The 115532-nt window shown below is 36.0% G+C and overlaps 2 protein-coding genes across 2 annotated transcripts; both read right to left on the reverse strand.

Moving 5' to 3' along the window:
* Positions 1 to 17666: 17666 nt before the first annotated feature.
* On the reverse strand, positions 17667 to 75301 carry ADAM7 (ADAM metallopeptidase domain 7; the record flags this gene model as incomplete). The annotated part of the gene is made up of 23 exons (XM_081077379.1): positions 17667 to 17789; positions 21899 to 21955; positions 23127 to 23216; positions 26106 to 26205; positions 26551 to 26656; positions 27221 to 27299; positions 28384 to 28464; positions 35436 to 35625; positions 36893 to 36995; positions 37374 to 37569; positions 38559 to 38648; positions 40108 to 40282; positions 41734 to 41864; positions 43255 to 43339; positions 46795 to 46964; positions 50753 to 50824; positions 55174 to 55227; positions 56527 to 56719; positions 57730 to 57806; positions 59164 to 59242; positions 61813 to 61889; positions 66381 to 66484; positions 75250 to 75301. 23 exons carry the CDS (start codon positions 75299 to 75301, stop codon positions 17667 to 17669), a joined length of 2484 nt encoding a protein of 827 aa, XP_080933505.1.
* Positions 75302 to 86098: 10797 nt separating this feature from the next.
* Positions 86099 to 99504, reverse strand: ADAMDEC1 (ADAM like decysin 1; the record flags this gene model as incomplete). Its single annotated transcript, XM_081076457.1, has 13 exons — positions 86099 to 86188; positions 88687 to 88864; positions 89613 to 89743; positions 90450 to 90531; positions 90893 to 91062; positions 91354 to 91425; positions 92170 to 92232; positions 92453 to 92639; positions 94195 to 94271; positions 95706 to 95784; positions 96521 to 96597; positions 97498 to 97616; positions 99417 to 99504. The coding sequence occupies 13 exons, from the start codon at positions 99502 to 99504 to the stop codon at positions 86099 to 86101; spliced, it is 1413 nt and encodes a 470-aa protein (XP_080932583.1).
* Positions 99505 to 115532: the final 16028 nt, after the last annotated feature.

Genomic DNA, 115532 nt, shown 5'->3' on the forward strand with positions numbered 1-115532 from the left:
AGTGACCATTGTTCCTTCTTTCTGCTAGCTGCCTTATACTTGTTCCATCAGTCACGGGGGTGTTAGAGGTCACCACTGGCCGAGGTTTGAATCTTCACTTCCCCTCTTACGTGTGTGATATTTGGCAAGTTCCTTATCTTTGCCTGAGTTTTCTCATCAGTAAAAAGGGGAGAATCATAGTACCTACGTGATAGGGCATTGCTTCCAAAAGTTTCAGCTACTTTTAGTATTTCTATTAAATAATTAGAATTCTCATTTCTTTCTACCAAGCAGAGGATGGGATAAACAGCTTGATTAGTGTGATTTACTGAAACTGGACAAAGAGAATCACTAGTAGTTAAGTAGAGTAGTGGATGTGAAGTTGTGTCTTAAGTTAAGGTCTCAGCGTCTCCATATAATGCTTTTAGCCTAATCATCTTACTTCTCTGAGTCTCAATTCCTCATCTGTATACATTGGAGCTAATGCTGACCTTCACAGAGTGATGTCCCCCTCACAGAACCATTGTGAACATAAAATATTTTATATTCTGAAAAGTGCTATTTAAAAGTAAACGATTATAAATTGTAATTCTAACTTGTATTTTACAAATGACTTACTAATTTACTCTTAAAAATGGGTATGGTAACTTCCAAGTATTTTTAAGTATAAAAATATTCATAGTTCTTGTATCACCTACAACTTAATAGGTGAATTATCATTGGCAACGTTGGATTAAGATCTTAAGAAAAAGCCACAGTGATCAGATTTTGGTGAAGTGAACTGTGTGCAGAGTTTGCTTATGAGACGAAAGGGTCGTCAGGAGAGCCATTGAATACAATCTGCTCATCATTACCCAGCCTTTGAAGAACAACAGACTGTACCCTCTTAAATATGTGGTGCACGTTCCAAAATTGGAACATATTATATATTAAGAAATACAGAAACGAAAACATTACCAGGATTAGAGTTAGCTCTGCTTGCAAGAGACTTTCATGGTGCATTGCAGAGAAATGTGTGTAGCAACGCTGAATCTAGTTATGGAAATCAGCTTCAATTCCCACTTGCTACATTGGTGGAAGCAGCCAAGGAAACCAAGAAACTAGAGCTCAGCAGTGGGCCAGAAGGGATCCTGGGGCAATTTTCCAGGGAAAGGTGATACATTAGAATAGAGAGAGGCCTCTATACTGCTTTAAATTGCTATAAAAATTGGATTAAATGCAAAAGTCCCCAAGTGAAAATCCTGTTAAAGCAAACAATCAAAAAACGTAATTTTGTGTAAAATCTATACTTTAAAAGGACATGCTGAGATTAATACTGACTATTCTTGAAAGAGAGGTGAATGTTTCAATGAGCATTCCCAGGGCATGTGTGGACTCTGCATACTTGATGCTGTGATGCAATTATCCTGCTCATTATTCCCATCATGCAGGACCATCCCATTTTCCAGTTGGAGAAATAGATTAGGTTAACTGTCCTAAGCTCACAAACTGGCCGTTTCCAGCTTGTTCGTTCTTGCTAGTAAATGCCGCCATCATTCAAGTATATCAAACAGAGAAATTTTATAACTTAAAACTTAAGTGGTTGAAAGAGCTTATGGTTGCCTAGCAACAGAGCTTCCAGAGGTAAGAGACACGCTGAAGAGATCTCTGGAAAAGAGAAAACCTTGCTGCTAGTTGTAGCTTTCTCACTATGTTGCATAGAAAAGCATTTCAGCAGTAAGGGACCTAAAAAATAAAATGACATGCTTGAACTAGATGATCACCAAGGTCCCTTTCACTATTTTACCTATTATTGGATGAACCATCAACTTATTATAGCCTTAGCCTCTGAGACATGACACTTGGGCTTACATCCTGATTTTATCATTGATTATAGCATCTTTGGCCTTTCCTAATCAAATCCCTTACTTACCTAATTCTCTATCAACATCCTGTCAATATATGGTTCTTTTGTACTTAAAGAATAAATATTTCTTGAGCAATCATAGTACGTATGGCACTGTACTTGGGCTAAGGGAATAAATATGAGTAAATTACAAACTCCATCTTCTATGAGCTTGTAGCCATGCAGAGGGCAGGAAAATGTACATAAATATCTTTAAAACATGGAATGGTTCATGAAACTTGGAGTGGACTTAGAATTCACCTAGCAAAGAGTCTTTTATTTGGCTCCCAAGATTCCCTGGAGATCTGGACAGCTTTTATTTTATGAGGTTTATATTGTGGTGAGTCCTGGAAAGTCTTATACATCTGTCATCTCTTGACAAAAGAGGAAATTGAGGCTCAAGTTAAATGTCTTACCCAAATCATATTGCTAGAAAGTGGCAAAGGGATGATTCAATCTCATGCTTTCTGATTACACACTTAGTATTTTTATGCAAATTCAGCCTTTGATATAAGGTGAAAATTGATAGATGCATGCAAGACATATAAAAATAGTGATGGTCTGTGAAAGGAGAGAGAAATTGCATCAGGAAAAATTAGGAAAAAATTCATGGAATAGATGGCATTTGAATGGACATTTGAGGACACATTGACTTAGGTTTCTGGAGATCATAAAAAAGAAATTCTTGGCAGAGGGAAAATTATGAAGAAAGGAAACAAAACATAGATAGTAAGACCACACAGTCCAGGGTCCTTGATTTCGTTCAGTAGGAAACTGAGAGATATTAATAATTTTGAGAAAAATAAATGGCATCATCCTATTTATGGTCTTGAAGGAATTATATTTATAATAGGTATAAAATACCTTTGTGAAGCTCAATTAGGTGGCTGCGGCAATTGTCCAGGAGAAAGCATGAATGTGTCAAGCAGAATGCATATTGTCAAGTATGGGGAAGAGAATCTACTCAAATGATTTTAGAAGCAGAAAGAATGGGATTGTGAGGTGAGGAAATGCTCGAGTGATCACATGGTATCAAGTCTGGTGACAGGAGGGCAGTGATGTCAGGGCTACAACTAAAGATTTTGACATCCTCTGACCACTGGAAAATATTACTAGATTGACGATAGATAAATGGGGAAGGGAAAGATCAGGTATTATTTATAAATCTGTGTCCCCCAAATAAAATAGCAGGGACCTCAGTTGCAGGGACTATACTTTAATGCTTTACCAACATTTAATTATAATATAACACACATTCAGAAAAGTGCACAGATATTAAGTGTGAAAATGTCTTTTCACAGAGCAATTGCAATAGAGCAGTATCTGCATCTGAAGACCCCCTTATCTGCCCTCTCTCAGAGTCTTTCCTTTTCTTCCCACAGGTAACCACTGTTCCCACTTAGTTCTGCCCTTTATATAAACACAATCATCTAGTATGTATTTTGTTTTACTCAAAACCATATCTACTTTTACTCAAAACCATATCTACAAACTCATCTGTAATGCTGCATGTAGCAGTAAATCATACTTTTTCATTCCTGTGTAGTATTCTATTGTATGACTACATCAACATTTATTTATATTATACACTCTGTTGTTCAATGACTTGATACTAACAATAAGACTTCTATGACATCCTTGTGTGTGTCTTTAGATGGATATATACATGTATTTCTACTGGGTATAAACTTGGAAGTATTATGTCTGGGACTTACAGTGTACACACACACACACACACACACACACACACACACACATCTTTAGCATACTGCCAAAGAGATTTTCAAAGTGATTATACAAATTTACACTCTCACTAGTGGTCTATATACGAGTTCTGGCTGCTCTACCTCTTGACCAACATTTTATTTTATCAGCTTTTCAGCATTAGTCATTCTGGAGAAGGTTAAATGGTATGTCATTGTGGTTTCAATTTGTTTTTTCTCTGGAGCTAATGAAACTAAGTGCCTTTGCATGTCTGTTGTCATTTGGTCATTTCGTTATCCTTGTTTGTGAATGCCTGTGTAATATTCCTGCCTGACATTCTGAGTTATCTATTGTATACTTATTGGTAAGTAGGAATCCTTTATATATTTATGATGTAAACACTCTGAAATTTGATGTTTTGCAAGTATCTTTTCCCATTCTGTGACTTGTGTTTTGACATGTTTAATGATATATTTTAATGACAAGAATTTGCTAACTTTATTCCATTCACCCATCTTTTCCTTTACCATTAATGGTTTTATGTATCCTGACAAAGACGTCTTTCTCTACCTCCACATTGTAAAGAGATTCTCTTACATTATCCTCTATTATTTCAAGATTAGGTCTACAATCCACCTGTAATTGATTTGTGTAGATGCAGTAAGATACGGGTCCATAGTCACCTTTTCCTACAAGGATATCAAAGGGCCCAGTAACGTTTAGTCAAATACTACTATTTCCTCACTGCTCTGACATGTGGCAATATATGCGTGGGTCTGCTGCTCAACCCTCCATTTCTTTTGGAGGGTATTACTCTTTTATTTTCCTATCCCTCTATATTTACAGACTGTACTAATTATTGTAGCTTCAGAAAATAATATTGATGCCTTCTAACACTGTCTTGATTACTGTGAAATTTAAAAAATTCTTTAAACTACTGGAAATTTAAGTTCTCAAATTTTGTTTTTCTTCAAGTTTATCTGAGCCATTTGCAGTGCTTTGCATTTCTATATGCAAAATAATATTTCAAATCTGCTTGCTGTTTTCCATACACACCTACACCTACACACACACACACACAGACACACACACACTTGAGGATTTTTGGACACATCTTTAAAATATTGAGTCTTGAAAACTATGAACAGGTTATGTCTCTCCATTTATTAGACCTTTTATAATTTCTCTCAAAAATGTTTTACTGTTTTCTGTCCACAGACTTTTGTACCAATTTTGCTAGATTTATTCCTCAGTAAACAATTTTGATGGTATTGTAAATGGTATGTTTTTTGAAAATTTATTTTTCTGATTGTTTTGTTTTGCAAGTATCTTTTGATAGAACAATGAACAATGAAATGTAATTTGATAGAACAATGAAATGTAATTTGATAGAACAATGAAATGTAGAACAATGAAATGTAATGTAATAGATAGAACAATGAAATGTAATTTGTATTTGCATATGGATCTTGTATTTCATAACTTAAATTCACTTAGTAATTGAAATACTCTGTAGATTTTCTTGTTGATTTGATGATTAAAAATCACACTGTCAATGAATAACATGGCTTCCTCTCCATCTTCATTTTTTTTTCTTATACTCGCCTTCATGTACTAGCCAAGACATCCAACACAGCGTTGAATAAAAGTAGTGATAGGATGAGCCCTTGTCTCATTTCTGATTTCAGAGTTAAAGCTTCCTATTTTTCACCATTAAGCATAGATATTGCTGTCGGTTTTTGTAGATGCTTTATATCAGACGAAGGGAACATCTTTCTATCACTACTTCACTAAAAATTTTTACCTAAATGGATGTTACATTTTATCAGATTATGTTCTATATAATATCAAGATGGTCGTGTAATTTTTCTTCTTTAGTCTGCTGATATGATGACTTATATGAATGAAATTACAATTTTAAACCAACCTTTTATTCCTGGAATAAACCCAACTTGATTGTGATACGTTATCCTTTTTATATATGGATTAATCTTATTTGAATCTATTTTGCTTTTGACTCTTGAAACTGTATTCTTAACTGACCTATAACTTTCCTTTTTGTAATGTTCTTTCCAGGTGTTTGGCATCAGGGTTAGTTTCATCTCATAAAATAAACCAGAAAAGTTTCCATTTTGCTATTCACTGTAAGAAGTTTTCTATTCACTAGAAAAATTTGTATAGAATTGAAACAATCAATTACTTAAATATTTGATAGATATTATTACTATAGATGTGGACCCAGGGCTTGCTTTGTGGAAAGTTTTATGCTTTTTTTTAAACTATAGGTTTAATATTTTAAGATACATAAGCTTATTCAGATTTTCTATTTCTTTTTGTGTTGGAGCATGTCTCCTGAATCATTGAGTCTTCCCCTATTCTCCAGTTCCTGTCATATTGTTTAAATGCTATTTATTGAATGAGTAAATGACTTGGAAGTAGATTGGGCACGTGAATACATGGGAAAATATCTCCTAGGAACCCAAACTATGTATGTGTGTACATAAATATATACATATGTGTGTGTGAGATTCTAAATTTTAATGAAGCGTGGCTACGAGAGACTCTGCTGTGGGACATGATAAAACCCCTATATCTGCTCAGCAGATTAAGTAGACATAGGTCGGGCCAGAACTAACAGACCCAAATGTAGTTCTAATCTCTTCGTGCATAAATAAACCTGGGTGAGTTTATCCCCAAGCAATATTAATGATTTCTTGATATGGCTATCATTCATACACAAGGGAGTCCTATCGTAAGGATCTTTCAAAATGCAAAGAACTTCTAGATAGTGGAGATACACCTAGTCAAGTGAAATCAACGTCTTGATTGCAGGTGGTCCGTTTGGTTTAGAACAAAATGGAATCAACAAATGAAGTTAAGAAGACATGTCCAGTAAATGCCCATGAGGCCAAAGTTTTCTATCAGAATCCTATGTGGGCTTTAGCTCCAATTTCCAATGCCATCAGAAACTTTGAGTGCCCATGAGGAAACAGAGACAGAAGCTAAGGTCTGTGGTCTAGAAAGTGATGGTTGAGGTTCGCAGTTCAATTGACTCTTGAACAGATAGAACAGACTCTGGGCTTGGCGAAGTAATACCGATTCTTGACCTTATCTAAGTGGTGCAGCCAGTTTCCTTATAGACTTCTTTGGTTCATCTAAATTGGCTCATAGCTGAGTCTTCGCATGGTTGACAGGCCAAGAGCTATAGTGAAGCCTGAATGGCTGGGGCAGGAATGGGCTCAGAATCATAGTATCGTCAAGTGTTCCAACCCTATGTATTCAAGGAGACCTCATTCTAAAAAGATTACCTGTGTGTTTTTAAAGACAAAATTAGGAATTGTATTGCCTTATCCCTTTGGAAACAATTTCTTTTCTCACTGGAATGTGAAATTAAAACAAATAAACTTCTAAGTTATGTGTAAGACATAGACTCAGAAGTAGTGCTTCCCCAGTGGGGCTGAAATGAATATCCGCGAGGAGAAAGTGCCAGCAAATTAATTGCAATGGGTGTGCATGGGGCCAAATGAATGGCCTCAAAGACAAAGCTTATAATAAACATCATATGCTCAGTGTATTCTAGTCAGAAAAAGAATGTAAACTGTAATATGAATTCAAACGAGGGAATTAGATAGCAAACCTGCCCTCCAGTTCTCTTTTGCAGTTGTGACAAGATGCCTTTGATTTTTAAAGTCCTGAGTTAATGAGTAATGCGTTGTTTTACAAAAGAGCATAGTTAAAATTCTTTGATTTATTTGTTCTCCAGGACATGAGAGCAACCTGGGGATCTGGAATGTGTAAGACGTTGTTCTTTCTCTCTGGTTATTAATTGCTGCCTTCTCTTTCCCTTGCTCTTCACTGGGCATTTCAGCATTCATGAATATCTTTAGTAGACTACCATAGGAGAGAGTAAACTAGGGAATCATAGAGTTAATGAAGCTATTTTTAACATGGCTGACATGTACTAATGTTTTCTATATGCAGGCTCTGTTTTAATTACTTTCCATATATTAACTCATTTAATCATCATAACAACCTTAGAGGTAGGTATATTATGATATTTTACATTTGAGGAAAGTGAGGCACAGAGAGGTTACAGAGTTTGTTCAGGTTTACATGTGTTAAGTAGTGTAGTTAAGATTCAAACACAGGCTTTCTGAGCCCAATCTATGCACTTAACCACCAAACTATGCTGTCTCTTAATGATATGTGAACCCTATAGGCAATAAGGAGACCAAAGTATAATTTATTCGATAAACCTAACTTTGGTATCATCTATGATTTAGATGATTCTGTGCTGTACATGTGACAAATGTGAGGAAGGCATGTTGTTGGTAGGATAGAGTTACGTTTCCCAAACCACGGAAGTGGAAATAGGTACCCAAGTTCAGATTTTGTGTCTACGAGTGCTCAAAAACAATCAGGAATTTTACCAGCAGGTTCAGATTTTTCTAGCACCTGGTGTCTATTTTGCTTGCAGCCCAGTAGATTTTAGACACAGCGATGTTTTACAGAAGAATTTGTTCCTGCAACTTTTTCATACCTGCTGGTAAAATTCCTTTGCCACTATTCCATTTCTTATTTTTTTTTCTGCTCATGGTCTAAATAGACTTCCACAGCCTATCTATTTCTGTAGCTGGAGGTAGGTGAGAAGACGAACTCCCACATCTGAGTTCAACCTTGCAGCACCTCGATTTAGCTTAAATCTACCACTTTCAAGTCTTCAGTTCTGGAAACTATGCGGTAGGAGTTTCTGAAGAACTGGTGTGGCTCACGAGAGTCACTGCAGTACAAACCAGAGTAGCTTCTACGCTGTGTTTGTGCAAATGCACGCTGCATCATCAACGCAGCCAAAGGAAATGGAGGTGGAAGCAGTCACTGCATTGGCTACTGCACAGAAATGTTGTAACACGGGGACACCATCTCCTGCTCCCCCAGCCCAGTGGACTTTTATTACATTATGTAATGCTAGGTGGCTTAAGGGTGATGGCTCATTAGGTAGCATGGCGTCGTTGACATTTCAGTGATGGAAATGAGACATCCACAAGTCAACAAACATGAGTTTCCGTGAATTCAGGTGTATGTTTGTAATATCTTTCACTTTTGTTTTTAACAGGGAGACCTGGTATTTTAAAGACTAGTTCTTTAATGGCAACACTAGACCAATTCTGAAGTTGAGAATGATAGACTTATCAATGTAGGATACTGTTAATCTTGTGTAGTGTTAAATGAATGGAACCTTCCTGAAACTGCTCTATAATGGGCTTATCTATCTAGGATACTGACAAAACCCAGGGAACTTTAAAAGTTGTAATCCTTCCCTGCTTCTGAGGCTGTAGAATGCCAGAGCGATCCCTGCTCAGGGCCCCTACTCCTTGCTGTTTTTGTTTTGTTTTTTTTTTCAAACCACTATGACTTGCAAAATTTGCTTATAAAGATTTTTCTCATTGAGCTAGCAATACAAAAGGATGCAAAACATTTGAGAAATAAAAAAAATGCTATATATATTTAATCACGATACTGCTCGCTGTAAACCCAGAAATATACACATAGGATTACCTTCCATGAAAGCAAATATTGCTTTTCCTTAATTTAGGTGCAGAGTTGATGCATTTCATGAGTAAACTGGTGCATTGTTGAAGGCATGAATTTGGGTTCAGGGAGACCAGAGTCTATTTTCAGCTTTGTCACTTACTAGGTATGTGACTGGACAGATTACCTCTCAGAGCCTCCGTTTTCTAATCTACATAATAAATATAATCTCACACACACACACACACACACACACACACACACACACACACACTCAGGCCCCTCAGAGATTTGCAAGGGCTGAATGAGATAACATAGGCAAAGTGTGCAGCAGAATGTCAATCTGATAGTTTTCCTAAAGTCTTAAATGCTAAATCACTAGAGTCGGCAGTGTTCAACATACGTCACAGACTAGTAAATGGTGCATCCCAGTAAAGGTTCCACAAAGGAAGAGAAAACCTTGCTGGTGTTATTCTTTCTCATCCTAGCTGCTCTGCTTAAAATAAAAATCCACATGGAACTCTTCTTCAAACAGCTCTATAATGGGTCATTGTAATTTCATTAATAATAAAATAAAATAAAAATAACATCGGAGAAAGTATCAAAGAAACATCGGGTAGTAGAAGTAACATTAGATAAGTGCCAGCGGTTTAGAGAATCTAGCTCTACTCGGTTGCTGGCTACCAAGTCACCTAACCTCAGTGGGTGTCAGTTTCCTCACCTGAAAAAGGAGGAAAACGGCTCAATGACTTTTATCGCCTTGAACTGCTCTTTGCATGTGTGAAACGAAATTTCTTTACGAAAGAGAAATTTTTCTGCTGCTCAGCAAATAGGCCAGCTGCTAAAGAAGAACTGATGGCTTTTAGAGCAGGGGAGAAACCTATCTCTGTCATTTCCTGAATGGAAATTTAGCTTGATCAGTTTCTGGAGCAGTGGCTGCCGACAAAGCCATGGGGTGCATCATCGAGGAGCAAAGCACACATGACCTTATTCCAAATGGGAAAATGGCCTGTCGATGCAGCAGCATTTTTCTAGCAGCATCGTTAAAAGAGTTATTCCAGACCTTGAGGATTAGCAACAAAGTCATATATATTTAGTGGGCATTTCCTTTGGAATGTTTTTAGGTAATACCCATGCATTTTAATAAGCCCATTGGGTATCATTAAGATGCCACAGTACGTTTTGTTCTCTCCTAACACTATGAATCCAAACGTATTAACAAATGTCTTGACTGGCATTTCAAGTGCCCCACATCAGTGAAGTGCTTCTAGGGCATGAGCTGTGGGTTCCTTTTCTCATCATGCCTAGGATGTAGCGTGGGTGCTCAGTTGTTTATTCAGTCAATGTGGTAATAAAGCAGTGGTCACAAAGATCCTATGAAATACTGATTTATGACAATACTCATTTAAATAGGTGGACAGTCAGTTCAATGACTATGTACAGAGAAGTTGAAATTTAGAAGGAACCCCTATTCAGACCCATCAGACTCACTTCAGTAGTTTTCGCTTCTCTGGGCTTGAATGATCCTCCTTGACAAATGGGCGCGTGGAGGATAAAGGTGATTTAAAAAATATCTTGCAGTTCTACATTCTGTTTTCAGTCTACATATATACTGAAATTATTGATAATCTCACAATTGTACGTAGAATCTACACAGATTTAAGAGATACTAAAATGATTTTTCTGATCAAACATATAAAATGACTCACCAGTGCCTAGACAAATTTCATGTTCCGTAAACATGGCAAATTTTTCACGGCATACAGTTTATTACTTCAACATGACATGTTTTCCAGGGTTACTTTCAACATACAATATTCAATACATATACAATTTTAGAGAACGTATTTCTTGTCGCAGTTTCCTACTCCCTAAACTTTTAAAACAATATTTGAGCAAGGGACTATAGTTTTATTTTTCTTTTAGCTCTTATTAACGCCTTGCATATTGGAGGTGCTAAAATATGTGACATAAAATCTTACTTTCTTTCAAACACACTCAATGAAGGCACAATAAAAGAAAAAGAAACCCCAATGAAAGTCAATGAAAGTGTCCAGAAAGGAATAGAGAGTGTATCTATTTTTTTCCCCATTTCTTCTGCCACCCCCTACCCCCCACCCCAGTTGAAGCCATTATTTCTCAGTTTAGTTGTGTAGGACACAGCTCCCTGGCCCATGTTGGTATTATGAGCCTTGGGGAGGGAGGGGGAAGGAAGGGTAGGGGAAAGATGAGAAGAGGGAGAGGGGACCCATGAGGAAGTCAGCAGCTCATGATGGCTGCTGGCCACCAGCCATTCATGGCAGCACACAGTAGCCCAACAGCAGCACACAGCAGCTCAAGGCAGCTCATGCCAACATGGGACTCGAACTTGCAACCTCGGTGTTAGGAGCACGGCGCTCCGCACGGAGCTCCAACCATCTGAGCCACTGGGCTGGCCCTGAGAGTGTTATTTTTAAATAGAGGTTTGATTTAGAGCAGAGCGCTATAAGGACTGATTGCAAGCAGACAGGAATTTAGCTCTGAAGCACACCTGTTAAAAATTCTTTTAGAAAACTCAGGTCCATCGAATTAAGCCTATATAACATTCAAGCAAACTACTTCTGCTCAGTTATACCAGGTGAATAGCACATGAAAGGCATTGCTTGTTGGAGACAGGATGTCCTAATTTAAAACCTTTTGCTGTGTAATCTTGAACAAACTACTTAGCAACCCTGGTCTTAATAAAACTGATGTTAAATGAGGAAATTCCAAGAATATAGCACAGAGCTGGGTCCTTCTTCAATGTTCAAAAACATGTTCATTTTTTTTTCTCTCCGCTAATTTTGTATGTCTTACCCTTCTCTATGAGATAAATACTATGCAGAGTATTTAGATGATTAAAAAGTATAGACCATTTTATGGCCTGTAGTCTTATTGGAGTCCATGAGAAATGGACTTTGTTTGCACCCAATTTTGGTCATTTTAATCTTTTTGTCCTTTTTTACATTGTTAGTTTTTTTAGACTGCAAATGAATGTGTCATAATAGATCACCTTGGATGTCACCTTGAACCTCCAGTGACAAAAGGGTCTGATTAGGGTCTCAGAAGATTTAGAAAGGATGGTAAAACACCCCGAGACTATCAACAGCAGCTAGCCCTATCACCCTTAGTCTGAATGGGCCAAGGGAGAGAGAGAAAGGGAAAGAGAGAGAGAGAAAGAGAGCAAGCGAGAGAGAATGCTGCTGTTGGAGAGGGCTGCACATTGGTAGAGAAGCACTGCGACTTCCAGCCCACGGCCCAATGTGGAAGGATTGGGAGATAAGAACTCCAGCCACACTTCTCAATCTCTAAATTCCTACCTGTTGTCTCCTATTGGACAAACCCAAAAGGAAGCCAGAAGAAGAAACCTTTCACTGCTGTAGTCTATAATTGTCAGCATCCTCGGGCAGGTACTACAGTGCAAAAGAGTAGAAAGTTAATCTGAGAGGCACATGGAGGGTACCTGGCAGAGGCAGCATGGTTATGGAAAGTTTTGAATGATCTGCAGAAAGGGTGTGGGTGGTGCAAAGCAAAATGCAACCATCCTAAGAAACCACTTTGCACCTCGAGAAAAATTATATACTCAACATACACATCGTTGAAAAGTTGGGGTGTGAGAAAGGGAGATTTTAGCCACATGAATGCAAGTAGTAACCTCGTCAACTTAGTGGATTTTTAATTTTTTCTTGTGACCTAGCTATTCTTCTAAAACCATCTCAACTTTTCACATATGTGCCCATCCTCTGAATCCACTAATGGAAATTATCTGTAGTGATGAAAGGAAAATTGCACTGTCATTATCCAAGTATTGTAATGCAATGCAAGATATTCTAATCACTGCATCTAATTAAAATAGTAAACCACTTAAAAAATCCTCATGTTATTATTAAAGCCTTGATTATAATAGTCCTACATTAGCAGTTCTCCTTGAAGCAGAGGTAAGCTCATTACCCAGAAGATAGAAGCCCTCAGTGCTAGACTTCTTAGTCAAAAATAGGATACAGATATTTTGTCAAGCTAGTCGGATTTCAAGCGATGCTGTCATCCTTTGATGCCATTTCAGCATCGCAGCAAAGGAGACTTTTTTCTTGATTACTTGCAGACCGGTCATTTCTTCTATTTCATTATTTGGGTGCTTCACAGAGGCCATGCATTGAGTTTCAAAGTAAGAGAACAATGTACCCTTTGTTTGCCTGTATATGTGCAAGTGTATTTGTTCAGTTTTTGAGTCCTCCCTTTATGTAATCGTCTGACGTTCTTTTCTGTCCCATTGTGTTTAATGGAAGAACTGTCACAAGCCTAGTGGCAGACATGGGTTCTCACCTCTGGAATTACTCCAGTCCACCTCCTATTTCAGCCAATTCTCCACAAATTACCTCACTATGAATGAACTTGTTAAACTCTGGTAGGCATAGACTTGCTGATTCTCTCTGGAATGTTGATTCTCTCTGGAATTTTAATTCTCTGCTTGGCAAATCTTTGCACATTTGTTAAGAACTTGACAAAAAAATTTCTCTCTGAAACCTTCTGTATTCCCTCAAATTGTATCTGCCTCCTCTTCCTTCCCCTGGACAATCACATCTACTGCTTCCTCCTTTGTGCCATTCGTCACATTATTTTCTGATCATTTGTTTAGAAGCCCGTTGTGCTTTCGCATGAGGCTTGGGTTTCTTAGGGTGGAGCTGTATACATTTGTACCTAGAATAATACCTCGAATCTAGACCGTGTGCAATGAATACATCCTGAATAAAGAAGCAAATGAATAATTAAACAAGCAGGACCTAAATAGTATCAATCCATATTTATTTATTTTGTTACCTTTAACATTTATTTTTAACATTATTTTTAATATGTTCCCTCTGAAATCTATAAGTGTTACTGGTCTCTGTCTCCAGTTTCTGTTTGTTTGCTTTTAGAAGAATCACCTGGGGTTGGTGAGGGGTGGTCCTAGTGAAGATTATGGCGTTGGCTGTGCTGTGATCCCAGAAATGACATCGTGTGGGTCTTCCTTTTTATCTTGCTTCTTTCTGAGTCTGAGTGTTCTCTCACTGGAAGATTCCAGTGAACCTGGGAAGGAGTATGACATTCGATTGGGCTTGTGCCTAACAATTCATTTCTGAAGGTGGGATACTGAGTGATACAAGGTCCAGCTGGTGATACTTTCAGCCTAGAAACCTGGTAAACTACCAACTTTGCATTAACAAGATGGAATGAATTGGTTTATTTCTCTTCTGAATTGCTTGGCAGTGCCTCAATATTCAGACATCAAATTTGTGCAATGTGCTACTTAGATTACTTCTTCCTTCCCTCAGCCAGCCTGAAGACTGCAGTAGCTAGTGCTATTTTAAACTATGTCCTTCTTCAGGGAGAGCATAAGACACATTTCAGAGAAGATCAAATTAATCTCCAGCTACCTTCCTTGGTAGTCCTGAAGAGGCATACCCCAAGTCAGGACTTTAGGTTATTATAATTTTTTTAATGTCACCATCCCTGGGTCATTGACATAAACTTTTATATCAAGAGGCTGATGCTGATAATATGAGAACAAGGAATAGTTTAAATGTAGGATGAGAATGATTTTAAATGCTGCAGGATTTGTTTAAAACTGTTTGCTTTTTTTTTTTTTTTAATCCAGTGGTTTCTCTTTTGGATCCTGTTGGAATGAAAATAGACCTTTGAATATGTTCTTCCCTCTAATCATTACTTTGAAGAACTTCGACAAGATGTGAAAATAAAATGGATACCTTGTGGCTTTATGATAAAAAACCTAGGCCCATCCACTGCACCTTTCTGACCAGCCCCTTTCTAGATCAAAGTCACCTTTCCCAGGAATAAAGTCTAAAGTCATTCAGTAGCCACCTGTGATGTCATTGTCATGTTGGTGCCTGATAATTCAGCCTCAAAACTGGAGTGGGTAATAGTTCAGATGGTGGCTTTGGTCCGAAGCCTGTGTTTAGATTTCTGCTTTGCTATTTACGAAGCTGTATGTCTAGGGAACCTCTTCTTAGTTTCCTGGTCGGTAAGCTAATACTTGTCACTGAGCTTTGCAATGGGCAGCACAGGAGAAATGTGGACAAGTCTCGCAGGTGCGTAGAGTCTGAAAGGTGCCATGCAGACACTTTTGCCCTGTGTGTTAAAGGTGACCACTGATTGGGTACATTCCTCATTTTATTAAAGCCTTCATGGAAGGCTTTCACTCTGCCCCTTTATTGACCTCTGCCATCCCTGGGCCTATCGGCTGCTGCCAAGTGTCAATTATTCTGTTGTTTTCCTTTCTCTGCATACAGATGGTGGAGGCAACAACAGACAGCTTTCCCAGGCACGTTAAACTGAACTAAAACATCACCCAGGCAGAGCCCTGTTCTGTTGAGAAAGCATCTTTCAGAACCTGAAGAAGCTGTGAAACCCAGGAGAGATTCCAGGGTCACTAGCGCCCCCAAAGGATGGCCGAGAGGACGGTAAACGGTGTTAAACAGTCTCAGGTGAATCTCCAAATACAGCTCTGCGGTGGACAACAATATCTCAAAATAGTGTCTGGCTAAAGTAGGAGGTGACTTCTGCCTGTATTCCCTTTCCCTTTTTTGCTGTGTGAATGAATGTGTCGTTGTTATTGTGACTGCGAAGGCTGGGAAGTTTGGTGGTGGAAATTGAGAATAGGAGTGACATACATGAATTTTCTTTACACAAGTCTGAACTTGGGGAAGGCCTGTGCCTCTCCTTGATCAAAATTATATTTACACCAGCAGCATAGTAGTGATTAAAAGCATGCTCTTTGGAATTAGACTTCCTGGGTTGATATTCTAACTGTGCTACTTAAACAGCTATCTCTTTTGGCCAATTATTTGGCTTTAACCTCACTCAATTTTCTCACACCATAAAATGAGGATAATAACAGTAGCTAATTCACAGACTTGTTTTCAGTTAACTGAAATAATTCATATGAAGTGCTTTAACTACTGCCTGACAAATAGTGTATACTCAATGAATAGTGAGAGCTGTATTTGCTCTCTTTGTGGAAAATCACTGGTATCTTTGAGCAAGAAGGACCAACTTATAAATTCACTTATTTTTAAATTCACTTACCTAAGATTCTCTAAGGCAGCCGTGGTACAATTTCTTCTGAGCTAGCACTCATGTGATCCTGAAGGCCCCCTTTTCTATGTCTCTTGTCCCTGGAGACCCCCGAGGCTTAAAGTTATATGTATCTTCTTTTAACAATCAATATCCATTACATATAGCTCAGGATTACAGCTTTTCCTGGAGAAAGATGTTAATGGATTCTGTCAATGCCACAAGACAGCCACTTCCCTACATAACAGGCTCTTGAGTCTCCTAAAAGCCTGGCCTTCCGTCAGAAAGTGATCAGGAAGCTTCCAATAAACTCAGGAGTCTAATCAATGTTTCTCACTCCTCCGTGATGATTAGTAGGGAGACATCAATTGCTATCAATAGTCCACCACAAAGTCATATAAGTCACCCAGGCTTTGGCTTTTCCTGACATTCACCATCCATTATGTGTCCCTGGGGAAAGTGGGGGGGGGAAGGGGGGAGAGGTGGCGCACTTCAGGTTTCCATGGCAGCAGTGGCTAATTTGCTGGCCTTCGAAAGAGGGTAGACAAATAGATAATATAAAAATTGAAACATAAAACAAAAACTAGACACCCGCAGTAGGTTTCATGAGACTGGGTAATTTGGGGGCTATTGACACCTCAACGTCAAGAAGACTGGACTTAAGAATTGAGAGTAAATAGGATTTATCTTTCCAATTAAAAATTCCGTTCAAAGCTTTCAGGCTGCCAGCCCAGCTCCCCTTCTGTTTAGCAACATGGTCCGTGTTTTCGTACTGCAAGTCACGACCCTGATAGACAAGGAAGTCGTGTGTGGCAAAATTCCCCCAGAGGTACATCTTTAATAGCCAAGAACGGAGTTCAACAAATTCCTTAGTGAGTTTATTTAAAGTCGCGATTCTGAAGGCCTAGGGTTGTCTTGACAAAGCGGTGAAATCTCGGCGTGTTCCAGCTCAGCGGCGATTTCGTTTGCTATATGGCCACCTAGTGGTCATTCTAGGAACTTCCTCGATGGATTGTCAGGTGCAGACAAGCTTGTCACACATTTATTTGCACGTAAATAAGGAAGAAAACGGTTATCTTTCTTTAGAATATGACTACTGGATTTTAGAGCATCCAATGTGCTTTTTAAAATCCCACAATCAGCTAGCAGGACGGATGCTTTGAGAGAAAGGCAATGTGGTTATGTGGAGCGGGTTGATATTGGAGAGGAACAATGCTGTATTGGGAATGCTGGTTTGGTTTGGTTTTGGGTCACCATCACTGCATTCCTGGCAGAACTGTAGAAATATAATTGTGATTCCTTGGCATTGCAGCATTTAGTAGACAATATAGAGTAATAAATATGAATTCTGATTTATTTTTCAGTGTGTGCGTGTGCTTTTTAATGACTTGCCTGAATTTAAGCTGCAGAATCTTGTCGACCCTCCGCCCCCTGCAGTGTACAGCTGCTGAGGTCTCTGTTCAGGTTTTACTCCTTACTTTTACAGTTTATACTGTTTTTCTATGGGTGGCCCTGGATCTGCATCACTTGGTGGCCAGTGGTTTGAGCAGACGTTTTGTTCAAACTCCCAGAGCTGGTAAGGCTTCCGCCCTCCTCCTTCAATCTATGTGTAGGTTGGGGAACACAATCAAAACTCACTCCGTTTCCATCCCTCTCTGGGGTTTTACTCTCTGTGGTGCTCCTGGGGTGCTCACCCCGGGGCAGGTCTTTCCCCAGTCAGTAGTGTGTGTGTGGAGAGCTGGTGAAACCTGCTCCTCTTCTCATTCCCAGGTCTCTCCAGCCCCACCCCTCGTTCCATTTTGGGTTGGTCCTTTCCTTGGCCTTGCTGTGACTGCAACCTCAGCCTGACAAAGAGGTACTGGTGTCCTATTTGCTTCCTATAGGCACTTTTTCTGATCAATCCTTTGAGTTCCTCCTCCCCGACCCAATTCCAGTCCACTGAATGTCATTAAAAAATATAAACACAAAATTAGATGAAAGGTCTTGCAAGGAGCAGTACATGTTATGGGCCCTGAAGCACAACCTTCATTAGCTTCCAGATAACCTGTCTCTGTGCAGGGCAGAGAGTACATGACTCAGCTGCAGAGGACAGCCCAGTACTCCAAGACACAACATCCCAGGGCTGTCACAAGCTCATTCTTAGTTTACGTATCAGGAACGGTTCTCAATCCTTGTATGGGGCAGGGCTGCAGGGAGGTTATGGGGGGCTGAGGTGGAAGACAGAGGTACTTAGACTGCAGGTCTAGCAGATCTGTCCATTCGCAGAAGGAGTCCTGTCAGCAATTGTGGGTTCAAGGGAAAGGATTCAAACCCCTGGAAATGGCAGAGTCAGAAATATTAGGGCTATGAAATTATAACTGGCTTCTTAACAAGGGAGGAAATGGCCCTCCACGGGGTCCACTAGTAGGGAGAAGTTGAAGATGCTTCCTATCTGTAGACAGTATTGGAAGGAGAAGTTCCCTAAGAAATAGAGCAGGTAGTGGCAACATTTGAAAGGACTACAGGTGATATCTCTAAGGCTTAGGACACACAGTATGGGCAAACGTGGAGAACAGAACCTAAAATAAAAAAGGGCCTTCACTGTCAGAAGACCCTAGGGTTATCTGAAGAGCAGGGAAGCAGATTAGAAGTCTAGAGTGATTATCTAGGCAGGAAACAATGAGGCAGGAGGATTTAGGTGGTGCCGGACATATTCATAATTGGAGAGAGAAGAAATTTGAAAAAAGAATTATCACCAGAACTTAGTAGTTAGTTGAATGTAGAGCCCAAGGCAGAGAAAGTGGACGATGGGACCAATACAACAACAACAAAAACAAATAGAGAAGGCTATCCTTTTATAGGTGGAATAGCACCAAATTACATATTCTTCGTCAACACATGCACTGTGTAGGTGCATATGAATATGTGAGCATCCCTTCATTTAGGACATCAGAGGATTATTGTTTGCTTTAATGCTGTTATTATATATGAGATTTTTATATTTTATATGGAGTTTCTCTTTTTTTCATAAGTGTCATGCAAGGTATCATGTGGGGTCTCAGCTTCCTCTCCCCGCATAAGAACATAGGACATGGTGAGGCCAAAAAGGAACACCCATGGAGTCACACATAGGGGAGTCACACCACTATATTCTCGCTGGTGGCTGGGTTGGAGACACAGGAAGCAGGAGCCACAGGATCTGCAATCCGCTGTCCGCTTCTCTGCCAACCCACCTATGCACTTGCTAAATGCAGTCGGTCGTGCTAACTGCAATCTGCCCTTGCTAGCTTAGCCGCAGCAGTTATATCAGTGGCTAATGGCTCACTGGTAACAGCTGATGGCCATCTAGTAAGAGCGGATGGCCATCTACTACCTGAGCCAGCACCTTTCCATGTGAGGCTGAGAGCCTGGAAACTGCACTCTAGGATTCTGTCCCCACAATAAGTTTACATAAAATATTTAAATTAGCATCTTCTGCCTTAATACACATTTATTAATAGTCTTTCTTAAAGGGATGGTTTTTAATTAGAACAACAAACACGATTGAGTGCTACGTAGGTATAAAGTGCTGAGTCACTGCTGCCCGATCTCATTCTCTTCTCTCATTAACTAGTCAGCATAGCAACAAAAATTTCACCAAAGACAACCAGACTTCTTCCTTGATTTGCAGCCTTTGTTTAATTGGATCATGAAATTTGCATTTAGCACTTGAAAGTTTTACTTCAGTGAACAGAAAAAATAATTGCATATAGCTTTAACTGATAACAAAAAGAAAGTAGAGAGCGCAAGAGGACACAATGACAAGCATCAGTATAAGAAATAGCTGAAATTATTTCCAGGACAACCCCACATACCATAATCAACTGGCAGGAAAGGGTGGAGAATGGCACAGAAATCACACATTAAGTGCTTACATTCATAAATTATAAAGATCTCACAAGCCCTACAGAGGAATCTTGATTATTTCTTCTCTGCTGGAGTTAATTTTCTGAAATTCTTGTAACCCTCTGACTTCTGTGTCAGGTTCTTAAGGAATTCTAAAGATTTAGAAGTTTAGAATTAAACTATAGGGGTTTAGAATTACCGGAAACATTTCAAGTCCTCCTTCGCTGCCACCACAATTTTAAGAACTATTCTGTAGGTAAAGTGACTATTCTTCTGCCTCCTTCACTAATAGGCAACAAGTAGGACAGTCGTCTACCTTTTCATTAGCTAGTGGAATCAGATGCTTTCCTGTACTGACTTGGTATTTCTGTGGAAGAGAATTTCATTTACACCACAATTAGTGGTAATCATCTAATGTTCAAATTAAGGTAAGTACTTTTATGCTCACAAAGAAATAATCTTTTATAAGCAATGTTTTGCTTCTTAGATTCATGGTGGTAATTTACTATCTTCAAGGTTTTGACTCTTTTTTAAGTAACTAGACTAACATTTTGTAGGAAAATACTAGAGCAAAAAGAGTGTTTATTTTTGTATTAAGCTAAAGAAGATTTGAAAAACTATAATAAATTTTTATACCCTGTGTCTACACTACAGGTTATGAATTTTCAGAAAGAGGCCATTTCTCTTCAATATTTTCTGTCTGGATAAAGAATATTTGAAAATGTACCAGAAAGTTGTGTGGCAAATATCGAGGGAACGTTGTGAATATTTTGAATCCGGAAGCCTCAACCTAGACTTGCGCAGCCATTTTGGATATCCAAATTCAAGCTCTAAATAGAAACCAATGGTTAAAAATAAGTTGTTTTTGGTAAAATCTATTAGCATGTTCTATTTCAGTTACTCATATATCTACTATTCACAACAATAACCTTTGTGGATTCTGCTATACTAAATTTATTCACATTTTCTCAACTATCCTTAGCCATGGCTAATTAAGCACTTTTTACAAAATGAACAAGCCTATCACAAAAGAAAGGAAATCATTTAGTTTTTCATTACAGGAAGCGAATTAATTGCACTAGGAGCATCTTTCTTTACTTTCCAGTATGAGACAGGTTTGTCATTTGTGGAGTGGAAAGACTATTAGAAATGTCCCTCTTTCTCCATCCCAATAGGGAAGTGCATTGGACAAGATTTCTTGTAAGAATGCTTTGTGGGGGAAAGCTTCATATTAATGCAGTACATTGTAGGAACTCACCAAAAATCAATGAATGGATGAAGGAATGAATACAAAAACTCTGAAACACAGCCCAGCAACGCTCAGTTTATCTCCCTTTGACAAAAGCCACAATCTTTTAATAAGTTTTCTAACACAGATATAATAACTTATAGTGGAATCAACCTTCGGATATAGTCAGTAAAAACTTTGGTAAAACAATCATGAAAAAACTGCTCTGTTAGGAACCACACCTTTTTTGTGATTACTAGTACTATTATATCCTTTCAAATACTTTATGAGAACCCATGGATATGTATACTTTGGCCAAGACAAGTTTGAAAGAGTTTTGTTTTTGCTGTTATTTCTAAAATGTTTTGAGACTCTGACACTGTTGAATTCTAGTTTGCTCTTTTGGTCAGGTTGAAAACTCTTGACTAAATCATGCTCTGTTGAATTGTCTGTTAGAAAGGTTAGCATATCAGAGGAAACAATTCCAACCATCCTATTCTTTTGATAAGGGCAGAGGATGTCCCCAGTCAACAAATGAGTAGGTAAAGAGCACAAAAGGATGCTAGCATTTGAAACATGTTAAAAAGAGCGAGTGGGTACCATCTGTCGTGGGAACCTACCATTTTGGCACTTTGATTGGTATCTGCGAGTCCTCTTCGATCTCTACTCGCACATTTCTATAATAAATTAATGTTGTGTCAGGAATTGCACCAAATATCACACATAGCCACCCATGCACATGAGCACATACACATGCAGACCACCTCTTCTTGCTTCACGGAAAATATAAGACAGTTTGTACATTGCTATGAGATAGGGTGAGGGGATGGTTCTGGTAAAGTGAGGTTTTATCAGAAGCCATTTTTCCTTGTACATGTTGTGAATCTCTCCACCAGTAATTTTGGTAAGAGAGGTCCAGACATTTTTCTAGTGCTAGAGCTTTCATTCAAAAAGAATATCTACTGAAATCCCAGAAAAACCGATTTATTGAAGTAGACTGTGCTGGTTAAGTGGGTATGGGGAGACAGGCACATTCAGCTCCACCCTGATTGTGTAGCACTTCCTGGGACCCTCTTGTATGATAGGAAGATGCTGTGGAAGCACAGATTGAAAACAATCTCAATTACACCCTTTGGGCCATGAATAAAGACAAGATAATGAGCATTGCTAATTTAAAAAATATATCGTTGACAATCTTGGTGCTTACAGCACCCAGTTCTGAATTAGAAGTGTTCTCTGTGACCTTGAGGGTACAGATGTCGGTACAGAGATTCTAGCATTTCAGGTGATCCTAGAAATCCTGTAATGTGTCTTTTGACTCTGTCTGTAATGCATGTGTGTGCTAATTTGGCTAATTTGTTTCTCTCTCATCAATATTGATTCAGGGTATATACCGCCACAGTCCGTGGGAAGCCCTCAGGCTGATCAAGTCCTCACTGGAAGCCATCACTGGGTTTTGAACCCTGAGAACTGGGGCCAGGAGTGAGGTGAGGCATTCATTTTAGGAGCAGCATTTAAGGGGCACAAACTCAGTAATCATGATACATGACATGTTGATGCATTGTTTGAAAAATATCGAAAGTAATTCCCAAGAGTTCATGATGAGCACGATATCCATATTTTAAATAGACAGCACTGGCCATGCACTTGCTGACTCACCATGCTCTTTTCGCCCTAATCCCAGCCCCACTGAAAAGTAGGAAGTGTCTTATTTCTGCCTCAAATCAGAGAGTTATGTTATATTATTGGATCTTTTCAAGGAACCAATGAATGGTTAAGTCCATCAAAGTCATTAACGAAATGGACACAGACTGGCATAACCAACAGAAAGGACGCAAGGGGCCATACCAGTGTGATGTAATGTGGACCCGAAAAACTGGTTGGAAGTCTGTCCAAGGGCTCTGCAGTTCTTTGCTGGTGTAAAGAAATACTATTAACCTGCAATAAATTCACAAGCAAGTATAATTATTTCCCAAGCCCACGAAATACATTTTACAGACATCCTTGGAATATAGTTCTAGCAAATGTACAAATATAAAAATACATGGAAACAATCTTCTAGCCTAGGTTGTTGTCTTGTGATGGATGAAGCTAACACGTTTCTCCGAAAATAAGACCTAATGGGAAAACAAGCCGTAGCATGATTTTTCAGGATGACATCCCCTGAATATAAGCCCTAAAGTGTCTTTTGGAGCAAAAATTAATATAAGACCTGGTCTTATTTTTGGGGAAACACTGTAAGATTTATCTATAAAGCCAACTTACATTGAGAAGAGTGGGAGTTTTTTTATATATTATTTTATGTAGCACAAGGCAAGTCCATTAGCCTCCAAATCTTAATATCTCATTTGTCTGAATGTCTGAAATTCCACAACCAGCCACATCCCTTTGGACCTCGAAGGTCCTTGAGGACCTGCAGATCTTACTACTGTCATACAGACACGCCTGGCTGAGGTTACCCTCTCTGAATTGCTTTCTGTTAACCCCCAGCAGATGTTAATATAACTAGAAAGCATGTTCCAGTGGAAACAGGAGTTAGGAGAGGCACTGGGGGCCAGAGCAAAAAAAAAAAAATAACCAAGCATCATTAGTGTAACAAGGAAAGGATACCAAAAGACAGAATTTTCCCACACCATTTTTGCTGAGAACTGGTCTTTGATGGGTAACTAATGTGTCAAACGAGCGCCAGCTAAATCATTATTATGTATATAATACATAAAAATTATGTATATAATTTTATGACAAATGATAACAAGCCTAAACATGAGATGTGAAGGGCCCAAACTCTCCTATACAACCTCCATTTATATATATATATTATTTATACATTTATATATATATATGTATAAATGGTGTACAAGTATACACCACTAGTAATGAGTTAAGTTTATTCATATATTCAACCAATATTTATTAAGCTCCTCTTCAAAGTTCCTCATTGAACTAAAAAGCCAAAAGCCCTACTTAAAAAGCTTGCACTCTAGAAAGTAACAAATATGCCCTAGGCTCTATTTACATGTCTGGCTGTCTTCTGAGACTAATCAGTAATCACGTGCTCAGGCCACCTTCCCTGGACTCTCCTCTGTGGGAGTGCACCAGTTTTGCATATTAATTTAAGGAAAAGGTATTTAGGAAAGTAATTGCAAGAGTACATGAGGCATACTACTAGATAATTAACGCACATTAAGTACTAAATATAGACCAAACACTGTGCTAAGTACACTTATATATAGTTTCGTATTTAAACCTCAAGGCAAATATTTGAGCTTGATATTAACATCATGTGATTTCATCTCACAAAATCTCAGTGGAAGCTTAACAAATTGTCACAATCACACAATATTTTCCAACCATTCAAGTAGACAACTAAGACTTGTTTTCATCATCTTGGGGTCACCATGGGCAATTTGTTTTACAAAAAACCCTGCTGAGATTTTGATTAGGATTGTTTTGAATCAATAGATCAATTTGGGAAGAATTGACAACCCAGCAATAGTGAATCTTCCGATTTATGAACATGTATTTCACTCCATTTACATTGGTTTTCTTTGGTTTTTCTCATCAATGTTTTGTAGTTTTCTATGCCTAGGCTTTGTGCATTTATTTATTAAAAGTATTGGCAAGTATTTTCTCCGTTGTAATGACTTTATCTAGGTGAGTAGCAGAGAAAGTCTGTCTTCATAAAAAGAGTTGGGAAGTATCCATTTTCTCCCATTTCCTGGAGTAGTTTACATAGAATCGGTATTATTTCATCATTAAACATTTGGTAAAATTCACCAGTAAAGCTACATGGTCACAGGATTTTCTTTGTTGAAAGGTTTTGACTACAAACTTAATTTCTTTATTCAATACAGGGCTATTCGGGTCGTCTATTTCTTCGTGAGTAAGCTTTAGTCATTTGTAAACTTTCAGAAAGTTTACTATCTCATTATACTGTCAAATGTATTGAACTTTTTTCATAATATTCTCCAATTATCAATTGAATGAGTGTATAATCTCCTGTGATGTCATCTTTCTGATTCCTGATAGTCTTTGCTGACTCTTTTTTTTTTTCTGATCAGTCTGGCTGGAGTTTAATAAAATTTATTAGTTTTCTCTAAAAAGCATCTTTGAATTCCTTGATTTTCTCTGTTATCTATTTCATTGGTGATCAATCTGACATTTATTTTTCCCTGTCTTCTGTTTACATTGAGTTTCATTTGTCTTACTTTTTTTAGTTTCTTAAAGTGAAAGCCGAGGTCGTTGATCTGATACCTTTCTTCTTTTCTAACATAAGCATTTAATACTATAAATTTTCCTTTAATTATTAATTTAACTGTTTCCCACAATTTTTTATACATTGTGTTTCATTTTCTTTTATTTTAAAACACTTTCTGATTTTTCCTATGAATTTTTTCTTTGACCATGCATTCCTTAGAATTCGTTATCTAATTTTTAATTGGTAGTTTTCCCAATATCTTTCAGTGACTTGTTTTTAATATGATTTTATTTTGAGAACATATTTTGTATGACCCCAATTCTTTTAAATTTATTAAGACTTGTTTTATGTCCCAGAGTATGCCTTATGTTTATAAGTTTTTCCAGTAATGCATAAATCAATATTGTATTTAACCAATATAGTTTTCTCTGAAACACTGTCTTGGTTTGCTTGAATCTTACCATCCTCTTGCTACCCACATGTAGTTTGAATGCTTCATGTATGGAATCATGTTAAACTGTTGTTTTGTGTCTCCTACCTCACTTAGCTTAGGGCCAGTTCCACTTTAAACACTCATACAACTGCTTTAAGAGTTAATTAATTAACTATTGCAAATGAAATTTTCTTACGTGTAGGGAATGAATATTAGGTAAGATTGGTTCAGTCCTTGTGTGCTGCTCGTCACCAAAGTATCCTTTATTCTCCACTCCCAGTGTATCTCTAGGTGGGCTGTCAAGAAGGAAATTGAATATTGACACAAGATATGGGATGGTTAATATTAAACCATCTAGGAGATTTTAAAGACTGATACTCAGGTTACACCCTATAACAATTAAATCTGAGAGAGGGATCTAATTGGGTTTTTTGTTTGTTGGTTTTGTGTTTTTAACCTTGCTGTGATTCCAATGTGCAGCAAAGTTTGGGAATCAATATGTAAAAGCTTGGTTTACTGCTATTCTTACTTGGTCTTCAATAAGAGGTTATACATTCCCCCCATCAAGTATCCTCTATGGCCACAAAGCTTATATATTCTCAATAATGGTCCCCATCACCACATAGAAAATACATACATACCTCTGAATGCCTTTTAGTTTAATACACTTTTGGGAACGGATTAATAATGTGAGAGCCCCCAAACCAATAATAACCAGGACAAGTATAACAACCAGGATGGAGATACCTGGAATGATTAAAAAAAAAAAAAAAAAAAAGGAAAAGAAAAGAAAAACAAAGACAACAAAACATGAACTTCAACCACTATATCAAATTTAGGACAGTGGACTATTAACAAGTAACTAAGCTGTTACAATCCTGGTTCTCCCTTCCTTAAAGGACTTTAATTCCTCCTCCCCACAAATTTATATATATAAAGTAAAAGTCCAAAATATTACACAAATTATCACTGTATTAGCAATTGACACTCCACCCCAGGAGTCCATTATGTTTAATGGACCCACAATCAGCAAAAAAGTTTTATTAGTTATTAACTGACTATAGAAAAGGCCTTGTTGTATTATGGGCTCTTAGAAGATCTAATCCAAATTTAACTAGAAGATATATTAATTCTAAAAACCAATAGTAGCAAAGTCAAATTTGGCTATTTAAATATTCAAAATAATAAAAAAGACCATACAAATGCACACAGAAACATAACATATGTGTAATAGACTTGGAAAAGAAGAAAAAGCTTTTTCACTGGCAAGGCTTTTGATATAAGCAAGATATTATACTCTAGAATGCTCACCAGTAGCATTTAATGTTTCTTCCCAGTCCACAAGTACTTGTTCTTCCTCACACTGGCACTCGAGTTCACTGTCACCCACCTGAAAGAGCAGGCAATCATATAATTTTGATTGACCGACATAAGCTGTGTTTTGCACCTCACTTAGCTTAGTGCTATTTCTACATCAAACACGCGCGCGCTCGCGCACACACACACACACACACACACACAGACACACACACTTCTTATCGATTAATTTAATTAACTAAACTGAATTCCAAAATCAATGTTGGAAAGAAAGAAGCAAACAAAATATAAGAATTAACCACCGTTGAAGATGGCCTGTGAACAAGAGAATGAGTCTGACAAATTCAAAACCAGATAAACAAGACAGCTTGATTATCTTTTCAGGAGACATCGATATTATTAAATAAATATCCACTGCTATAACTAGACATATCACAGCCAAAGAACAGACTCTAATTAGACTTAGTTATGATGGGGTAATAATAACATGGGAAAAAAGTGATGGCACAATATTTAGTTCATTAAAGAGCATTGCGTAATGGTTAAGAACACACTCTGTATTTAAACCACAGCTTTTCCTTTCACAGTTCAGTGTTCTCCATCTATAAAAGTAGTCATAAGAGTAGTATTAACCTTTAGAGTTGTTATGAAACTTAAAATTTAATATGTATGTAAAGTACTTGAAAAAGTACCTGATACATAAACAATTCTATATAAGTGTTATGATTAATTGAGGTTAGAAAAAAATGTTACCCACAAACAGGACTGCTAGGTACTGCTAGTACCGTGTTGAGTAAAAAAATATGTCACTGTTTTGTTGTTTTTCTAAAAACTTTTAGGTAAATGTTTACATTGGTGTAATTTAACTGTAAGTGACATTATGATAGATCCAACTTTAAACTTCAGGTTTAAACTTTATATGTACATAAGTTACTGGGTTTCTAGATTATCAGTCCAATGATAAAATATATACTGGCAACATGTAATACCTGGTTTGGCTCTTTGGATCAATTTTATTGGTGATACATGAAAAAAATGGATCCAAAATGTACATTAGATTTTAAAACCACCTTACACACACACACACACACACACACACACACAGACACACAGACTCAGGAATATGTAAATCAATTTAAAAAGGAGCCAAATCTTACAACATTTTCATTGCACTGAGAAGAGCAATTGGTTGAAATGTAGACCTTTTCAATTTTCACACATTCACCATTGCTGCACACCTAGAAATGAAGTAACCAATATGAATTAGAATGACTTGCTTTTAGAATTTACATGATATTTTCTATTGTGAAAAATCACATGTAGAATCTTCTGTGGAAAAAAAATCCTCTATGAATGGTTGATGGATATTTGAAAATAATGTACTGTACATTCAAACATTGTTATATACAAACTCCTTAATTATTAAAATATCTATGTCCTTATGAATTCTTCAAATGTTAATCTAGCAAAGATTCTACAATTGTAATTGCAGTAATTTCTATTATTCTATGCTTTTCATATCACAGTTGCTAGTTGGGCATTTTGTTAATATCAGTTAATCCTCTTATTTATGCTTATCACCTTCATTTTAAAGTTTGCTTGTTTTTTGTGTATTTCTTTTTTTTTTTGTAAAATTTTTGACTGAATTGTTGTTGTTGTTTTGTATGTGTATTTATTTTTTTTAATTAAAATTTATTGGAGTGACAATGGTCAACAAAACTACATAGGTTTCAAGTGTAAATTATTGTTGTTTTGTTGCTTATAGTTCTTGCCTGGCTTATCTTAGCTTATTTATTTAATTTTTAACGTTAATTTTATTTTTACCTATTTCGTTAAAAAGAGCTTACATTGGGACATGTTTTTCCAACTCTACTGAGGTATAATTGATGCATAAAAATTGTATATTTTTAAAATGTATCACATGATGATTTGATATATATTGTAAAATGATTACCAAAAATATCTAATTAACCCTCCCATCACCTCAAGTAGTTACTTTTTGTATATGTGGTGAAAACACAAAAACGCTTAACAAGTACTCTCTTAGCAAATTTCAAGTATCTATTACAGTATTAACTATAGTCACCATGCTGTACATTAGATCTCTAGAACTTACTCATAGAAAGTTTGCACCCTTTGATCAATATCTTCCCATTTTCCCCACCCCTTAGCCCCTGGCAACCATCATCTCTTCTCTGCTTCTGTGACTTTGACTTTTTCAGATTCCACATAAAAGTGAGATCATACAGTATTTGTCTTTCTGTGTCTGTCTTGTTTTGCTTAGCATAAGTGAAATATTCTCCAAGTCATCCATGTTGTCACAAATGAAAGGATTTTCTTTCTTTAAAGGCTACATTATATGTACGTACATATGAATGCAAATTTATTATCCATTCACCCATTGAAGGACATTTAGATTGTTTCCATAGCTTGGCTATTGTAAATAATGCTGCAATAAACATGGGTGCAGCTATTTCTTCCAGATTCTGATTTCAATTCCTTTGGAGATATACTCAGAAATGGAATTGCTAGATCAGACATTAGTTCTATTTTTAATATTTTGAGGAACTTCATGTTATTTCTATAATGGTTGTAACAATTTACATTCCCACCAACAGTGGACAAGGTTCTCTTTTTTCCACTTCCTCACCAACACTTGTTATTTCTTGGTGTTTTAATAATAGCTATCCTAACAAGTATGAGGTGATAGCTCATAGAGGTTTTGATTTGCATTTCCCTGGTGATTAGTGATGTTGAGCACATTTTTATATATGTGTTGGTCATTTGTATGTCTTCTTTGGAAAACTATTCAGGTCCTTTGACCATTTTTAATTGTATTATTTGTTTTGCTATTGAGTTTTATGAGTTACTTATCACTTTCGTATATTATTAACTCTTTTTTAAAAATTTATTGGGGTGACAATTGTTAGTGAAATTACATAGATTTCAGGTGTACAATTCTACATTACATCATCTATAAATCCCATTGTGTATTCACTACCCAGAGTCAGTTCTCCTTCCATCACCATATATTTGATCCCCCTTACCCTCAGCTCCCTCCCCCCACCCCTCTTACCCTCTGGTAACCACTAAACTCATAGACACAGACAATAGTTTATTATTAACTCTTTATCAGATATATGGGTTGCAAATACTTTCTCCCATTCCATAGGTTGCCTTTTCATTTTGATTGTTTCTTTTACTATAAAGAAATGCTTTACTTTAATATAGTTCCGCTTATTTATTTTTGCTTTTTTGTCTGTGCTTTTGGTGTCACATCCAAAAAATCATTGCCAAGATCAAGGCCAATGAGCTTTTCTCCTATGTTTTCTTGTAGGTATTTTACTATTTCATACTTTATATTTAAGTCTTTGATCCATTTTGAGTTAATTTTTGTTCATGGTGTTAAATAAGGGTCCAGTTTTATTCTTTTGCATGTGGATATCCAGTATTCACAGCACCATTTATTGAATAGACTATACTTTCCCCATTGTGTATTCTTGGTGCCCATGTCAAAGATTAGTTTGTTGTATGTGTACAGGTTTATTTCTCAGCTTTCTATCCTGTTTCATTGGTCTATATGTCTGTTTTTATGTTAGTCCATACTATTTTAATTACTATAGCTTTGTAATATACTTTGGAATAAGGAAGTATAATGCTTCTAACTTTGTTCTGTGGTCAAGATTGCTTTGGCTATGTGGGGTCTTTTGCGGCTTCATACAAATTTTTTTTTTAAATTTCTATGAAGAATACCATTGGTGTTTTGCTAGGAATTGCATTGACTCTGTAGATCATTTTTGGATAGTATGGACATTATAACAATATTAATTCTTCCAACTCATTGACAAAGGATATCTTTCAATTTATTTGTGTCTTCTTCAATTTCTTTCATCAAAGTCATATTTTTTAGTGTACAGATCATTCATCTCCTTGGTTAAAATTATTTTCAACTATTTTATTGTTTTTGATGCTATTGAATAGTTTTCTTAATTTCTTTGTTTTCATTATTATTGATTTCATGGTGTGACGATAAGTATAAATGTTTATCTCTTTCTATGAATTTTTCCTGGTACTGAGTTTTTATTTTATACATTCCTCAGCTCAGGGAATTTATTATTATTATTTCTTTAATTACATATTTACCACTACTATGTTTCCTTTATCTAGAATTATCAGATTTCCTGCTTTTATTAATTTATTTATATATTTTTAATTCCTTCATCTTATTCTTCTGTGTTAAGAATGTTAGCTTGTAATTTACTATTTTTTTGTAGTATCTATTTGACGGTTTACTGCCCAAATTACATACAAAGCAACAATCTGATTTATTTTTTTACTTTGAAGGCAGTGCTTCTTGATTTCAAATTATAACATTTTTATAGATATAACATCCTTTTAAATTGTATTAAATATAAATTGAAATTTTTTCAAAAGGATTTTGCTCTTATTTAATGCATGTCTGCTTTATAAGGGACTATCACCTATGATTCCTCAGATTGGTCTCCATTGTTTACACTGTTGAATTCTTTTATGTCTGTTGTTGTTTGTCCTCTTTGTTTATCTTTATAGAATGGATTTTCTATATACAGTCACATGTCACTCAATGACGGGGATACATACTGAGAAATTCATCATTAGGTGATTTTGTCATTGTGCAAACGTCATAGAATGCACGTACAAAAACCTAGATGGTACAGCCTACTACACACCTAGGCTGGATGTTGTAGCTTATTGCTCGTAGGCTATGAGCCTACAGCACGTTACTGTGGTGAACGCCATCGGCAATGATAACACAATGGTAAGTATTTGTGTATCTAAACATATCTAAACATAGGAAAGGTACAGGAAAAATATTGTATAAAAGATACAAAATGGTGCAGTTGTAGAGGGCACTTACCATGAATGGAGCTTGCAGGACTGAAAGTTGCTCTGGGTGAGTCAGTGAGTGGTGAGCGAGTGTGAAGGCCTAGGACAGGACTGTATACGGCTATAGACTTTATAAATACCATCCCATGAGCCCTCCCTCTTGCTTCTTTCCAACAGAAGATCGAAGCTGTCAATGCTGCTCCATGAACAGAAATGTGGGCTGGATTGATTGGAACTATTGAGGAAAAGCTGGCGGGTAATGCATAGATCACCATAATAGTGATTGTCAGAAGGGAGTGAAAGGTGGCCTGAGGATCAGCGGGAATAAGAAATCGAGATGGAGAGATAAAGGAACAGGGGATTGTCATGACAATGTGGTTTTGGCTACTACATGTTGGAACAGTGGTCATATTAAGAAATTTTGTGCTATTCATAAAAAAGAGGGTGTAGAACTGAGGACTTTGAAATTTTGTTTTTGGGTCTATTGACCCACAAATGACTCTCTCTGGCATTGAATTGACAGAAGAAATAAAACTTACTTATGTTTTACATCATTACAACCTGAAAATAGTTCCAAGGACTGGGCCAGGCTGGCTCCACACCACCACAGGAAGCTCTCACTCAAGTGGCAGTGACACTCACTACTTGTTAAGGTAGCGCCTGTGGACCTGTGTCCTTGCAGGCCTTAGGTCCTCAGCAAAGAACTCACAGCCATGTACTCTGAAAACCAAGCTGGATCTGGGTGGGCTGGAGGGCCCCCTGAATATGCAATGCTGCGGGGAGAGGCTCCTCTGTGCTGGAATAGGTCAGAGGCTGACTGATGGGGACGTAGTCTGTGCACTCAAAGTTGAGGTGTTCTCAGTGAGAGGCAATCTATTACCACATCCCACAGATATTGCTCTCATCAGAGTAAAAAAAAATGCCTCTTAAATCACAGATCCCTCCATTTCTAACAGGAAATTCAGCTCCATTATAATCTTATGGCTCCACGGTTGTATAAGTGGTCCATCACTGACTGAATTGGTGTTACATGGTGCATGACTATACATAACTAAACAGTGGAAAACGTTGTTTAAAACCCATGTAGATCTCTATTGAAGCATTTTAGGCTCAACTAAAGAGAAGTATTGAGCTGTTTCCTATTTTGAATTTGCCATTTTTGTAAGTTTAATAAAGAGATAACTACTGAGACAATTTTTCAGCAAATCTGTGTCAGAGAATGGACTAACAATTTCCACCCTTCCTTCCCTCCTCACCTCTACTCTTTTGCCCTCTGTATTCTAGTATCCTTCTCTCTTCTTTCCTTTCCTTTTTTTTCTTATCTATGTTATAAGTTCTATAGTATAACTAAGGAAGAGGGCACCCACGGGCAATGAGATAAGTTTGCCCTCTTTTCTATGCCAAATTCAAATTTACCCAGAAAGAATAACTACCATGTCTCCCCAAAAATAAGACCTAGCCGGACCATCAGCTCTAATGAATCTTTTGGAGCAAAAATTAATATAAGACTAGGTCTTATTATACTATAAGACCGGGTCTTAATATAACATAACATAACATAACATAACATAACATAACATAACATAACATAACATAACATAACATAACATAATTAATATAATATAATATAATACCGGGTCTTATATTAATTTTTGCTCTAAAAGATGCATTAGAGCTGATGGTCCGGCTAGGTGTTATTTTGGGGGAAACATGGTACTAAGAGAAGCTAGAATGGTTCTTATGCATTTTAAGTTCCTCATATAGTATCACAATGTGAAAATAAAATAAAATAGTATCACGATGTGAAAATAAAATGAAAAATTCTGAAACTAGTGTCTTGGTGATATCTCTGCGGACTGGCCTTTGCTATGCATGAATTCCCTCGTTAGGAATTGGTTCAAGAACTGGCACCATTGTGACGGGTGCGCTTCTGCACTAAGCCTTCTCTTGAAGGAGTAGGCGTTCTACGTGGTAGTACCTGGTCACAATGTACTTATATGATCAAGACGTGTTTCTTACAAACTGCTCCCCTCTGAACCCCTTGGTTCAACTCCTGCCACTTTTAATAGGGTTCTATAAAGAGGATGTCATACTTCTGCTTTGTCCTTCTGGCTGATTTTCATTGCCTGAAGTGAATAAAGATTGTCTGACATCTTCCTCAACCTGATGCCCCACATTCTATCTTCTTGAATGTCCTTGAACTTTCTAGCTTGAGGTGGATAAACTTAACTCAATTTTCACAAACACAGATTCCTTACCAGTTTGATATTTATTTAGTCATTTTAATGAGAAACTGTATAGTTAAATATTTCCACTTGAAATATTAGTCTCCATTAAGTTGTTAAATTCTAATCTTTTTTCCACATTCTGAATTTTTGTTTTCTAATTGATTTCTCTATCACATTATATGAATGGCACTGTAAAGTTTGTGGGTGGTGGCATGTAGAGAAAGGGAAAGCTGTATCCACAGAGAGAAAATGTTCAATTCAAAATAGCTGATTTTTGGATAAAGATTGTTTTCCATATATTCTTGTGTTTATAAACCTCGGTGAGCCAGGTATTGTTTTTAGTATACATTCTAAAGTTTTCTCTTGAAATAATAAAACTCTTTACAATCTACCTGTTCAACTTCATTTTTCACCATTTCACCCTAAGCTCCAGTCACACTGAAATTGTCAGTTACCTGCTACTCCATACGCTTTGTACCTTTGCATATTGTGTACGTATGTCTTTCTAAAAAGTTTTTCCTCATTTTCCATGTGTGAAACAATGTTGCTCATCAGGTCAAAGCTGAAATGTCACTCATTTAATGGCATCATAAGATGCCATTTTATGTTCTATAAGCAAAGTTAGTCCTTTGGACTATAATGTACATTGACCTCACCACTATAAAAGCATTTGTGTTTGGATTGTAACAATATATTTCATTTAATCTATGAAATTCTCAAGTACATTCATCTTTGCATCATTTGTGTCCAGCACAATCACTGGCACCATAGTACGTGCCCCCCAGTAAATACAGCTGAATGAATAAAATAGATGAAGACTATAGGGCTACTTCATAGTCGAATTAATTCAAAATACTATGTCTATAATTTCATTAGATGTCTACTGTAAGATACTAATTAAGCACATTTATATCATATACATATCAATTTGTATAATAAAGTTTAGACAAAATGAATATTTGTGATAGTGTTATTACTACTCAGCTCAATAAAAAAAGTTACCAATTTTTTCTGCTTTGCCACATATAGGCCCTCTGGAACCAATTATAGGATCCAATTATGTTTTACAGTGGTTGAACCAAGACATTTTAATAAAACGAAGTGTTTCATCTTACCATTCCATCTCCACATTTTGTTCCAGGAGCAACCAGACCCAGATCTTTAGAATTGTGGTATAAAACAAAGGTTTTGCATTCGGTGGTGACATTCTCCTGGTGTGTCCTCTTAAAGTGATAGATCTTCTCTGCTCCAGGGACAGAAGAGTGCTGCCCTCCAGTGCAATATATCTTTCCACATTTGACATCTCTGAAAGAAAGGGAGTGTATTCTCAGACTTGGGACCAGAAAAAGAACTTTAGAGACCAGGCTTGCAATGATGTGGCCTGGCCACTTTTTTCTTGACCCAGGTTTTATCAGTAGGCTGCAGAGGGGCCAAGAGAGGCAGGGTAATCTGTTGGACAGTCAACATCTTCACCCTTGGAACTGAGATGAGTAGGGAAAGATGCAGAATGATTATATTGCTTTATGCTATTATTGTGATTCTCACAAATCAATATTAGCTTAAGTTTACAGAAGAACATTTTTATTAGTAATTTAAATTAGCATAACTTTAATCAGGATACTAAGATTTCTTTCTTCTTCTTTCTTGCATAGAGCACATCAGTTGATTCTCACAATAAACCTATGAGGTTGCTGTTAATATAACTCCCCTTCTAAAGATTAGGAAACAATTCGAAATAATCACAGTCAAATGACTGCCCATTTTCACCTAGTATATTTAGGAGAACATTGAACTTGACCATAGATTTTTGCTATTGCTCTTTTTAGACCAAATCCTGTTCTGTGACACCCAAAAAAAGCCTGGCTGGATGTCAGGAACAAACCTGGAAGTATGGTTCAGCTCATGCTTTTTTCTTTTTTAAAAAAATTAGTTTCAGTTGTACAAAACAATGTAATAGTTAGACATTTCACCCCTCACAAAGTGATAACTCCCCGCCCCAATCTATTGCCCCTCTGACATCGTACGTATCTATTACAATTCCATTGCCTCTATTCCCTATGTTGAACTCCATATCCTGTGAAGTCCATATATTAAACTATAGTTGACATACAGACTACTTCATGGACGGTGTAGATACATAACAAGTTCATCCTTTTTAAAGTCAGATCTAACCTCCAATTCTCCCATTCTCTCTTCCAGTTTCAACTTCAACTATTTTTTCTTCTTATGGCTTCGCTCTTTTCTCTTCCTCTTTTCCCCTTTTCTACTTATTTTCCCCCTCCTTCTGTGTACTCCTTTCTCTTTTGTGTAGCTTCTTCTCCTCCCTTTCTTTCCTAATAAGCTGAATGTTTCCCATCTCACCTCCTTCTATTCCATGACTTTCAGCTAATAAATCCAGTACATAAATGCCAGTTAACACTGTCCAGGAGGCAATGAGTGCTCTCTTCCTTCCTGCTTCCCTCTCTTCTTAGTCTCCTCAGTAAAAAGAAGTTAGCAGCTGTCAGAACAAGAGCTGCTCTGACTTTGCAAAACACTCTTAGAGGGCGCTTACTTTTCTTTATAAGTCACTTACTTCTCTTCACAGGGAATTAATTGGTTGTCCTTATTTTTGCAGTATCCAAATCTATTTCCTCTTTTATTCATTGTGTAGCAGATATCAGAACTGTCTTTTGCCTCTGGGGTGAAAAATGGTATAATAAAAGGAAAACAATGAAAGCGTGATGTTATTAATTACAAAATACTTTTATTTTTCTAATGTAATTGAAATTTCAGTATTATGTAGTGGTGAAGCAGAATGGGATAAATAAATAATTTTAAAACCATCATATTACCTAAGGAGTATATTTTAGGCAGGAGTACTTAGCCCACATACTGAGCTAATCAATTAATATTATGTAATATCAATTAATATTAATGGTAAGATGCAGGAAATGTCTTGGAAAAAATGCCACAAATAGCATTATCTCCAATCTTGTCCCCAATTTCCTACAGAACAATAAGAGAGAAATAATAGCTGTTAGCTTTATCAGTCATTTACTGTGATTGTCTCTCACCATCATTAAACAATTCAGAGCACTGTTTATCCCGGGTGGGACATTTCCCCATGAAGCAGTAGCCTTTTGCATTCTTGCATGGAAATCCATTTACTTGAAATTGGTCTTTGGGACACCCTGAAGATTGGCCAGTACACATTTCAGGAAAATCACATTCATCTTTTGCTGGTCTGCATACAGACCCTACTTTTTTCATCTGTTGAAGAAAAACAAAGAGACTAAATCTTGGACATATTCAGGTAGGTAAATAGGAGGAAGGTTGATCCACTTAATTTATGTAAAAAAGGTTTTAAAAATGGATCATAACTTTCCTTTTACCTTCTACTGAGAATCATTATCATTAATTAAGGCAATCACAAGATGGTGTTTGTCAGATTTTGGTATTAGAATAGCACTGGGCAGAGCTGGAATGGACATAAATGGGAGACATGAGTAAGTATTGTGTTTATCTTGTCTTCTTCATTCCTTGCTTCAGTACTCTCCCACCCCCAATTACCACCACACACACACACACACACACACACACACACACACACACAGACACCTGAGAGCTCCTGCCTGTAAGGAGGAAACTGCACTCCTAAGAAATCAGATTTCTCCATATGAACTAGAAAAATGCCCTGGATCTCATTGCTGGAGGGCACTTCATGGAAATATTCTCTCATTCAGCCATTCAATATGCATTTAATTGTGCTGAGTTCTGGAAAGATTTCAAGATGAATAAGATATACTTCCATTCTTTGGATTTCACAATCTTGGACAGAGACATTTGGATTTCTGGTCGTCTTTCCTTGGAATATATCTCCACGTACTAGTCACCATCACTTTCCAATCCTCTTCCCTTTCAGTTCACTCTTGTTGAGATGCCAGTTCCCCCCACCTCACCCTCCAGTTCAGGTGGCATAGGTTGGTAACAATTTACAAGAGAGCAAGAATAATGTCAGTCATATAACTCCACTTCTAAAAGACTAAGTGCTCATTACCTAATTCTCCACTCCCCAGACCGTAGCACTGTCCAGTCGATAGAAGTTAGGGCATCTCAGAAGAGGTGACTGTAAACAAGCTAGCCTCGCCCCAGTCCTTGATGAGTGGTATAGGGTCATGCAGTGGTCAGACAAGTCTGTGGTCCTGTGTACACTTAATAAACTGAAAACGGAGAAACCCGGTCCTAGCAAAGGTTCTCACCTGACAAGATTCACAACATTCTCCTTCTGCACAAGTAAATCCTGGCTTCAACACACATTTGTTTGCATCACAGCAAGGATTACTGCACTCCTGGCAATAACCAAAAATTCAAGATGAGAAAGTGGTATGCAGTTTCATTCTTGTTTCACTTCACTTACTTGTGCTTCTGTGTAATTTAACATCCCTTGTCTCTCAGAGCAAAATACAAAGGCGTGATCCTTGGCTAGATATAAAGACTACTGCTTGCTACTGGTGTTTGGGACTTTTACTTTGCTTTCTTCTCATCTGTCTGTTCAGTACTCCAGAGCTAAAGAATTTTCACTGTCAGCGTACAAAATACAAAGTCTGAGACCTCTCGTTCTACAGATGACTTCCTTTTTTGGGAAGGGTCCGCCTGCTTCTCTATACTAAAGGTTTGATGTGAGATAATACAACTTCTGAAGATCTGATTTTACATTTTCCTCAAGGTGCCCAATATTTCAGGCTGACCTTTGTATTTTTGTTGTTCGTTTGTTTGTTTTTGATGCATTATTAAATAATAACAGCAGGATGGACACTTAGGCCCTATCTGCTCAAACAAAATTATAACTACAGAAAAACCTGTCTGCATCTGGTCATGTAAGTTATTTCACATGTTAGAATAAAAAACTGTAGAACCATTCCAAAGAAGGTGCATGGTCAAAGGCATCAATTTCCAAAGTTAAAGCCTCTTCACATTTAACGAGAGGCATTTGAAGATTAGATGTTGTAACCTATGGACGTGCCCCTGTCCCCACTCTGATTATGGAGTCTCTTCCTGGCCATCAGACTTGTTTTGAATTGTGCCATGTTTCAAGTGTAGATGCTAAAAATGTGGTTCTTGGACTAGCAGCATCAGCATAACCTTGCAGGTTGGTAGGAATGAAAGATCTTAGCCCCCACCAGACCACATTTTAACAACATCCCCAGCTGATGTATACGCACTTGATAATTTGAGAAGAAATTTTCTAGGATTCCTATGATGAGCTCTTGAAAGAAATAGCATCTATGTTGGAGAAATGCAGATTAAGAATCCTTTTAAAATTTACCTCAAAGGTCTATTCTAAATGCTCCAGAGCCCAAGACTGCAATACGTATGTGGAAGGTTAAAAGGTTCCTGCTCAATTAAGACAGTTTCTTATAACATGAACTGTCCCCCTGGGTTACAGGCTAGCTTCATAAGTTCCTGAGTAAAACTCCGTTGACTGTGAAGGATTTTGTTGAACAGGTTCTTACTGTGCATGAGAATTAGACAATGACACCAATGGGCCCTCCGGACAAGAAGACACAAATAGTATACAAACCAGCCAAATGTGGTGCTGTGGACCTCCAGCAAGATCATGACACACATTTTATGACTTGCTAAGAAGCCTTCCATAAAGCTGCATCAATAGTTTGTTTCCAAATGAGAGAAAAAAAGCACAGTTTGTAAAGCTTTACAAAGAATGACACAGTTAATGAAAGGCTACATCCCTGCTTAGGTGCTAACTGAGCATAAACTTTGCAATTTAAACACGTCATCTGCAAATACCTGAACAGGGCCACAATCACATTCTTCTCCCTCATCCAACTTCTTGTTTCCACAATACGGGAAATGATTTAGCTTATCAGAAAATGGAACATTGGATATACACGTTGGCTTATAATCTTTTAGGAACTGCATGTACTGGATTCTGTTGCATTTGCTGAACTTCAGTGCAGGAATGCTAGAGGTAGGATGAGTTAAAAATAAAAGATTAATCATATCAGTGCACACTTGTAGGACAGCTCTGAAAATGTTATAAAGAGTTTAGAAAGAGTAGATGTAAATGACAAACTCTAAAAGTCCTTTTACTTTTCTTACTCTTGCCTTTTTCTTACTCTTGCCTTACTGGTATAGCAGAGTAGTAATTGGGCTCTTTATTATAGAAAATGCAAGATTACAAACTTCTCAATGCAGGGACTGCATCATGCTCCATTTTTTAAAAAAAATAAGCACTAGTTAACACAGTGCCTGGAACCGAGTGGTTCTCTATAAACATTTATAGAAACAAACTATTTATTTAATAGTATCTTACACATTCTAGGAATGTAATATACTGTACTTCTAAAACTAAGTTTAAAGCTTTTTTTTTAAAAACGAACTTCACCTCCATTCCACTTCCCTTTTGTTTTTGACTCCTTCGCCAATCTTATTGATAGAATGATTAAATACAGGTAGACTTTCAGAGTCCCAAAAATGTTAGATTAGGATGGTGGGGCCATGAAAAAATATTAGTAACTATATAGATAATGGTGTACAATGAAATATCAGTTACTGAGTTCTTATCTATGCCAGTCACTGTGCTTGGGCACTTTAGCGCTATACTTCGTTTAATCAATATATAGAAGCATTGATCATCATTAGCAAACATTTTCTTACTATATAAATGCATCATGTGTAACCCCTGTGAAGGAGATCATAGATGTGCAACGCTTAGGAACTGACTGCAGGTAATTCACGTGTTGGAAAGGAGCTGGACATTCATTCATTCTATATTTGTGATTTACCTCGTATGTGTCCGGGACTTTTGGAGACAGCAGTGGTATACTAGTGAACAAAGCAGAAAAAAATTGTCCAATCTCATGAAACCTATGTTCTAGTGGCGGAGTAAAATAATTAATGAACTAACTATGTAAAACATAGACTATAGTAGATGGTGGTTAGTACCAAAACGAGATGGGGGAAGCTAAGGGAGAGGGGGTGGACAAAGCCAGGGTACGTGTGTGAAGGGACAGGAGTGAAAACTTGGAGCAGGTGGCTGGCGAAGGCTTCGCTGAGGATATATTTAAGTAAAGATTTGAAGGAGGAGATTATAACTGATAGCAAAGATGTTAAGACAAGGCATGTCGAGTGTATTCCTTGGTCCAGTTATTAATTGATTGTCATGTACTTTTGTAATATGCTCAGGTGGAGTTTTAGAATTTTTCTCATCATATCGCTCGGAGAGACGCTACCAGCTGATGACAGTTAGCCCCAAAAGGAAAGGTCCGTACCATGCCTGGTTTTATAACAGACTTTCTGAAGTGCATTAGGAAAAATTCCACATAATCACAATACATTCCAACCACATGGAGTTTTCGTCAAAAGCCACTCCCAAAATACTTCAATGTATTCTCTATACTGTTTGAGTCTCACCTCCCATCACTGTCCATCACACATCTTCCCAAAGTACAGGTACACGGATAACTGTCATGCTGCAGTCCAAGGTTATGCCCCAGCTGATGAGCCATTCTGTTCGCAACCACAGTTAGGTCAGGTAGAAGATCCTGATACCAACAAAAACAAATGTGCATTGGAAATTTCCACAAGACAGCACACTGTAGTGCATAGTGCTTGGAATTCATGGACCTGGATCCTGGCTTCCGCTTAACTAATACTTACTTGAGAGGCTGTGGACTGAGTTACCGGCTTCTGCAGCCCCTCATTTCTTTATTGTTTAATAAGGGTGGACAAATGACCTTTTGAGGGTCTCAAACTTTAACATTTTGAAATTCTTTTTTGTGACACAACAATAGTCATTGTTGGGTTTATATAGACACATTTTTACAAATAGCAAAAAATTATTAAACAATGTCCTACCCAATACAATAAGAATTATTGGTTGTCTTATATATACTAGATATTTCAAAGAGGGAAAAAACAAAAATATGCATGGCTCGCGTTTTTAATGTGTAGTCTCACATTGCACAAAAATGCTATGCACTCGTGTGGAAGGACTTCATGTTATGAAGAAAACCAGAAGGTCAGATATGCAAAGTCCAAGGCAAAGTTGATTGTTACCTTCGTTTTTAGCTCTATTTAATGTTTTAATCTTTATATTAAGAAAAAATATTAATTTCCCAAGGGATAGCATATCAGGTTACTGTAAAAGTAAAATATCCCCAATTTGGTAATTACATTTTGCTCATTGGAAGTTTAAAATATGTCCTGGAGGGGTTATGATATCATAATTGGAGTGCTGGCAGCCTATATTAGATTAGATTGACTATGCAAAGTTTATGCTACTAAAATTCCATCGGCAAAGGCATAATCATACAAAGAACTATAGAATAAATAGGTCATGAAGTCATTTAAATAAGGAGTAGTCTTTAATTTCAAGGTCTTAACAAGACTGGGCCAAGACTACCAACAACTAGGCAGAGACACTAAAGGAAACAAATCCAAATCGTGATTTTTCAAAAATTTCTTAGGTAGGATGACTTAGACAGTATTTAAGCTTAGTGACTTGAGAAAGGATCAGATAAACAAGGGGCATCAGCAATTTGAAGGTTTTAATGCTTTTGGAAAAGGAATTGTAAGTCTGCCTTGATCTGATATTTTAAATGCATTTATGCATTCTCTTTCCAGCACAAGAACAATTATCCTCACTTATATTTAATATGCACAAGAGCTTTTCTAATCTCTGTATGTTAATGTGTATGTGATGTCCTATTAAACTCTGAACACTGGTTTACCTTCACTATTCATCTATAGCTTTTATAAAATATTTATTTTCTGATTTAATAAAGAAAACATGACAGTTTCACTGTGACATATTTTGGTGGGAATATATGACTGAATGCATACATGGTCCCTTTCAACAGGACATAGAAAATTATAGATATTTAATTCAAACGGTTTGATTAAGTAACATAACATAAATAAAACACAGCCTACCTTAATGACACTGGAGGAATAAAAGGGCAGGCACATACCCCCTGGATAAGAAGTTCCTTGTGCATGTGTGTACAGCCACTTCCCACTATAAACAAGAGGAAAATACACTCTTCAATCTGCGGTAGTAGTTTAATTAACACATAGATTGAATTGCAGTAAACCCCCACAAAGCAAGTGCCTATGCACATGAAAATGCCTTCTCTTTTTTCTGGAGTTCTGGTATTGAGGACGACCTCAGTTGATATTAAGCTTATTTTAAACCAATGGTATATTAGAGGCATTGAAAAAGCCAATGCAATCTTAAATTGAAATCGTACAGAAGTACTTACTAAAAAAAATAATGTTAGAGTCCCATTTTACTTGACTTTTATTTGCGCTACACTCAGCTTTGAGTAAAACCACATAAAAGACCACAGGAAAAAAAAATTAAGTAAAAAATGTTCAGAGGATCCCTTTTTGTTTTATTGATGGTTTCCTTTGCTGTGAAAAAAACTTTTTAGTTTGATGTAATCCCACATGTTTATTTTTTCTCTTACTTCCCTCGCGCGAGGGGATATATCAGTGAAAATCTTACTCCGGGTAATGTCCATGAAGTTTCTTCCTATATTTTCTTCTAGATATTCTATGGTTTCTGATCTTACATTTAAGTCTTTAAGCCATTTTGAATTTATTTTTGTATATGGTGTAAGGAGGTGGTCCAGCTTCATTTTCTTGCATGTGTCTGTCCAGGTTTCTCAACAGCACTTATTCAACAGACTGTCTTTACCCCATCGTACATTCTTGCTTCCATTGTTGTAGATTAGATGGGCATATAGGTATGGATTTACTTCTGGACTCTCTATTCTGTTCCATTGATCTATGTGTCTATTTTTATGCCAGTACCATGCTGTTTTGATTACTGTAGCCTTGTAGTATAGTTTGAAGTCAGGTATTGTTATACCTCCCACTTTGTTCTTATTTCTCAAGATTGCTGAGGCTATCTGGGGTCTTTTATGGTCCCATATAAATTTTAGGATTATATGTTCTATTTCTGTGAAAAAGTCATTGGTAGTTTGATAGGAATTGCGTTGAATATGTATACTGCCTTAGGCAGTATAGACATTTTAACTATATTAATTCTTCCTATCCATGAACATGGAATGTGTTTCCATCTATTTATGTCTTCTTTCATTTCTTTCTTCAGTGTCGTATAATTTTCTGAGTACAGATCTTTGTGGAGGTGCTGAGAGGGAGGTGCCCCAGACAGGGCGTAGTAGCTGTGTGTGCCATCTCACCTACTTTGCCCTATGCATTTCTTCCATATACCTGTTCTTAAGTTATACCTTTTTATTAAAAAAAAAAAAAGTTAAAAAAATGTTCAGAGGAGAAAATGCAACATAGTCAATGAACTCAACACTGTAATTAATTAGCTGTGGTTGAAAAATTCTTTAAATGTTTAATCAACCATAGAAACTCATAGAGAATTTGATAGCGATAATCAAACATTGAAGAGCTGTCATGTGGAAACAGGACTATTCCTAGATTACCTAAGAAGACAGATGTTGATGTGTATATTAAAGGGATACAAAATTGACATGTTTTCAGGAAGAACATTTAGAATTGGAAAACTTTAAAGAAAGCTATCATGGGCTGGTGGGCCACACTCGGAGTGTAATAGAGGGGATTCAAACACAAAAAAGCTTGTGAGGTTAGATGACCTCTTTCAGTCTTTAACTTTTTTTGATCAAAAACATATGCTCTGCTTCTTTCTTTTTTATTGAAATAGTCCTGGCCCTACATTCAAAGTCACTAGTTGACTATACATCTTGAAGGAACTCAGAATTCTTGTCTTCATAGACTCTGAACATCTTGGGAGCACATCACCCCTGGAGACAAAGTATTAGAGAAAGCACAGTCCTGATTCTGACTTTGTTCATTGTCACTTACAACCAAAAATCACTTCTAGACCTATATGAATATGGAAGGGACAGCATACAAGAAACTCAACACATAAGAAATCCCAAAGACCAGGGGTGCCCAAAAAAATGTATACACATGTTAAGATTACATCTCTTAACATGTGTATACATTTTTGGCACCCCATATAATGCCCAGTTGGACATTTAGTAGCACTCCCCTCCCCCTATACACACATACCATTTCCCTATTTGTAGATACACGATTGATGAGAGAAGTAACTGCTCAGAGTAAGACACATTCATGGAAGGTATTCCACTTACACCCATTTAAGTATTTTTAGATTATTTATTAAACGTATTATACTGTGTTTATACAGAGGGTGCTTAAAAATGTACACACGTTTTTAAGAAAAGAAAACTGTATTCAAATTGTAATACTCAATATATACTGATAACAAAATACAAATACAAGTCATGTTTGACTTCTGCAATTACAAGAGGTGCTCAGAGTGGTTACCATCAGTGTCCAGACACTTCTGATTACAGCGAACTACTGCTTGAGCAATGTTGACCAAAGTGTCCACTTGTATACATTTTTTGGCACCCCTGGTATATATATTTATTAAACTATTTGTATATATTATAAAACACGTGTCCAACAAATAGGTACAGGGGCTAATCTAGCTCACTATGAAGGTTATAGTGATGTTTTACTTTATATCCCATAATTTTGTATGATTATCCAAATCCAAGCTGGGTACATGTTTTCTCTGGAAAGATATGCTATAGGCCACCCCAGATATAAAATAAAAAATGATCTTTTGAGGTCTAGGTCATTCTCATCGATATGCCAAATGGCTGGACCTGACCTCCTCTGACTATTAGAGACTTTGGAAGCGTCACATTTCTGAGTTCAGACTGAAGGTTAACATTTAATTTAATATTCCTTGCAATACAAGGACTATGCAAAACCCAAGATTGAAGTTAGCTCAGCATTATTTATCATTTCCCTATAGGCTGTGTAGTGCGTTAGGTATTTTGAATACAGAAATAACAAAAAATGTCTTCCCACCTCCACTCCCCACCCACATACACTTTTAGGAATGACCTAGTATTCTCAATAAATCCAAATCGTTTCTTAGGAATATTAAAGCTGTGTCAGGCTTAATTGATCCGATTAGTTATCTGTCATTTGAGACCAGATGCTTTTGAAGCTCTGGTCACTGGATGGAGATACTTTGCTGCAGGAACATTTTCAGAAAATGAGGTGCTTTCCTAGAAAGGAATGCTTTGGTGGAGTTGCAATGGCATGATGTGGAAGGCTGAAGAGAGTTAACGTTGGAAGCTGATAAGTAAAATAAATGGATTCTAAAAGTGTTTTGCTTACCTAAAGACATTTTCAACTCTGCCCAGGAATATGAATATATCAGATTTTTTTCTTTCTAGTATTAATCACTATTAGAAAGAAAGGTTATTAAAAAGTTTCTATGGAAATTTTCTGTATAGCTAGACATAATATTTTGTCCCTATGTACTATCCAAAAGTCAATTGCTTTAAAAAGTATTTTGGTTGTTGTGCATTTGTTCTGTTTCTTTTTTAATAACCCACTTTATGTATGCAGGAAAATAGAGCAGTTACATACCTGAGTAACAAAACATGATCGAAATTCCTCCTGTTTTTAAGGATTGTTTCTTGCCAAGCTGAAAAATGCAATAAAGTAGTTTCTATATTTGAATCTACTTCTATTTTATCTCCATTTGTCCACATTTCAAGGCCAACCAATGTAACATGAATGTCCAAAGTTTTATAAATCTGTTCAAAAAAGAAATAATATTTCACAAAGTCAAGTTGCAGAACAATCCTTTGGCATTACTATATTCCTTTACATTAAAATAATAATAATAATAATAATAATAATAATAATAATGATAATAATAATAATAACAATAATAATTTTGACATATCAGGTACACAAACAAAAAGTGCAATCTTCAAACAAAACAATTGAATTGAAACTAATGTGGGCTGAGTCACCCAGAATACTGAGTGAATTGCCATGGCCAACAAGGAAACTAGACTGAAAAATCTGATTCCTCTTGAACTATCATATGCCTTATAGGCAGTGGGCTCAGGATGTGTTAGAATAAATAGTTTAGCAAAGCTTTGAGATTATAACTGACCTGAAAATGTGAATTTACTAATAGTTTCACCCAATAGAATGACTGTTCTATTCAGTCTATAAAGTAGGGAGACTATTCATCTCCCTACTTTAGGTCATGAGTTGGTTCTGTGGCAGATTAGAAAGTTGATATTGGTTTTCGAAAACCAATAGCTTAACTGCCATGTTTGTTCTCCATGTTTGATTTAGGGAATTCCTTTGATTTTGGGAATTCCTTTGTTGTCTAAGAAATCTTATTGGGGATTGCTCAAAGCAGGCAGACAAAGTTGTAGCCCATAAGTCTTATCACCCCATTAACCATCTGCTTTTGTAAACATCTAGTTGATAAACGTTTTTGACAGGACAAAAGAAGACAGAGTTTAAGCAAATATTATAAGGATTTTGATACAAAGTATATGTGTTTTATCCGTTTTAAAAAGAATGAATGATAAACTATAGACACTGAGCTAAGAATAGAAATGAAGATGTCAATCATACAATATTAATAGAGAATGTAACTGGTTATTAAGAAGTTTACTACATCATTGCTATAACAATAACCTTGTTCTAATTTTCCATGTTTCTTAACCTACATAATATGAGTATATTGAATTCCATGCGTCAGCATAACCCAACAAGGTCATTTCATAGCCATGAGAACTAGGTTTCTATTAAACTCTCATGAAGTTAGACCTTTAGTCAAATCATGATCTGAAATACATATTGGAGCTATGATACCCATTCCTTTTGGGCCTGACCTTATCCTGGAACAAACCTTATGAATCAGGCCTATAGAACGAGAAAGTTTTTTTTCACCTGGGCGTTTTGAACTCTCTACATTCATGGGTGTGCTTTAGGGTTATAAAAGTGGTTGCAAGTGCAAATGAAAACAATATTTGTCATCCTATGAATGTATTATCTTCTAATGAGAAAATATCCTATAAGATAAAGCTATGTTTCATTGTGAAGGACAGACTGTTCAATGAAGTAACTGCTATCAGCCCCAGTTAGACAGATTCAGGCCAGAACAGAGATTGCTTCCCATCAATCCCCTCAGACTGTCTGACTGCTCTACAGAGGGTCAAAGACTTGTGGACAATGTTACCTTAAATTATTTATGGTATGACCTGCTAATCTAAACTGAAAATCTTTAATAAAAGTTCAGCAATGTGCAACAATGTCGTATTTATGCTTACTTTGGAGATGAAAACCGAAGGGGAGAGATTGAGTGTTATATTTGGATCAATGTTAGGGTAGTGATATGAAGACAATTGCTAGATATAAGAAATAGGAGAACACAGAGATGACTATGAGATATAATCATTCCACTCCACATGTTCCTACCTTTTAGAAAAAGTCATGGGGAGGATTTTAATTTTCCCTATACATAGATTTAAGGTTGGAAGGAGTTCTGCTTCTAGCTAAGATGGACAAAGTTGGAAAGAACATTGCTTCTACCCCAACAAAAAGAAAAAGCCTGGGAATCTACAAAATCATATCTTTTATTGGAACCATAAAAGAGCTGAGGTAACAGGACAAACAAGTAGCCTGAAATCTAAGGAAAGACATTCTCCTTCTAAGAGAAATGGTACTGGAGCATCTCCCAGTGGCAGAGTATGAGAAAAAGATGCTAAGCACCAAACAAGCAGATAAGAAAAATCCACCAAACGTTTTTTAAGGAATTGCTGAAGGGTAAGTGTGGGATAGAATGATACTGAACTTCAGTCATACTGAAGTATGAACTTCAGTCAACTTTTTTTACACCCACAGAACTCGAGTGAAGACCTCTTGTGGCTAAATGAAGGGCAAAGAAAAAATCTTCTGTCCCTGGAGGAGAGGTAGGAAAGGAAACTCTCCTGAGGCCAGACCAGTTAAGGTCTCCTACTAAAGGAGGAAGAACATGATCATTGAGAAATATCTACCCCAAGACCTATGGGCAGGGCTTTCCTAAGACCAATGGATAATGGTAAACCCTCTGGTCTCATAACTAGGTCAGCGATCATTGAGTAACAAACAAGAACAGGTTACTAGTGAAGGGGAGATAAGAATGTGAAGGGAGACCTTCTTTGAGCACCTTGATAAAGGCCTGAGATTGAGGTTGAAACAGGAAGAATCTCTCCAACAATCCAGGACCTACGGCAAGTATAAGGTAACACTACAGGAATCTGAAGTTGGTGGTGCACCATAGGTAACAATATCAATAGCAAACCCCCAAACTAGCTTAATTTCTGACAAGATTGATTCAATTTCATATGTTAATGGCCTAGCAAGAGAAACGTACATTTCCACACATAAATACAACTTCTTCAGTCTCTACTATCCCACACGTAACATCTAGTATCCAATAAAACAGTAAAGAACACACAACAGAGCAAGGAAAAATGGCCCACTGTTTGAGAAATGAGTTGACAAAACTAGATTCAGAGTTTCATTTCAATCCAAATGTTGAAATTATCTGACATGGAATGTAAGATAATAATTATGAATATGTTAAAGTGCTAGTGGAAAATATAGATGTGGTAGGCAAAATTCTAACGTAAAGATATATAAAAAATTCCCAAGTATTGGAAGTTAAATGACACACATATATAACCACTGAATCAAACAGTAAGTCATAAAGGATATTAGAAATATTTTTGAATTGAGTGAAAATTAAAAATAAAACATAAAATTTGTGAGAACCAGCTACAGAGCATAGTTACAATTTAACTCAGCAGTCCCACTTCTTAGTCATTTATGCAAAAAAAAAATTCTTTTTGCACATCCACTTGTATGTACATGTTTAAAGAAATAGTATTTATTAGAGTAAAAAACTAGAAACAAATCAAATGTGCTTTAACTGGTGAATGAACCACTATTAAATAGATGGGGTACTCATTCCAGCATCTTCCTTTAGGCCGTCTTTATTCTAGTAATGGATCTGGGTGATTTAGAAGAAGTCAGAATAAGAAAAATATGTACAATTCAAAGTATTGTTTTTTTTTAAAGGTTATAGTTAATTCTATTTTAGCCAAATGAATCATTTAGTGTATTTTATATTTCCCTTAATGTCTGTGTCAAAACATGGAGTGTAAATTATAGCTTGAAAGCCTTTTTGCCATGCAAGGTCTTGGAACAGTAATTTAAAATAGTGGATTTGATTTATGCACAATAGGTATTCAATATTTGTATATTGCTTTATAATTTTTTTGAATAGTGACCAATATTTGAAACCTATTTAAATGTTTAAATATTAAGTATCATTTACTTAGGAAACCCAAAACTCAGACCTGTGGTGCATTCGTTGCTGTGAATTTTTCAATAAAATTTTGCAGTCTACTGGTGAATTTTTGTGTTTTGGGCTGCCTCAGTATCAGAACTACCATAAAAATTCAGCAGAAATATATCCTAAATCTTTCTTTCCATTTTTTTTTAGCTTCATTCAAAGTGTATAAAATCTTACCATGTTGACAAAATTGACCATTCCCCAAATTCGGTTCCTCAATTTACTGTGAGGATAATTATTCCTACGATACTAGAAATATAAACATCAGATCAACATTCATTAATAACAGGAGTTGTATACAAACTCAACAAAATACTTCACCAAGATATTTCAAAGAAAAAAATTCATTGGCATTCTTTCCAGTGAACTAAAACTCTGGGCAACTTATGTATAAATACATTTTTTATATAAAATAACTAGATACAGTACTTTCTAAAGACATGATTCAACTTAGCTCTATTTAAAATTTCTCTTTATAATATTGTCCCTTTTTCACATTAAATTATATTACATTGGTTTATTAAACTAATAAGTTTTCTTTAGAGTTCATGTTTATCATGCTGATGAAACAAAACTTATTAAAGTTCCATAGCAACCATTATATTGCAAGAAAACAGCCACTTTATTGCCCTCAGGTGTCCATGATGGTTACAAACTAAGGAACATATAATCAAGGGTCACCCTGGAACCAGAGACATGAGGAGAGGGGCACAAAGTGTGGCTGGACCTTCTCTGCAGAAAAAGGCTGAGATAAGAAGGCAACACCAATTTTCCTGCTCCTGCCTCTTTTGACTTTTGTTCTCTTCTAACGAATAATTTTCTATTGTGACATCAGGACCTTGTTCTCAGCATTATCAAGTTAGACCTCATAAAATATACGTAATAATAACATAAGGTATCTCGAAGGATACATACAAACCATCAAGCTTCTTACATAATAAAAATAAAAAGAAATATGCCTTTTTGGAATTCTGCAAATATTCTTTAATTACCATTTTGTTGCTCTTCTGTTCTCCCAAATATCTGCATACCTCAAAGACATAAGATTAGAATCTCTTCATTTCTCATCTTCCACCTGCTCCTCCACCCATTATTCATTGGTTTTACTACAGCTATTCCACTGAATCTATTCTTGATAGGTCTGTAAATGTCCTCTTAATTATCAAAACCTTTGAATAATTTTTCTTCATCTTCCTGATTGTCTGGTCCACATTTAACATTGACCATTTTCTCTTTCAAGAAATTTCTTTTCATCTTGGTTTCTATTATCCTACACACTGCCAGTGTTTCATTGTGCACAGGTTTCCCTTTTCTACCATCCTTTAAATTCTAGATGGCAAATATGTTTTCACACCAAGAACACTGTTGATGAATTGGGAGGGTTTGTCAAAAACACACAGTTGAGAGAGATTCCGAGGCTATCTTAGGGACCACAGGAATAGGGTACTTTATCAGTCATTGATTCCTATCCATGCAGGTAAGGGAGAAGGATGGGGATGGGGACTTTGCACTCTTATTTTCAAACCTTTATTAAATAGTTAGTGTTCCCCAGGAATCAGACATTTGTGTTCTCCTTTCTCTTTCAATTTGCTAGCTCTGGGTGGACACACCCACAGCCTCACTGTACTTAGCTGCTTAAAACACATCACATTGCCTTCAATGTGTATATATATATATATGTATATATATATATATATATATATATATACATATATATATACACACACACATAGATACATATATATGTTAAGTATATATTTAATACTCAGAACCTAGTATAGTAGATGGTCGTTAACTATTTACGAATTAAAATGGATAATTTACCATAGGAACTTCTCTAAACAAAGAAGCCCTGAAATATTTTAAGACAATATTGAGTCAGCATGGGTGAGAGCTATGCATGTAAAGACCAGTTAAATGCACTTAAAATCATACCAAGCAAACCTACACCTGGTATCTGGGGTAAAATATTAAATTTCATAAATTGTTCTTAGTCTTTATTGATAAATTATTATTAAGAACAAAGATTATCTTAGCATTCTTTTTAAAGTTAGTTAACATGTTCTCCCCAATATGCTCATGTAAGTCTATCATTTGGTTAATGCCTAGAACTTACTAATTTTTTTTAAATGGATAGGTTAATTGTAGTTTTTGCCGTTATTTTTTTTAATGTGCAACAGTGCTGTATCTTTCTTTACAATTAACATAAATCTTATTTATTTTCTCTTATTACATTGGCTAGGAATTTCAGTAACTATGTTGAACAAAATCTATTGACAATGAACAAATGTATCTCATTCCCTATTTTGGAGGACAAATCTCCAACATTTCATCGTTAAGTTTAATGTTTACACAGGATAAGATTTTGGTGAATGTTCTTTATTTTCTTTCATTTCTTATTTGCTTAGAGTTTTGATGTTTTGATGCCTGGCTATGATGTGAGAAGTACAGCCTAGCCTACTGGGGACTTGTGGCCTGTGAAACCCAATGCTACGTACCAAACAGTGACAAAGGCCATTTTACAGCCGCCAGCTCAGTGGACCCACCAGATTACTGCAGCTGCAAAAATGACCCACACTAAGTTTTAGGTAGTTTGTTACTCAGCAGTAGGTAACTAACATGAAGGTGGTAACAACTACAAAAGGTGTCAATAATTTTTCCTCTTATTCTTCAAAAGAGTTTGTAAAAGATAGGGTTATTGGTTATAAAAATTTTGGCAAAAATTTGTCTTTAAACTCATCTAAGCCATATCTTTATTTGTTGATAGATTGTGGATTACTTTATTTAATTTTAAAAATCTGTTATAATCTTTGTGGGGTTTCCTATTTCTTCTTGATGCAGGTTGGTAACATTATACTATATCCTCCTGCTCATAAATGTATTGGCTCAAGGTTGTACATTTACTTCTTAATGATGTGTAACCTCTACTATGTTTATAATTATGCTTTCCTTTTATTTCTAACTTTACCTGTACTTCTAAATTTTTTCAAAAGTATCATCAGAAGTTTCTCTGTTTCATTAGTCTTTTCATAGAATTAGCATTTAGTTTTATTGATCTACTCGATTATTTATTTTTGGTTGTGTCTTTTATTAATTTTATTCATAGTCAAAATTATTTTCTTCCTTCTGTGGTTTTTAGATTTATTATGTGTTTCATTTTTTTCAACTTTTTCAGTTAGACTCTTACTTCTTTAAATTTCTTTTTTTTAAAATAGAAATGTTTAAGGCTACAAATGTCCTCCTAAGTACTGTTATGCCACCTGCATCTAATAAATTTTATCTATACTAAAACTATATATTACTAATACTAATTATAGCTATACTTTTTTGTTGTCATAAATACTCCATAATTTCAGATGTGTTTTCTTTAGTGAATTTATATTTAGAAATGTATTTTGCTTTTAGTTTCTAAACCAATAATCTTCTAGTGGTTTAGTTTTAAAATTTTTGTTGTAACTTCCAATTTGGTTGTCGTTAAAAAAAAAGTAATATTCATAACATCTATTTTTTCCTTTTCCTTTTTACTTCCTTTGTGGCCAAATATCACTTTAATTTTTGAAAACGTTTTATTTGCACTTGAAAAGGATATATGTTGCTTTGTGGGTACAGGACATTTTATCAAATGATTAAATCAAACCTATATTTACATGGTTCAAATCTTTTTTTTTTTTGTTGAATTTTTTTCCTGCTTGACCTAAACTTTTCGGCTAGATGGGAGCTAAAAAACACTTACTTTTCCTGTAACCCTGTTATTCTTTATTGTATATCTTTTTATACTATTTTGTTAGGTGTGTAATCTGAAATATCACTGAATGAATTACAGTTCTTGCAGAGCTTATTTTCCTTTTCATCATGTTGGTTGATTCTCCCTCATGTGATTAGTTTGATCTTAGATAATGAAAGTGTCTTTATAAGCCATTTTCGATTTGAGCCCTAGAAGTTTACCAAGTTACTAATTAGCTTTTATGTTGAAACCTTTTCTTGAATTTTTGCATCTGAAGAAAAATATACTATCATGCCCCACATACGTGCATGACAAATGCTTAGGATTTTTGCTTTTCCCGTGTATAATATTATCCCTGCCATGGCCACAGGCAGACAAGCCATTTCCTTTCTCTTTGCAGTTTTAGTGCACAAAACTTTTCTAGTTTTCTTTTCAGGGGTGGGCCAGCCCTTCATAGCTCTGGGCAGTATGTACTATAGTCTGTATATTATAGGTCATCAAGCCTTTGAATTCCATTTACTACTCTAACAGAGATTTTCTTCCTTATTTTTAGTAGTTGGAGATTTCCTGTGTTTTCTTTGGAGCTTAACTATAGATTATGAATATATTTTCTTTTTTTTTTATATATGTTGTTCAACATTTTCATGTTTGTAAAGGGGAGGGTGGTTCGATTTTGGCTCAGTCTGCTATTCTACCATAAGATTCGATCATCTCTTACGTAAGTCTGTCTTGGGAAGGTGAAAACAACACTTTGAGCCCAGAATGGACTTCTGATTAAAATACTTTTGGTCTTTTGATAAAAATGTCTTTGTTAGAATTACATCTATAGTTTTATAAGGATGAATATAGAGCAAATGTTCATCTGAAAACTTACCACCGCATCATCAGCAACAATGAACAGTTCGACATACTTTTCTTTATGCGGGATCTGGATATTTATGAAAAATGTAATGAAGTATGGTTAATATTTCTTAACTTTTTACGTTAATTTTTTTAATGTAAGAAATGTTAATATTATCAATACAGGAAAACAAGGTATAGAAGTATATCTAATAATTCTAGGAATTTATCTCAGTAAAACCCATTATATTATTGAAACATGAGAACCTGTACACCAAATTGTAATAAACCTGAAATGACATTCCCTGCTTGATTACCCTTTCTTTCTTTGTTTAGTCTTTCAGGTAAAATAAGAGTTACAAATAAAGAATTATGAATCCAGTTTTTAACTTTTTTTTTTTTTTTTTTTTTACTCAGTAAATGCTTGCTAAGGAAGCTCATGTAAAAAGCACCCGTCTATAGGTCAGAGCTAAAACATAGGACTGGCTAATGAGACCTTTTTCCTTTTACTCCTGCCCCCTCTCTCCACATCTTATATGTTGCAGTAGTCCCATTTCCAAGGAAACATGTATAGAAGTTGCTAATTATAGATCTTCTAAAAAACACCAATACTAAGAAATTCTAAGTTTTCAGCTCTCGGTGGCGTGCATGAAGGTACATGCATGGTCTCTGAGTATTTATACTCAGGGGCATGTTGTTCAAGGATTTGACTAAGTCATTTTTATGTGGACTAACTAATCATTTAGTAATAGAGTGATTCAATTGGAAAATGTCCATTAGGCATCTAGTATATTTCAGACACTGTCTGGACCATGGATATGTGAAGAAGATAAACACTCGTGGAGTTTAAAGGCGTACATCTAGGGGGTATTTAAAGGGATTTGAGTTAGTTGTAGAAAAAAGCCCAAAATATAGGGGACTCTCATTGTGCAATCATCCCAGCCAAAACTGAACTAGTTACTACTCTTAATTGTCCTTCACAGTTAGAACATCTGAACCGATGAAAGGGGGAGACCCTGGCTTTTCATCAACAACTCCCCTGAAATAGAAGAGAAGACAAGGAGAGACGGTATCTAAGATATGTTTCAAGACATAGTACATTTCATTCTTCCCTACCACGTATAGGCCTAATGCTATATGTACAGTTGTAGATGTCCCCTTTCTTTGAAATCAATGGGACAAACTGAAATTTACTGTAGGAACTGTAACACTTTCTATATAGATAACAAATGCAAAATTTGACATTTCATATTTCAAACAATGAAGAGTGGGAAAAAGGTAGTATGTACACTTTATTCGTTGGGCTCATAAGGTGTCTCTTGAGGTCATAAAGAAAAGAAGAGGCATTTTAGCTGAAGAAAAGACAATTTTAAAATAAAGCACTCACTTCCTTTTTGGAATTTTCCATGGGTTTAGTGTTATTGTTTGGAATAGTTGTCCTGGTAAAATTGAGCTCTGTACAAGAATAATTGGCAGCATACTCCACCTTCGGGTTATATTTGAACACCAAATGTTCTCCCTCATCTGAGTATTTCACTGGTTCAATGAGGTACCTTTGGTCATGTACCCTGAAAAACCCCCTGTGGAAATTGAGAACACAATGTATATTTAAGACTTTTTACTCCTACATTACTACACAATATTACTCTAGTCCATTTTTACTGACTTTGCCTTTTAAGAAAGGGAAACTATAAGGTCAAAGCCTCATGAGCATGTAGACAAGTGTTCTGAGTGATAAAGAAATGAGATGACATGTGGTCTTTAATTGAATTAATAAATTTTTGTAAGAGTCAGCTCGTCTGGCTTTTCAGAAGTTTGACAGCCCAATCTCTATTTTGAAATACAGCTAAGAGCAGTGATTCCTACCTGGGGTTGTGGACTTTGGGCAAGTCTCAGAGTTCTTGCAAAAATGTTTTGAATGTTTGTGTCCCTCTGAGGCATTAATTGTAGAGTAAATATATGAAAGTACAAATATGTGGTAATTTTGTCATTGAAGGAGTTTTCATACTTGAAAACACTGGGAACCACTCCAGTCAAGTCTTCATTAACAAAGACAGAAATTTCTTATTCTTCTACCCATTGCATCCCCACATCTTCCTCCTTTGTCCTTGAGCCCAAGATCTATAGAGAACTTGTACAGGCTTTACTTTTGGTGTTTTACTTTTTAGAGACTGGAAACACTGTGAAGTGTTGTCGTGTGGTTGAAATTCACAGGACTAGGAACCAGGAGGCCTGGTTTGGACAACCGTTCGCAAATTGCATGTTCACAAGCAAGTCTCTGATTTCAGTATCTTGAGCTACATGAGTGGATAGGACAGGCTACATGATTTCCAGTAGTCTTCCGATTCTAAATCCCTTGATCTTATACTGAAAACTTGTCTTGCTTAGCACTGGGCATTAGACATCTACTTGTCAAAAGTGGATATAAACAGTGGGCTGGAGTGAATACTCATGCTGAAAATATACAGTAGCTTTCTCCCATTATTTTTTTTTTATTTACCAGGATTGTTAAGAAGAAAGATGAGAAATGGATTTCTTTGAAAATCCATAGGAAAACTCACACAGAAAATAGGAAGATACTGTGCATTACCTCAAACCATTACATGTGCTGATACTGGCAGCAGAATCAAATTCATGTATGATGGATCCTTGGTAAAAACAGTGATCCTAAAATAGATGAAGAGGCTATTGATATAAGTACATATATTATTGTTATATAAATAAAATATCTACATAGTTTGTGTTCACAATATATCAGTATTTCATGCTCACAAATTACACTCATATTCATTCGTGTTTCAATAATTGCATCCTATCATTTGGAAAATTTTGAAACTACTTCAGAATTCTTTTATTTTGATTGTATGATTACTTTCTGTAAAATAATGTATGGATTTCTCTCTCTCAGATTTGGTACTTTATTAATTGATGACACCAGCCTCAGAAATATGATTTTTTTTCCTTAAAATTATTACTACTTTAATCCATCCTAAAATTTCTACCAAACTACCCCTCCTGTGTTATAATAATTTTCCCCCAGTTCAGTGCCTATAAAATCAAGCCAAAGTTCTTGATAATTGCTAAAATTAGGTTTAATCTCCAACTATGTCCCCTCATGCTTTTCTCTCCTGCTTCTCTGCCTCAATTAAGTTGTTATCTTTATCATTCCCTTCTTGGTGCTCTTCTTATGATGATTCTATCAGGTAATTACTCTTTCTATCATTTCCTTCTGTTCAATTCCCACCTATATGTGATCCTTCCATGGTTTTCCAGGGACCTCAGACCCTCATAGACCAATAACCACTCCCTGAATGAAGGAATATTAATCAGGTTTCTTCCTGTCCTATTTTTTAAAAATTGCATGATGACTTGCATTTCATAGTTGACAGCTGTCATAAATAGAGGAAATAGGTTTTAAATTGGATACCTTTGGTAAGAGAGAATAATGTCATCATTGATTAGAAGGCTGCAGAGGGCATGTTTTAGAAAGAGGGATAAAGTTATTAAAATAGAACTGTAACACTGGAATAATATTAATGATAAATGAACACCGATTCATTTGGAGAATGAAGGCAAGACTTCAGTATTGGTGTATCAGAAGAGCTGGGTAAGGGGATCTGACTCATTTAAAGGTCAGTTAGGTGCAGGTTTTAATACTGTTTCATGTCTGTGGGTTTTATCCATTTAACTTGATACAATCCCATCAGGATACCCTATACATCTTTGGTGTCCTGCTTTTAGCCTTCCTCCAGACTTAGCACCATTTGGGGTACATTGAAGTCAGTTTAATGAAGAAAAATACATTAGCAGTCATTGATTTGCTTGTTAGGCAATGATCACCCTGTTTTAGAGATCAGACAGTCATATTTTCTATCTTAGCATCATTCCATGACAGTAGTCAATGTGGGATTCATTTCTGATGTAACATTTTCTGATGCTGCTTGTAAAGTTAGAATGGGTTTAAAAAATCACACAAGGAAATAATAATTTCAGAGAGGGGACATAGGAAGTTTCCATAAGATACCCTGATCTGAGGATGTCTGGTGATCTCCTCTCCTTTTGTGGAGTAGTACATTTCACTGTAATTAGAGCCTAGAAACTCCCTGAAAAAAAGGACAGAAAGTTAGTGAGATAATCTAAAAAGTCAATCGATAAAACCAATTATGTAACAGAGAAGCCTCCAGCCTGCTTTCAAATCTCAGTGAGGTCCTCTTATGTTAAAAATAGATAAGCAAAATCAATCCCCTCACACAAAAATCCTTTCTATCTAGATTTCACAGTTTGATAAAGACTATAGAAGAAACAGAAAAAGATTCTGGCAGTTTTAGTGAGGCAGCACCTTGAGAAGAACCTAGAGAAAATACTATCTGAGAAAAAGTCTTCAGCCTTACTTAAGATTCAAAATTAATGCAAAAAAGTCTCATTAGAGACTATAAAAGCCAGAGGAGAGGAGAATAATGTCAGCATTTTTTACCAAAAGAACTGAAATTTCTGTCAACCCATTTTATATCCAGCAAAAAATAGCCTTCAAGAATGAAGGAAAAATAAAGACCATTTCAGATACTTTTATAGTTCATTTATATAGGAACTTGGGTAACACGGATATGTGCATTTGTCAAAACTCAATGAATATATACTTCAGGTTTGTGCATTTAAATGTATGAACATTTCACATCAAAAGAAATAACTGTAAACAAATGTTACACTCTAATGATGATTGTTGAAGTATTTAAGGAGCAGTATATTGATGCCTGCAATATAATTTGATATGCATAAAAATAATGGAGGATGGTTGGATGGATGGATGGATGGATGGATAAACAAAGAAATATAAAATAAGCATACTAAAATTTTAATGGGTATATGTGTATATGTATATTATTTTAATAGGGTTATAGGTATATGTATATATTAATCAGTATCTGAATGTTCACTATAAAATCTTTCAACTTTGCTCTATGTTTAAACATTTCTTTATAATAAACTGTTGGTAAAATTAAAAGATACAATAAATTAAGTAGAATACAATCAACCATTTTTGTAGTTATTTTGAAATAGGATATATAAAATTTTCAGTAAGGTACTTGGTTGTATAGTATAGTATATTATAAATTAATGTTTTATTTGCCTCACACATACATACAACCACCTGTTCATGACTATATTATCACGAAAACTAAGTTAACGCAATCAGTGTTTCCACTGGATGAATAAACAATCTGATTCAGCATGGTTGGCCTATGAAGGTTGACCTCCGTTTCTCAATATCAGCTTATAAAACAAGTATTACATAGCTATATATAAAATATATAAAATCGTATAAAACAAGTATGGTAAAAACCAAGTCAAATAAAACTCATAGGGAAAATATGGAAAAAAATGTGGTGATGGAGAAATAAAAAGGCTAAATTAATAAAATCAAGTTTCTGTTTGTTATCATATCATATGAAACTTTCTGAATAAACAATATATTCACAGATTTGGGAGTCTCTGTGGTGTGCACTAAGTTTATTTACTTTGTGTAGCTGAGGGAACAGGAGTAATATTGTTCATCAGAGATACGGACATCAGATTAAACTGCTTCACATGTCTTCAATTCTATAATATACCACTCTAGGCTGAGTAGCAGGATTAAATTATATAATAAGATTGTCTTCTTAAGGCATCGGCAACATGGGGTAATTTCAGAGGAGCCAGATCTGAGTTAGTGTATCAGCATCGTCACTTGCATTGTGACCCTGGACAAGTTGTTATTTCAGTAAATTTAGGATTTTTCCTTAGTAAAATGGGAATAAAACAGTATCAGCTTTATATGGATGTTGTAGGTGTCAAGAGAAAAGTTTGAGGAAAGGCACATGGAACTTGCTCAGTAAATGTTAGCTTCCTTCAGTCCTGAGAATGTCAGAATATGTAGAGTCTAAATAAATTATCAACCTAGTTATGCTATTAGGTTTATTATATTTTTGTACATTTGTCCAGTGGGGGACGCAGAGTTGAGGAGGGGTGTCAGCTTATTTTAATTATTTATGTATTTTATCTTATTTTTTTAGCTAATAAACCAGAGTCTCAATTCTTCAATAGGGCTGTCCTTCCATTTTACTTAGCATTTGACAAATCTTCATGATTTTAATGTTTGGGGCAGAGAGGCAGAGCTATTGTGCATAGAAATGCCCCAAAGGAAAATAAAGGAAATGAAACAACAATGTCAACAACAGTTGTGAAGAGAGCTAATGGAGAAATTTAAGGGCATTAGAATTATTTAACGTCCACAAGATAACTTGTGTAAGTTATAAGAAGCAAGTTCTTCCCAGTTCTTAGCTTACTCTCCAACAGGATTTGGCTTGACATTTGTTTTAAATAATTTAGGAATCACTTTTAGAGCCATGGTTTTTCAATTGTCTTTTGTTCCACTGATTCACAAAGCAGTAATGTATTAACTCTCTTGTTAAAGTAACTATGTGGGGCTTAAGGGAGTATTTAGGAACTGGAGAACAACAGTGTGTATAATTGGTAAACTGTTCAAATGAGATGGGCTTACATTAGAAGAGTAAGAATTCAGATTATATACAGATTAACAATGACTTGAGGAATTCACTTCACTGGCAGTGTTTACAAAAACTGCGATACTATAGATTAATAAATTCATAAGATCTTCAATTGTAATAGAACTTACCTTGATCTTAAGAGGTGAAGTGTTAAGGTTTTTCTACTTAGATTTATTTCATACAATAATTCTTCTTCATAAGTTTCCTGAAAAACAATATCCATTATGTGACTTAAATATGTGTTCATTTAGTGTGTGCTGGAGGTGGGTAGGGGAGTGGGAGGAGAGCGAAATTACAGGTCTTTCACAATCTACTCAGCAGCCCAGCAGTCCTTTCAGGCAAAATAATAAATACTGATAAAGCTGAATTTATAAAAGAGCTAATATATGGAAGATTTTGCTTTCAAGTTATTTTTTTATTTTTTTGATGGACTCTTTTTCTAGTGGCAAAATAAGATGAAATGAAATGAAAAAATACATATTGTTCCCATATCCAGAGATATAGAAATTACTACATGTCCTTCGAGTTTCAACCCTCCCCCAAAGAAATCTTCTGTTTAAGTATTTTAACAGTTTTGTGTATACCCTTTTATAGCCTACTTTCCACACAAAAACAAATCATGACCATGACCATTTTCCTATTCTAATAAATGTTTTTTATAGTATGTATTTTATGGCTGAAAACACAGTGTGAATTTATGTAATCTACAACTACATCAGAAAATTGATTTGGGGTATTTACTATAGTTAGAATTTTATTGTCAATAACATGGAAAATGTAAAGTTTTTGATAAATACTGCCAGATAACCCTAAAGAATGAAAGTGCAAAGTTAGATTTTCTTAGAAATTTATAGTGGTTCTTGTTTCTTTGTCTTAAATATTATCATAAATAAGGGTCTTTGGAATAATTAAATAACATTGTGATAAATTGTTTTCTTTAATGACAATTGGAATTTATATTTTCTTTTGTTTAGTTATTTGTATGTGAATTTCTAATTTAATATATTTTCACCATTTTTTTCTGGCTTTTATTTCTTTATGATTCATAAGAATTCTTTATAATTTAAGGATTTACAGTTATTGGCCATATATCTTACATATTTCTTTAGTTTATTGCTCATTCACTTATTCAGTAGCTATTATTTCAGGCACAGTGATAACATGAAAAATATATAGTGGACAAGTTAGAGGTCACTACCCACATGGAAGCCACAGATTGGCAAAAAAAGTAAACTAAGCAATTAATTGAGTATTATAAGCATAATAATAAGAGAAATACAGTGAATATGTCAGGATATTGAAAAGTGTCAGTGACAGAGAACAGCACATGCAAAAGTCCTGAGGTAGAAAGGAATTTGTCATGTTTCAGGGACAGAGAGAAATTCAATGCTGCTGGAAAATCAAGTGTAAGTTGAGTAGAAATGAGAAATGGAAAAGTAGAAAGAAGCTAAGCCATCTACAGCCTAGTAAGTCACTTAAGAGGATTTAGACTTTATCCTAAGAGCAAAGAGAAGCAAAAGGTTTAGGCAGAAAAATGAGGAAGTAAGTATGGTATTTTAGATTACTTTTATTATGGATGATGGATCAGCAGAAATCATGACTGTAGGCAGGAAAAGCATTTAAAAGGCTGTTGATGGAATATAGGTGATTTGAGCAGGACAGTGGCAGCAGGAATAAGGAAGAGTAGATAATTTCAAAGGATATTTACATGCTGGAATCTAAAAGGCTTAGTGATTAATGGGGAGGCAAAAGAGAGGAGTCAAGAATCACCTCAGGTTTCTGGTTTGTTTAACCATGCCACTACTGAAAGGAGGATCTTCTGAAAGGGGGCAGCTTTGAGAGAGGGAGAGGAGAGTCTTGTATTTGTTGAAAGTGAGGTGTGCATTAGTTAGGGCTTTTCTGACTGCAAGTTTAACGTAAAAACTGAACTGTATTATACAGACACAGTATTTACAGTGGTCAGGCAAAAAATCGGTGCTCAATCAAATAAGAAGGGTTGAATCCCATTTTATTTTTTTTATATTTTTTATTATTTTTTTTGAATCCCATTTTAAAATATGGTGACATTTACAGGTAGATACGTGTGTGTGTGTGTGTGTGTGTGTGTAACAGGATGGCATAATGAAACTTTTTTGAAATTTGAATGCTTGAATATGGATTTTATATTAGCTAATATTGAGAAAGTATTTTTAATATGGTCAAATGTGATAATATTACTTTTAATCTTGTCATATTGTCTTAAATAAAATTTTTAATTTTACTTGTTATTTTAGAATTTTATTTATTTATATTTAATTTTTAAATTTATTTTTATTTTAGAATCATTTTAGATTTGGAGAAAAGTTGGAAAGATAATAGAGAATTCCCACGTACCCCACCACTCAGGTTTCCCTATTGCTAACAACTTAACCTTACTATAGAATGCTTGTCACCACTAATGAACCAAGATTGATATTATCAATTACTCGTAAAGTCTACACTTCTACAGATTTTTAAAGTTTTTGTCTAATGTCCTTTTACTGTTTTAAGATGCCATCCAGGATATCATATTGTATTTAATTATCATGTTTCCTTAGGTTTCTTAGACTACGACAGTTTCTCAGACTTTCCTTATTTTTGCTTATTTTATTTTATCTAATTTTATTTTATTATTAGTTTCAGCATAGTGGTGACATTTATTAGTATAGCATAGTGGTTAGAAACTTAGATAACTTATGAAGTGGTCCCCCCATAAGTTTAGTACCCACCTGACACCAGACATAGTTATTACAATATTGATTATATTCTCTATGCTGTATTTTACATCCCTGTGATTATTTATATATATGTAATTACGAATCTGTAGTAGTACTTAATCCCTGCAAATGGTAAGATTTCACTTGGCCATAAAAAAGGCTTTCCTTATTTTTGATGACTGACAGTTTTGAGGAGTGCTGGCCAGGTATTTTGCAGGCTTTCTTTAGGTTTTCATGATGTCTTTCTCATGCTTAGACATGGAGATTTGGGAGAAAACAACAAAATAAAGTGCCATTTTCATCACACTATACCAAGAGTATATACTATCAACATGATTTATCACTGATGTAACATTTGTAAGCTGTCTCTACTGTAAAGTTATACTTTTCCTTCTTCCATATTTTATTCTGTGGCAGGAAGTCACTGTGCAGTGCCCAAGCTTAAAGGGTGGGAAGTGATCTCCATCTCTTGGGGAGAGGAGTACATACATCAGTTTTTTAATTCTTCTGTATGAGAGATTTGTCTATTATCCTCCATTTATTTATTAATTCAATCATTTATATCAATATGGGTTTATGGCTATTAATGTCTACTTTATGCTATGGTCTAAACTGTGTTATTAATTTCCTTGCTCAAATTGTCTCCTATTTGGCCATTGGGAGCTCTTTCAGTTGGGCCTGTGTTCTTTTAACATATTCCCATCAATGTTGGTTTGGGATTTTTTTGTTTGTTTGTTTGTTTTGAGAACTTCCTTACTTTCTGGTACTAAAAGGTGCTTTAAAATCATCTTGTATATTTCCTTCCCCAGACCAGGGTCATCGTGTATATTTATAATGGGAATTTTAATATCAGTCTTGATTAAGTCTTAAGACCAAAGATGCCAGAAATGCCCACCAGCTTTTACACAGGGGGTGGTGGGAGAAAGCTGGTTTTGGCCTCTAGCTGAGTATCAAACTTCAACCAATAGATGGTTTGAGAAGTTAAGAAAAGAATTGGAGACCAAGAGAAAGCCTATTTGTAAGTTGATTATTAGAGAAAAAGTGGTTCGGTGTTATTTCCAAATGGCAGCCAATGGAGAGTTGCTTTTTCATCATGTCAAGCCATGGGAAAGTGACCTCAACGGGACTGTTTGGAAGTTGAAATGTGCCTCACTTATGATTGAGAAACCTAACATGTGAGAACCTAGAAGGCTGGCTCCTCCAATGGAGGAAGGAAGAAAAGTCGTTGCCTTGGGAAAGGTTTACACTCTCAAGGAGGGTTGGGACAAAGTAACTGTCAGTGTTCTCTAAGGGCCAAATTAAAAACCTGTTTCCAAGTGCAAGTGCCTGATAATAAATACGTAAGGAGAGTCACTGAATGTCTTTTCAATTGGGGGGGGGGGTGTTGAAAATAACCTAATTTTGAAGCTTGTTCCCTATAATGTGTATTACATATTTTCTACAGAAATAAACATGTATTACTTTCGAAAATACAGTTTTAACTCTTTTTTAATGTTAACGCCTGAATAAACACCCTTCTAAGCAACAGGCCAAGTAGACATTTTTGTCCTGTGAAAGTTGTCCAACCTTGTTGCAGAATCTGTAAGATAAATAAGTCTGCGTATCAGATCACTAGGAAAACAAAATGCTCAGAGATTACAGTCCACGGGGAACCAGCCCAGAACAAATAAGGTTGCCTTACATTAGCCTGAAAAGCTGTCAGTGGAACTCCTCACATAAACTGGAAAATTTTAAATGGCACCCCGTAAAATCTGAACTTTCCTCTTTTTTGTTTCCTAATCTATCAAGGATTGCTTTCCTCTCACTCTCTACCCCCCACCCACCCAAGCACAGGCTGTAAGCCAATTGAGAGTCCTCGGAAAAACTGAGATGTCTGTCTTGTTTGCTTCTGATGGGAACGAGAGGTTGCTCTCTGCATGCCTGTGAAAGCAATGTCTTATTTATTATTTCAAAATCTTTACCTGTGTGTCATAATCATGGGTGTGCCAAACATCTCGCTTCTGTATCAGAGGAAGCCTTTTAGGGTAAACCAATTCTTGACTCTCTACTCCAAGTATTATCTTTTCTAAAAGGAAACAGAGGGAGAAAACATACCTAGCATTAACATTCACTCACAGCATTGGATAACAGAATTATTTTTATATAGCATTCACTTGCCCCCAATTACCAGCAAAGTGGAAACAGCAGTATGAAATAGCATCCTCACCTTACAGGTAAGGGAATTAAGACGGATATTTCCAAATTAGGAAAATATAAGTAACATAGGAAAGGAGGCGAAGAAATCAGGGTCCTTCAGCTTCTTCCATCTTTTCAACTTGTTCTGCAATTGTCACCTTTGTCATCTTATCCTTTTCATGTCTGTCCCTGGATTCTGTCACCTGTCAAAGCCTGCCCTAGAAAGTACTGTTTCAATGTGTATCACTGATTTTTATCTCCCATGGACAGTTGCATTCAAAGTCTTAATTCTCGTAGCTAAATAGAAGGCTTCACTTGTTGAAACGATTTTAGGTACTCTTCAATCAGTGCTACACATAACCTTCTGCACATTTTTTGCCACCCAAGTAAGAACTCTGGAAGTGGAGCCCTGCTTACCTCACTAAAGAAATATAGAAGAAAGAACACAGGAGTGTGGAATCTCCTCTTATTTGAATAAAAGTTTTACCAGTTTATTAGCAGTATGATGATGAGTAGCATATCTAATCTCTCTGATCTGTGGATATTAGTCTCCATTTCCTTATCTTTAAAGTGGAGATAACAATATGGGATTTTAAACATGCGAATATACAAAGTGGCTAATGGCTAGCACAGTGTCTGTCACATTACAGATATTCAGTAATGTCCACTCCTCCCTCCTTCTCACTGTAAATCAGAGCATTTAAGAGTAATATGGTATTTCAGAGACTCATAGAATCTCAAAATTAGCCATAATCTCGCCCAAGTCCTACGCTATGTTTTCAGCAAAATCATCAATGGATATCAATGTGTTTATCGGTAACAATTTAAACTTCATGAGTGAAGAGACAGTACTTCATAGCATAATAAGAAAACCCTTAGACATACCTTTAATTTGAGAAAGGAGTAAAATCATAAAAAATAAACTCCCGGGAAGCATTCTGAATGATTCTGGTAGAAAAGGGGCACATGAGATTGAGGGAAAAAGAAATGTTCTTCTTCCTGGCATCCACAGCAAAGATTAAGGACCTAACAGACAGACAGGCACCTTTGATCCAGCACAAGGAAGTGTTCCTTGATCATGTTACACAATTCACGAGGTGCTTAAGGCTAAAACCCAGAGGGTGGACGTCATGTCCCAATTAAAGGTAACCACTGAGGTGGTGGGGGAGAGTGTAGAGGGCTGAGCAGAGATCCCTACTTCATGCTGACTGTAAATAGGAGTCTAGGTGTATTAAAAATGCAAAAGTGAAAAAAAAATCATGCATGCCTTAGCAGAAATGATTGAAGAATGTTCATATAAACTTCGGTTGAAGAAGGTCTTTTACGCAGAATGCCACGTGTAGAAACTGCAAAGGAAAATTTGATAAAATAAAATAGAGTTATTGAGAGCTTTTATTTTCTAACTAAATGAAGCCCTGGGCCATGGGGGGCCTGAGGATAATGGCAGTCAGAGTGCTGTATGAAACAGGAGATGCCAATCCTTATTCTACTCCCACCCTGAAAAAAGAACCCAGAGAGTCATTAGGCGACAGGGGTAAATGAGGAAAAGTAACTTTATCTTTTCTCTACAGTTTTATTGAGACATAATTGACATACAGCACTGTTTACGGTGAACGGCCTGATGATTTGACTTACATATATTGACATATGATCACCAGGATGAGTTTAGTTAACATCCATCATTACATATAGATAGAAAAAAAAAAAGAGAAAGAATTTTTATTTTTTTGTGTGATGAGAACTCTTAGGATCTACACTCTTTACAACTTTGTTATATGTGAGTATCGTATAGCAGTAGTCACTACTGTCACCATGCTGTACCTTACATCCATGGTACTTCTTTATCTTGTAACTGAAAGTTTGTACCTTTTTACCACCTTCATCCAAACTTGTTTATGAAAACTTATTATGTGATAAGTCACAAATTAATTTAAATTAAAAGGAAAACTGCAGAATTGCATGCAACATATATAATAAAATGTGATGGTAAATATCCTTATAACATAGAACTCTCTTTTTTTTTATTATTATTGGGGAAGGGGAACAGGACTTTATTGGGGAACAGTGTGTACTTCCAGGACTTTTTTCCAAGTCAAGCTGTTGTCCTTTCAGTCTTAGTTGTGGAAGGTGCCATTCAGCCTCAAGTTGGTGTGCTTTCAGTCCTAGTTGTGGAGGGCGCAGCTCAGCTCCAGGTCCAGTTGCCGTTGCTAGTTGCAGGGGGCACAGCCCACCATCCTTCGCGAGAGTTTAATCGGCAACCTTGTGGTTGAGAGGATGCGCTCCAACCAACTGAGCCATTCGGGAGCTCAGCGGCAGCTCAGCTCAAGGTGCCATGTTCAATCTTAGTTGCAGGGGGCGGAGCCCACCATCCCTTGCAGGACTCGAGGAATTAAACCAGAAACCCTGTGGTTGAGAGCCCACTGGCCCATGTGGGAACCTAACCAGCAGCCTTCGGAGTTAGGAGCATGGATCTCCAACCGTCTGAGCCACTGAGCCAGCCCAATATAGAACTCTTTGAAGTCAATGCAAAAAAGAGAACATTAACAAGCAAATGTACACGGGACTTGTACAAACCAATCTGTATGTCTGTGTTCTTTTGTTACATTAGAAGAGATATCCCTTTGCCAATACAATTCCTTATCTGCTTTTGGGATTCTGTTTCCTTCCTTATCGCATATTACTGATTATTCCCCTAATAGTCCCATAAACTGAACCAATCTATGACAACTAGAAACTTTCTTTTGATAATTAAATAAACTCAAATCTTTCCCTTTCAAAATATCCTACCCTCAAACCTATATTCCACAGGCCCCTACTATTACCTTCTTTTTCATTCCTTTTTCAGATGAACTTCTCACAGTTTTTATTTCTTGTGGCAGTTTTCTCATCTCCAGTTCATCCTACCACATTCACTCTGGCATTCGCCTTTATTATTCTACGGATATAACTGACTAATATCTCCAATGAATTCACAGCTTCTACATCCAATAGGTGTTTTGGTTCCTCATCTTACTTGCCCTCTCAGCTGTTTCTGGCACTGTTGACCATACCCTCCCCCTTGAAATATTCTATTTAGCTCTCTCGGTACACAGTCTTCTTAACTTCTTTCTAGATCTGGCAACTTGGGAGGGTATCCTCTTTTACTCAACCTTTGAATTTTGGAGTTCCTTAAGATATTATTCTATGCTGTGTTTCCATCTAACTGTACATTTATTTCAAACCATCCCCTCTTCTGTTGAATTATCATCTCTCTGTCATGCCTCACCTTTTATACCTCTAGTCAGCTGAGTGATAGATCTTTATAGCCAACTCTCAACACCATCACTGGGAGGTTCAAAGCCCCTGCAAACACAATATGTACGGCCATCCCGACTTGTTTTCTGTCTTACTTAATGATGTCATCATTCATTCCACGTTGCAGGTCTGAAACCCAGTAGTCATCATGGACATTCCTCATAATCAATCCATCACTAAAATAAAGTATGTTTATTTCACCTTCTACTAATATCTCATCCACTTTTTTTCCCAGCTCTTCTGCCTCCATTCTAGTACAAGCTACCACAAACTCTAGCTACACCACAACAAGTGTGGTCTTTTCAAAATACACATCTGACCATGTCACGTGTTTGTTGAAAAGGCTTCAATCGTTTTTCACTGGTGGTCGCATTAAGACTCACTTGTCTTTAAAGCCTCAAAAGGTAAATTTCCTGCCACTTTTTAACTCTGTGGCTTTGGGAAAAGTATGAAACCTCTCTGTACTTCTGGTTTCCCATCTATAACATGGGAATAATAATATGTATCTGCTAGGGATGGTGTGAGTGTTAAGTGTATCTGTGCTGACAGGCAATCTTACATCCCGTTTCACTCACTCTCCAATTCTCTTAGTTGACTATTTTACATTCTCCCTTCTCTCCTCAAATCTGTATTTCATTGAGAAAAAAGAAGCCACCAGAAGAAAAAAATTCCCCTTCCCCCCATTATCACATTTACCTTACTATCAAGATGAGTGCCAATACAGACTAGTTCTCTCCTTTTTCTATGGATGTATTGCCTTGTCTCTAAAGTCTGCTACTTCAAACATATTGGATCCTATTCCTTCTTGTCGCCCGCCCCCCCCAATGTCATCACACCAGCAATTGTTTTTTTTCCCCTGTCCTTATCATTTCAATTAGCACACATACAAGCATGCTGCGATTTTTTTCTATCTTTAAAAATATATGTATTTCTCTTTTTACATCACTCTCCCTTTTTTGTCAGCTACTATCCAATTCTTGAATTCTTCTAATAACAAAATTTCTTGAAAGATGAGTGTGCCTTTTGACTACAGTTCCTCTCTCCCCACTTTCTCTTGAAATTACGGCAGACTATTTTATCTTTAACTCAACAAAACACTTCATGTCTATGTTGCTAACGATGTGCACCTTGCTATATCCGGCTATTGATGCTCCATCTTCACTAACTTGACCTTTGGGACACTTGGGACAAAATTTGATGTCTCTGCCTCAGTTTTCTCATTCTCCAAAATGAACGTAACAATTGTATCTAACTCATAGCAGTTACAGTGAGGAATAAGTGAGGTAATTTATTTAAATCATTTAATAGGAGTGCCTCCTGCACATTAAAAGCTAGATAAATGTTAATTTTTAAAGAGGTGTATAAATATTGGTTTGGTTTTTATTACTTTTTATTTGCCAGTTTCTTCCACTTTTCTTTCCTCCCTCCCTCCCTCCCTTCCTTCCTTCCTTCCTTCCTCCCTCCCTCCCTCTCTCCCTCCCTCCCTCCCTTCCTTCCTTTCTTCTTTCCTTCCTTCCTTCATTTCTTTCCTTCTCTCTCTCTCTCTCTCTCTCTCTCTCTCTCTCTCTCTCTCTCTCTCTCTCTCTTCAGGTTCTCTGACTTCTCTTTATTCCAACATGCTATGCTTCCTCCCATTAAAGGGCCCCTGGACATATTTGCTTCTCTACCTTAAGTCCTCTCCTCTCCTCTTTGTGGCCATATTAATTCCTCATTCTTCAGTTCTCAGTTCAAGGATCACTGTCTCAGGAAGTCCTTTCCTAACCCCAGAGTCTAGACCAAGTTTTCTTCTGAAACAAGATTCTCTATTTTTCTGAAAAATTATGTTAATTTATCACACTTACTCATCTAATTATTTGCTTATCTGTGTCCTACAGCAGACTATACTTTCTAGAAAGCAAAGATTCTGCTTGCTTTTGATTCCTCTGGTACCACATACCTAGTAGTGTCTGGCATATAGATACCGTGTTCAACATAAATTTGTTGAATGCAATGAACTAATTTGCAATGTGATTATTGTCTAGTTACAGCCTCATGTATTTCCAGAAATTTTGAACATAATTAAAACAACTTTAATCCAAATGATCATTTGATTCTACTGATCAGTAGAATTTTTGACACTTTTTCAGGTCAATACAAGAGACGGTTGAAGACTGATGGGCATACTCAGTGTATTTGACTGGTTACCCAACACTCATCCACATGTCAAACGGAACTTATCAGCTTCATTCATGGTGACAGCTGAAAAGAGCATATTAAATTAGGTGATAAGAACTGTAGTAAGCTTGTCTTTGTTACAATTAAAATTGTGGAAAATAGAATAAAGAATTTTAGAAATACCAATTCTGGAATCTCAATTACTTATGGTGTCATGTCAAATGACAAGGCTTTAAGGCATTTGTCTGCTGTCTTTGAGCAAGTTATAGCTAGGCTAATTTTCTAGCACATCTAAAATATTAAAGATATGGCATTATCTATGATTAGCTCCAGTGAAACAATCAAGAAAAATTTTCGTAACTTACTCAAGCCACACAGTCAACAAATGGAAAGCAGAGACTAAAAGAAATTTTCAACCTGGTTCTGTGCTTTTTATAATACACTGGTGCTTTTTTTTTTTTTTTTTTGAGGGGAAATAAGCTTTATTCTTTTTCATAATCATTCTGTCATCAATTTTTCAACTTGGAGAACATTGTACCTCAATTCCAAACTCTACCACGTGTCTAGTTGGGAACAGTGCAATATTATAAGTAGTCTATAATTTACTGTCACTCAGGTCACATCTTTCTGCGTTTAAATTGACATGATCACTACATTTCAATAAAGCTTAAAAACACACACCCGGAAACAGATTTCAATATCAACGAGACTCTGGAGAGTCCAATTGACAGGGAAAAGCATAATTTAAAGAAGATTAGACAGGTATGGGGATGGTCTGTTCCCTTCTTATGTCTCAGCTACAAATTAGGGAAGCAACTCTCAGAAGAGGTTCTCTCATTTACTCCCATCCTGGTTTCCATGAGGGGTTGGAGGTTGTAGATGCTTGTGTTCATTCCTTATTGCTACTCAGACCAGCTCTTTACAAAATAGTCAACCAGGAAGATTTGTCTCAAAGGCCTCTCAGCTTTGCTCAGAGCTCGCCTGCTATCTCCTTTTGCCCTCTCTCACAATCCAGACACGGCCCAGGCTTGCCCTCCTGAGTTTCCTGCTCTCCCTCTTTCCCTGAATCCTGCCCCCTCTCTCCTAGCTTGCAACTTGGACAGCAATCCCTCAGACCTTCGTAAGGACTTAAGGGAGTAAATGCACAATGGTGAAGGCCCAGGAAGGATGACACATGATAAAGATTATATTCCAAGGGAGACAGAAGAGGCCGCCCACTCTGCAGACACAACATGCTTCGTCTACCATCTTTGTAAAGAGAAACATAAAGAAAAGGGGAAACACAGTGAAGTGAATGAAGAGAATGAAGAAAAAGATCTTGTTCAAACTATAACAGTACTGGCAAAAGCTTCCCATAGAAATACAAATTAGCAGTTTCTGTCTGACTTTAAAAAGAAATGTCATTATAAAGTACTCCAAAACCACATTAATCATGGTTAACTTGTCCTTCTCTTCCTAGAAGCAAATTTCAGCCCATTAATTGTGTTTTAAGTGCATTGAAAAGAACATTAGATTCAGAAACAGGAGCTCCATGTTCTCCTGTGACTAAAATTCTTTTACTTCTGGCAAATTACTTATTTTCTGGGCCTTAGAGTCTTATTTATAAATTGGGATGGTTAGACTGTTTGGTCTCTAAGATCTTTCTTTCTTTCTTTTTTTAATCAAGATGGTATGATTCCATGCTTTTACTGCTTTTTGTTCCCTTTCCTCAGTTCTTTATTGTAAGCGGAAATTTTGATTTGCCAGAATAATGACAAATTGTTTTTTTGTCATGTTCATACTTTCCATTTCTAACCACAGATTTATCAATTAATATGCATAGTAAATGTCATCTAATAAATACAACAAGAGTCATAAAAAAATTGACTCACTCTGCCACCCAAAGAGCAAGGCTATTGCTGGGGAATGGCAGACCCAGATTAAATGGAGTGTGTGGTAATTTCACCTCTTAATTCTGATACATTACTTAGTTCCATTAAACAAATTAATTTAATATTCCTAGAGTTTTCATTTCCTCGTGGTAAATTAGGGATAATAGTGCTTTCTATGCAGAATCACTATGTAGATTAAGTATGGCCAAATGTAAGGAAAAATAAATTATCATGTCCAGACACATTTTGCAAAATATTTTAAGATTACCAACTGAAAAACAGTAAAAGCTTTACTATTAACAAAGTGACCATTTGGTTGGTTGGCTGCTCCTTTTATCAGCACCCTATGTGACCTCTCCCACGTAGCTAGCTCTCTTTTCATCTTCCTCCAGATTCAGCTGAAACATCTGTTTCAGGGTTGATTGACTAGAACTCAGAGTACATTTGTCAGTCTTTTGTGGCTTAATCATATTCTTCATTTCATGCCGCCTTACTCCTCCAATTTGACAAAAACGAAAAATCACTCTCTTGGGAAAAGGGCCACCCCCTGTCCCCCTTTCCTGAACCCTCGCAATCTTATACCACCTTCTCCGTAATATTTCTGTTACCCATCATAGAACAGCTGTTCCTTCTAATCCCTGACTCCTAAAATTCTGCCTAGCTCTTTCTCACAGTCTGTATGTTGGTGTGTGAGAAGCTTTCAGTGAGTTTTTTCTCTTTTCTCCACTTGTTTTGGTAGACCAGAGGTAGTGAAGTCTGAGTTCTTTATTAAGTTTGTTTAGATCTTGATAAAGTGCTGTAGCTGAAGTACCATGCTCTCAAACACTCACAATGCCAGGAAGTATTAGTACAATTTTCCTTTTATAGTCTGAAATATTTGCAAGCCCTCTGAAAACAGAGACTGTAGCTAACACTCACGTGTCTCCTACCGGGTCTAACAATTCCAGACCTTCCACACTGTTGGGACTCAAAAAAATAGTAGACTGAGGAGATTAATTCGTCATAAGTTCATTGCTGCTCTCAGTTTATAGAGTAGATGATCAAAATTATAGATTTTCTACGACTGAAAAAGCTCTCTTACAACTCTAATTTTCTTCAAAATTCAAGCTTCCCTGGTTCTTTCTATAGCTAACACAAGGCTGCTTAAAAGCCCCAGAGTCACCTGTGACCAGGAGCTAGGCATGGACCAACAAATATTAGGAGCTGAGGTCGTATTGCTATTTCTAATAGTTTGGATATCTATCATGCCTTTCTTCGGAAAATTGGAGTGAATGTGATAAGATCTCTCTAGTCTACCCATTTAAACTCTGTAGATTGCTTTCTCCCACAATCATACCTTCCGGCACAGCTTGATCTCCGTGGGCTTGTACCAGTAGCACCCCATCCATCATCAGACAGAGGCTGGGTATGAACTTCAAACCTGTGCCAGAAACTCCCCACAGCCAATTTTGTCTTCTCACAAGGAGAAAGTTCAGGGCGATGATATTGGCACTCAGGTATTCCTTAACTTAGAATGCACCATCTTGGTCCCCGGCTTGAAATTAACCCTACTACCTCAGGCTGAAATAAAATTTACACCCTGAGTACTCACTCCGTCAGGCACTTGCGCATTAATTTTTAACATTGTGTGGTAGTTATAACTTTTGACTCCCCCAAAACTTAGCTATATCACTTGGCCCTTGGTATCTGCAGGGGATTGCTTCAGGGACCTCCTGTGGCTACCAGAATCTGTGGGTACTCAAGTATCCCCACTGTGCCCTATTGGAATCCTGACTCACAGAGTCAGTGAGCATACTGAAAGTTTCCAAGCCATCAAGTTTTGAAGTGAGTAGTTATGTATCATAACAACTGGAACAATAAATGAATCACTCAAAGATTATGCTGAGTGAAACATACCTGGTACAAAAAAAAATACATACTGTATGATTCCCTTTACTTGAAACTAGAAAACACAAACTTAAGGTATAGTAATAGAAGGCAGATCAATGATTGCTGGTGATCTGGTGCAGGGGATGGAAGTGGGCTGACTGGAGAAGGGCATAAAAAGCTGGTAACAAAAATGTTCTGTATTTTGATTGTGGTAGTGGCGACATTTGTCAAAATGCACTGAACTGTACCCTTAAAGTAAGTGAATTTTATTGTATGCAAATTATACCTCGATTTATTTGTATTTAAAAAATAGGGACAAACGTACAGAGGGAACTAGCAACTAGAGAAGGTTACTATTGATACACCGAAAGGATGACTGGATATCTGCAAATATTTGTCCACTAGTGGACATCAAATCTTAAGGATAAATTGGGGAGGGACAGAGACGGGCCCTGGGCTGCTTACAAAGTTTCAACACAAAATGCTACCTGCCTAATACTATCAATGATCAGGGGAAATGAACTGTTATTTGCTCCTTTCCTACTACAAGTTTTCATGATCTAGCATCATCTCTTTTCTGTAGGAAAGGCCAGCTAGTGACTATTTCTGACAGCAGGTGTCACAACGGCCTCATGAAAGAGAAGGATTCTACAGTTTTCTTAACACAGAAGGAAAGGACACTAATTGTTTTTAAATTGGGCTTTAAAATACATTCAGTTAGTATCATTAATACATTGTTAGAATTGGTATGATAACGAGTACATGTCCTCCATTGACTGGGATATGCAGGTTACAGCCTTGATTGAATAACAGTTATTGAGGGAAAAGGGAATACCAGCTCATCAAGTAAGTCTCTCTCTCTCTGTGTGTGTGTGTGTGTGTGTGTGTGTGTGTGTGTGTGTGTGTGTGTGACCCATATATAATACTACAAGCAGTATCCCAACTTCATTACTGTTAAAACATGGAAGGATGTTACTTTTAACATCAAAGAAATATGGTAACTAACCACACCCCTCACCACTGTTTCCCAGTTTCCCAGATGTCTGCCCAGTTTAGCTTCCTTCCCAGAACAGCAGGGCCTGAGATGGTGAAGGATGGTGGTGGGTACTGGGTGTTTGCACATAGACACCATGGGAGGTTGTACCCTTCTTTCTATCTGCATTTTTTGGGGTAATTAGAAGGGAAATAAAGAATTCTCTCTGCTGTCTATCATAGGAGCCTGAAGCCAGGGCCTACTGTCCTGGTAATTGGCCCACAGTAGGAGCTCAATAAATGCAGAGAAAGTGAACCAGCTACCTACCAATCCCTGGATAACAACCATCTCCACCTTGGCAAGAGACTGTGAGAAACGGCCTCTCCCAGTGGTCAACAGAAGCTTTTATCTTCCTGTGCTTACATTCATAGAGAGGCCTGCGCTACTTAATATTGTTTGAATGTGTTTTCCTCTTTTTTTATATTAAAAGAAAAGTAAATGAGTCCTCAGCGTTTCATATATCTCTGCACTCAGTTCTGGGCCCTTCATTGTGGACCATTGTATCCTTTTTTTGGTGGATATGCCTTTGTAAGTTAGGGGGTCTACCTGCACTGTGTCAAAAAAGATGTCCTCTGGTAGCTGGGCTATGAAAAGTGTCCTGGCATATTCCAGACATGAGTGCATCTTCTTCACATTTATAATTTCTTCTATACTTCTATTTATTCCACAAGGGAAGAAATATTGCCCTAAACAAACAATAAGAAAACAAAGCCTTTAAATCATCCATTATCAATGGACATGGATTTTCTCCCTGCTGGAGAGAGCCCCCTCCAGGGTAAAAGCTGGAAGATCCATTCTCTAAATTGAATTGCTGCCCTATCGCTGTCGTTGTCCTCTAAACAAAGTATAGGTGATGCCACGACCTTAGGCGGGGGGGGGGGGGGGGGGGGGGGGGGGTTAGGGAGGAGAAAAGAGAGTGGTGGTCATATCAGCCTTGTTCTGGGTGAAAGGTGTGTGACAGAGAATCATCACATAGCAGGATTAGGGAAGAGCAAGACACCAGGATATGGAACAAGACATAACATGCCAGGTCCAGATTGGATAAAGGTCATAGTTCACTGAACTGGCTGCACAAACTGATTTAGGAATAGCCACTGGCATCTAAATGATGCGACATGTTAATGGAGAGCATTGGGATTTGCAGTCCTGTAGAAAATGTACAACAAGAAAAAGCAGTATCAAATTTAGGAGGGGAAAGCTCCTAGAACTAATAAATTTGTTTAGCAAGTCATAGATTAGATACACAGATCAATACTACAGAATACAGAGTCCAGAAAATTGACTCTGATGTATACAGGTATTGATTTTTTTTCTTTTTTTACTACAAATACAAACTTAACAAAAAGTGCTGTTGGAACAGCTGGCTATATATATGGAAAAAATCAACACTGGACCTGACCTAATACCACACATGAAGATTAACTTGAAATGTATCATAGACCTAACTGTGAAAGTTAAATAATAAAAGTCCTGGAAGAAAACATAAGATAAAATCTTCACAACCAAGGGGGGAAACAAAGATTTGTTGATACAGAGCAAACAACAAACCTAAAAGAAAAAAATCATAAATTAGACTTCATTAAAATTAAGAACTTCTAAACTTAGAAAGAAAACACTAAGACAATGAAAAAGGCAAGTTCCAGCCTGGAAGAAGATACTTGAATATATAGTTGACTCTTAAACAATGCAGCTTTGAACAGCACCAGTCCACTGGTATGCAGTTTTTTCAATAAATTTAGTCGGCCGTCTGTATTTCCGGTCTTCGCATTCAGTTTCAACCAACCGCAGATCAAAAATAGTACAGCATCCTCAGTTGGGAATCCATACATGCAGAGGGCTGACTGTATGCATTGCTCTAAGCCAGTTTTACATAAGTGACTTGAGCAGCTGAGGATTATGATATCTGTGTGTGTGTGGGTGGGGGGGGGGGTGGATCCAATCCCCTGGGGATACCAAAGGGCAACTGTAGTTAAGTTTTTGGGGGAGTCAAAAGTTATATGTGGATTTTTTATTGTGTGGGGGTTAGTACTCCTACCCCACATTGGTCAACTGTGTGTATGTGTATACAGAGGGTGCCGAAACAATGTATACACATTTTATGATAACGTCTCTTAATATGTGTATACATTTTTGGGAACCCCAGGTATATATATATATATATATATATATGCATACTGGGTGCCAAAAAAATGTATACAAGTGGCTACCTTGGTCAACGTTGCTCAAGAAGTAGTTCACTGTAATCAGAAGTGTCTGGACGCTGATGGTAACTACTTTGAGTACCTCTTGTAATTGCAGAAGTCAAATGTGACTTGTATTCATCTTTTGTTATTGGTATATATTGAGTATTACAATTTTAATAGTTTTTTTAATTCTTAAAATGTGTATACATATTTTTGGCACCCGCTGTTTGTGTGTGTGTGTGTGTGTGTGTGTGTGTGTGTGTGTGTGTGTGTGTGAGACATCAGCAGTGCCCAGAGGAGACTGTACCATTGGTTCATGCCGCTCTGCCCTCCATCTTCCTTCAAAGACTGCTTTCAGGTAAAAACTGGACAAATCTGAAATGATTAAGGAAGAGTGTCCTTGCAAATTCCAAGCCCCAACTTTAGTTCCTAATCAAAGGTAGAACCAAGACATTTGGGTAATGTCAGAGGTCAACTACTTCTTCACCCAACAGTTAATAAAGTTAATAAGAGAGCAGTTAATTCTACTGAGCGGAATGGATAAAGCTTGGCCAGAGATACAGCTTTCAGCCCAAGAGGGTCAACTTTGTTAAGATAATTTGAAGGAAATGCAAGTTGGGCTGGTAGTAGAGGCTGCAGGTAGAATTTGGTTCAGGGACACGTCCTAAGTAATCTCTCTGGAACTGGGTTTTTTCTCTCTGTCATGGTCACATGCCACTTACCCAACACACCCTGAGGCCTAGGCGAAGGCATTCTTTAAGCGTTCTATTCAGCACAGAGGACTTAAAAGGATTTAGACACGGGCTCTGTTGCTGTTTCCGTTGTGGCCACAAGAGGGCACCCAAAGCCTTATATTTTGACCCCACACGCAAAAGAGATCCCTGCCTGAGCCCCTCTCTAAACTTCCAGACTTCAGACTAAAGTCTATCCGCCCTTATCCTGGAGTCCTCCTATCTGTTCAACAACAGCTCATGGTCACGGCCTCTCTGACACGGAAGAAAAGTGGAGTAGATTGAGATGCAAAGACAGAGAAAGGCAAGAAGTCCTTGTTCCAGAAGGCCCTCCAAGCTCAGCCAGATCTTGAGGGGCCCTTCCCATCTGCTCTGTGGCACTAAGGCCCGCTGGGCTGAGCAAATCTGCGTTATGTTCCCTGTCGCGGGCTAAGTCAGCTCCGGGTCACAAGCATTCCTGGGAGGGAGTCTTCTGCCGGGAAGTAAGCCGCTTTCCTGCAAACTTAGGGGGAGGGACCTTGCAGATGGTTCCCGGTGGAATTTTTAGGGATGCACAAGGATCAGAAATTGAGGGAAAAGGTTAATAGTCAATACAATGGAATCTCCTATGTGGATATAAAGAGAAGGTGTAAGGAAACTGGACAAGGTCTGTAAAGATGCCCCAGTCTTTTGGGCTGGAGTTTGTGGAGAAAGCAGATGGCTCAACCTTAAGATATATTTATGTTTGTCCTTTACACTGCTGTTTATTTCTTGCTGTTATTAAGTATACAGTACAGTTTTGGGAAAAAGCACTTTCCCTAGCTCAGCTAAGGAAACCCCACGAAAGAAGATTTATTTTTCATTATATAAGATCTGTTTGTTATAGGGGAGGAGTAACCATAGGAGGAATTGGTGTGGTGGGTCAGCAGAAGGAAAGTGAGTGAGCCCAGCCCAGCGGGACAGGGGGACAGTCAGGGGCTCTTTTCAGAATATTTGAAGAATTATGGATTTTTCCTCTATGGAGTCTATTACTAGTAAGTCATCTCTATAAAGCTGATCTAACTGTGTAGTTCTAAGTTGATTCAATAGTACCGACCTTTAAACCTTGATTTTATCTCCCAGAATACCTCCCTTAAAACACAGCATTCGCTCCATACTTTTCCATGATTTATTCTGTTATCTCCACAGCAGGTAACGTCCTCTCCAACCTGCTCCTTCATAATCTCTCATGTAGTTTTGACTCTTAATCTCAATCCTGGGAAACGATCTTCTGAACCACATTTTCCTTCTCCAATATGGGCTCCTTAAACCTTCAAACTATTTCAGTCTCTCCCTTTAAATGGTCACAGTCCTATTTCTCACTTTTCCCAAATATGCACTCGACAACTTCCCTCACAAAGGCCTGTTCTCTTGTCGCTGACTTTGTTTCCTCCTAGACCAAGTCATTCACTTGGAACCAGCAAATTCTCTTCAGCTGTCCCCCTCTTTGTACTTCAGAGTCTCTTCATTCATCACCATCCATAGAAAACCATTTTGACCCATAAAATCTTCGAAACGATGCCACCTCTCTTCCTCTGGCCCCACGTGGCTCGTGTGTTCTTCTCATGGCTGGTTGAACTCTGATCACATTCACATCCTTGCTCATTCTAACGTTCTAGGAGAGCTCGCCCCCCAAATTTTCTTTTGTTTGGGTCTATCCATGTTTGAATGGAATTCTCTGAGAAAACCTGCGTGCACAAAATTTCCCGTAAATACAGTTATGTCTGAGGTTTGGTTAGGTCAGTCTTCTAGTCTAGTTATTAAATGTACAGATTCTTTTTTCAGTCTCTTTCTAAACCAAGAAAGCAACTACACTTTAAAAAGTTATATGACGTTAAGAGCAGGTCAGATCTATTTTCTCCTGGTCAGTGGTTAATGATAAAAAACCTTCCAAAGAATCCCAGCGATCAGCTTAAATGCAACCTCAAGAACCTGAGTGCCTTTTAACGTTGAGGAAGCTGCTGGGGGCTCAGTCGCATTGCTACTACTGCTCATTTTACAACACTTTCCTACTTCAGGGAATAAGATGATCGTAAGAAACATTTGCAGTAACCTACTTCTCTTCCCTGATCTCTAAAAAAATGTAAAGCCTTTCAAGCTGCTGGGTATACCCAGCGCCCTTTCATATCTATTTCCTTCTTCACTTCTTTGTCGATAAAAAGGTATAATTAGTCACCATCTTCTGCACAGAAATATCTTACAGGTGTTATCTTTTTTAATTTATACAAAAACTGAAAAGATGACTTGATGCGACAACTATTTAAATACGGGGACAATTTTCTTATATGATGATTTTAACTATTATTTTACTTCCTGATTAGTTTGAAAAATATACAAAGGGTAAATATAATTTCCAAGTTCTAGAACGTCAGTGTCCTGCACTGGAAAGAGAGTGTCATATCTGGGGTAAGCGCAGTTACCCATTGATGTGCTGGGTGACATTGTTTAAATCTTTCTGAATGTCAATACTACCATCTGCCAAATGGAACAATGACTCAAATGGAATGAATGTAATGAAAATTTAATAAGATGACATGTGGCAAAGACCTAGTAGTGTCTGGGAGCTATTAGATTACATGTCCTTCCTCGTTTAATGGTTTAATAGACCCTAAATGCAATTCATCACTCATAGAACCCTGAAATATGCCTTATAGCAGTCTCACTCAAGGCCATGGTGAAGGCTGGGGCCTAAAGACAAAAGACAGAGGAAAGACAACGTCACCCCTCTTTTCTTCCTGCCTGCCTACTTGAGCTAGAAGATCTCATCCCATCACCTGCCTTTGGATTGAATGGCACCATCAGCTGTCCTGGTCTCCAGTGGGCAGATAGCAGATAGTTTGACTTCTCTGTCTTCATAAGTCATGTGAACTAATTTCTCATAATAAATCAATCTCTCTCTCATATATATATATATATATATATGTATATATACATATATATATATATATATATATATATATATATACACACACACACACACTTACACACATATATATATAAATACAGAGGGTGCCAAAAAAAGTATACACATTTTAAGAAAAGAAAAACTGTTTTTAAAATTACGCTAATGGTAACCACTTTGAGCACCTCTTGTAACTGCAGAAGTCAAACATGACTTGCATTCATCTTTTGTTATCGGTCTAGAGTATTACAATTTTAATACAGCTTTTTTCCTTTCTTAAAATGTGTATACATTTTTTGACACCCTCTGTATATATTTTTATTTCTCTGTATAAATCTAATATAGGTTTTAACATAATTTATTTAATTATAAATGTATGCAAGTTGGTTTTAAATAATGTTTCACAACCAGCTCATAATATTCCTGAAACTGTAACAGTTGGCACTCATGAGGCAGTACTAGCTATCTCCAACACACCACTGGCTATAATCCTTGCAGCTCTGGCAGTTTTATTATAAGAAGCCTCTACCAGAGCATGAAGTGTTCGTGTGTGTGTGTGTGTGTGTGTGTGTGTGTGTGTGTGTGTGTATGTGTAGGAGGGAATATGCCTAAAGAAACCTTTTCTCCTTGGAGTAATTGGCTAGAAGTTTGTATCAGACCAGTGGACATTGGAGACACTGACAAGCAATGTCCTGGGCGGTAGCATGGCTATCAGCGACACGTAATAATGCAGCTTCAATTGTCACACTGGTAGTGTCAAACCCAGCAAAAACAGTGAATCAAGGAAGGCAGAGATAGCCAACACCACAGTCTGGGCTTTCTGGAAGGCCATTCCTTTCAAAGCCCAATCTTTAGGAGTATGTCTAAGTTTCTGTTCTGACAGCACAGACATCTATGGAAATGTTAAGTGTTTCTTTGTTTTTTTCTTTGGTTTTTGAGTACTTGTTAAAAACTAAAGTCTAGTCATCTTGTGTGACTGGCCTGAAGTCATTTTGTTTTGAGCATTAAAAGACCGAGTGACTTTCTTTCCTCATTTCCACATAGTAATGCCTGGCTCCCTGTGGCAATACTGTCAAATGACCAGTGGGAAAAATTGTTTAGTTATGTGAGGCTTTAACACCTAACACAAACCTACAACAAAGCTCAAAAATATTCACTTTTGAAAATGACCACGCAGGAAAGGCTCACGAGTTGTGATTTTTATTGATTGACATTATGGTTCATTAAATGAATAGATGAATAAAGCATCCCTTGATGATTGCATTAAAATACAAGCAAATGTAGACTTCTCAAAACTCATATTATATGTGATGGTGAAAGTATTATTCATGATAAAATAAAAAATGTGTATATTTACTTAATCTTGATCTGATCTCGAAAACTACCACACTTATAAGAGCAAGGCAAGTGAAAGACAGAGAAGTAATTAATAAGTGATATATGAACCAGAAACAAAGTTACTCATTGAATAGTCTTCTTTTTTCATGGGCTACAACTAATAAAGTGACAATACAAAGCACTTGTAATTTTACAATTTTCCAGTGACTCTGCATAATTCATCCGTACATTTTGAGCTGTTTCAGTCTAGAATTAATTTCTTTTGTTGTCCAAAGAGCAGAGCTAAGCAGTAGCTTCATGTTTCTTACAAATATATCAAAGATCAGGTCTCAGGAGCCAGACTAGACTTCTCTCAAGACATCTATTTAATTTGTTGGCTAGACTGGGAAAAACATAGGAAAGGCAATGGCAAACGAAAAATGAAATATATCTAAGAGCAAACACGAAAATGCACAAGAAACCTGGAATGTTCAGATTTCTTGATTTTTTGTCTTGGCAAGTAGAATCTCAATGAAGTAGATTTTTTGATTCATTCTCTGATTAAAAGAGAAAAAAATGGGAGCCATCATTATTATAAATTATAATATGTTATGTAATAATGATAATGAACATTTATAGAGTTTAAATAAACGATCCTACTAAAAGACAATATCATTAGCTTCATCTCACAGGTGTGAAAAGTAATTAAATAACTTGGCTTAAAGTCCCACAGCTCATTGTGGGCAGAACTGAGAAAAGAACTGAAGTTTCCTGACTCCAAGTTCAATTTTCTTTCCATGATACTAAATTGCTAATCTTGCCCCATAACGGGGCATGCCCACCTAGCATTTGAAGCTCCTAATGAGTTGAATGGATATTTTTTGATATACGGTACTTCAGTCTCTGTGACAGAATTAGGAGATGGGCATAATTTCCAGAATTCCCTGCAGAAGGGATCCCACGAGGGTTTCAGCTGTGGTAAGTGGTGCCTTGTCAATAAAATGAGTGATGCTCCTTGTCAAAGACCTTGCTGGTCCATTCCTGAGTAAGTTGTAGTCAGTGGTGTTTGAGTCCATTATTCTCCTTATAATTTCTCTCCAGTTTCAATTGCAGAAAAGATTCAGGAAAGAGGGGTAGGAATAACTTCTTCTATATAATTTAACCTTGAATCTTTCCTTTATTTCTGATTTTTTGTTGTTGTTACTACCATTTTGAGACTTGAAGACAGTTTTTCACTGAAACAAGTATCATATTCAGAGCAAAACGGTTCTCTCACCCAATTCATACAGGATAGTATAAAACACAAAAATAGTATGTTGATCATAGCTTATTGAGACACTTTAAAAAGAATAAATTTTTTTCACCCAGTTCCCCATCCCCCTTTTTTCTGGCAACCATCAGTCTGTTCTTTGTATCTATGAGTCTGTTTCTGTTTTGTTTTGTTTGTTTAAAGGGGAATAAAAGGTACAAACTTCCAGTTATAAAATAAGTAAGTCACAGGGATGTAATGTATAGCACAGGGACTATAGTCAATAATATTGTAATCATTTTTTAGGATGACAGACTAGTCTTATCGTGGTGATCACAATGTAAGGTATATAAATGTTGAATCACTATGTTGTACACCTGAAACTAATATAATATTGTATGTCAACTATATTTTAATAACAAAATTAAAAATGAAATACATTTTAAAAAAAGGAATAAAATCACCAAATCTTATTATGTGTTCTTAAATGTTATTGATTTCCTGACTACCTTGCAAATTACAACCATCAGCTTTTAACCAAGACTAGAATTTACTCATCAATCAAGGCTTTCTTAAATAATTTTTCCTTTGTCTTAGTTCCATTTGTATTAAACTCATTGCTACCTAATAGAAATGTATACAATTTTTAGCACAGATTTCAGCAGTTCTAATTTCCCAGGTGACAAATGAGCATTTTCTCATTAGTATATTAATATACACAGAATCCCGAGTTATTTATGTTCATGATTGCCTTTTTCCTTTCTGAAATCAAGTCATTTTAAAAATGTGTTTTAAATGTATTATAGAACTAAGTGACACATCTTTCTCAAATCTGAAATAAAAGTGAGACAACATTTGGGAACAAAGAAAGAAAATAAAGGTCTTACGGGATGTGGTTCAGAGTTTCTTCTCCACAATCAGCTTCAGGTTTTAACTTGCAGGTCATGACCTCACAGCAAGGATTGGTACATTCCTTGAAAATACACACACAATGGGAAAGTGGGTTCAGTATTTTTTCCCTATTGACTAGGTACATAGAATTCTGGTACAAGATGGCAATAAAATTTCACTTTTTAAGCTAGATTACTCTGCTATACAAATTGGCAGTGGAAACGACCAAGGAAAGTTAATAATAGAAAAAAAAAAAAGTTAAGCGTAATGAAAACTACCTCCTAAAATTAAGGACAATAATAGAACTATCCAAGAATCACCCCAAATAAACTTGGCCTATATGGTAAGTATTATGTGTAAATTAATTTAAAACATCAAGAGATAATATTTCTATACTAGTCAAACTGTTTGAAGATAGAGAAAAAAATATTTTAAATCTTCAATCTTTTTTAGTAAGACTGCAAAATAGTATACACAGAACTATTGATAATGAGAACTGGTAATGAATACATACACTCACACACACACATTATTCTCATTAATGAATATAAATGTAAAAACTTGAATGAAATATCAGTAAAACACCATTTTATTAATGTAATAACTCTTTGTTACAACCATGCAGGGGTTTTTTTTCCACCAAAAATGCAAGGGTATCTCAACTGTACAGAATAAAGTAATATAATTTACCATATTAAGAGATCGAGGGGAGAAAAACAACTATTATTGTGATAGATGGAAAAAATTAGCTGGTAAAAATTCGGTAGCCATTATTAAATTATTGAGGCATATATAACAAACTATCAACAGAATTATGTATCAACATGATAAAGAAAATATATCAAATAGTAAAAATATATCCAATAAAATAAGGGATAAGGCAGGATTACTTACAGCCTATATTTTTAGAGAAATTCTGACAAATGTTGTGGGACAAGAAAAATATATGAAAGTGTAATAATTGGAAAGTATAAATCATATTTTTATTATTTGTGTGTGAAAAAATTCTTGACCTGAAGAAACCAGAGAATCAACTTTAAAAATATTGGGTGCCACTATGATAGCTGTGTAAGATAATTATTAAATAACACAAAAAGTAATAATAAAGTAGAACCTAGAAGAAAAAAGAAAATATTACACATACTAATAGCAAAAAGAAAAATAGAAAATACATCAGAATAAACTTTCAAAATGTGCCAGAATTAAGTGAAGAACTTTATATATAATTTTCCTGAGAAATTTTGAAGGCAAGTTGTCTTTTAAAACAATATTTAATGTTGTGAAAACACTAGTGGCCTTCAGAGTGAAATATGCATTTAATGAATTTCAGTCAGATTCTCAATTGTATTTGTGGGCAACTTGACAAAAAATAAAAAAAATACCAAGAGTTATATGGAAGAATTAACATTGAAGAACTGCTACCATTAAATATATTAAAATTACCATTAAATATATTAAAATGTGTTGTGTAGCTTGATGCTTGTGTTATAATATCTAGACAGATAGAATGATGATTATGAAGTATCAAATCATTTGTAAAATTCCATATCTCATTAAAAATAGAAAATTTGCAATATTCTTTATAAATGATTAAGTTATACCATGTAATGTTCTAATATAAACAGCTTAAAATTTCTGAGTAAATAAACTGAAGTACAGAGAGATTATGTGCTTTTCCCTTTTTAATAGAGCCTCTTAAAGTAATGGATAAATCTTAGGTTTCAATGGGCTTCAGCAATTACTACCATTTTATTCTCGGAACTAGTTACTTAAACTTTCCTAAGTTTCACTGCTTCTTCTCTAAATTGGGACAATAACAGAACGTATTTTGTAGGTTAGTTGTGAGTAATGAAAAAGAAAATATTTTGCAGATTGACATAGAAAAATCTCTTCAAATATTAACTTATTTTTTAAAAGAAAAAGAACATTGCTAAGAAAACAGAATGCTGTCTTTCAGAAACCTATTATAGTATGAGATTGTTAGCAAACGTTCTCAGAGTACACCGAGGTACATTCTTTAGAGTACACCGATGCCTTGAAGTGTTCAGATTTTATCAATATTAGCAAAACTATAGTAATTATTTCAGATGTTCTATGTTAATAACCCATTTTCTACAGGTTTATGTGATTTTTCTTTTTATCCTTCTCTGTTTTATTTACTGCCTGATTTACACACTAGCTTGATGAGAGAAGAACAACTCTTTTTATGAAGTGAACTGATTTCTAGATCTGTAACTGTTATTGTGAAGCCAATGATCAACTGTGACTTTATATGATTTAGGAATTTCTGACTAATATATCTAGGACAATCTTAAGTGACACTTTGTAGTTAATGATTAACTTCTTTACATTGAACTTCATACAGTCATGTCCTAAGCATATCCTGGCTTTTGAAATGCCTTTCAAAAGGTAACTAACATCAGTACTAAAAACACAAGTGCAAGTCTACTTTTTACGATGATGTGACGATTGTCTTTGGAAAGAGTTTTCAAAAGAACTTTAAAAAAAAAAAAGGAAAAAGAAAACAGAGAGCCACAATGACTCTCTGATAAGTTTTTGAAACCATGGGCATTTTCATACCTTAGGAGAGCCACAATCACAGTCTTCTCCCACTTCCAGAATTTGGTTCCCACACACTGGGTTTGTTGTTTTATTTTTAGGAATCACTGTTCGAAACAGGCACTTTGGTTTTTGAGATAAAATGTATTTTTCAAAATGTGACCGGCAGGATGCACTGAAATCCTTTGGGAATTTTGAACTGTGACCAGAAGAAAAACCAGAAATACCATGATATACAGTGATAAATGAATATGAGAACCTGACTTGTCTAACCATATTACCTAATTCAGCGGAAATTCCAAATTTAGTATCTTTTCTGGACTGTAGTGTGTTATATGTGGAGGGCAACAGAGCATGCATACTTGGCTGGTTAGAAAACTATTTACCTAGACACCTAGTTGTAGAGCTGGAAGAATTTAAATTCCTACGTGGATTCAACACTGTCCTAATTGCCAGCAGTGATGAGCTTCACCATTTGTTATCATTAATGGCTGAGAGGGAAGTAATAATAACAATGAACTAGTGAAAGGAAATAATTGCAGACGTATAGTTTCTATGGACGTGTTTCTCTTCTTATTCATGAGCACTTCATGTTTTATTCATTTTATTCATTTTGTTATCCGAAGTCTGGCATTAGAAGGTAGTTAATAATAACATAAAAAAAAGGATTGATTGGGAACAGTTGTCATCATCTTGATATATATTTTTAGAAAATATATTATTTTAAGTTAAAATAACATGGTCACTATACTTATGTGCTATCTTGGTATATTTGGAAATCCTAAATAACGAGCCTGATGGCTGGTAAATTTGTGCATTAAGAGGTTGGAGGTGAATTAATGGGATACACTGCCCTTGGTAAAAACTGCCCACCCTACTATATACATTACATCTGAATTCTTTAAGATTTAAGAAATATTTTCCCCTCTCGTGTGACAAGGTCTCACCTGAGATATTGATTCATCACACAACTCCCAGACGGACACTTGGTGTTATATGGAATATCAGGCATACCAAGGACATGACCCAACTCATGTGACATCACTCCTACAAGAGCCACATTATTCTTTTTCTTAGCCTGAAAAAAATAGAAACATCTATTACTTCTTTGCTTATTCAGTTAATTCTTAATTGTTGCCAAAGTTCAGTGGTAAAAACAAAACAAAACATAGTTTGACAGACAAAGATAGTCATTAAATTCCTTTCCCTGTCATTGGTTATTGTAAAATATTGAATAAATGTTTGAAATGATTGACTCCTGTGAATCCAACCACTGAGTCAGTGCTCAATAAATATTTGCTGAACTAATGATAAGTTCTCAGTAAACCATGTTAAATTAAGATATATACACTCTTCATAGGAAGAACTAAAAGATACCATACTATGTACTCAAAGGCCTCCAAAAATTATCGGCAGCCATACCACTGACATCGGTAGGGCTTGGCCATATCACACCGACATGCACCCTGTCTGATCTCTCTGGCCATCGATACTGGGAATGATTAATTTAAAGTTGGCTCAGGCCACAGAGGGTGCCTGGATTTCCTTTCTCTCCCAATCTTCCTGCTCTTACTCCATACAACTAACTTCTGGGAGAGCCAATGTAAAGAAATATTCTGTTTCATAATCTAATGAATCTTCAGTGTAATGGTCTACCAGTAATTTCATTCCTATTTTTATTTACTGACTCAGCCGATGTTCTTTGTGCTAACTCTACATAAGGCATTATGCTGGTCTTCACAGAGGATGTAAAACCACAGGGAGCCTTATGTAAGTTTACAAACCTCAATGACAGCAATCGAAGATGGAAAACACAAGGAATTTGAGGCTGCTATTCCTGCACGTCGATCGTTGAAGTCAATTCCACTGTGTGAAAGTTACAGGTACATTGTGAAAATCTGAGTCTTTGGAACCATTAGCTTGTGTCAATCATATTTTAGATTTCCCTTTTTGCCCTACCCTTTTGATATTCACCAGACCCCAGAAAAGCTTCTGCTATGCCATAGTATTATAATGACTACAGATGGTTATCCCACATCCAGGAGTCCATTTTAGTGATCTGTCATAGCTCTCCAATAATGTCACAGATGAATTGCTAATGTTAGAAATTCAGGCTGTCTGACAACTCATTGGGGAGATATAATTGAACATCATCTCTCCCAAGAAACCTTTGGGATAACTATCCACTCCGCCTACCTTTGCTTGTTATTGGCCTGCATGTGCTCACCTGAGTAGCTGAGTATGGTCATGAATCTTTATTCTCCTCAGGTTAGAACGATGCCAATTCAAAAAGTTGCCATAGGTGATGCCTATGTTGGGTACCACATTTATCTTATCGCCATCAGACCATATTTCAAGACCTACCAAGGTCACTTGAACATCTATGGTGTTATAAATCTGTGGGAAGAACATTTTCTTTATAAATTTTTTTGAGATTTCTTTAGTGTTTTAGATCCTTTGCTGACCACAGTGATGGATAAATGCATCCCATTTTGAAAATAGAAATCCTAGAAGTTGCCTTTGCTACAGTACATTTGGTTTTACCTTGGTGTCTATCCTTATCTGCTAAATTTCCCACAACTGTTGACCTTAAACCATTCTGACCCTCCCAATTCCTTATTTCATGAAACCATAGGGAAGCCCCAGGCTTCTATGTGCAAACACATGTTTCTAGGACAAAGATCTTACCACGTTCAGTAGGTTCATCACGTCAAACACAGAACTTCTTATCAAAGTGAGATTCCCCTTATACATGTTATACTGTAAAACACAAAATGCAAAGCATAATTAAAACAGCAAGTTAAAGTGAGAAAGCTGGTGAGGCATAGGCATTCATGTTTTTTTTTTAAATTTTACATTTCAATGTAAATAAGTGTTTATTCATTCGATATCCTTCTTATGTAATATTCTGTGTTTCAACAAATTCTATTTCAAATGTAAGAACTTTTTGGTAAGAGAAAAATTAGGCATCTATGTAAAATTTCAATGTTTTCCCCTTTTACATTGAGTAAATCAAATTAATAATTTCAATTTTTTCAAACCAATTGAATAATATAAAAATTTGATTATAAAGCAATATTTGCTAGTTAGAAGCAGATCCTAGCAGCTTTATAAATGTAACTTGTAATTTATATATAATTTATGTAATTATATATAATATATGTAATTTATATATAGTTTTATGTCTATATTTATATGATATAGTGAGAATTTAACAAAATATTTTAATAACCCATTCATTTTTGTTTTTCATTATCACAGTTGATTTCCTGTTGTTACCTGGTATTAAGTATTTTTCCAACATTTGGATATTTTGGCAGCAGATGGATATTAAAGGGGATGGGTGAACGAAAACTACTGCTAACAGGGCATGTAGAACAGATAAGACAATCTGGTGAACAGGTTCTGTATTTTCAGCCAGAATAGTTTATTGCTTATGTTCGCTTGATAAGAAAACTTAAAAGTTGCCTCAACTGGCCAAGAAGCACATGTATTCATACTCACAAAAGCATTATCCAGCACCAAGAAGAGATCAATGTATTTCTCAGCCCGAAGAAGGTCTTCTTGCTTTCCAAAGAATAAAAGAAGATTGTTAATAATTATCTTTACCCTAAAAGATTGAAAAGCGACAAAGAGATTTGGCGTTTTTCCTTCAGAGGGAAATTAAATTAAAGAATGAGTCATTATGCAGGCTTTACATATACCAGTCACTGCTGAGCTCATCAGTCTATCCTATATTATTGCTGAGACAACTGAATAAATGATGACGTAGGAAAGCTACACTTACCTCTAGGTTTTTGAGTGACCTAGAGTTTCGAATGAGGCCATGTTTTCTGCCAGCGTTTCTTACACGACAGGTGTGATTAACGGGGTCTAGCTCCTCCTGCTCATATGTGAGAACAGCGTGTTCCTCTTGATCTGTGCTCTTCAGAGGCTTTATCATATATCTTTGATCGTGATGTGTAAAGTATCCCCTGGAAGATACAGAGACTCATATTTGAGGATTTTCGGCCACAGAGTCACATATACTGACCAGAATAGAGCAACACCTCTTCCTCCATCTCAAGCTCACAGATACAGTTTTCATTCATAGGCTTTCAGTTAACTTTTGCTAATTTAAGTTATAATCAGTATTTGCCAATGCTAAAATGGAGCCTACATTATTTACTCAGAGAACTGTGAACAAGAATTACTAAGATGAAGCTAGCCCAAAGAATTTGGAATTTATATCATGAGCTCCATAAATATTTGTCCGTAATTTATTTATACATTTAGCAAATATTTCTTGTCAAGTCCTAGGAATATAATGGAAAACAAAGCAAAGGAGTGTGCAGATACCAAGAACCCCAGAAGAGAGAAAGAATGATGAGCAGATCAGCTAGAGGAACAGTTTGGAACTAGTAGATTACAGAATTTATCTTCTTAGTAAGAAAATTTGTTTAGAAATATAAAGTGAATCCATATTACAAAGCCAACACAGCCATCAAAAATTGTATCTATAAAGGTATCTTATAATATGGGAAAAGACTTACGATGTCATGTGGCATGAATCATGCTAGAAGGACAATTATGCATATTTTATTTCATATTTCAACTTCTGTATTTCATGTGACATACAGAGGTGCCAAAAAATGTATACACACTTTAAGAAAGGCAAAAACTGTATTTAAATTGTAATACTCAATATATGCAGATAACAAAAGATGAATACAAGTCACATTTGACTTCTGCAATTACAAGAGGTGCTCAGATGGTTACCATCAGCGTCCAGACACTTCTGGTTATGGCAAATTACTGCTTGAGCAACACTGACCAAAGTGTTAATATCTCTTAAAATATGTGTACATTTTTTGGCACCCCTGGTATACTTGTCTATATGCATACAATGCTGCAAACATGGCAAAATGTTAGTAATAGTGATCATGTGGAGGTAAAATTTCATGGTGGTTATTTTCTTATTAGTGCTTTTCCTTACTTTCCAAAATTTCCCTAATTGACAAGAATTATATTTGTAAAGAGAAATACCACAGAGACAGAGAGACAGAGATAATACCACAGAGACAGAAATACCACAGAGAGAGAGAGAGAGAGAGAGAGAGAGAGAGAGAGAGAGAGAGAGAGAGAGAAAGAGAGAGAGAGAGAGAGAGAGACATGCATGCGCACACATGCACAGACTTTAAAAAATTATGTTTCACCATAACAATTGCAGGGTAGAGTCTTTAAGAAAATAAAACAATGTTTTCAGGGAGTGGGGTGGACAAACGTGGAAATGGATCCAGATATCATCAAGGTCCGGAGTGCAATGTAGCATCATGTTTAAATATCGCTATGACTAACTTCTACTAGATCAGCAGGTTATAAAATGATTGCAAAGGTGATACTTTATTCTTCACTTTAACCACATATATTCAGCATTTTATATATAGAGAAAAATTCACCAAGATAGTAAGAAGACATGATGTCCAGGAAGACTGACTCTGTGTAACAAAATGGTGCATAACATTTACTATTTGGGGGAGTAGTCCTCACCTCAACCCATTACAAGTGCAAATGCTGGCAACAGAACCCTTTTCATTCAGGATATGTCCTTTATAGTAGCACTGTTCCTAAGGTTGGAAAATAAAGGAAAATAATTAACTACAAGAATAAATATATCATTGTTGTGGTGAAAGCTGTTATCTTAGATATGCAGGAAAGTTCACCGAGTAGTGGTTGTGGCCAAACCAGTTCCCAGAAACAAAAACAGGGAGAACTTCAGAGGTGTTATGAACTGCTCTCCCACTGACCTTGGAAGCTCTCCATAGTGGATGGCTGACCTGTCTTTCTGAATTAATTCACACTGAAGAAAAGTCCAGGGAGGTTGAACATAAGGGAGTTCATGGTGAAAGTAGATACTGCATTTAAGAAGTAGGCAATTCCCCTGGGACCCACAGTACTCTAGAGATTTGATGGCCAGCTTTTGAGAATGTGGCTCTCTTGTGCTGGGTTCCTAAGACAATATGCATCATATATCCTAAAATGGGGTACACATTTTTCTAGGTTCTAGAGTCCTCAAGACTTAGCCCCTCATATTAACTTCTTCAATTCACCATTTTAATTGGAGTGTTAGGGGAATATCTTTACCAGCCTCAAAAAAACCTAGAGAATTTGTCTACAAGTAGAAATTCAGATATGGTTGGTGTTCCATAAAAGCAGAGGGTCACTTGTCTAGAATGATCTAAGAAAGCTGAATAACTACTCATTCAAAATAAATTGACTTGTTCGAGGGCATGAAATTTCATCCATGTTTTTCTTTATTTTGGAAGAAATCTTTTCATTATAAACATTTTCTCATAGAAGACTTGGAAAAGGTGCCACATTAAAGTATCATCAGCCATTCACACTTGAGCATGAATTATCAGATAATTTTCTTGGAAGTTAATGTCAGCAAAAATCCAGATATCCAAGAGATGAGAATTTTGATGTGAGAAAGAAACAAAGAGCAATTTTGTGGCAGAAGACTTGTCTATTTTTCACAGAGACATATGTGTTTGGGGTGCCACAGAGGGTGGCTACGAGAAACACACTTAGCCTGGTAATAATCCATGATTAAGCCTTTTTATACTCTCTTTCTGTTCTTCTTTTGGCCTTGTTTCTCCATGTCTGACATCTAGGCCTTGGCATTATCTATAGGGCGGTAGTATAACCAGATATAAAATTACATTACATAATTGCTATTCTATTGCTGACATCAGAATAAATGCATGCATCATCAGAAAATAGTAAATAGTGACATGATATTTCAAATACCTATAGGGCAGAATATTCCTAACCTAGTGATGAGGTGCTCTGGGGAGAAGTGTACTTTTGGTTGCTTCAAAAAATGCAACACTTAGAAGCCTCCTCGTACTCCTACCTTTTAAAAAAACTGACTGATTTTTCGCCTGTTTTTTCATTGGTCATAGATGAGCATTTTGCGTTCTAGTTCGTCGTTTTTAAGTTGTTCTTCAACCTATGAATCTTATGACGAAAGTGGCACATTTCAAGAAGATCCCACCTACCACGTTCTGAGGACTTGTGGTGATCTCTTCTCCTCTGGGTGAGTAATATGTCTCAGTGTAGTCTTGCCCCAGGAGATGCCTGTAGAGAGTAGAAAGTTGCATGATATACTCACAGTGCTGATAAAGGTTACTATTCCTGACATGCTCTTTAACACGAAAGGGATGATAATGCCTACAATGAGAAAAAGCTGACATTCTGACCCATTGATCTTTTTCCAACATTGGAACTTTGCTGCTGAAGCAAATCAAAGCATTAGCTATACCGGAGGGATCTGAGGGAAGAAATGCCCCCAGCTACTTTTTAGTTGAAGATTCTCTATCTTTGAATGGGTTATGTTTGGACTCTTTGCATCGAGGGCGCAGCCTCCCCACTGTCTCTGAAGGGTGCTGGTCACAAATATGCATCAAGGACCATTGCATTCAGAGAGAAGGTTACTAACTGTTATAGAACTCAGTGGAGCCCCATACCCTGGGTTGTATCCAAAGGCTGTGGGCCCTGAATGAGCCTTAGACATAGTTCATATAAAAGTAATGGAAAGTCACATCAAAGACCTGACTTTATCTGGGTAGAAAAGATTTTCAGTGAATTCCAAGAAGCATCAAGGAAGAAAGCACTCTTTGTTTTATACTATGCGTATAATTTCCGAGGGAAGCATCAATTTCTTGCATAACATTAGCACAAACTAATCCAAAACATCTAAAACTCAACATATGTCATGTCTTTTATCTCAAATCACACTAATAGGATCTCAAGATTTATTTTTTTACATTCTCAATATAATCCAGCGATTAAACTTTTGGGAGGTACCACTTACTTGGTTTTTTGTAAGCAAAGAATGACTTCTTCTCCATTTAATATAATCTGATACTGAAGTTCAGGTTCATATTTTTCCTAAAAATATTTAATGATATTATGATGTCAATTTACATTTCTGAGTCTATCTAAAATTTATGATATAACGATACATGTAGTATATATACAAGAATAATTATGAATGCATGGAAGATAAAAGCAGCTCTCTTATGCCTTTAAATATGTAAAATTAAACATAAATTGTATACTTAAAACATAAATTGTATACTTAGATGGATTTCCCAAAAGTACAATAACATGGTAGTAATACTTACAAATTGAACTAACTCTAATATGTGAGATAGGCAATAATGATTTGCCCTAATGTACAATATACAGTCCTGTGTATGCTAATGGATCATTAATGGGATAATAATAAGGCATAGTTTTATTATGCTAAAACCAAACCAAATATATTAAAGAAAACCAACCAAAACCTACTAAGAATTAAATGAAGTAAAAATTATAAAATGAGAGAAATAATTACAACAATGTAATAGTCAAAGAGTTAATGTTCTTAATAAATTCTTAAATCTGTTAATTAATGAGATAATGTTGAGTTTTCCATTATAGACAAAATGGCCAAGGCAAAGACAATTCAATGAGGACAAGGGCCGAGGGTAGGGGGAAGACATGGATTTGGTGACTTGGTAAAGAACATCTCTTTCAAAAACGGCTGCCCTTCCTATGCTCCTTTTTTCCCCCCACCAGAAACTTGGAGAACTATCCAAGCAGCTTTATTTTTTCTGATCAAGTGAGGCTTAATTGTAAAAGCATTCTGAGAAATCCTTTGCTCTCTCCTGGATAAAGGGGAGATGGATAGATGGACTTCAATGTTAAACTATTAGATGTTGACTGTGACATCACTTCTATTAGCACAAAGGTTCTTTATTGTCTCTTAAGATGATTGAAAATCCCACAGTCATTCACATTACTTACCTCTTTGGCATGCTTCTCTGTCTGGTTGTCCTGTATCTCTCTTTTGTGTAAAATGTGTAGTTTTTTAGGATGAACTACTTGATAGACTTCTAATTCGGGTGCTTGTTTTATGACTATTGCTAGAAAAAGAGAGATAATATTGATGTAAATGTTGAAAGGATTTTGTTTTGGTTTTGGTTGGTTGGTTTGTTGAAATGGCGTGGAAAACTGAATTCCCATGGAGGAGGTAAGCATTAAGAAGAACAAGTTCTTCCTTCTACTTGAACTTTGATAATAAAGAATTCTTTTGCTCTCCACCACTCTCCACCCCCATTCTAGAAAGACATGACGATGATGAAACAATTCTTTTGATGATCTATCAATATATGTAAATTCTGGGCCACGATGCCCAGAAGAGGCAGGTGTTGGATTAGAACAAAAATTATAGGAACAGGAAGTTTGCCTGCAGTAATCCAGTTCCTTCTTTCTCTATAGTCCTCCTCAAAATTGTGAATTTTTCTCTTATTGTCCTCAGAGATCTCTGTGTTTCCTTTTTATGCCTTCTTCTCTCTGTGGTGCAATCCCTGATTACCCCCTCCCCAAGTCAACTTTTTTATATACAGATAATACTTTCTTCTTAGGAAAGACTCTACTGTGTTATTTTATTTCTCAGTGTAACAATAAACCATTATGTTCTTTCATCCATTAGCATTTGCCCTCAAAACTTTACTTTTCACAGGAAATAAAATTTTTGTTTTCCTATGTTGGAACAATTTTAAAACATCAGTGAGCAAGTAGAAAAACTGTCTATAGACTACATGTTCTTGTTGCACTTGGAATTACATTGCATAGACAATTTTCTATTTTGCTTGCATATAGTAGTCGAACTGATATTGAAGCCAAAATATGTGATCTTAAGTCCTACCTACATGACCTGGTAAAAGCCACTTTACTTTTCTATCAGTTTATTTACATAAAATAAAGTTTGGTATAAAAATTGAATAGCATAAAATATACATGATTTAACACCAATCTAGGAAGATGGCAGGTATACTTTATCCATTTTTTGTTTTAATTGTTCATTCATCCATATAGGGTCTATCTTATTTTTAAATGTTCCTATTTTCACAGATTAGTGTCTATGCTTAGAGATAGTTTCCCACTCAGTGTGACCTTAGGAACACCAAACAATTCTATACCTTGTTGATGTGGAAAAACTAAAGGGAAATATTAAAGCAAAAAAAAAAAAAAAACTCTTCTAATCAACTCCTAAAGTTCTGCTGTGACGCTATCCTAAGAAGGATTTATTACATATGAAAAAAGAAAATTTATAAATATATTACTAAAAGTTCTTTACCAAAAACAATATGAATCCCATTAGTGAAAAGAGTTGTAAGGTTGAAATTAGAGTGAATTTTAATAATATCTAGTCCCAACTCTAGTACTAACTATTCAGTTGGTCAATTAATTTTTAATTTTGCTTAACAATATAATTATATCTAACTTAACTCTAATTTTACTTAAGAATCTTCCTTGTAATCCACCCTGGCTCAGCCTTTGGATAAATTGTGTCTTCAGATAATTGATTATCTTTTTATGGGGTAGAAAGTATCAACATTATTCAAGATAACATTGGAGATGGTTAGGAAATTCTTGAATTCTGGTCTTGAAGTCAATTCTCTGGTGTTTTTGGAGGCTGTGTGTTTTAGAAACCAAAATGACAGAACTTATAAAATTATGGAATGAGAGAGAAAATTTCAGAGACATATTAACTAAATTATTATGCCAATCACAATGCCTTGACTATGAGCATGGAATTTACATAAATTGAGTAAATATATCAAAATGCAAACAATAGCTAGCATGTCATTTTCTTAAGGTACTTTAAAATGCATTAAATAATTTGTGTTTTGTATAAATGTCAATATATTAATGCTTACCTTTAGTTTGTACGATCAGCCAGAGGACAGAAAGCAGGACCAAAGTCATGTTGGCGAGTGCAGGTAGATGATAAGTCCCACACAGCATGAAGATGTGGTCCCCCAGCTATCTCCCCTACTTCTCTTTACAAAATGAAAACTAAAATAAAATCCTCAAACCTTATTTATGAGTTTGGGGAATGTTTTCTAATGGTGTTGGGAAACTGCAGTGTCAAGATCATGGGAATGTTCCTCATTGATGAGATGTGTTTATATCTGTGGTTATGGCCTATTAAGGAATCACATCTAGACAGCTGCTTAGCCCGAAGTTCCTGTAACAGAAGGAAAGTAACTTAGATGTTTGTGTTCATATTTGCATACATCACTATTGCGGTTCAGCAACCTTACAGAAATTGATCTACAAAGTTAGAAAATGTATCAGTAGTCTACATTTTTTGAGAAATTGGCACAGAGAATACAATCTATAAAACATGTACGAGGCAGTCTTACAAGCTAGCATATTGTAATCTCTCTGATTCTCAGTCTCCTTTTCTGTGAAAAGGGGATGGGAATAATAATACCTACCTCAAGCTTCTTATAAAATTCATGTAAAGTAACACACACACACACACACACACACATAAAACTACAAAGAAATGTACAAATGTAAATTCTTTTGACAATGCTAGCCTCAAACAAATTATGCTGCATATGTAGTATGTTTGAAGTATACTATGAGTTCTACTGCAGGAAAATAATGTTTTTCTGATTACAAAAATAATACATTTTCATGCACATAAATATCAAAAGAGTATATTGAGGGGAAATAAGTTGATTACCCAATGGCCCAACATCAAGAAATAACTTCTGTTAACAATTTGATAGTGTATTTTTATCTCTTTTCCATGCACTAATAAGGGAACAAAAGAAAAGTGAATATTATAAACTTTAGTTCTTACTGTACAACGGTTTTGGGAAGCTGTTATTTTTTGCCTAGCATTATGACATAAATGTTTTCCTGTTGAATATTACGACGTTATTTTAATGACTTTAGAATACTGCCTTGTGTGTATACATTATGTAGATCTCCGTATGTGTATATTTCTTTGATTGCATTGTTGATTCTTTATTTTGGATAAGTTACTAGGAGTGGTATTATTTAGTTTAAAGGTAAATCTATTGGTATACACTGACCTCATGCTTCTTAGAAAATTAGTGCCAAATTACGTTTCTATTTATAGAGTTTTCCCAATCTAAAACTCTGTATTTAACTGTTGAGCTTATTTTTACTGAAACATTTAGAAGTTTGCCATATTCTATGATCTGATTGTAAGTTTTATAGTTACAGCTCTATGGCTATGGTTTTTTGTTGTTCAACACTCTTTTGAGTCAGTTACATTTTCTCTATAATTTTATATTTCTTTTGCTGGTCCAGAAGATCAACATTCTACATATATATGATAGCGGTTACCATTAAATTTTAACAAAATACAATCTTAATTAACATTTCTAACAAATAATACAAAACTTTTATCAGCATCTTACCCTTTGCCACCTTACATGCTATTGTCAAGTAGTTTAAGTTCTACCGTAATTTTCACCCCAAAGTTATTCTCTTGTCAAGTAATTTAGTTCTACTGTAATTTTCACCCCCAAGTTAGTCAGGATCATTACTTTTGTGTTTTATGCAGATGGCCTATTTGGAATTATTCACATATATACCAACTTCTTTGCTCACAGGTCCTTTAAGAATCAGTCCTTTCTTAAAAATATATTTCTTTTGTGAAACATTATTTAATAAGCACTTTATTAAAGTTTTCTTAGATTAAGTATTTCCATGTTTTCATTTAAATTTTTTTCTGAGTATATTTATTTCATCTTATTCTTTAATGGTAGTTTAGCTGGCAATACACTTTTGGGATGACAATTAATGTCTCAGCATTTGAAAGCTCTCTTACTATCTTTTGGCAACTGTTGAAAATTCTACTTATTTTCAACAGGGAAATTAATTTTACTTATTAATTATATAAGCAGTATGCAAGGTAAGTTCAGTATTTATTGAGATCATATTAGAATGTATATTAACACTAGTTTATATTAAATTAATATCATTTCTGGGTATTCCAAAATGACCCCTGATACTACCCTTACTACTGAGATATTCCTGCAGGAAAGTCTAAATAATAGAGACAAATCTACAGGCACGGCTTATATAAATGGTAAACATTATGACTGAGGTTTGTGCATTGTATTCAGGTACATTTTAGAAGCATAGCATTTGGTGAGTGAGAGAGTAAGATAATATTAGCTGGAAAAGAAATAGGGAAATGGGTATTCTGGTGAGAGAAAAACTATATGAACAAAGCCATGAGTATGTAGAAAACCATAATATGTTTGTAGAACTACAATGTGCTCTCCACAATTTGAATATAACATAAAAAATAATAGGTATGAGGAATAGGTTAGGCTTGTGAGATATGCAGGGGTCAAGTTATGAAAAGACAAATGTGAAAGGCCTTAAAGAAGAAGGTACACATCTGAAAAATATTTAGCTCATAAAATTGTCCAACTTGCTGACTGGACATAGCAAGCGAGGGAGACAGAGAAATCTGGAATGATTTCTAAGGTACAGCTTGAACAACTAACTATAGGCAACTTACAGATGACATCTTCCACTTTGGTCAGTCGATAGGAGTTGCACTTTAGTTAACCCTTTAAAGGCAGGAGATATATTTCCTGGCGTACACTTCAGAAGCACAGTGCCTTGAAGATTACAGATGTTTAAAAATATTCACTGAACATTTGCTCTGTGGAAGAAGTTGGTAAACTGAACTATCTTCCTGGGATACGGATGCTGTTTATTAGATAGTTGACTATCAGTCTATAAATTAAAACAGTGGAAATAACAGTGAAGAGATTGTTTACTTGGTGCATCTGGAGGGAATGAAGAATGACATACATATGGACCCTTATGAATACAATATCTAAGGATTGATTAAACATAGAACTTAATTTATGATCATGAAACTAAGAAATCATGGCCAACATCCTGACCACAGAGAATTTTGTTCCCAAAAAACTTACAATTTACAACATTCTGGAATGTTTCATAATGAAGCATATTTCATGATTCACAGCAGATGTTTAAATATTGTCTAACTAGAAATGAAAATCGAAGAGCAATATGGACAAAAATTATAATAATCCCTTAAAACATAAAAATATCTTATTTGGTCATCATCATAGCTCTAACTTGTCAGTTCAAATATTATGATTCCTATTTTATAGATGACTCAAAGAGGTTAAGTGACTTACTTCGAATCACCTAGAGAGCCTGTAATACTGGGCCTGCCAAAAAAAATGTATACACACGACTTGTATTCATCTTTTGTTATCGATAGATATTATTACAATTTTAATACAGTTTTTTTTTCCTTTCTTAAAATGTGTATACTTTTTTTTGCACCCTCTGTATATGTCTCTGAGTCACTGAGATCAGAGAAAGGGTCCTTGATACGAAAACAAAAGTATTTCAAATATTTGACTGAGAGAGATCTATGATGGCTTCAATTGCCTCAAGGATAAGCCTATTCTTAGAATGTGAAAGGATAGGAATTAGTGGATTGGGTGAGAGGTTTGAGATGACAAGAGAACGTTTAGTGCAATTATTGAGAACAATGGAAGGGGAGCTAAATAAGGAGAGGTAAAAAGATTATTTAGCTAATATTGCTAAAATAACTAAGTTTATAAATCACAGAAAGAATTAGATGTATAAGCATTTCATATTAGAGAATGGGTTAGATACCTAAGTTTTCTGAAATGATAGTATCATTAAAGTTATCTTATGGTAAGGTCCAAGAACTATAATGCTAGTTTATTTTGTGGTCTTCAAATTCTAAGAGTTCTAGAATTATACCAGAACTTATCAATATAGAGAAGTAACCTGGTACATATTAAAGGTGATTCTAAGGGTAGTAACATCTAAATCCCAAATTCCAGTGACTATACACATAATATAGTATATTTACTCTCAGTAAGTCCTGGTAATCTTCTAAGTACTCATATTCACTCAGTAGTCAGAAAACAGTAGTCAGAAAACAGCAATGAAATAAAGACAGTTATTACCTTTATTCATATTTCTCAGATGAGGAAACTGAGGCACAGAGTGTTTAACTGGCTTGCCCAATCACACAGCTATTAAACGGTAAAGACTCATAAATAAACAAATAAATAAATATCTAATCAGCAGCAAGGGGTTGTGTGCTACATAGTCATTTCAGAGACACAGAATGATGGAAACTCTGCTATTTTTAATGTGGAATTTGCAATGTTACAGTGGAAGTCAACATCCAGTTGGAGAAAGAGAAAGAGTGGGATACTTATAGGGCTAGACTTGGAAATAATGACATCACATCCTTGGAACTCCATTGGCTAGAACTTAGTCACATGGTCACCTTTAACTGTAAGGGAGGCTGGGACAATCGTCTAGCTATATCATCCAGAGGAAAGGGAAATGAGTTTGGCGAACAGGTATGTCACACAGCTTTATGTGTGTTTGTTAGATATCGTAAACCTTCTCAATATTACAGATGAGTAAGAATAGAAGATGACAGCTGAGCAACATGATATTCAAAGGAAATAGAAGTGGAAAAGTAATAGTTTTAAAACCATCTCTGGTGAACCAGCTGTTTTCCCACTTACGTAGGAAATAGGTGGAGTATGTAAGAAATATCCCTAAAATGAGTTCAAATTAACAGGGTCATTGCATGGAGAGCGAGATTTCAGTTTGATGGATAGTATAGGGATTAAAGGGATTGCAGATGAAGGATTAGCTTGTTTACAGGTAAATAAAATTCTTTAGATATTTCAATAAAAGGAGAGAGGGTTCAGTAAGGATTGCCCTTTCATTCAAAAAATCTTTAGAATTGTTTATGTTGCAGATTTTGTATAAAATGTTGGGATGTGAGATTAAATAGTACAATTGTGAAGAAAATTACACCGAACAGTAAGAACAATGCCTGAGTGAAAAGATAAATAGAGTGGAATGAGAGGGGGTTATTTTGGGTATCAATCAAGGGATACTTCCAGCTATAGTGGACTAGCTTGGATCAGGCCAGTCCTGTACTAGTGATGCCTTAATGAGCTATAGAAAAATATATACACATAAATTCTATCAGTAGGAATTTAGAATAGCTAAGGCAACAAGGATTCCAGAGAGAAAGGAAGTACACGGAACTAAGCTTAACATTCCCCTCCATGTTCTCCTCCAGGTGTTGGGCAATCTTAGGTTTCAGCTAAGAGGTTAAGAAGCTGAGCAGCGTCCTGAATAGTCAGTTTCCCCGTGCTACAAAGACAAAAATGGAAATTAAGGGTCCCCCAAAAAGGAAGGAGGCTAATAAACTGCCAGGATGTGGTGAGATCCATGAAGGACTGCGTTCAATCAGTAAAGGCAAACAATAAATACTCCAGCTTTACAGATTGAAAACTAGCTTCTGATCAGCTCAGTCCCGGATTGTATTCCGGTGATCTACCTTAAGATGAACTGCCTGCCAGGAGAAAAGGTACATCTTAGCATATCCTCACAGGGAAATACTGGACAGCAATGAAAGTGTACCATCTGCTCCATGCAGAATCACACATAAATATCACATACAGATTATGAAACAAAGAGAGTCCTATGATTCTACTGAAAGACATTCCCAAACAGGCAAAACTCGGCTCTGATTTTACATATTATGTCGTGCTTTCCTTAGGGAAGGAGGGAACATAATGACAGCAAGGAGATACAACTGAGGTTTCCAGGGCATGGAATTGTTACCTTTCCTGATGGAGGTGGTAGTTACACGGGAGATATGTCTTGTGAAAATTCATTGAGCTGTACCATTATAAATGTTTTAAACTTCTCTGAATATCTATCTGTATATATATTATACCTCCATAAAAAATTTTAAAAAGCTGTTATATATGCGTATATGCATATATATCTATATATTTACACATTGACATAAATATATTTGTCTTCAGTACAACATCAACAATTTAAGACATTTGTTTTGTTGGAAGCTTTCTTAAAATTGTAAAACTGTTATTGCTACAGTCTCTATTTATTGCATAAGGAGGGGATAGGAACACCTAGTTACTGCTCCTCACATGGTTCCCATCCTCATCTCGGTTAGGGAAGGTGGCCTCCTTATACATGGGAGGTGGTGAATGTCTTGACCCTCCACTAATCCTCTTCTGGCAATGTCCCAGCAGTAAGTTTCTATCTCAAATAATCAATTGAGATAGAAACACCTATACCTATTAGCTGTGCAGTGATACAAAATGCAGCCTATGTCACTCAGAGTAAAGCCCTTGTGTTTTCGGACATTAATGCCCTCACTGGCAAATATAAATACGCTATGATGTACATGTCAAAAATGATGAGAAACACTCTTAAAACAGCTGAAAATACCTTATTGCCAGGTAGGAACAGAAGTCAAGATTCTCTACCTCATTTCTACTGTGGCCAAGGGGTTGTGCATATTACCACCTAGTAGTGAAAGGGCCAGGCTTCCCCTCAGCCTTGTCAGACATCTCCTCAGTATGGGGGTAAAGGGGTATTGGGACAGCCTAGCAAGTATGGAAATCAAAACTTTCCTTTCCACTTTTGCTGGGGTAGTAGGACTCTAGCCACAAATATTTCTGTAGTGTTTGGCTGGAGTAGAGCATTTATAGCTTAAAAGTTTTATGTTTTGCTAACTTGTCTTGTTCCTGGTCCTTTGGGTAAAATGAACAGACTTTTGTTGAGGCTGTTCTTGTCTGTGTCCATTGACATTTCTTATTTTAATGGAATTATAATATATTTCTGTTGTGTTCTGGGAAACTTTTGTTAACATTTCCTGCTTTTGAAATACATGAGATTCATTGATCAGCATATTATCTATCTTAGTGAAATCTATATTCTCTTAAAATTATGTATTTTCTATGGTTATGAACATAGTACTCTGTTAATTAGGCTGTACTACCTGCCTAGTTAATAGTTTTGTCCGAAACTTCTATAACTTTACTGTTAACATTTTTCCTGACTATCCTATCAGTTCCTGAGAGAAGTATGTTAAATCATCTACCATGATTGTGGATTTACCTATTTCTCCCTTAATGTTTATTAATTTAGTTTAAATTAATTTATTTTAATTTATTTTAATTTATTTTAAATTAATTAATTTAATTTATTAATTAATTTATATTAATTAATTTATTTTTTCTCCCTTAATGTTTATTAATTTATGTTTCATGTATTTTTTAGCTTTATAACATTTGAGATTATTATGTTTTCATAATGAATGTCCTTTTTCATTTCCAGTTATATTTTCTTTTGTATAAAATCAACTTTTTTCTAATATTTATATAGCTACAGGAGCTTTCTTACAAAGAGCGTTTGCATGGTATGTTTTTTTTTTTTTTACATGTGATTCTATATTTACAGTAACATTGAATACTATATGTTTCTTGGGATATAAATTGGGCTTTAAAAGTTTTTTTCCAGAAAATTTTCTCTACTTGATCTCTGCAATTTACTGATTTGTTCCTCAATTTCCTTCATTCTAGTATGCATTCTATTTTATTCTGTATTTCAGCTATTACAATTTTTATTCCTAATATTTTTTCCTTGGCTCCATTTTTAATGTTTTGTTTCATATTTAGAATATCTTCCCTTATGTTATTAGTACATGTTTCTGGCCCCTCTGTTCTAATATTTCTGGCCTCTGTAATCCAATATATTGTTTTTCTTTGGAAATGTTTGCGTTCCCTAATGTGTTTTTGTTGTTGTTGTCATTTTTACATGACACTACTGTTTATTCTATTAAGCAATGCATATGGAGAACAATCTCAGATATTGTCAGCTGTAAAAGGTTAGGGAGTGGGGAGTTGATGATTCTCCCACCAGGTGGAAAACCTCAGATACCAGAAAAACAGTCAATTATTCCCCACAGACAGCTCTGAGGTCACATTTTCACCTTTTGCCCCAGAGAAACTGCATCTGGAGGATAAACTCCTTAGACGTTACTTCCCTTGTGGGTTTAGAGTGGGTAGAGTGAGAAAGCAACTGTCAGGGATTAGCCTCACATTCCCTGGCCTGATACTGCACAAGTTTTCTCTATTGCTGATTTTATTCTTGAGTCCACCAGAACTAGTCCCAGTTGCTGCAGGGATACAGACAGCACTGTGCATTCAACACAGAGCTGGCAAGCAGCCAGAGAAGCACAGTAATACTTTCTACTCCTCTTTTACACTCCCATAGACTTACCAAGCTGTCTCCTGTCCAAGCCAGCCACACACAGAAGTCTGCAAACAAACCCACCCCCACTCCCACATTCTCCAGGGGAAACTTCCAGTTTTGTTAAGTTTTTCTGGGAATCAGGAGAAAGACAGTTGTGCCATATCAACAATTTGCTTGAAATCCCTGGATTTACCTTTTAATGTAAATAAGATATATATTTTTTCTTTTTTCATTAAATTTACTTAGAATTAGATCATTGAGCCAAGTAGGTCCTTCAAAACCCCCTTTTTAGTATAAAACTTACTTGAATCTGCCTAGCTTCTTTTCTTCCTCTTTGCTTCTGCAGTTTGTGTTTTAAGAGGAAAGCAGACGTCTAAACCAAACAGCTCTTTAGTTGTGAGACACTGTTGCACGAGTCCACACAAGTGCTGATGGAGGATTTCTTTGATATCCTCTGAGTCAGTGCAGGGGGGTTCACCATTTGAAGAGAAATTAAAGGACTCAAATAAATATAGGTTCTACTGTGGCATTATCTCCAGTTTCAACAAAATAAAAAGTGCCTAGATCAGTTCAAAAGGCAATGTCTGGCAAATAAGCATGTGAAAAATGTTCAACATCATTTGTTATTACGAATTGCAAGTTAAAACAATAAAATACCACTATACCTTTATCGGAATGACCAAAATCTGGAACACTGACAGCAACAAATGCTGGTGAGGATATGGAGCAACAGGAACTCTCATTCATTGCTGGTTGAAAAGGAAACTGGTGCAGCCACTTTGAAAGGCAACTTGGCATAACATTCTCTTACCATACGATTCAGTAATTGCACTTCTTGGCATTTATCCAAATGAATGAGAATTTTGTTCACACAAAAACCTGAACATAGATATTTATAGCAGTCTTATCCATAATTGCCAAAACTTGGAAGCAACCAAAATGTCCTTTAGCAAGTGAATGGATAAATAAACTGTGGTACATCCAGGAAATAGAATTTTATTCAGCACAAAAAAGAAGTGAACTATAAAACACAAAAAGACATAGAGGAACTGTAAATGCATATTACTAAGTAAGAGAAGCCAATCTGTAAAGACTACTTACTGTATGATTCCAACTATATTACATTCTGGAAAAAGGAAAAGTTTGGAGACAGTAAAAAGATTAGTGGTTGCCAGGGGCTTGCGAAGGGGGGAATGAATCCATGTAGCAAAGAGGATTTTTAGGGCAGTCAAAATGTTCTTGTATGGTATTATATATAATGGTGGATACATGTCATTATACTTTTGTCCAATCCATAGAATATATAACATTAAGAGTGGACCCCAAGGTAAGCCATGGGCTTTGGGCAATAATGATGTGTCAGTGTAGTTTTGTTGATTAAAACAAACATCCCCACTCTGGTTGGGATGTTTATAGTGGGTAAGGCGGTGCGTGTGTGAGGGCAGGGGCATAAAGGAAACCTCTGTACCTTCCTCTCAATTTTGCTGTGACCTAAAACTGCTCTAGAAAATAAAGACTTTTTTTTTCAAGGCTATGTCTTTTCTGTTTGATCATGGGAAAGAACCACAAAGGACTGAGTGAACCATGAATGTGAGCCAGAGCTGATCATATTATTCCAACATGCTTTGGGTTCTGCTATAGTTTTGTATGTTTTCTTGTTTGTGCTTGATGCCCTCATACAAATTTTTTGTTTAGCAACCACCAAGAGAAAAATGGCAGTCTCCATATTGCTTGTTCTTGATAGTTTACAAGCTTATTTTTCGTTATTGTCTGTAGCCTTTGTTTCTAATATTTAACTTTGGTTTCCTTTTACTCTAGTTAAAGCCCCAAGGTTTTATCAGTAGCACCAATGAAATGTCCTATGTTTAGAATTACAATTGAGATTATATATATATATATATATATATATATATATATATATATATACATATATGTTAAAATATGTATTTTAAAATATTTTTGTAATTGAATTATTTTTGCTATTTCTGATGCTAATTTGGATGAATAATCAAGATCGGTAAGAGGAATAGGATACAGGAAGCAAATGATGCCTGAGATATTCCCATTAAATCATTCGTTCTTTCACCAAGAGTAAATATTAGGATCACCTTTAGAATTTATTTAAAAATTGATGTCTCAATTCCTTTACCTATGTTCAGAGTCTGTTGATATAAAGTGGGGCCTCTATTTTTTTAGACAATAGGCTTACCTTTGGTCAAGAGTCATTATTAGATGAGGAACAATTTCAATATTGATTTTTAGCAAATGACAAAAACTGTATATAACTTTGCTGTTATTTATTTTACTCCAAGCAGAACTGATTACAAATAAAATTATTACAGAGATAAGAGAGCAAATATTATAATACTCTACATACACCTTAGTGACCAAAAACGATAATCCAATGAGCCTAGGAAAAATTTTCAAAAGTAGACTCAGGCTTTCAAATAATCAATTGAGATAGAAACATTTATAACTAATGGTGGTACAGTGATACAAAATGCAACGTATGCCATGCAGTGTAAAGCCGTTGTGTTTTCAGACATTAAGTTCCCTCACTGACAAATTTAGGTACGCTATGATATACATTTCAAAAAAAAAAAAATAAGTACTCTTAAGACAGGTGAAAATACCTATTTTATTTGTTTAGTGATGATATGAGATCCTATCTTGAAAAGGAGCTGTTGCTTGGTTTCTCAATTCATGGTATGCAGGTTCGTTAGGAATAATTACTCCATCACTGTGACAAGTGGTGAAAGTTACTGGTGAAAGGTTGGCTGGATGCCCTCATCTGAGCCTATGCATTGCTCCTTGCTAGGGTTCATTTCTTATTGGACCCTAAAGCATGAGGTAGGACAAGTAGCCCACCCTCTGTATATGTGAATGACCTAAGGGCTACCAGTGTGAGAGCCCAGGAAAAAGGCAGAGTCAGGTTCTCAAGTGTGACCCAACAGCAAGACCATCACCAAAGCATCCTTCGGGACTCTGAAGCAGGAATCGCTGTGTTCCTTCTGAGCCCTTGGGTTTTATTAATTTGGTTGTTTGGTCTTGCTCTGTTTATGTGGTTTTGTTATCTTTGTTTAGAGTATGCTGTTTTTACTTTATGAACACTCTAAATCTGTCAGTCCTGTTTACTTCTCTGGTTTGTTTCTGTTTCTGTTTTTAGACAGTTTGGAGTAAAACTTGGAGCTCATACTTTACAAACTTGTAAGGCTGTATGTTTTATATTTCACTGGTCTCATCTAACCCATGGCTTTACAATTTCTGTAAAGTTCTTGCTTTCCTGTTTTCTAATTCTCTTAACTATTCCTTTTTCTTTTGTTAGACTTTTCTAAACCTCCTCAATTTGTGAACACACCAATATGTGTGTATGTTTAATGAAAAGAAGTATATATAAATACATAAAGCGACTCATTAAAAATAAATAAAATGTTTTAGTTCAGTCTAGCTTTGATAAACCTGATGAATCGTGACTTCATATATGCTATTGTTGAACTTCATTCTTCCCACAATGTCATTTTCCTCTTTTTCTTTACTGGTCTGATAAACCACCTAAAATTTAAGATTTAAATAGCACTTCCCAGAGAAACTTCTCATGCCCTCCCCTGGTAAATATATCTCTGCTCCCTTGTGCTGGTACCTTAGCGATTTATCTCTCTTGTAGTGATATTTCTATATTTATTCATGTCAGTCTTTAGAATGAGCTTGTGAGTCCCTGGGCAACTGGAAAAGAGGTTAATTCCAGTGTCAACATACTAATTGGGGATTTTGTAAATGTTTGAATTAAAGCACAAAAGAAAACAACCAAATTAGTAAAAGTTGCATAATACATAAACCCAGAATCTTGATGGAAGACTTTGCTAAACAAAGACTTTTTGAGTATTTACCGTTTTCCAGGCTCTGTGCTAATCATTAGTCACAAGAATGGGGGAAACAGTCAAAAGTGATTTTCAAAAGAAGTGGACAGTCAAAGGACAATTTGACTGCAACCTCAAATAAATTTTCACTGGTAACATTATACAAAAGAAATTGTAGCTGGAGATAAAGTGGAACTTAGTACTAACATGTTAAATGTGCCTTTCTGTGCCAAATAGTTTTGCTGCAGGCTGTGTGGTTGTGTACAAGAAACTAAAAACTTGGCTTTAGAAGAGTTGAGTTGGAGTGCCTATTCCAACATTTACTAGCTTTGTGATCCAGAGAAAAATCATCTACTCTCATTTTTATCTTGGTTTTCTCATCTGTAAATGAGGACAGTGAGTCTTCACATAGGATTGTTATAAGGATTAAGTGAAATCACACACACACACACACACACACACACACACAAACAATCAAATATAAATCATAGTACATTCTACAATTGTAAACCTGTATTATTATCCTGTAATATTCTGATTTTTTTTTAAATAAATCAACTTTATAGTCAGCTATGATTTCATTTTTTCTAAGAGCTTTGAGGACTCAGTGCTTCTTGATTTCCCCAAAATATCAATTCAGGGTCATTGCAAAGGGCACCTCAAATCTAGAACAGTTTTGAATTAACCCAAAAGTTCTGGTTGAGATTTAGACTTAACGTAAGAAGAGGAATCTGAATAGAGATATGAGACAAATTCTAAAAACACGATAGAGGCAGAATATAACACCAAGAAAAATGGAGATGCACCAATGAAATACATAAAAATAATAAATAACTTTGCCCTATTTCCTGCTCAAAGATGTGTGAAATAGTAGCCTGTACAGAGAGGGGACTCACCTCTGACAAACCCAAGGACAGTCACCCTAAGGGGAGATCACTGACAGGTGTTCATTATCTACCTTTCCAAATTATGGGCAGTTTTCTTCTTTTCTCTTTTGCTTTTTATACTTTCATACTGCCTTTACACATTTCTTAGAAAACCCTCTTTGGAAATTGACAAGTCATGAATCAATTGCATTTCATGGATGATAAAATCTAAAGATGTCCATAGAGTTTAAATAATTCACTAAGTCTAAAAAGCTAGTTATTGGCAGAGCTAGGGAACTGTTTCTGTTTTTAATCCCTGTGTGTTGTTTACTTCCCCTATATAACGTTATTTATTTATTTATTTATTTATTTATTTATTTATTTATTTTACTCTCTCTTATTTTCTCCTGTACTTTTCCATCAAATTTTCTCTTGACTTTCCCTGGTTCCCCATCTGACACTTTAGCTTTCTCCTGGATCTGCTCGGCCCTGCCATTGGCAAGCAGGATTACAGGGGTCTCTGCCTAGAGCTGACTCCTGTAGATTCTGTTCCAAATATAGTTACAACATGTCCCCAAAGACTCGCAAATCTCAGTGAGCTATTTCACAGCAGTTAAAGATTTTAGAAAGCCAAATTGGTGACACACATTGATTTACAAAGGAGAAACACTCTGTGCTGAGTCACAGCACTTGGCCTATAAGTCAGGAGCATTCTCTACAAGAAATGCAACAATTTTTACAGTTCAGAGGTTAAGCCCATCTTTCTCAGAAATGACTGAGACATCAGGAAGAGACCGTTATCTGTAGTCGTAGTGTCATCTCCTTGGTTTTCACTCAGACGAATTTCTGAACTTCTTAGGTTGTTATTCCCATCAAAGTTGCTGAAGATTTCAACTGACCAGATGCTGAATCTTTATACGGCTAAGAAAGCAACCTTATTAGACAAGGTTCTTGCTAAGAAGAGGACATCATTAACTCTGATTTAAAACCAGGTCTAAAATACTAAGAATAAAGTCAGTAAAATTATCAGTTTAAAAATATATTTACCATCAAAGAAGTACAAATTAAAACAGGTATAAAAAGCATTATTTGATTAGAAAATGAGCAAGGAAAAAAATGAATGTTAATGTGAATGGTGAGGATATTGTCTAGAAATTGTCTTGAGATGTTTCGAGCAGAAAATAAATAGATTAAAATGATAAAAAAATGATATTAGGCTATTTAGCCTTAAAAAGCAATGAAATTCTTATATATTCTGCAACATGGATGAACCCTGAAAACATTATGCTCAGTGAAATAAGCCAGTTACATAAGAGAAAAAAAATACTACATAATAATACCACTTACATCGAGTACTTATATCAAGAGTTTAAAAAGGAAGGAAATCCTGTAATATACAACATGGGTGAACCTGGAGGACATTAAGCTAAATGAAATAAGTCAATCACAGAAGGACAAATATGCACGATCCCATTTATATGAGGTATCTAAAGTAGTCAAACTCATGGAGGCAGAGCATAGAGTTGTGGTTGCCAGGGATTTGGAGGGGGAAATGGGGAGTTGTTAATCAATAGGTATAAAATTTCAATTATGCAAGATGAATAAGATCTAGACATCTGCTATACACATTGTACCTATAGATAACAATATTGTATTATACATTTAAAAATCTGTTAAAAGGTAGATCTCATGTTGTGTTCTTACCACAATTTTTTTTTAATTTGTTTTAAAAAAAGAGCATGGTGGAGTCTTTGATTTCATCTCTAGGTGTGAGAGAGAAGAGTTAAATTTTAACAAGGAGATGTCTTCACAATACATCACACACCATAAATTTTTCTGCTCTAGAGATAACAGCATTATTTACTTAGGATAGTAATAACAGTGTTAAGCATATCAGACTGCCTAGTCCAGATGATAAGCTATGTCTAAAGTTGTCACTGACAAAGGAAGGTCTTTTTTCTAAAAGCAGCAGAAAAGACTAGCAAAATTTAAGGGTTGCTGTACCACGATGGTTGCAGATTTTGTTGGTTGAGATTTTCCCCTTGATGAGTCAGGAGGTTTCCTGATGAGGTGGATCTCAGTATCACAACAAGGCTGTGACACTCCTGGTCTGGCCCTGGTAAAAGGCTTTAGCTAAGGAAAAAAAGAGAATCAGGGCAGAAAAGAATATGCAAGATTTACTCATGGCCCCACTTATTCCCATATTACACTCAGAATGCTAGCTAGTGTGCCAAAATTCTTTAGCTCAAGAGACAGATTCAATCATCAAAGATATGAAATGACCTTACAGATCAGGCTAGAACTTTTAAAACACAAAGGTGATCCAACTGGAAAATAACGAAGTAACGCCTATGAAGTAATTATGTTTGTAAAAAACCCGGAGCATAATACCCAAATGGCTGAGGAAGAATGTACTTTTGAAAAATAATTACTTTGAGACATACCAATAAAATTTAGACAAAATTCACTTTGTTGATTTAATTTTAGAAGGAAAATTCTGGAAACAACATGCAAAAACTGTTAACTGGCAGGCCTTTATAAAACTAACATGAGATAGGAAAGAAGAGAATGTTATTAAGCAAATATGAGAAACAATTATAAAATGCCTTAAAATTAGTAAAAAGGAGGATTGACAGTAGTGAACATAAAATCAAACATTTGGAAGACAAATTTAAGGAATTCTTCACAAATACCAAGGAAATAGGTAAACAAAAGTGACAGAACATAATATTCAAGAAGCTGAATATCAAAGATCTCAAGCAGATAACTAGTATTTCTAATAAAGAGAGAAGAATAAATAAAGAGAACATAGAGAGACAAAGAAAGGAAAAAGGTTTTGAGATGATGGAAGTCCTGTTAAATGTAGTGGTTAATTCTATGTAAACCTGTCTAGAATATTTGAAATATTTGTTCTCTATCCTCTTTGCAGCAGTTATCCATTGCCCCATAATGAATGTCTCCAAACCATAAAAGAACACACAGTTATTATCTCAGGGTTTCTGTGTTTGCAGAACCAAGGGGAAACTTAGCTAAGTCTTCTGTTTCAGTTTTGCTCACAGGTGTCAGTCAAGAGCCTGTTGGAACAAGAACTGTTTCTAAGCTCATTCAGTGGTTGTTGGCAAAATTCGTTCGTTAGGGTTGTTGGACTGAA

Source organism: Rhinolophus hipposideros, assembly GCF_964194185.1.
Source record: "Rhinolophus hipposideros genome assembly, chromosome: 16".
Lineage (NCBI taxonomy): Eukaryota > Metazoa > Chordata > Mammalia > Chiroptera > Rhinolophidae > Rhinolophus > Rhinolophus hipposideros.